The 139,131-nt window shown below is 37.9% G+C and overlaps 22 protein-coding genes, 3 long non-coding RNA genes and 1 pseudogene across 27 annotated transcripts in view; 6 read left to right on the top strand and 20 right to left on the bottom strand.

Annotated features, from left to right (window-relative positions):
* The window catches only part of LOC140020991 (putative late blight resistance protein homolog R1A-3), a 4,259-nt gene extending 3,280 nt beyond the window's left edge, over positions 1–979 (bottom strand). Inside the window, exons 1-2 of the mRNA XM_072071677.1 lie at positions 728–979; positions 1–624 (exon numbers count right to left, since the gene is read on the bottom strand). The exon at positions 1–624 is cut by the window's left edge and continues 2,740 nt beyond it. Of these exons, the coding sequence (XP_071927778.1) occupies positions 1–622 (622 nt within the window). The 5' untranslated portion in view covers positions 623–624; positions 728–979. The remainder of the gene's footprint in view (positions 625–727) is intronic.
* A 1,435-nt stretch (positions 980–2,414) lies between these two features.
* On the bottom strand, positions 2,415–5,074 carry LOC113718588 (putative late blight resistance protein homolog R1A-10). The gene is made up of 5 exons (XM_027243482.1): positions 4,215–5,074; positions 3,715–4,095; positions 2,890–2,982; positions 2,521–2,713; positions 2,415–2,477 (listed from the first exon to the last, which is right to left on the bottom strand). Exons 1-5 carry the CDS (start codon positions 5,072–5,074, stop codon positions 2,415–2,417), a joined length of 1,590 nt encoding a protein of 529 aa, XP_027099283.1.
* On the bottom strand, positions 3,165–8,122 carry LOC113715652 (toMV susceptible protein tm-2). Its single transcript, XM_027239918.2, has 2 exons — positions 3,715–8,122; positions 3,165–3,571 (listed from the first exon to the last, which is right to left on the bottom strand). Exon 1 carries the CDS (start codon positions 6,791–6,793, stop codon positions 5,198–5,200), a length of 1,596 nt encoding a protein of 531 aa, XP_027095719.2. The 5' UTR covers positions 6,794–8,122; the 3' UTR covers positions 3,165–3,571; positions 3,715–5,197.
* Positions 8,123–9,711: 1,589 nt separating this feature from the next.
* Positions 9,712–11,859, bottom strand: LOC113718587 (uncharacterized). Its single transcript, XM_027243481.2, has 2 exons — positions 11,701–11,859; positions 9,712–11,423 (listed from the first exon to the last, which is right to left on the bottom strand). Exons 1-2 carry the CDS (start codon positions 11,735–11,737, stop codon positions 9,712–9,714), a joined length of 1,749 nt encoding a protein of 582 aa, XP_027099282.2. The 5' UTR covers positions 11,738–11,859.
* Positions 11,860–13,057: 1,198 nt separating this feature from the next.
* Positions 13,058–15,332, bottom strand: LOC113718586 (putative late blight resistance protein homolog R1B-16). The gene is made up of 2 exons (XM_072072994.1): positions 13,457–15,332; positions 13,058–13,238 (listed from the first exon to the last, which is right to left on the bottom strand). Exon 1 carries the CDS (start codon positions 15,306–15,308, stop codon positions 13,956–13,958), a length of 1,353 nt encoding a protein of 450 aa, XP_071929095.1. The 5' UTR covers positions 15,309–15,332; the 3' UTR covers positions 13,058–13,238; positions 13,457–13,955.
* A 6,485-nt stretch (positions 15,333–21,817) lies between these two features.
* Positions 21,818–23,958, bottom strand: LOC140021698 (uncharacterized). Of its 2 annotated transcripts, none has more exons than XM_072072993.1 (2): positions 23,627–23,958; positions 21,818–23,321 (listed from the first exon to the last, which is right to left on the bottom strand). In XM_072072993.1, the coding sequence occupies exon 2, from the start codon at positions 23,276–23,278 to the stop codon at positions 21,833–21,835; it is 1,446 nt and encodes a 481-aa protein (XP_071929094.1). In that variant the 5' UTR covers positions 23,279–23,321; positions 23,627–23,958; the 3' UTR covers positions 21,818–21,832. The 2 variants fall into 2 exon arrangements, with proteins under 2 accessions (XP_071929094.1, XP_071929093.1); XM_072072992.1 differs by having other exon boundaries at positions 21,818–23,285.
* A 1,959-nt stretch (positions 23,959–25,917) lies between these two features.
* Positions 25,918–30,173, bottom strand: LOC140020969 (putative late blight resistance protein homolog R1A-3). Its single transcript, XM_072071639.1, has 3 exons — positions 29,925–30,173; positions 26,458–29,821; positions 25,918–26,276 (listed from the first exon to the last, which is right to left on the bottom strand). The coding sequence occupies exons 2-3, from the start codon at positions 29,817–29,819 to the stop codon at positions 26,258–26,260; spliced, it is 3,381 nt and encodes a 1,126-aa protein (XP_071927740.1). The 5' UTR covers positions 29,820–29,821; positions 29,925–30,173; the 3' UTR covers positions 25,918–26,257.
* A 2,719-nt stretch (positions 30,174–32,892) lies between these two features.
* On the bottom strand, positions 32,893–33,982 carry LOC140021053 (uncharacterized). Its single transcript, XR_011825031.1, has 2 exons — positions 33,400–33,982; positions 32,893–33,256 (listed from the first exon to the last, which is right to left on the bottom strand). It is a non-coding gene; the product is annotated as an uncharacterized lncRNA (long non-coding RNA).
* Positions 33,983–38,870: 4,888 nt separating this feature from the next.
* LOC140021408 (uncharacterized) lies at positions 38,871–41,029 on the bottom strand. Its single transcript, XM_072072172.1, has 2 exons — positions 40,860–41,029; positions 38,871–40,582 (listed from the first exon to the last, which is right to left on the bottom strand). Exons 1-2 carry the CDS (start codon positions 40,894–40,896, stop codon positions 38,871–38,873), a joined length of 1,749 nt encoding a protein of 582 aa, XP_071928273.1. The 5' UTR covers positions 40,897–41,029.
* Positions 41,030–42,216: 1,187 nt separating this feature from the next.
* On the bottom strand, positions 42,217–44,491 carry LOC140021704 (putative late blight resistance protein homolog R1B-16). The gene is made up of 2 exons (XM_072073000.1): positions 42,616–44,491; positions 42,217–42,397 (listed from the first exon to the last, which is right to left on the bottom strand). Exon 1 carries the CDS (start codon positions 44,465–44,467, stop codon positions 43,115–43,117), a length of 1,353 nt encoding a protein of 450 aa, XP_071929101.1. The 5' UTR covers positions 44,468–44,491; the 3' UTR covers positions 42,217–42,397; positions 42,616–43,114.
* A 6,485-nt stretch (positions 44,492–50,976) lies between these two features.
* LOC140021702 (uncharacterized) lies at positions 50,977–53,117 on the bottom strand. 2 transcript variants are annotated; one of them, XM_072072999.1, is made up of 2 exons: positions 52,786–53,117; positions 50,977–52,480 (listed from the first exon to the last, which is right to left on the bottom strand). In XM_072072999.1, exon 2 carries the CDS (start codon positions 52,435–52,437, stop codon positions 50,992–50,994), a length of 1,446 nt encoding a protein of 481 aa, XP_071929100.1. In that variant the 5' UTR covers positions 52,438–52,480; positions 52,786–53,117; the 3' UTR covers positions 50,977–50,991. The 2 variants fall into 2 exon arrangements, with proteins under 2 accessions (XP_071929100.1, XP_071929099.1); XM_072072998.1 differs by having other exon boundaries at positions 50,977–52,444.
* Positions 53,118–55,076: 1,959 nt separating this feature from the next.
* Positions 55,077–59,332, bottom strand: LOC140020970 (putative late blight resistance protein homolog R1A-3). The gene is made up of 3 exons (XM_072071640.1): positions 59,084–59,332; positions 55,617–58,980; positions 55,077–55,435 (listed from the first exon to the last, which is right to left on the bottom strand). The coding sequence occupies exons 2-3, from the start codon at positions 58,976–58,978 to the stop codon at positions 55,417–55,419; spliced, it is 3,381 nt and encodes a 1,126-aa protein (XP_071927741.1). The 5' UTR covers positions 58,979–58,980; positions 59,084–59,332; the 3' UTR covers positions 55,077–55,416.
* A 2,719-nt stretch (positions 59,333–62,051) lies between these two features.
* LOC140021041 (uncharacterized) lies at positions 62,052–63,297 on the bottom strand. The gene is made up of 2 exons (XR_011825020.1): positions 62,559–63,297; positions 62,052–62,415 (listed from the first exon to the last, which is right to left on the bottom strand). It is a non-coding gene; the product is annotated as an uncharacterized lncRNA (long non-coding RNA).
* A 1,288-nt stretch (positions 63,298–64,585) lies between these two features.
* Positions 64,586–66,264, top strand: LOC140020940 (uncharacterized). The gene is made up of 2 exons (XM_072071605.1): positions 64,586–64,895; positions 64,988–66,264. The coding sequence occupies exons 1-2, from the start codon at positions 64,832–64,834 to the stop codon at positions 65,731–65,733; spliced, it is 810 nt and encodes a 269-aa protein (XP_071927706.1). The 5' UTR covers positions 64,586–64,831; the 3' UTR covers positions 65,734–66,264.
* LOC140021407 (zinc finger BED domain-containing protein RICESLEEPER 2-like) lies at positions 65,737–66,549 on the top strand. The gene has a single exon (XM_072072171.1). The coding sequence runs from the start codon at positions 65,737–65,739 to the stop codon at positions 66,547–66,549; it is 813 nt and encodes a 270-aa protein (XP_071928272.1).
* A 6-nt stretch (positions 66,550–66,555) lies between these two features.
* Positions 66,556–67,258, top strand: LOC140021405 (zinc finger BED domain-containing protein RICESLEEPER 2-like). Its single transcript, XM_072072170.1, has 2 exons — positions 66,556–67,098; positions 67,217–67,258. The coding sequence occupies exons 1-2, from the start codon at positions 66,556–66,558 to the stop codon at positions 67,256–67,258; spliced, it is 585 nt and encodes a 194-aa protein (XP_071928271.1).
* Positions 67,259–69,440: 2,182 nt separating this feature from the next.
* Positions 69,441–70,346, bottom strand: LOC140021404 (late blight resistance protein R1-A-like). The gene has a single exon (XM_072072169.1). It carries the CDS (start codon positions 70,344–70,346, stop codon positions 69,441–69,443), a length of 906 nt encoding a protein of 301 aa, XP_071928270.1.
* Positions 70,347–74,983: 4,637 nt separating this feature from the next.
* LOC140021403 (uncharacterized) lies at positions 74,984–77,131 on the bottom strand. The gene is made up of 2 exons (XM_072072168.1): positions 76,973–77,131; positions 74,984–76,695 (listed from the first exon to the last, which is right to left on the bottom strand). The coding sequence occupies exons 1-2, from the start codon at positions 77,007–77,009 to the stop codon at positions 74,984–74,986; spliced, it is 1,749 nt and encodes a 582-aa protein (XP_071928269.1). The 5' UTR covers positions 77,010–77,131.
* Positions 77,132–77,699: 568 nt separating this feature from the next.
* Positions 77,700–89,230, bottom strand: LOC140021402 (uncharacterized; annotated as a pseudogene).
* A 1,959-nt stretch (positions 89,231–91,189) lies between these two features.
* On the bottom strand, positions 91,190–95,445 carry LOC113718585 (putative late blight resistance protein homolog R1A-3). Its single transcript, XM_072071641.1, has 3 exons — positions 95,197–95,445; positions 91,730–95,093; positions 91,190–91,548 (listed from the first exon to the last, which is right to left on the bottom strand). Exons 2-3 carry the CDS (start codon positions 95,089–95,091, stop codon positions 91,530–91,532), a joined length of 3,381 nt encoding a protein of 1,126 aa, XP_071927742.1. The 5' UTR covers positions 95,092–95,093; positions 95,197–95,445; the 3' UTR covers positions 91,190–91,529.
* A 2,719-nt stretch (positions 95,446–98,164) lies between these two features.
* LOC140021037 (uncharacterized) lies at positions 98,165–99,410 on the bottom strand. Its single transcript, XR_011825017.1, has 2 exons — positions 98,672–99,410; positions 98,165–98,528 (listed from the first exon to the last, which is right to left on the bottom strand). It is a non-coding gene; the product is annotated as an uncharacterized lncRNA (long non-coding RNA).
* A 1,288-nt stretch (positions 99,411–100,698) lies between these two features.
* On the top strand, positions 100,699–102,370 carry LOC140020938 (uncharacterized). Its single transcript, XM_072071600.1, has 2 exons — positions 100,699–101,008; positions 101,101–102,370. The coding sequence occupies exons 1-2, from the start codon at positions 100,945–100,947 to the stop codon at positions 101,844–101,846; spliced, it is 810 nt and encodes a 269-aa protein (XP_071927701.1). The 5' UTR covers positions 100,699–100,944; the 3' UTR covers positions 101,847–102,370.
* On the top strand, positions 101,850–102,662 carry LOC113718583 (zinc finger BED domain-containing protein RICESLEEPER 2-like). Its single transcript, XM_027243478.2, has one exon. It carries the CDS (start codon positions 101,850–101,852, stop codon positions 102,660–102,662), a length of 813 nt encoding a protein of 270 aa, XP_027099279.2.
* Positions 102,663–102,668: 6 nt separating this feature from the next.
* LOC140021401 (zinc finger BED domain-containing protein RICESLEEPER 2-like) lies at positions 102,669–103,371 on the top strand. Its single transcript, XM_072072167.1, has 2 exons — positions 102,669–103,211; positions 103,330–103,371. The coding sequence occupies exons 1-2, from the start codon at positions 102,669–102,671 to the stop codon at positions 103,369–103,371; spliced, it is 585 nt and encodes a 194-aa protein (XP_071928268.1).
* A 2,182-nt stretch (positions 103,372–105,553) lies between these two features.
* LOC140021400 (late blight resistance protein R1-A-like) lies at positions 105,554–106,459 on the bottom strand. Its single transcript, XM_072072166.1, has one exon. It carries the CDS (start codon positions 106,457–106,459, stop codon positions 105,554–105,556), a length of 906 nt encoding a protein of 301 aa, XP_071928267.1.
* LOC140021399 (disease resistance protein RPP13-like) lies at positions 105,998–107,608 on the bottom strand. The gene has a single exon (XM_072072165.1). The coding sequence runs from the start codon at positions 107,606–107,608 to the stop codon at positions 106,583–106,585; it is 1,026 nt and encodes a 341-aa protein (XP_071928266.1). The 3' UTR covers positions 105,998–106,582.
* Positions 107,609–139,131: the final 31,523 nt, after the last annotated feature.

Below are 139,131 nucleotides of genomic sequence, written 5' to 3'. Positions count from 1 at the left end.
AGTCAAGTTTGCCGACGTAGGGGTCATCAGTCTCACTGCTTGGTGAGGAGAACGGGGAATCAACTACTGGTGTTTCACTGTCTACTTGAGAATATACAATTTGTATAAAAAAATCTGGCAATTCTCGAGGATTTAGATCCTCTTCCACATGGCCATATCGGTACAAGAAATGGTTAGGCCTGCCAGACAAGCAGTCTTGGACAGTGCTGTGGAGAAATTTCCTCAAATTTTCCTCCAAGGATGTGATCTCCTTGAATATCTGAGGCTTTCCCTCCGCAAGAAGTTCAAATTTTGGCTTTGTACTACTAGTAAAGTATAGTAGCAATCTTTGTCTGATCTCCAAAGTATCAGCTGAATGAGACCTCCCAAGTGCCTCAATAAAATCTTCTACTGACGATTGCAGAGATCGATCAGTTTCTTCAATTAGCTCCCACAGACGAGAGCCCGAGCTCGAGCTCGACACTGCAGAGGGTTCTCCTGCCGTCAAAAGCAATAAGAATTCATCGAGTTTTGGTTTGAGAGCTTCGGCTTTCATTTTCTTAACTTCGAGGATCAACAACGGGAACTTCAGTAGATAATCCAGCGTTTGCAGAAGAGAAGCCAGTGCAGCATAAGTCGCCATCTCTGATCAACAGGATGGAAAAGCTCCATTAGTTATCTGATTTCAAGAAAGAAGAAATCCAAAGAGTAAGATCAAAGAATTACTAAAAGCAAAAAAAGATCGTACCAATAGTTCAATTTTGAAGTAGAAGAAGCTTGCTGGTCGCGGCTGATCGGAAAATTTACTACCGGTAGTAGACAAGATTAGAAACCATGAAAGCGGGGAGGTTTTCTTTGGAGCCCGCTGGTCAACTCTATTCAAACTTCAGTCCGCAAAGAGCCATATTCACATTACAACTTTAGCCCCGGTTTACCGGGGAATTTAGCATTTAGGCGCACTTTTTAGCTTCAATCAAAACAGGAAAGCGTCTGCGTGGCTGGGACCCGTTCTATTACCTAAAAAATTCCTCCGTCTGCCGCTCCACCCGCCACGCCACTGGTGCCCCAATCCCCACTTTTACTTTACTTTTTACGTGACTTTATTTTTATATATGTATAACACTAATGATAATAGATTTAGCAAAAAATTTAACATGAGATAAAATTTAAAAATTATTTTAATCTCATGGATCTGTTTTTTTATATTGGATATTACATAAATTCTCGGTCAATTATTATTTAACAACATGCCATAACCAAAAAAATGGGATAAACTCACGTAACAAAATTATCAGTATATTATATATCTTATATATATAATATTATAATTTATTGATTTTTTTTTTTTTGGTTCAGAAGTAACTTATTGAAAGTGAAGCATTTTTAATGACACTGACTTGTACAACGCCTGGGGTGATTTACCCAACATTTTAGTAGTGTTACTACCGTCTCGTGTGGCAGCAAGAGCTATGCTTCTTCAGGCTAGTCATGAACTCAAGGCGACCATCATCTTTTTCAATGAAATGGATAGTGAATCAGCTGTAACTTGTACGCCAGTTTTTTTGGATCTTGCTTGAGAGAATTGCAGTGCGAATGTTCACCTGAATTGGTCAAAAGCATGAGGGATGTCGTTAAAAAAAAAAAAAAAAAACACTTGATGCTGCAAGCTGTTTGACAGAAGATCGTCTCATCTCGAGTTTTTGAAAGTTCAAAGATGTATTCTGGGGTTATTCTACCAGATCAGGAAAGGCCAAGAAGCATTCCATTCTTGGTTTTGTTGGAGGCGTTAGGAGGGTTTCATGCCATCACAGCAGGAGAGATTGATATGATATGTGAGAAAATTTGGTAGAGAAGATATTCTAATGCAAAATGCTTCATTTTAGCTTTTCACATCCAACTGCGAGAAATGGTGCTTTTGCTTTTCCTTTATCCACAGAAATCAAAAGAAGAAGAAATGGTTCTTTTAACTTTTGAGGAGAAGGAAAATAGGCAGATATCCATTCCTGATTCATATGAAGTCAGCCCCCTCAAAATAAAGGAGCATTGCTGTATGCAATCACATTGCAGTTGTAGAACATCAGCAGCATAGCTTAGTATTCTCCAAGGAGTTACTCTTGCCTGACTTTTAATTTTCAATAGAACATTTTGTAGGCTCATCATGCGTTACAGAAGACACACGTAGTCTGTGTCATTATGCATTTTCCAGGAAGGAAAAGTAGTCTGTCTGTGTGTAGAAAAAGTTAAGTTCGATATTCAGAAAACTTCAAACGCATTGCTTCTTTCCTTCTTTCTTCATTTAGACGTAGTTCCTCTTCTCCAAGAATTTGTCAAGCGCGTGGTCCACATCACTATGTCAATTGGCAATGGACGTGCTTGTCTTCTCACGATGACACTTTCTTCTTCCTTTGGACGGTTTACAGCATCGAGTGCTTTATTCACAACTTCCTTGATTCATCTGGACACTCACTTTGCAAAGCTCCAAAGAACCTAAGCAAGAACTGAAGATACAGGCAGAGTACAGCTGATTCAGTACCTACCTACTTCATGGAAAAAGTTTATGGCATCTTTGAATCCTTGACTAGCCTCAAGTAGAGCTCTTACTGCCTCACGGGCAGGTAGGAACGATAAATTGTTGCATAAATCTTCCCAGGAGTTGTACAAGTCAGTTTCATCAAGAAATTTCTCCAGCTTATTCCCAATTAAACCAATCTGTTCTACTATTTCTGACACTTCTCTTGACAATTTTCATCAACTGATCAAATGTTAGTTGATGTGTTTTGGTTGCTGATATGCAAAGTTACTGCGAAACGTAAAAGGGAATGGAAGGAGTACAAGCAGTTTATACGATACACTGAACATTGTAATAGGAGCTGAAACCGAAATGCCTCTGCTCGCTTTTCTGGGACTGACCTCGTGGAATGAATATTGACAACAGAAATAAGTAATGCTAAACCATTTTTAACCTGTTTCTCAAAATCAAACAGCTTTAAATAGTGTATATTGCTGACACAAAGGATCAGGAGACAGAGGAGGTGATGTTAAACGAACATATTAACTTTTTTATGTAAAACCCTATAAAAGATTAAAAGATATCCTGCAAGGGAACAAGCAATCTTGCGAACATTGAGAGAGTTTGACGAATTTTTGTTTACATGCAGTAGATGATTACTTCAAACACATCAAGATGAGTAATAAAACAAATAAAAATTGATATCAGTTCACTTGGGAGGTACCACAAGAACTAAGGGATTGTGTTTATTCAATGTCAAAAATATAAGCATTCCGAACCAAATGGGATTCATTTGATTCTTGTGCATTCACATTCAACAAGATGTATTAGTAGCTACCTGCTCAATTATTACCTAGGACTAGGAGAAAATCTCAGATCAACTTCAAGATAAAATAAATGAGGTACATGCCAAGACCTTGAAACGCTTTCATCCGATGGGGCAGGGGCTGGCCTTCCACTCTCTTATGCAGCATTTACAAATAGCCTCAGCAAGATGGATGACAAGAAGCAATTCCAAATCAGTTGGGAAATTGAAATTGCAAGCCGCAGCTCAAAGCTTCCCTTTATGCTGAGTGCTGAAATCTGTGACATGATTTTGGAGGCATCACAGACACAGGCAATCCATACAATGTCAGGAAATGCAAATGCAGGAATGGTGCGTCAATATAAACTTCATAAACTGCAAGTTTCAATCAAAGTGATTCTAAATGCAAATAAAGACTTGCCTATCGCTTTTGATGACAACATCAAGGCTTTCAACTTCAATACTTGTAGCAGAAATTTTTGCAGATTCACTACAGTTGTGCAACTCTATCCGCTTCAGGGTAGAAATTTCTGTAATACCGTAGGGAACCTCTTTCAGGTACTTGCAAGACTTGAGAACTAGATGCTCAAGACATGGAAAGTGATTGCTTGTGGCCTCCCATGACACTAGATCAGTCTTCTCAACCAGCAAGTGCTTCAAAACACGAAAGCCCCCTTCAGTTGGTTCCCACCTTGGCCCTTGGAAAGCATAATTTTTCAGTTTGAGCACCTCCAGTTTGGGTAACGAGGCAATGGAGGTCATATTCTGCCATGGTTGATAGCTCCAACTTATGGTCAATTTCCTGAGATTAGATGGCAAAGCATCAAGATTCTCCATATTTTTGTACTTTCCCTGTAGAAGCATAGCTTCAAAAGTTCAAGTTCTTGCAAATAGAAAAGCTCTTTTAGGCATTTGGCTGACCAATTTATCTCATAGTCTTCCTTGGTTTCAGACAATCCTAACATGCTTAGAGAAGGCATGCTGATGAAAACTTCCCTGGTGCAGCTTGCAAATCTAATTCCGGACACAACTTGGATGCATTTTGAAGTGAATGGCCATAAACTAATATCCATTTTGACAGAAGGACTTCTTAAACAGCAAGCAACAGTAATATAGAGATGCCTTAACTTTGGCATACTCCAATATTCAAACAACAGATTTGGGGACTCAGCATAATCTGTGCTAGTCCAGGGACCATGAATCACTAGTGTTTGCAGATTCTTGAGTCTAGATAACATTTTGGGAAGCTCAAAAGTGACCATCAGTCCAAGGTAACTCAAATTAACCAGTTCTAGTATTTGAACAGGGAAAGTTTCAAATCGCAGAAAAATCACATCCAATACTTTTAGCAATTTAAAGCCCAACTGGAAGAATAAGATGTCTGGTTCGAAGCCAGAACCCACATCAAAATACAGAAATGATCTGACATATGCCATTTCGGGTGCCAAGTGAACATCAAGATAAGAGTCCTTGTGGAGACTGAGACGGCGCTGATCAGCTATACCTGCAGAAAAACCTTTTATCACAGATAAGAAGTTTTCTTTCTGAGCTTCTCTTAAGCACAGTTCCCACAAAAGATCATGGAGGAGGCATGTTTTGATTTTGCCATCAAAACTCCTTTTTCCAACCAAAACTAAGCTTCTGCGAATGAGGTCTTCCAAGTAATCCACAGCCACTGCTTCTGGATGTTCAAGAACTTTTGGATCCAAGAAGCCCTCGGCTATCCATAAATGGATCAATTTTTGCACTTCAATTTCACAATCTTCAGGGAAAGCCCCCATATACAGGAAGCAGACTTCCAAGTAAGGGGTAGGTGGTTGTAACTTAAAGCAAGCATTTCTAGACAATGTTCGGCGTCAGTGCGTAGGAATGAACTAATGCTGCTTGCTATGGCCCTCCAGGAATCAAGTGTTCTCGTGATACTGCAAAGAAGACCAGCTACAACAACAATAGAAAGTGGCAGGCCTTGGCACCTTTTGGCTATATATTTTCCAACATCTACCAACTCCGGAGGACAACCTTCTACTCCAAACAATATATTTTCCATTAATTTCTAGCTTTCTTCTATGCTTAGCAGGCTCATAAAATGAGGAGGCGTTTTCGGATTGACATAGATAGCCACATCCGTTAAACCGAGTAGTTACTATTACTCGACTTCCATTTTTATCATTTGGAAAAGATCTTTTGACATCATCCCAAGCCTTAGCACTCCACATATCATCCATATCCATGACAATTAAATATCTCCTGCCCTTCAAACTTCTATACAAGACCTCAGCTAATTGGTCATTGGTTTTTGAATAGGTTTCAGCATTGAGTTGACCAACAGAGCTCAAAATGCCTAATAACAAATCCCTCACTTGATAAACTTGGGACACTGCAACCCATGCACGACAATAGAAGTGATAAATGGTGTAAGGATGATCAAAGATGTTTTTGGCAAGTGTTGTTTTACCGATGCCACCCATCCCAACAATCGTGACGATTTCTAGTCTAGATGGAAATCCAGTAATTTGGTCCAGCATTCTACCCAAGTAGTCATCAAGGCCAACCACAATATGTTGCTTATTTGAATCGTGCTGTAATGAGCCCCTGAGTGAAGCATTTCCTGACTGCAAATATTCCTTGCCACCAGCTCTTTTATCATACATCTTCCTCATCATTTGTCTAACTGAACGAGCCAGCTGCAGTGTCTGCAACAAACCTTGACAAATCCCACTCTCTCCATCAAAGAATTTCCTAACTACTTTCCGGACGTAATGAATCCCTATCAGTGATTCTCTTTGATCACCGAGTGTTACATGTATGAATTCAATGATCTTTGACTTCATTGGATTATCAAACAGATAATCATCAATAATATCTCCGGCCTTGTTAGCGAGATCTCTTAAAATTTTCACCACTTGGTGATCACCACAGAATTCATTTGAAGAACTCTCAAGAAAACTTAGCAAATATCGTAGATCCTGGCAAAGAACTGTCATCTCCATGGCCATTCTATGGGAAACGGTTATGGCATGTCTGAGTTTGTCACTGGCCTGCAGCAATTTTACCACCCAGGCACAAGAAGGTTGTCTTGAATGTTCTCCCACCCTGTTGTTGTGGGGATATGTTGTCCTACCGAACAATTTCATCAGCTCTGCCCTAAAATGACCCATTTCTTCCAGTACTTTGGGACATTTTTCCAACATTCTTGGTGGTGATCTATGCTCAACCAAAAACATGTTTTGCAATATCTCAAAAATTTTTGATACTAGCTTATGAGTATTAACTGTCTCGATAAATTCTCCTACAGTCAATGCTAGAGGTTCAGTTGTCGCGATTAATGTCCTTAGATGAACCTTGGACATAGTTGAGGTTCTTCTGGAAAGGTTTAGGGCCTTGTCAACTTTGTTATTGAAAGCTTTGGCTTGCATTTGATTAATTTCTAGAATCAGACATGGGAATCGCAATAGATGCTCTAGTGATTGCAAGAGAGAAACCACCGCAGAATAAGCCATCTCAAAGTAAAAGCTTATGAAACCACAAGAAAAGCTTATACAAAAATGAGACTGGAAGGAAGGAAAAAAAAACTGAATGAATGTCACAGGGATAATGAACTGAAAAAAAGGCAGTTACTTACCTGCTGCAGTTTTGATACTTAATCCATGATCAAAACAGAAACTAAGAACCACATCAGGACCTCACTCACCTTAGTGGAAGGAGAAAAATCAGAAATTTGCACTCCCCATCTACTTGTATCTGGTCAAAAGAGAAACCAAGTACCACAGGACATGCTGAAAGTCGGCACCATTGTCAACTTCTCACATTTTTCCCATTGTTGGTGGGCGCTGTCCGTAGACGAAAGGGAGGTGTGTACTACTTTCTCATTTTACACTCTAAGCACTTAATTTTGAACATTTTACACCTTACATTTTTAAATTTTGTCAAATTAAAATTCAATTAATAATTACATTCACAAAATTAACTAGAAAGGAAGGTGAAAATTAATGATAATATACTGTTTCCTTAGCTTTTTTTTTTTTACCACTTTCAGTACATTATCTTTGGTCATTTTTTGTTTTGAGCGATCAAATCTTGATTTTCCCTAGTCCTCCCATCCCGGTGATTTCCTGTGGATTCTCCTCTTCCACAACTTATTCTACAGGCTCAGATCTCTCGGATTCAGAACTTAGTAATTGCGTAATAAGTCAAAAGATAGTAGGCTCTCTTAGCTTTGCCTTCTTGCCCCTTGATCAATTACTACTTAGTATAGTAGTTTTATGCTGCTTAGATATGTTGTATGCAAAACTTTCTGATCGTCATATTTCCTGACCATGGTTCTAGCCGAAAAGGGCTTGGATTTTGGGGATACTCCTAAAATCTGGAATGGGTTCAAGATGCAACGAAACTGATCTTTTATGCGACTTGCCACCATGAATATACCGGATAATAATGAAAATTCTGCATCCCAGAACATTGGAATCTCCTAGCTCATTAGACATGGAATAGAGGAGTTAGATACCATAGCACCAACTAAAGAAATAGCAAAATATCCCCCAAAATTTTAGGAAACGATTGCTCCAGAATTGAACTTACGATATTCTGTACCAGCCTATCAGGGCCCAGTGGCTCCTCCCCTACATAATCGAGGAAGTTGCAACTTTTGCATTCTACTGATTGTACATGTGATTTCTCATCAGATCAAAGGAGCACTACAAGGATTGCATAAATAGCTGAAGCCCGATAAAATTTTGTCGACTTTATTTTGGTGGTTTTTTCTTTGTTTTATTTGGATGGTGTAGAAGCAATACTGCTTGGCAGTGGCGGGGGTTGGATCTTTTAGGAATAATTGACTTGCTGTCTATTGGCCTGTCTGGTCAATTTGCAAAACAGCAGAGACATCAAACACTTAACCTGAGCTTGATGATCAAATGGGCATATAGACATCAAACACTTAATCGGCACTCGTTTCTCATCCATTTTTGAAGACAATAAAATAAACAATTAACGCATTCAATGAATTTGATGGAAGACAGAAATGGAAATCTAAGCCTAGATTAACAACAATAACAACGTTGGTAAGCTTCACTTTGAAAATTGGTTCTCTAACAATTAGATTACCACAAAACTACCCAATCACGAATGAAATTAGTTAAATAAATTTTCTCTTGCATTGTGTTCCCACGTTCACATATAGTTTATCAAGGTGTGAAGCACTTGGTTTGGCCTAGAAGATCAAGATCCTGTAAGATCCCCATTCTAGGCTTGCATCCGGAGACTGAAACTTGGCCAAGAAAGTTTTTAACATCCTCGTATATTATTACCAAATTCTGATGCAAACCAAAACCCGCATCAAAGAGACGTACCTAGTTTGAGGATTCAAGCTAACATGGATTTCAAATAGAAAATTCTTTACTGCTACTGCGCAGTTCTTGGTCTGGGAATATATGCATTCTTAAGTGTCCTTCATATAAAGCACTTCTGTTTTCTTTTAGAAACAAAATTTAACAAGGTGTTTCATTTGCATTAGTATATCACAAGGACATTTTGCAGCAAGTATCTTGAAACTAAACTTTTGTACGCCAAGGTTAAAATAACTTTTGTACCTATTCTAAATGCACACCGCTTTCTTTCCTAGAAAATGCATAATAAAGTAACTATGTATTCTTTTTAACATGCACGAATCTACATAGGTATCTGTTGGTAAATTAAATACCCTGCAATGCTTCAACAATTGAAAATCGGGGAAGATTAATCTCTTGGACAGTACAAAGCTGTGCTGATCATGTTCTGAGCAATTCTCTAGAAAACTATGATCAACGAGAACAGACACCAGATTACATGATTTATGACGAAAGAGGAGTAGAATTTTACCACAAAGTAGAGCAGTCACAAAAGAGTAGAGTTTCACCATGAAACAGAGTATAAAAGCTATAAAAAAGTGTTTCTAGTCCCAAAAGCATTTAATTACTAAAACACAAGAGAACTCAAAATATTTATTCGATGAACCAAAGGTCTAAATAACTCATTAAAAGCTCTCTTAGTGGTTTGGTGATCAACGGACCCATACCGTGAATATAGTAATCTTGCTCTATCTTCTTCGCAAAACTCTTCACGAGCTATTTCTCCATTATTGGTAGCAGCAGCGCATACATTCTAGAGCTATTTCTCCATTTGTGGCAGCAATACCACATACATTCTGGTTCTATTAACATAGTTTGTCATCATTGTCGGAACTTGACGCTTAACCAGTCTAGTACTAGACCTAACACTAACAACGCTTCTTCTTTTTCCTCGAAAAACACGTAGATAATTAACCTGTTTGTTAGATCTTGTTTAAGGCGGCAAAAAAATTAAGCTACTCATGAGCAGCTGGAGTCAAAACTCGACTTAAGTTCGATCAACATCAAACTCAAGTCTTTTTTAAGCGCTTGAGCTAGCTCGAGTTGCGCTCGCTCTCGAACTCGAGCTCGAGCTCGTGCTCGAGCTTGAGCACGAGCTCGCGTTGGCGAACGAGCTCGAACTCGAGCTTGAGCTGGCACCGGCGCTCTAGCAGCACAAGCTCGAGCCGGCGCTCGAGCAACATGAGCTCGCGTTGGCGCTCGAGCTTGAGCTTGAGCACAAGCTGGCGCTGGCACTCGAGCTTGAGCATGAGCTCGCGCTGGCGCTCGAGCTTGAGCTCGAGCACAAGCTGTAGCTCGAGCTCGAGTTCGAGCTCGAGCTCGAGCTGGAGCTGGCGCTCGCGCTCGTGGTCGAGCTGCACGAGCTCGATTGCCAGCTCCAGCTCAAGCTGCACGAGCTCGAGCTTGCGCTCGAGCACGAGCACGAGCTCTCGCTCACGCTCTTGCTCTCGCTCGAGCTCGAGCGCACGAGCTCGAATTAGAGCTAGAGTTTGACCTTGAACTTGATATTCAGATTGGCAGCTTGTCGAGTTCGAATTCGAGTTCGAATTTGATAAAACTAGACCGAGACTCGGCTCGATTAGATCAAAACGCGATTCAATTCGATTCATTTGCCGCTCTAGTATGATATTAGACGCTCTTCTTCTTTTTCCTCCAGAAGCACGCAGATAATGAACCTGTTTGTTAGGTCGCCTGATACCAGACCTAACACTAACTCTCCCTCTTTTTCTTCGTTCAATTAAAGGAAAAGCACGTAGATAATACGTGATCGGCAGTGAAGGAAGATCTCCTCTAGCAAACTTCTCACGAATCACAGACAGTGAAGGAAAACCATTTCTTCCAAATGAAGCGTTATGCGATTGACGATCTTCGCTGCCAAGTTTCCCACAAGTAGTATCAATCTCTTCCGTGAAGGAATGAAGCCTTTCTAAAGTCTCCAACAAAACCAATCGCTTTCCATTTTTCCCATCAAAAAATTCCTTGGCCGTCTTCTCGACACAATTTTCCTTTACAAGCTCGGCTGAAGCATATACATTCGATTTAAATTCCCGCATCTCTGACCTAAGACTATCTATATCTGCACATTCCAGCGCATCAAGAGCTTTGTTAGCAACATCCATGATGCCGTTCACAAATTGGCGGCAACGCCATTCATTGGAACGCCCGCACAGCTCAGCAAAGCACAGCAAGAACTTTAGATGTTGGCAGAGAAAAGCTGATTCAGTCCCCACTTCACTGAAAAAGTTCATGGCGTCTTTGAGTTCTCGACAAGACTGAAGCAGATCCATCACCGCGTCACGACAAGGTAGGAAGGCTGAATTGTGGCGTAAATCTTCCCAGGAGCTGTAGAAGTCAGATTCATCAAGAAATTTCTCCAGCTTATTCTCATTTAAACCAATCTGTTCTACTAATTCTGGCACTTCTCTTGATAGCATTCGTTCCCAGCCGCGACGAATATTCATTCTATACTCATCATATAGCGGTGAAGTAATTAGTAGCTTAGTTCTCCGAGCAAAATCTCCTACAGGCAATGCAAGAGGTGCAATATCTTCTACTAATTGGTCCGGCAAAGTTGGGGGTCCTTCCATTTCCAATACTCTGATGACCTCAACAACTTTTTCTATAAATAACTTGGCTTGCAATACCTTGATATTCAGTATTTTGCCTAGGATAGTAGTTAACTCGTCCACCTCCTCCACCAACAGATAAACAACGTCATCGTAAGCCATCCTTCCCTCCGTCAATCCTACCCGATGTAATCAATAGCAAATTAACAAATAAATCACCCTGCATGTTTGGATTTAAAGATTTAACCGGACTGCAATAAGTAAATATAAAAGAAAATAACATGAATGAATCACCTAGGACAAAGCAAAAGAAAGTGTAGGAGAAAGAGCATACTAAATAAGTAAATATGAATGAATCGGAAAAAATAAAAAATAAAAGAGCATACTAACATGTAGGAGAAAGCAAAAAAACCGGGGCCTGACAACTACGAATGCGAGAGAGAAGCTACAGCTTACCAGCAGCAGAGGAGGAACGGACTTTGATGATCGGCATCACGATTGCTAGAAGAAAGCCGGCGATGAGAACTTGTGGTCAACGAAGATGAAGCAACCAAGTCTCCCCAAGTGCCAAACGTCTCCGTCTTTAATTTCTTTTCTTCTCAATTTTCTTTGAGGGGACCTATCTCTTTTAGGAGTCCTAGAACAGCTGCACCGGGCCTTGCTAAGGGAGTAGCATTGGTTGCATTCCTAAAGGAACTATTACCCACTCCAAGTAGTTTGAATTAGTTACTGTAAATTGCATTTGTATCGATTTTTTGTGTAAATTAAATAATTCAAGTTTACCTATCTCTCCTTTTTTTCTTTGAGGTTAAAAGTAAGTGACCCTTTTTTCTCTTTTTTTTTTTTTTTTCCTCTTTTTTCTCCTGAGCTGGTACACAATTCATATAAGAGAAATAGATCTTCGTAAATATGAACTGTGCAACTTCTGTTTCAAAGTGCTTGAAATTTGTGGGATACTTTGACCGTCAAATGCTGGAGCTTTAAGTTTACTAATTCCAGTTTGTGACTGAATCCAAAACAAAATTATAGCGGGAAAATACAAATGATCCGGTGCATATTCACGTTCGAAATCCCTTGTATAGTTCTTCTAAAGTGCATATTCATATAATCAACGAACATTTTTTCTACAGAAATCTCGAGCCTGCAATTGTTTAATTTGGAAGCACAGCAGATGCTACAGCGTTTACAAAAGAGAAGCAATGGCATAGGCCACCCATACTAACCGTATTGCAAACTGAAAATTTGGAGCTTGTTTGTTTTCCTGAATGATACAACATTTCTCACAGCTGAATATTGCAAGCCAACTTCTAAGCAGAAGCTTGTTTCTGTTTCCTATGTCTCGTTCTTGAATCCTGAACCCTGGTTGAGATGTATAGGTTTTCACTGCAGATTTGAGACTCGTAACAACAACTCAAATCTGTTTGTCTTTTTCATTATTCGACTAGGCTTCTCTCTCTTCTGAATGCATATCAAACTAGTTCAGATTTTATATATTTCACTGGATTGATGGAGAAATTTTATTAAAACACTCTATTGCTTAAAATTTAATATTATAATACACAGATAACATGAGCTGAGCCAACATACAACGTCTACCATCAGTAACTTCTTTGCAGAAGAAAGGATTACATCCAATAAATAGGAACATACACAAAGATTATTATCGCAAAGCTTCTTGTGAGAGGAATTCATGACATACATGTTAACAGTCATGAAACTCATCTGAACCATAATAGATAATCAAGCAGGACATCAACATGGTACTACTGAAACAGGCATCAAGAAGACGTAGAATGGGAGTACCAACTTGTCAAATCCTAACTGAAGACTAAAACCATGAATATGCATTTGGCAGTCACAGTGCATTTGCCACAAGAGAGCGAAGTCCTACAAATGGTTATTTGGAAAGAAAGTTGGAAACGAAGAAGTTGTAAACATTGGATATTAAGAGAGAGAGAAGAATTGAAAGCACTCCTTATGCAGAGTCTGGATTCCTGTTACAAGAAGGGGAAGAAAAATAAGTAGCTTCAAAGACAGAAGGAAAGAAAAGAATGCCATTAGCAATATTAGGCGCAGGAAAAGACATAACTACTCGAATCTCAGACATAAACCATTTGAATCAAAGTGCTTCCGTCTTAACTGAAGTTCAAACTATCAGATGCAAGTAAAAGATCACAAGTCAAGAATCATACAAGGAGAGTGTTTAACATACCGATCACTTCTGATAATAACATCAATGCCTTCAATCTGTTCTTGAATTTCTTTAGCAGAATTCTCAATAGGTTCACTACAATAGTGGGCCTCAAGCCGCTGCAGGGTACCAAGTTCCTCAACACCAAAAGGGATCTCCTCCAAGAGCTTGCATGATTTCAGAACAAGATGTTGAAGGCATGGAAAGTGGCGAACTATTATTGCTTCCCAATGGATCAAATCAGTGTTTTCAATTAGCAAGTGCTTTAGACTATGAAAACCTTCTTCAGTTGGCTCCCATTTTGGCCCTTGGAAAGCATAATTTTTGAGTTTAAGCACCTCAAGGTTGGGCAACATGGCAATAAAGATCATATCTTCCCATGGTAAGTAACTCCAACTCAAACTCAAATGCTTAAGAGTCACTGGCAAAGCAGCCAAACCCAAATTCTTTCGCACTTCTCTATTTTGTGTGTGGAAGGAACACTCGAGGGTTTCAAGTTCTTGCAAGCAAACAAGATTATTTAGGACTTGTGACAAACTGTCTGTGCTGTAGTCTTCTTTAGTTTCACAAATTCCCAGTTTCTTAAGATGGGGCATGACACTGAAAACTTCCTTTGTGCAACATGAAAATTGTATTGTATAGAGAGTTTGCAGGTGTTCTGAAGCAAATGGACGAGGAAGGTATCTTGTACAGTGAAAGGATTCTTTAGATGACAAGCTGCAGTAATATGCACATGCCTCAGTGAAGGCATATTCCAATACTCCAGTAACAATGTTGGGCTACCGCCAGATTCCTGACAAAGCCATGGACCATGAATGACTAAGGTCTGGAGATTCCTCAATTGGGAAACTGAGGCAGGAAGCTCATAAGTAACATTGAGTGCAAGATACCTCAAATGTATCAGTTTTAGAATTTGATCAGGGAAGTAATCGAAATGCAGAAAGAATATGTCCAATACTCTAAGCAACTTAAAGCCTAACTGAAAGAATAGAATATCAGGTACTATATTAGCACCCAGTGTGAAACACAGAAAAGATGAGACATGTGGGATTGCAGGTGCTGCAGACACATCACTGTAGGGATCCAAATGGAAACTCAGACGACGTTGATTACGCATGCCTGTTTGAACACCTTTGGCACTTCTCCTTTGTATGACATGCATGAAGTTCTCCTTTTGAGCTTCTTTCAAGCACAATTCCCGTAAGAAGTCATGGAGGCGACAAGTTTTGACTTCCCCCCCAAAGCGCTTCTTTTCAACCAAAACTAAGCTTCTGCCGATAAGGTCTTCCAAGTAATCCTCTCCAATCTGTTCCAACTGTTTCTCTGAATCCAAATATAAGAAGCCCTCTGCAGCCCATAAATTAATCAATTTTGAAACTTCAATCTCACAATCTTCAGGGAAAATCCCCATATAGAGGAAGCAGGCTTTCAGGTGATGGGGCAAGTAATTGTAACTCAAAGCAAGTATATCTAAGCAATTTTCTGGATCAGTAGAAACAACTGAGCTAACCTCCTCTGCAATATTATTCCAATAATTGTATTCCCTGATGACACGTGAGAGAACACCAGCAACAACGACAATAGCTAGAGGTAATCCCCGGCATCTCTTAGCTATTTTTTTTCCAACTCCTACCAATTCTTGGGGGCAGCTTGCTGTCCCGAAGATGAGCATTTCCAATAGTTCCCAGCTTTGTTCTGCACTCAGAAGGTTCATGCAATGAGGTGGCTTTTTGGGACTCACATTTGTTGCTAACTCCATGAACCGAGTTGTAACTACTATTCGACTTCCATTTTTGTCATCAGGAAAACATCTTTTGACATCATTCCAAGCATCAATACTCCACATGTCATCCATAACAATCATATACCTCATACCTTTCAAACTTCTGTATACAACTTCAGCGAAAAATTTCTAATTTTGTGATGAATTTAAAAAAAATTCTACAAAAGGGGTGATTTTGGCGTTAGATTCCGTCCAGGGGTCTTCGCATTCGTGAGCTCTACTTATTGAGCTCGCATTCCGCAAATGCGAGCTCTTCTCTATGTTTTTTTTTTTAATTTTTGAGAGCTAGGGAATTATTTCCAGAAAGCAAATGCGAGCTCTTCTCTATTTTTTTTTTTAATTTTTGAGATCTAGGGAATTATTTCCAGAAAGCTTTTAATTTTTTTTTAAAAAAATGTTGCAAATATTTAAAATTTTGCAAATAGCTCGCATTTGTTAAATTTGACCTGCAAAAATTGTATTTAACTTTTTTGTTGGATTTCGCATTTATAAGTATGACTTTTAGAAAATTAAATTCAAAAATGTTAGGAAAAAAATTGAAAATGATATCTACGAGCTCCATAAAAAATATAAAAGTAAATGTAAATATTGTTTGTTTTGTAGAAGTTGCCTTTACTAAAATGGTGTCGGTAGTAAAATCTTATTTTAAAATCTGTACGAAAATCTTATTTTTCGGATAAAGGTTAGAGAAATTTTGTTTAAAAATCTGTAATGTTTAGAGGAATAATGTTTTTTTTTTATTTTAAAATTGCACGTGGCTAAAGTCATCAAATATGTGCTAAAACAAAATCAGATTAACAATAATCTTTTTAATATAATTTACTATAGATGCATAATTCTTTGATAATAACAAAAATTGGTAATTGTACGGTTGAAAATACGTTATTTAATTATAATACATTTAAATGGTGGAAAAAGTACACATGATAGTTCTTTCTATTTCATAGATCAATGTTCTTTCTATTTTATAGATCAATGTAAAAATAGAATGAAATTGGTAACATGTAAGGTGTTGAGTATTTGTTGTGAATAAAATATTAAGTGTTTTTCCTTTTGTATAAAATAAATTTTTTTGATCAAATTCTAATTTTCCTTTGTTATTAATGAATCGTATTTATTTGTTGACACCGATGAATATTAGTTATAAGAATATAATAGTTAATAGTCATTAATATATGTTACAATTTCAACTGTAATTTTAGAAATTTCATAACGCAATGTTATTTAAAAAAAATTATATAAGTTATTTTTATGAAGTGCATGTTATTTGTTTGGTAGTTGAAAAGGAAAAGGAAAAAAATGAAAGCAAAGATCTAGCGATTAAATCTTGCGTGTGTTACCTAACTTACAAATATTTGGGCTGGATTACTATTTTGATTAAAAATATAAAGCGATAATGAAGACAAAGTTATACTGCAGCAAAAACCCTAAAACCCTAAGTGCTAAAGCCGTAAAACACTAAATCGTAAATCTTAGAAACCAAATCCTTGTAAACCCTAAAACATTAAATCAAGGTTGTAATTTTATTAATGTCCATTAAAAAATATTTTTGCGGCACGATAGGATTACTATTTTCATTAAAAATCTAAAGTCCTAATCAAGGCACACTATTGTCAAACTAAAATCCTACTAAAATCAAACGGGTGTGAGTACTATTCTCGTAAAACACTAATTCTTGATCTCTGAAACCGTAAAATCCTGAATCCTAAAAGCCTCAAACCCTGAGTGGTATCTCTAAAGTAGTCAGTAGCAGAATCAAAGATGTGATATTTTCTTTTGTCTACAACTCATTTGGTCTTCTGTTTTGTTGCAGAAGCATGTGCCACAGATTTGTGTCCCTCAAAATAGCTGCAAAAGTTGTGAGAAAGGTAAAGAAAAACGGGTGTGACACTGGCTGTAGAGAGAGACAGATCCGATCCTTGGATCGGAAGGTTGAATATAAATCCGAGCTCGGATCGTTAGGATCCGAGGACTTCCCATGATGGATCCGAGGTCAGATCTTCTGACCTCGGATACACTCCTACAGAAGTACAGACGAGGGATCGGATGTGTCTTAGCTCTCACAGATACGAGCTCGGATCGGTTCCATTAAATTTCCTATTTTTTCGCTTCTTTCGTTTTTCCTTCATTTTTGCTCCTAATTTCTTGTGCACTTTATCCTCTGGACTATCTTCACATTGATTTCAGCTCGTGCATGAACTTCATATGGAATGTCCCTCACAATCTCAAAAAAATAATGCATTTATCCACTCATTTAATCAACTCAAAAAAATGGGCAAAATTGAACATTTTGGCCATTAACTTGAAATTTTGGACAATATTTTGTACAAATTTTGACAGAATTTCCCCTAAAAAATGGACAAAACTCCCTGTCAACAACCTCAATTTCAAGAAAATTAACCTTATGACAATATTTCCAAATACAAAACCAACATTTTCAAGCCATGGACAACTAAAATGTAAAATATTTTCAAGCCATAGACAACATTTTCAAGCCATTTTCAAGCATAATTTTTCTTATTTAACCAAATATACTTTCTAAAATGTAAAAATCCTAATAGCATAATAATTCATTCCAAGCCAAATAAGAATTAAACTTTTCTAAAATACACATAGCATTTTATCCAAAGGAAGAATTAGACACTTAAAATTTTAACAATTTGGCCATTTAATTGGAAGAATTGCAATGAAATATTGGAAAACGTTTTCGAAAAATTTGGACAGAGTTTCCCCATAAAAATGGATGAAACTCCCTGCCGACATCCTGAATTTCAGAAAAATTATCCTCTGTACAATATCTCCGAATATAATTCCAACATTTTGAAGCCATAAACAACTAAAATCATGCATTTCAAGACACATTGTCCTCATTGTAGAGGAAGGTAAAAGAAACTGAAACTTCCCTCAAATAGGTGGTGATGCAATTTGAAGCCCTTAATCATCACGATCATCCAATTTGTGTCCAAAATGAGACAACAAGGGTACCAAACACCATAAGTAGCACAAGATGATTCAACTAAAAGAAAAATAAAATCTACAAACTTTGTCTTAACCAAAGAAAAGAAAAATAAAGAAATAAAAGATCCAATCCGCTAAAGAGCTTCATGGCTGCTGGGAACGAGGGTCTACTGCCTCCTCGGCTCCATGAGGACCCTGTGAGGTACCAATATGGCCCTCCTCCTGATGAGGTGTAGGAGTAGGAGACCGGCGGATATGGAAATGATCCTCGATCGCACGAAGACGGCGATCATGTCGGTGGAGCCGCTCGGTCATCATCGGCTCCGTTTGGTCAATGCGCTCGACAACTCGCGTCTCCATACAACAAATGGCATTTAGGAGCTCTTGCCACTTGGAGCGCGGTTGAGGAGGTGGTCGCGGAATCGGAGGAGGAAGAGTCTGTTGTGCCTCCGTCCCTTGAGTTTCCGCTTGTGGTTCAGTGTGAGGCGGAGGCTGAGTGGAAGTCGATGCTTCTCCTGTATCCCGGACCAAAGTAGCTCCAAAATCCGTAGAAATACCCAAGGATTTGAGTATCGTAGCATTCACCTCCTCGGCCGACCTAGTTACAACCGCTCTCTCGGTTCCAAGAGGAACCTTGAGCTTCTAAAAAATAAGTGATAGCAGTCGAGAAAATCCGAAACAAGTGTCGCCGGCCCTCATGCGAGCTGTGGTCCGCATATAACTGATGATAATGCTGGGTAGAGGAATTCCGGTCAACTGCCTACCCACTCCATGTATCATCTTATCCAGAAAATAGAGATCGCTATTTCGGATCTCCCGTTTGCCACTCTTTTTCAGCACCACATTAAAGGTAAAAAGATAGAAGATCAGGTGGTACCGATGCTCGAATGAGTCGGCATATACCGTGAGTTTTTTCGAACTTCCTCGCTCACGGTACTGCCCCTTTAGACGTTCCACAGCCTCTCCCACTTGCCAAGGATCTCTAGCTTTGAACTCCTTGGTCAATTTGACGTCGTCGCCTTCGTCTTTGAGTTCGACGAAGCGTCTCAGTGCATCTCGATTGAGAGCCACTCTCCTGCCTCTAACCCATGAGACAATGAGGTTGCCACTGTGGCTCTGCTTGTTTTCTACATTAGCATAGAACTCCCGGATCAGGTTGGGGTAGTAGTGCTCGGGCAACTGAAGGATGTTCTCCCATCCAAGTCTCTTGAATGCTGTAGAAATGTGATAGTGCTCGTCCACCTCCGGTGCCAAGTGTTTCTCAATGATGATCTCCTTGTCCAGTCCGGCTTCATACCACTCTTGGTTTTCGATCGATGTGAATCGTGTGGTATCGTAGTCTGGCGGTGGCTCGTCACGGCTAGTAGATGCGGTCTTCCGGCGAGAACGAGATGGCGGCTCAGGTGAGGAAGATTCTTCCTCAGGTGACTCCTCGTGCAAAGAGGGTGTGTGTTCCTCACCTGAGGAAGGAGTAGGAGTACGAATGCGAGCCCTCCTTGTGCGAGCCATAATACCTATACCAAAAAGGTTTGAACGTTCATTAGAAAACGTGTAAACTTGCTCACACTAATTAAATAAGAATTTAAGAAAATTTCGTCAAAGTTTCCCCTTGTAAAAGGGCTAAACTCCCTGCCAAACTTAATTGCAACATGTATGATATTGATTTCCATCCAAAATTGCATTATATGGCATGAAAAACCTACTTAGCATTCCATCTCTTTAACTTGAAACAATAAGCTAGAAACATTGTAATAACTAGTAACATAAGAAACTTGCAAAGTCATTGGATGCACCATCAAGCTTGGAAAATCTCATAAAATTGTGCCCTAGCAAAGGTCATGCTAATGTCAAGTTTAGTTTGAACCATTCAACCTTTTCACTTGAAGAATTCATGCCAATTTATAAGCATATTTTATGTTTCACCGGGCATAAAAAGATCTCGACTTCTTAAAAACAAGTCAAGCTGATCCAAAGAAACAAGAAATTGCAAGCAAAAATAGACTAAAACTCCCTGCCAACCTATCCGAACAGGGTAAGAAATGTACAAGCGTAAGAAATGTACCGGAAGTTATATATATTTGGGCTCCACATTCACACCGCATAACAAGATCCACATTGACAATGATGTGATATTCTACCAATGAATCTTACATGTTTGATGTTTTTCCCTGTAGCATATTTTGCCACTTTTTTAGCATTATAGATTTTGCCAATTACAAAAAACATTACAAGGTTGGTCATTGACTTTCAATCCATCAATTCGCCTTAAAATAAATCGGTATTTCATGTTCTAACGCCCTTTTCTACTTAAACAAAATTAAACAAACCATACAATTTCAAAGTGACCGAAAACATCCAATAGCTGTAATATAACATAAATTAGCTAATGGCTTGACTCAAATCCAAATTAAGCCTTATGCATAAGAAATGGTAGTTGTAATATAAAATAAATTACCTAATAGTCAGTTGCCCTCACAAAGAAATATCTACAAAAATATCGACATAGTCTCCCCTATAAAGGGGCTAACAATCCAAATATCCATGAAATTCAAAAGCTCCAATCTGTAAACTACATCCCAAATTTCTAAGCTCCAATTGCAAAACATACAATGTCCAATGTAGATAGTGTTTCGACCAAAAGTAATAGCTGCGCAATAGATTTTAAGCACAAAAAATTATGATGAATTTTAAAAGAATTCAACAAATGGGGCATTTTCAGCATGGGATTACGTACAAAGGGTCTTCGCATTCAGCAAATGCGAACTCACGGAGCTCGAATTTTCGAACGACGACATCCAAAAAAAAATTTTTAAAAAAAAAAATAACCAAACCTCGCATTTATTATGAAATGCAAAAATCCGAGCTCGGATAATTTATGGCATCGCTCGGATCCAACAGGGTTCGGATCCGTCTCAACGGATGATCAGACGAGCCCTCGGATCCGGGTGAACAACTATGGATCCGAGCCCGTATCCAAATGATCCGAGGTCGGATCCGTCTGTGTAGAGTCTTATCCGACCTCGGATCATGCTTTTTCTGCACTAATTGCAGAAACTGCAAATAAACTGCTCCAACATTGGAAAGTGGAAACATTGTACGAATTCAAAAAATATAACGTATATCCTCAAATCCACCACAAAAATTACAAAAATAAGCACAACCCACATCAAATTTAAACCCAAATTTCACCACAAATCTGAACTTGTCTTGGATTCAAGTATTCAAGTATTAATTAAACTTAAAATGCTATAAGTGAGGCATTGCAAGTGAAAAAGCCTAACCTTTATGCTGTTTGAGAGTTGGGACGGCAATGCAGGCAAATTTTGGGAAGCGGCACTCGCGGAACCAGTCTTTGGATGCTCCGGTCAGCTCCGGTCTTTGGATGTTTCGATGTGCAGAAACCAGCTCTGTTTTCTTTGTTTTGCTTTTACGTACAATTCCGAACTCTTTGTTTTCCTGTTCGACAGCTATGTTTGGCGTTCTGCTTCGACAAACTTACTTTTGTCTTTTTTTTTTTTGAAATGGAGTCTTGGCGGTGTTTAGTGCGAGCTCAGTGAGCTCGCATTCTGGGAATGCGAAGACCCCAATTATAGAAAGCGCTCCAAAAATCGCCATCGTTGTAGAATTCCTTTTTTTTTCCATCACAAACTAAGAATTCACCCAAAACCAGCTAATTGAGCATTGCTCTTCTCAACCATTTTATCAGCGGACCGTGCAATGGAGCTCAAAAGGCCTAGTAACAAATCTCTCACTTGATAGACTTGGGATACTGTTATCCATGCACGACAATAGAAGTGATAAACAATATAAGGATCATTAAAAGCTTTTCTAGCAAGAGTTGTCTTACCAATGTCGCCCATCCCAGAAATTGTCACTATTTCTAGTCCTGGCAGTCCAGTGAGCCCCTCCAAGATAGTCGTCAGCTCAGCATCAAGACCTACCACAATATCCTCCTTATTCGAACTAAGTGGTGCTTTCCTGACGCTTGATCCCTGCAATCTTAGACTCTTTTCATCTATATTTGTAGTCATTCTCTTGATAGATTGAACATCCTGTAATGCATGAACTAAACCTAGACGAATGCCCTTCTTTCCATCTAAGGCACTCTTGACCACAGTTTCAAGAGAACTTTTCCCCACTGCCTGCTGTAGGAATCTAGATGGTGACTCACTATTGGACAAAGTGCAAATGAGGTACGTCTTTACTGACTCGACTTGATTGTCCAAGATACATTCTTCAACAAGATCTCTTGCTCTATAAGCAACGTCTTTGATGCATTTCAGCAATTCATGATCCTGGAATTTATCGGAAGAATCATCAAGAAAATTCAGCAAGGAGAAAAGATCCTGGTAGAGAATTGTGATCTCAGAAGCAACTTCATAGAAAAAGATTATGGCCTGTTTGAGCTCATCCACGGCACGAAGCATTTTTCTTGCTGCTTCACAAGAAAATTGATGAACAGCGTAGTCGGATCGATCTGTCCGGGTGTCGAGGACAGTGGTTTCCAGAAATTTCTTCAGGTCTTGCTCCAAAGATCCAATTTCCATCAGAATTGGAGGCTTTTTCTCCTGCAATTTTGGTATTCCGCAGCTCAAGGACAGTGTTCGTTTCTTGATCTCCAAGAAGTCAGCATGCCGACCAACTGCTCGAAGAAATTCTTCAAAGCTGCATAACAGAGTCCCTGTTTCACGAGAAGTTTGATCAACAACGTAGTTGGATCGATCTGTCCGGTTGTCGAGGACAGTGGTTTCCACAAATTTCTTCAGGGCTTGCTCCGAAGATCCGATTTCCGTCAGAATTGGTGGCTTTTCCTCCAGCAAGTTTAGTATTCCCCAGCTCAAGGACACTGTTCTTTTCTTGATCCCCAAGAACTCAGCAGGCAGACCAACTGCCCCAAGAAATTCTTCAAAGCTGGATGGCAGAGTTCCAGGTTCTTCAGTGATCCACAAAGCTGAGGGTTCTCCTTTCAGGAGCAATAAGACTTGACGGAATCTCTGTGTGACAACCTCCGCTTGCATCTTCTTCATTTCCAGAACCAAACAGGGAAATTGCAGCAGATACTCCAGCGTTTGTACCAGGGAAGCAATTGCAGCGTAGGCCATCTCTCAGCTGTACTAGGAAAATCTCCAAGACGATTAACAAAATCTGAAGGTACATGAAAAAGGGTTGAAAGACAAGCAATTACAGGAACCAGAAGCATAAAAAGGAGAATTTTTTGGTTAAAAATATCCAGCAAGAGACGGGATAAGCATGTATTCGGGATAAAAGAAAAACTTGTTGAACATAAGCACCTAACCGAGCAATCAAAAGGCAAAAATGAACCCCTTTCGACTGATCGGCGTAGAAAAAAAAATCACCAGTAGCAGAGAAGCGGAACACAATCAGAATTCAGAAAAATTAATGATCCTTATTGTCAAAAAAACAGAAAAGTTTTTGACTGATATACTTACCTAAGAAGAGTACCGAGAGTGATCACATTTTACGTATAGTAGTCAACCCATGGAAACCACCAGCCTCTAATGCGTGGTGGGGTGGGAGGCATGGTCTAAGAAGAGTCTTCTGGTCAAGTGCTGGGATACAGTTTTTTTTTTTTTTTTTTTTGGTTGCCAGCCACGGTATCCAGGGCAAAGCCCTGACTAATCCGTTGGTCGACTCGGGTCGCACACCTGGCTATGGTGGGTGAGTCTCCCAACAAGGGTAGCTGCATACGCCATGTTTCGAACCCGAGACCTGCTTAAGCGGAACCAAGCTGCTTACCACTTGGCCCAACCCCAATTGGTGGATACAGTTGTTCGCTACACTGTGTGGATGTGTAAAATTTTATAGCTTTTAATTTTTGTGGGGGCAATGGATAATATTGACCGTTGTTGAGGCCTCATTTTAGGTGACTCGAGAAATCCATCTTTTTATTGTTTTAGGAGTTAATTTCACTTTACATTATTTAATTTTACCCGAAACTTCACTTTCATCTCTATACTTTGAAATGAGATGCCTTAGTTCCTTAAATATAAAAAGGATTGTCCTATTTAAGTAAAATCGTCAGGGGAAATGAAATAGATTTCATGGATTAATTTTTCTTACATTGTCTTTTTCTTTCGGTGAGATCTTACATTATTTGTGTACACACGAATAGGTCATGCATGCCACTTTATTTGAAATGTCATTTTCCCCTGAAAATTTTTTTTACGTTTTTTATGAACAAATTTTTCAATCACGTTTTTGTCTCGCATATATCAAATCGTTGTAATATATTTTTATGCAAAATTCCAGAAAATAGCAATCCAAACAGATCTGAATTTGATTTTGTATTCCAAATTTTTTCATGTATGGAATGTATCAAACTCCACTTGGTGGGTTTGTTTGGGTAGGAGTTTATTTGAATGATTTATTTGAAATAATTACTGTAGCACTTTTTGTGATGTGATGTATGTGAGATAAAAAGGTGATTAAAATTTGTAAAGTAAATTATTTTATTTTAAAACTACGCAATCCAAACACACTTATGTATAGAAGATTTAGCTCAAATTTTATATTTTATGGACTAAAGTGGGATAGATTTTACATTTAAGAGGATTAAGATGAAACCAATTTTATACTTTAGGAATTAAAGTGTAACACATTTTATACTTTAAAGGCCAAAACGTCTTATTTCCAAATTCAGAGACCAAAATAAAAATTAATGCAAGTGAATATTACTCTTATTTTAAATCGAGGAAAATAGAGAAAAGTTTGACTGATTGGGTTGGACCTGACCCATATTATTTTCATTTTTGGATTAAGTGCACTTTGTTCTCCTCAATTATACTCTGATCGAACTATAAAAGTTTAGCACCAAACTAACATCTCTCTTCCCACCACGGTTATCGTCCCACAAGAGACTGAAGTGGACAAGATTGTTAGGCATTTGGATGAAATGTCCCTGTAGGCTTCCTTGGCTTCACATGTTACCAGTCTTTTTTAAGATATCAAAGGATGGAATGAAACTTCGGGAGCAACTACCAATCAAGGTCCTGGAAGACCGAAATGATTCTGAGATGTGAATCTTGTCCAGGTTTCTCAGAGCCTAAGGAACCAGCTCACAAAAATGGTAGGAATCCTAAACTTTTGGCTGAGGTGATACGGAAACGTCTCAGAGATAGCAGTTTCTAATACTCCTCCTCCAATCGCAAGAGCAGGGCCTTTCTTTCATATCCCCATATTCAACCATTGCTTCCCAGAACCACATTACACTTTTCTATACCACTCACAAGAGATTCCCAACTTCGGATAGGATATTATGGCAGAATCTTAGAAATAGTTGCGGGTGTGAGAACTTCAAGTGCAGGACCATTAATGTATCATCAGATGATGGGATGGGACTTTATTCGTATATTGCAGCCATTTATTTTGGGAAGCTGCTCTTGGGGAATAGAAAGGTGTCTTAGTTATGGAAGCTCCTAGCTCCTAACCAATATTAAATGAATTAGAAGTTCCCTAACTGGTCAATTTGCTATCTAAGACAAGAAGGATATTTTCGCATTGAATTTCCAAAGCAAATTCCTTTTCTGGAAACTATGCAGAAAAGCATAAACCTTCCAATTTCCTGGTACTGAACTGATAACATACACCCAGCCAATATTCAATCTTGTAAATCAGCACCGTATCATGGTGTTGAGGTAACATGCGCAGCGCAACCTTGGTTCATCGGTGACCAAAAATCGGACGAACACATGCACAATTATCATTTCAAAGCAGAAGAGCATGCACAAGAAGATCATCAAGCAAATATATTGTGAAAGGACCTCATATCATCCATGATAATCATAATGAAACTAGTTTCTTCTCAGTAAAATTGATAAATTGAGAGACACAAACGTAGTAATACTGAAAGAAAAAATATAATGAAGAATGGAAGCAATTTGTCAGCTGCTGACCAAGATCATACACAATTCTAAATTTCCCCATGCACATAAATTAATCAGAGACTGCGCATTCAATGCATTGTTAAATGCTTACACAATGGCTTGTAGAAGAGAAGAGAGCAGCAGAGAAGTTGAGATGGAGTGGGAAGTCCACCTCAAAAGAGGAACTGAATTTTCTTCTTATGCACGGTCTGGATTCCTGTCACAGACACCAGAAGGAAATAAGTAGCTTCATAAACCAATCGAAGACGTATAACAGTTTGTCAATTAACAACAACAGGTGCAGGGAAAGACAGCACAACGCTACTCAAATGAAATTGCATCCATTTGCACCGATGTTCATAGGAAGTCAAGGAAATTAGACGAGAATTTTCACTTACCGCTCACTTCTAATAACAACTTCGATGCCTTCAACCTGTTCTTGAATTTCTCTAGCTAATATCTCGGTAGTTTTGTTACAGTGATGCAGCTCAATTCGCTGCAGGGTACCAATTTCCTCCACATCAAAAGGGATCTCCTCCAAGAGCTTGCAGGACTTCAGAACTAGATATTGAAGGCGTGGAAAGTGATGAACTGTGGCTTCCCAATGGACCAAATCAGTGTTCTCAATCAGCAAGCGTGTCAGACGACAAAAACCTTTAGTCTTTGGCTCCCATTTAGGTCCATGGAAAGCAAAATGTTTGAGTTTGAGCACCTCAAGTCTGGGTAACATGCCAATCAAGCTCGTGTCTTCCCATGGCAAATAACTCCAACTTAAACTCAATTGCCTAAGAGAACATGGCAGGGCAGAAAAAAATGATATTTGCCGCGCTTCTACTCTTTGTTTGTAGAAGCAACACTCAAGTGTTTCAAGCTCTTTCAAGTACTGTAGATTCCCAAGTAATACAGATGGCTCACATATGCCGCAGTCTTCTTCTGTCTCACAAATTTCAAGTTTCTTGAGATGGGGCATGACACTGAAAACTTCCTTTGTGCAGCATGAAATTTTGATGGTAGAGAGAGTTTGTAGGTTTTTTGAAACAAATAGCTGAGGGAGTTCACTATTAGCTCCAGGAGGATTCTTCAAATAAATGGTCACACTATACTGGAGATGCCTCAATGAAGGCATACTCCAAAACTCCAGTAACAATGTTGGGCTACTGCCAGACTCCCGGCAGTGCCATGGACCATGAATCACCAACGTTTGGAGATTCCTTAGTTGTGATACTGATGCAGGAAGCTCATAAGTAGCACTCAGCGCAAGATACCTCAAATGAATCAGTTTTAGTATTCGGGCAGGGAAGTAATCAAAATGCAGAAAGAATATGTCTAATACTCTAAGCACCTTAAAGCCTAATTGAAAGAACAGAATATTCGGAACAATATTAGTACCCAATGTGAAACACATAAAAGACGAGACGTGTGGGATTCCAGGTGCCGCAGCCACATCACTGTAAGGATCCAAATGGAAACTGAGGCGATGCTGATTACGCAAGCCTACTCGAGAGCGTTTGGTACCTCTCTTTTGTATCACATGCATGAAGTCCTCTTTCTGTGCTTCTCTCAAGCATAATTCACGTAAGAAATCATGGAGACGACAGGTCTTGACTTTTCCTCCAAAACACTCCTTTTCAATGAAAACTAAGTTTCTACCAATAAGGTCTTCCAAATACTCCTCTGCCACCTGTTCTAGATTTTCTGAAGATTGGGGATCCGAGAATCCCTCTGCAGCCCATAGATTAATCAACTTTTGAACTTCTATTTCACAGTCTTCAGGGAAAGCCGCCATATGGAGGAAGCAGGCTTTGAGATGATGGGGCAAATAATTGTAACTCAAAGCAAGTATATCCAGGCATTCTTCTGGATTAGTGGAGATGATTGCGCATACCTTCTCTGCAAAATTATTCCAACAGTCATATGTCTTGACGACACGTGAAAGTACACCAGCCATTACAACAATTGCTAGTGGTAGTCCTTGGCATCGTTTAGCTATAAGCTTTCCACATTTCTCCAATTCAGGTGGGCAACTTGCTATCCCAAATACAAGCTTCTCCAACAGTTCCCAACTCTGCTCAGTATCCAGAAGACTCATACAATGAGGAGGCTTCTTTGCATTGACGTAGCTAGCCAACTCTGTAACGCGGCTGGTTAATAAGATTCTACTACCAGTTTTGTCATCAGGAAAGCATCTTTTGACATCATTCCAAGCATCGATACTCCATATGTCATCCATAACAATCAAGTACCTCTTACCTTTCAAACTTCTGTACACAACTTCAGCTAATTGAGCGTCGTTTTTCTCTACCAATTTATCAGTGGAGTGACCAAGACAGCCCAAAAGGCCCAGTAACAAATCTCTGACTTGATATACTTGGGAAACTGTGATCCATGCACGGCAATAGAAGTGATATTCAGTGTAAGAATGACGAAAAGCTTTTCGAGCAAGAGTTGTCTTACCAATGCCGCCCATCCCTAAAATGGTCACAATTTCTAGCCCTGATGGCACTCTGGTGAGTCCCTCCAGGAGGCTAACCAGTTCATCATCAAGACCCACCACAATGTCGTCCTTATTTGAATGGCGTAGAGACATGCTGCCAATTGATGTGTGCGCACTTGAACTCTCATCATTTATCTTTGTAATCATTTCTTTAATGGGTTGAATCTGCATTGATGCCTGCACCAAATATTGGGAAATGCCCTTCTTTCCGTAGAAAATCCTGTCCACTGCACACTCAAGAATCTTTCCAGAATCTTGTAATTTTGCAGGAATCCCAGCCAATAAGCAAAAGGGGTACGTCATAATGGACTCGATTTGGTAGTCTACCCTACATTGTTCGACAGGAACCCTTGCTCTATCTGCAACATCTTTCATACATTTCAGCAATTCATGATGAGGGCAGAATTTATTAGAAGAATCCTCCTTAAGAAAGGTTAGCAAGAACCGAATATCCTGGTGGAGAGTTGTTAAATCGGAAGTGGCTTTCGAGAAGCTAGTGATGCTGTCATCGACCCGACGACAGGTTCTCCACAAATGTCCCATCTTGTTAACAATTACTGGAAGTCGGCTCTGGCGAAATGCCAACGACAACAGCTGTTCAAGGTCTGGAAAGGAGATGGTTCCATTTGAATGTTGTACGGTCGAGTCAAGTTTGCCGACGTAGGGGTCATCAGTCTCACTGCTTGGTGAGGAGAACGGGGAATCAACTACTGGTGTTTCACTGTCTACTTGAGAATATACAATTTGTATAAAAAAATCTGGCAATTCTCGAGGATTTAGATCCTCTTCCACATGGCCATATCGGTACAAGAAATGGTTAGGCCTGCCAGACAAGCAGTCTTGGACAGTGCTGTGGAGAAATTTCCTCAAATTTTCCTCCAAGGATGTGATCTCCTTGAATATCTGAGGCTTTCCCTCCGCAAGAAGTTCAAATTTTGGCTTTGTACTACTAGTAAAGTATAGTAGCAATCTTTGTCTGATCTCCAAAGTATCAGCTGAATGAGACCTCCCAAGTGCCTCAATAAAATCTTCTACTGACGATTGCAGAGATCGATCAGTTTCTTCAATTAGCTCCCACAGACGAGAGCCCGAGCTCGAGCTCGACACTGCAGAGGGTTCTCCTGCCGTCAAAAGCAATAAGAATTCATCGAGTTTTGGTTTGAGAGCTTCGGCTTTCATTTTCTTAACTTCGAGGATCAACAACGGGAACTTCAGTAGATAATCCAGCGTTTGCAGAAGAGAAGCCAGTGCAGCATAAGTCGCCATCTCTGATCAACAGGATGGAAAAGCTCCATTAGTTATCTGATTTCAAGAAAGAAGAAATCCAAAGAGTAAGATCAAAGAATTACTAAAAGCAAAAAAAGATCGTACCAATAGTTCAATTTTGAAGTAGAAGAAGCTTGCTGGTCGCGGCTGATCGGAAAATTTACTACCGGTAGTAGACAAGATTAGAAACCATGAAAGCGGGGAGGTTTTCTTTGGAGCCCGCTGGTCAACTCTATTCAAACTTCAGTCCGCAAAGAGCCATATTCACATTACAACTTTAGCCCCGGTTTACCGGGGAATTTAGCATTTAGGCGCACTTTTTAGCTTCAATCAAAACAGGAAAGCGTCTGCGTGGCTGGGACCCGTTCTATTACCTAAAAAATTCCTCCGTCTGCCGCTCCACCCGCCACGCCACTGGTGCCCCAATCCCCACTTTTACTTTACTTTTTACGTGACTTTATTTTTATATATGTATAACACTAATGATAATAGATTTAGCAAAAAATTTAACATGAGATAAAATTTAAAAATTATTTTAATCTCATGGATCTGTTTTTTTATATTGGATATTACATAAATTCTCGGTCAATTATTATTTAACAACATGCCATAACCAAAAAAATGGGATAAACTCACGTAACAAAATTATCATTATATTATATATCTTATATATATAATATTATAATTTATTGATTTTTTTTTTTTGGTTGAGAAGTAACTTATTGAAAGTGAAGCATTTTTAATGACACTGACTTGTACAACGCCTGGGGTGATTTACCCAACATTTTAGTAGTGTTACTACCGTCTCGTGTGGCAGCAAGAGCTATGCTTCTTCAGGCTAGTCATGAACTCAAGGCGACCATCATCTTTTTCAATGAAATGGATAGTGAATCAGCTGTAACTTGTACGCCAGTTTTTTTGGATGTTGCTTGAGAGAATTGCAGTGCGAATGTTCACCTGAATTGGTCAAAAGCATGAGGGATGTCGTTCAAAAAAAAAAAAACACTTGATGCTGCAAGCTGTTTGACAAAAGACCGTCTCATCTCGAGTTTTTGAAAGTTCAAAGATGTATTCTGGGGTTATTCTACCAGATCAGGAAAGGTCAAGAAGCATTCCATTCTTGGTTTTGTTGGAGGCGTTAGGAGGGTTTCATGCCATCACAGCAGGAGAGATTGATATGATATGTGAGAAAATTTGGTAGAGAAGATATTCTAATGCAAAATGCTTCATTTTAGCTTTTCACATCCAACTGCGAGAAATGGTGCTTTTGCTTTTCCTTTATCCACAGAAATCAAAAGAAGAAGAAATGGTTCTTTTAACTTTTGAGGAGAAGGAAAACAGGCAGATATCCATTCCTGATTCATATGAAGTCAGCCCCCTCAAAATAAAGGAGCATTGCTGTATGCAATCACATTGTAGTTGTAGAACATCAGCAGCATAGCTTAGTATTCTCCAAGGAGTTACTCTTGCCTGACTTTTAATTTTCAATAGAACATTTTGTAGGCTCATCATGCGTTACAGAAGACACACGTAGTCTGTGTCATTATGCATTTTCCAGGAAGGAAAAGTAGTCTGTCTGTGTGTAGAAAAAGTTAAGTTCGATATTCAGAAAACTTCAAAAGCATTGCTTCTTTCCTTCTTTCTTCATGTAGATGTAGTTCCTCTTCTCCAAGAATTTGTCAATCGCGTTGTCAATTGGCAATGGACGTGGTGCTTGTCTTCTTACGATGACACTTTCTTCTTCCTTTATTTCTTTTTCTTCCTTTCGATAAAGGAAAATAAGGAGGACAATACGTCATAGGCTGTGAAATGCTAAACGAAGCATTCTGCGATTGAAGATCTTCTCTACCAAGTTTCTCGCAGATCATATCAATCTCTCCCGTGAAGGAACGAAGCTTTTCTAACGTCTCCAACAAAACCAAGCGCAAGCCATTCTTCCCATCAAAAAACTTCTTGGCCATCTCGTCAATGGAATTTTTCTCGGCATTTCTTGATCTCGTAGAATAACCTAGTAATTCATGTTCAAGTTTAAGAAACCATGAGACAAGACGATCTTCCTTTGGACGGTTTACAGCATCGAGTGCTTTATTCACAACTTCCTTGATAACTTTAACCAATTCATCTGGACACTCACTCTGCAATTTAGAAATTACATGAGTTGATTATGGAAAGTGATTGTAAAAAAAGAATAAATGGAATTAGCTAAAACTATTCCCTCCTTGGTAGAGTATGGACTTTTATTTTTTCTGGCTAATAAAAAGAAATCTAATATCTAGATATAAACACAAACAAAAACATTAAAGAACTGAGAGTAATCAAGTGAAATCATCAGACAAGAACAAGCCCCATGGTGCATTACGCTGTAGATTAAACTGTTTGCTCAAGTAATGATCGCATTCACCAACCAAGACACATGGGAAGATCGAAGTCCAAATAATACTCCCTATGTCCCCTTTTATATGATTTTTGTTTGTCCCAAAATACTTATCATAGTCAAAATATATATATATAAGAAATAAATAAATGTCCAACTTATCTATTGTACTCTTGATACAATCCAAGAAAATAATATGAAATTGTGTACCCACGATAAATAATGCTACAAAACATCTTTTAGTTTTGGTAGTAGTGCCTTTTTTGCAAAACCCCAAACTCAAACTAATCAAATGTTAGTTGATGTGTTTTGGTTGCTGATGCACTGGGCATTGTAATAGGAGCTGAAACCGAAATGCCTGCTCGCTTTTCTGGGACTGACCTCGTGGAATGAATATTGACAACAGAAATAAGTAATGCTAAACCATTTTTAACCTGTTTCTCAAAATCAAACAGCTTTAAATAGTGTATATTACTGACACAAAAGATCAGGAGACAGAGGAGGTGATGTTAAACGAACATATTAACTTTTTTATGTAAAACCCTATAAAAGATTAAAAGATATCCTGCAAGGGAACAAGCAATCTTGCGAACATTGAGAGAGTTTGACGAATTTTTGTTTACATGCAGTAGATGATTACTTCAAACACATCAAGATGAGTAATAAAACAAGTAAAAATTGATATCAGTTCACTTGGGAGGTACCACAAGAACTAAGGGATAGTGTTTATTCAATGTCAAAAATATAAGCATTCCGAACCAAATGGGATTCATTTGATTCTTGTCCATTCACATTCAACAAGATGTATTAGTAGCTACCTGCTCAATCATTACCTAGGACTAGGAGAAAATCTCAGATCAATTTCAAGATAAAATAAATGAGGTACATGCCAAGACCTTGAAACGCTTTCATCCGATGGGGCAGGGGCTGGCCTTCCACTCTCTTATGCAGCATTTACAAATAGCCTCAGCAAGATGGATGACAAGAAGCAATTCCAGATCAGTTGGGAAATTGAAATTGCAAGCCGCAGCTCAAAGCTTCCCTTTATGCTGAGTGCTGAAATCTGTGACATGATTTTGGAGGCATCACAGACACAGGCAATCCATACAATGTCAGGAAATGCAAGTGCAGGAATGGTGCGTCAATATAAACTTCATAAACTTCAAGTTTCAATCAAAGTGATTCTAAATGCAAATAAAGACTTGCCTATCGCTTTTGATGACAACATCAAGGCTTTCAACTTCAATACTTGTAGCAGAAATTTTTGCAGATTCACTACAGTTGTGCAACTCTATCCATGGTTCGCCAAATCGGCCGAGTCAACTCGGACTCGGCCGAGTCATAACCGGAACGGGGCTCACCGGTACGATACCGACACCCGCATCGCCGTTTCACCGGAATCCGAGTTGACTCGGATTGACTCGGTCGATATTTACCGAGTCAACTCAAATCAATAAGAAATCAGTAAAACTTACCGAGTTTGGCCGAGTCAACTCGCGAGTCAGACAACAAAATCACCCACATGATTTCTTCTTTCTCCCACCGGTTGCCATCCTCATTCCATCACTTCTGCTAGTGCAACCCATCATAATTAGTTGAGGTTTCTTGAGGGTTGTGATTGTAAGACTCGTAATTTCATTGGGATTGATCATAATCTTCAGATTGGGAGTACAACAAGAAGAATTGGAGCAAATTTGGAAGTAAGATGAATCTGTAAAAATTTTGTGGGATTCGGGGTTTTGGAAATTTTTGTAGGTGGTGGTAAACTGGTAATGGTGGTGGAGCTTGAGAAGAGTTTTCTTTCTGAGCTTCTCTTAAGCACAGTTCCCACAAAAGATCATGGAGGAGGCATGTTTTGATTTTGCCATCAAAACTCCTTTTTCCAACCAAAACTAAGCTTCTGCGAATGAGGTCTTCCAAGTAATCCACAGCCACTGCTTCTGGATGTTCAAGAACTTTTGGATCCAAGAAGCCCTCGGCTATCCATAAATGGATCAATTTTTGCACTTCAATTTCACAATCTTCAGGGAAAGCCCCCATATACAGGAAGCAGACTTCCAAGTAAGGGGTAGGTGGTTGTAACTTAAAGCAAGCATTTCTAGACAATGTTCGGCGTCAGTGCGTAGGAATGAACTAATGCTGCTTGCTATGGCCCTCCAGGAATCAAGTGTTCTCGTGATACTGCAAAGAAGACCAGCTACAACAACAATAGAAAGTGGCAGGCCTTGGCACCTTTTGGCTATATATTTTCCAACATCTACCAACTCCGGAGGACAACCTTCTACTCCAAACAATATATTTTCCATTAATTTCTAGCTTTCTTCTATGCTTAGCAGGCTCATAAAATGAGGAGGCGTTTTCGGATTGACATAGATAGCCACATCCGTTAAACCGAGTAGTTACTATTACTCGACTTCCATTTTTATCATTTGGAAAAGATCTTTTGACATCATCCCAAGCCTTAGCACTCCACATATCATCCATATCCATGACAATTAAATATCTCCTGCCCTTCAAACTTCTATACAAGACCTCAGCTAATTGGTCATTGGTTTTTGAATAGGTTTCAGCATTGAGTTGACCAACAGAGCTCAAAATGCCTAATAACAAATCCCTCACTTGATAAACTTGGGACACTGCAACCCATGCACGACAATAGAAGTGATAAATGGTGTAAGGATGATCAAAGATGTTTTTGGCAAGTGTTGTTTTACCGATGCCACCCATCCCAACAATCGTGACGATTTCTAGTCTAGATGGAAATCCAGTAATTTGGTCCAGCATTCTACCCAAGTAGTCATCAAGGCCAACCACAATATGTTGCTTATTTGAATCGTGCTGTAATGAGCCCCTGAGTGAAGCATTTCCTGACTGCAAATATTCCTTGCCACCAGCTCTTTTATCATACATCTTCCTCATCATTTGTCTAACTGAACGAGCCAGCTGCAGTGTCTGCAACAAACCTTGACAAATCCCACTCTCTCCATCAAAGAATTTCCTAACTACTTTCCGGACGTAATGAATCCCTATCAGTGATTCTCTTTGATCACCGAGTGTTACATGTATGAATTCAATGATCTTTGACTTCATTGGATTATCAAACAGATAATCATCAATAATATCTCCGGCCTTGTTAGCGAGATCTCTTAAAATTTTCACCACTTGGTGATCACCACAGAATTCATTTGAAGAACTCTCAAGAAAACTTAGCAAATATCGTAGATCCTGGCAAAGAACTGTCATCTCCATGGCCATTCTATGGGAAACGGTTATGGCATGTCTGAGTTTGTCACTGGCCTGCAGCAATTTTACCACCCAGGCACAAGAAGGTTGTCTTGAATGTTCTCCCACCCTGTTGTTGTGGGGATATGTTGTCCTACCGAACAATTTCATCAGCTCTGCCCTAAAATGACCCATTTCTTCCAGTACTTTGGGACATTTTTCCAACATTCTTGGTGGTGATCTATGCTCAACCAAAAACATGTTTTGCAATATCTCAAAAATTTTTGATACTAGCTTATGAGTATTAACTGTCTCGATAAATTCTCCTACAGTCAATGCTAGAGGTTCAGTTGTCGCGATTAATGTCCTTAGATGAACCTTGGACATAGTTGAGGTTCTTCTGGAAAGGTTTAGGGCCTTGTCAACTTTGTTATTGAAAGCTTTGGCTTGCATTTGATTAATTTCTAGAATCAGACATGGGAATCGCAATAGATGCTCTAGTGATTGCAAGAGAGAAACCACCGCAGAATAAGCCATCTCAAAGTAAAAGCTTATGAAACCACAAGAAAAGCTTATACAAAAATGAGACTGGAAGGAAGGAAAAAAAAACTGAATGAATGTCACAGGGATAATGAACTGAAAAAAAGGCAGTTACTTACCTGCTGCAGTTTTGATACTTAATCCATGATCAAAACAGAAACTAAGAACCACATCAGGACCTCACTCACCTTAGTGGAAGGAGAAAAATCAGAAATTTGCACTCCCCATCTACTTGTATCTGGTCAAAAGAGAAACCAAGTACCACAGGACATGCTGAAAGTCGGCACCATTGTCAACTTCTCACATTTTTCCCATTGTTGGTGGGCGCTGTCCGTAGACGAAAGGGAGGTGTGTACTACTTTCTCATTTTACACTCTAAGCACTTAATTTTGAACATTTTACACCTTACATTTTTAAATTTTGTCAAATTAAAATTCAATTAATAATTACATTCACAAAATTAACTAGAAAGGAAGGTGAAAATTAATGATAATATACTGTTTCCTTAGCTTTTTTTTTTTTACCACTTTCAGTACATTATCTTTGGTCATTTTTTGTTTTGAGCGATCAAATCTTGATTTTCCCTAGTCCTCCCATCCCGGTGATTTCCTGTGGATTCTCCTCTTCCACAACTTATTCTACAGGCTCAGATCTCTCGGATTCAGAACTTAGTAATTGCGTAATAAGTCAAAAGATAGTAGGCTCTCTTAGCTTTGCCTTCTTGCCCCTTGATCAATTACTACTTAGTATAGTAGTTTTATGCTGCTTAGATATGTTGTATGCAAAACTTTCTGATCGTCATATTTCCTGACCATGGTTCTAGCCGAAAAGGGCTTGGATTTTGGGGATACTCCTAAAATCTGGAATGGGTTCAAGATGCAACGAAACTGATCTTTTATGCGACTTGCCACCATGAATATACCGGATAATAATGAAAATTCTGCATCCCAGAACATTGGAATCTCCTAGCTCATTAGACATGGAATAGAGGAGTTAGATACCATAGCACCAACTAAAGAAATAGCAAAATATCCCCCAAAATTTTAGGAAACGATTGCTCCAGAATTGAACTTACGATATTCTGTACCAGCCTATCAGGGCCCAGTGGCTCCTCCCCTACATAATCGAGGAAGTTGCAACTTTTGCATTCTACTGATTGTACATGTGATTTCTCATCAGATCAAAGGAGCACTACAAGGATTGCATAAATAGCTGAAGCCCGATAAAATTTTGTCGACTTTATTTTGGTGGTTTTTTCTTTGTTTTATTTGGATGGTGTAGAAGCAATACTGCTTGGCAGTGGCGGGGGTTGGATCTTTTAGGAATAATTGACTTGCTGTCTATTGGCCTGTCTGGTCAATTTGCAAAACAGCAGAGACATCAAACACTTAACCTGAGCTTGATGATCAAATGGGCATATAGACATCAAACACTTAATCGGCACTCGTTTCTCATCCATTTTTGAAGACAATAAAATAAACAATTAACGCATTCAATGAATTTGATGGAAGACAGAAATGGAAATCTAAGCCTAGATTAACAACAATAACAACGTTGGTAAGCTTCACTTTGAAAATTGGTTCTCTAACAATTAGATTACCACAAAACTACCCAATCACGAATGAAATTAGTTAAATAAATTTTCTCTTGCATTGTGTTCCCACGTTCACATATAGTTTATCAAGGTGTGAAGCACTTGGTTTGGCCTAGAAGATCAAGATCCTGTAAGATCCCCATTCTAGGCTTGCATCCGGAGACTGAAACTTGGCCAAGAAAGTTTTTAACATCCTCGTATATTATTACCAAATTCTGATGCAAACCAAAACCCGCATCAAAGAGACGTACCTAGTTTGAGGATTCAAGCTAACATGGATTTCAAATAGAAAATTCTTTACTGCTACTGCGCAGTTCTTGGTCTGGGAATATATGCATTCTTAAGTGTCCTTCATATAAAGCACTTCTGTTTTCTTTTAGAAACAAAATTTAACAAGGTGTTTCATTTGCATTAGTATATCACAAGGACATTTTGCAGCAAGTATCTTGAAACTAAACTTTTGTACGCCAAGGTTAAAATAACTTTTGTACCTATTCTAAATGCACACCGCTTTCTTTCCTAGAAAATGCATAATAAAGTAACTATGTATTCTTTTTAACATGCACGAATCTACATAGGTATCTGTTGGTAAATTAAATACCCTGCAATGCTTCAACAATTGAAAATCGGGGAAGATTAATCTCTTGGACAGTACAAAGCTGTGCTGATCATGTTCTGAGCAATTCTCTAGAAAACTATGATCAACGAGAACAGACACCAGATTACATGATTTATGACGAAAGAGGAGTAGAATTTTACCACAAAGTAGAGCAGTCACAAAAGAGTAGAGTTTCACCATGAAACAGAGTATAAAAGCTATAAAAAAGTGTTTCTAGTCCCAAAAGCATTTAATTACTAAAACACAAGAGAACTCAAAATATTTATTCGATGAACCAAAGGTCTAAATAACTCATTAAAAGCTCTCTTAGTGGTTTGGTGATCAACGGACCCATACCGTGAATATAGTAATCTTGCTCTATCTTCTTCGCAAAACTCTTCACGAGCTATTTCTCCATTATTGGTAGCAGCAGCGCATACATTCTAGAGCTATTTCTCCATTTGTGGCAGCAATACCACATACATTCTGGTTCTATTAACATAGTTTGTCATCATTGTCGGAACTTGACGCTTAACCAGTCTAGTACTAGACCTAACACTAACAACGCTTCTTCTTTTTCCTCGAAAAACACGTAGATAATTAACCTGTTTGTTAGATCTTGTTTAAGGCGGCAAAAAAATTAAGCTACTCATGAGCAGCTGGAGTCAAAACTCGACTTAAGTTCGATCAACATCAAACTCAAGTCTTTTTTAAGCGCTTGAGCTAGCTCGAGTTGCGCTCGCTCTCGAACTCGAGCTCGAGCTCGTGCTCGAGCTTGAGCACGAGCTCGCGTTGGCGAACGAGCTCGAACTCGAGCTTGAGCTGGCACCGGCGCTCTAGCAGCACAAGCTCGAGCCGGCGCTCGAGCAACATGAGCTCGCGTTGGCGCTCGAGCTTGAGCTTGAGCACAAGCTGGCGCTGGCACTCGAGCTTGAGCATGAGCTCGCGCTGGCGCTCGAGCTTGAGCTCGAGCACAAGCTGTAGCTCGAGCTCGAGTTCGAGCTCGAGCTCGAGCTGGAGCTGGCGCTCGCGCTCGTGGTCGAGCTGCACGAGCTCGATTGCCAGCTCCAGCTCAAGCTGCACGAGCTCGAGCTTGCGCTCGAGCACGAGCACGAGCTCTCGCTCACGCTCTTGCTCTCGCTCGAGCTCGAGCGCACGAGCTCGAATTAGAGCTAGAGTTTGACCTTGAACTTGATATTCAGATTGGCAGCTTGTCGAGTTCGAATTCGAGTTCGAATTTGATAAAACTAGACCGAGACTCGGCTCGATTAGATCAAAACGCGATTCAATTCGATTCATTTGCCGCTCTAGTATGATATTAGACGCTCTTCTTCTTTTTCCTCCAGAAGCACGCAGATAATGAACCTGTTTGTTAGGTCGCCTGATACCAGACCTAACACTAACTCTCCCTCTTTTTCTTCGTTCAATTAAAGGAAAAGCACGTAGATAATACGTGATCGGCAGTGAAGGAAGATCTCCTCTAGCAAACTTCTCACGAATCACAGACAGTGAAGGAAAACCATTTCTTCCAAATGAAGCGTTATGCGATTGACGATCTTCGCTGCCAAGTTTCCCACAAGTAGTATCAATCTCTTCCGTGAAGGAATGAAGCCTTTCTAAAGTCTCCAACAAAACCAATCGCTTTCCATTTTTCCCATCAAAAAATTCCTTGGCCGTCTTCTCGACACAATTTTCCTTTACAAGCTCGGCTGAAGCATATACATTCGATTTAAATTCCCGCATCTCTGACCTAAGACTATCTATATCTGCACATTCCAGCGCATCAAGAGCTTTGTTAGCAACATCCATGATGCCGTTCACAAATTGGCGGCAACGCCATTCATTGGAACGCCCGCACAGCTCAGCAAAGCACAGCAAGAACTTTAGATGTTGGCAGAGAAAAGCTGATTCAGTCCCCACTTCACTGAAAAAGTTCATGGCGTCTTTGAGTTCTCGACAAGACTGAAGCAGATCCATCACCGCGTCACGACAAGGTAGGAAGGCTGAATTGTGGCGTAAATCTTCCCAGGAGCTGTAGAAGTCAGATTCATCAAGAAATTTCTCCAGCTTATTCTCATTTAAACCAATCTGTTCTACTAATTCTGGCACTTCTCTTGATAGCATTCGTTCCCAGCCGCGACGAATATTCATTCTATACTCATCATATAGCGGTGAAGTAATTAGTAGCTTAGTTCTCCGAGCAAAATCTCCTACAGGCAATGCAAGAGGTGCAATATCTTCTACTAATTGGTCCGGCAAAGTTGGGGGTCCTTCCATTTCCAATACTCTGATGACCTCAACAACTTTTTCTATAAATAACTTGGCTTGCAATACCTTGATATTCAGTATTTTGCCTAGGATAGTAGTTAACTCGTCCACCTCCTCCACCAACAGATAAACAACGTCATCGTAAGCCATCCTTCCCTCCGTCAATCCTACCCGATGTAATCAATAGCAAATTAACAAATAAATCACCCTGCATGTTTGGATTTAAAGATTTAACCGGACTGCAATAAGTAAATATAAAAGAAAATAACATGAATGAATCACCTAGGACAAAGCAAAAGAAAGTGTAGGAGAAAGAGCATACTAAATAAGTAAATATGAATGAATCGGAAAAAATAAAAAATAAAAGAGCATACTAACATGTAGGAGAAAGCAAAAAAACCGGGGCCTGACAACTACGAATGCGAGAGAGAAGCTACAGCTTACCAGCAGCAGAGGAGGAACGGACTTTGATGATCGGCATCACGATTGCTAGAAGAAAGCCGGCGATGAGAACTTGTGGTCAACGAAGATGAAGCAACCAAGTCTCCCCAAGTGCCAAACGTCTCCGTCTTTAATTTCTTTTCTTCTCAATTTTCTTTGAGGGGACCTATCTCTTTTAGGAGTCCTAGAACAGCTGCACCGGGCCTTGCTAAGGGAGTAGCATTGGTTGCATTCCTAAAGGAACTATTACCCACTCCAAGTAGTTTGAATTAGTTACTGTAAATTGCATTTGTATCGATTTTTTGTGTAAATTAAATAATTCAAGTTTACCTATCTCTCCTTTTTTTCTTTGAGGTTAAAAGTAAGTGACCCTTTTTTCTCTTTTTTTTTTTTTTTTCCTCTTTTTTCTCCTGAGCTGGTACACAATTCATATAAGAGAAATAGATCTTCGTAAATATGAACTGTGCAACTTCTGTTTCAAAGTGCTTGAAATTTGTGGGATACTTTGACCGTCAAATGCTGGAGCTTTAAGTTTACTAATTCCAGTTTGTGACTGAATCCAAAACAAAATTATAGCGGGAAAATACAAATGATCCGGTGCATATTCACGTTCGAAATCCCTTGTATAGTTCTTCTAAAGTGCATATTCATATAATCAACGAACATTTTTTCTACAGAAATCTCGAGCCTGCAATTGTTTAATTTGGAAGCACAGCAGATGCTACAGCGTTTACAAAAGAGAAGCAATGGCATAGGCCACCCATACTAACCGTATTGCAAACTGAAAATTTGGAGCTTGTTTGTTTTCCTGAATGATACAACATTTCTCACAGCTGAATATTGCAAGCCAACTTCTAAGCAGAAGCTTGTTTCTGTTTCCTATGTCTCGTTCTTGAATCCTGAACCCTGGTTGAGATGTATAGGTTTTCACTGCAGATTTGAGACTCGTAACAACAACTCAAATCTGTTTGTCTTTTTCATTATTCGACTAGGCTTCTCTCTCTTCTGAATGCATATCAAACTAGTTCAGATTTTATATATTTCACTGGATTGATGGAGAAATTTTATTAAAACACTCTATTGCTTAAAATTTAATATTATAATACACAGATAACATGAGCTGAGCCAACATACAACGTCTACCATCAGTAACTTCTTTGCAGAAGAAAGGATTACATCCAATAAATAGGAACATACACAAAGATTATTATCGCAAAGCTTCTTGTGAGAGGAATTCATGACATACATGTTAACAGTCATGAAACTCATCTGAACCATAATAGATAATCAAGCAGGACATCAACATGGTACTACTGAAACAGGCATCAAGAAGACGTAGAATGGGAGTACCAACTTGTCAAATCCTAACTGAAGACTAAAACCATGAATATGCATTTGGCAGTCACAGTGCATTTGCCACAAGAGAGCGAAGTCCTACAAATGGTTATTTGGAAAGAAAGTTGGAAACGAAGAAGTTGTAAACATTGGATATTAAGAGAGAGAGAAGAATTGAAAGCACTCCTTATGCAGAGTCTGGATTCCTGTTACAAGAAGGGGAAGAAAAATAAGTAGCTTCAAAGACAGAAGGAAAGAAAAGAATGCCATTAGCAATATTAGGCGCAGGAAAAGACATAACTACTCGAATCTCAGACATAAACCATTTGAATCAAAGTGCTTCCGTCTTAACTGAAGTTCAAACTATCAGATGCAAGTAAAAGATCACAAGTCAAGAATCATACAAGGAGAGTGTTTAACATACCGATCACTTCTGATAATAACATCAATGCCTTCAATCTGTTCTTGAATTTCTTTAGCAGAATTCTCAATAGGTTCACTACAATAGTGGGCCTCAAGCCGCTGCAGGGTACCAAGTTCCTCAACACCAAAAGGGATCTCCTCCAAGAGCTTGCATGATTTCAGAACAAGATGTTGAAGGCATGGAAAGTGGCGAACTATTATTGCTTCCCAATGGATCAAATCAGTGTTTTCAATTAGCAAGTGCTTTAGACTATGAAAACCTTCTTCAGTTGGCTCCCATTTTGGCCCTTGGAAAGCATAATTTTTGAGTTTAAGCACCTCAAGGTTGGGCAACATGGCAATAAAGATCATATCTTCCCATGGTAAGTAACTCCAACTCAAACTCAAATGCTTAAGAGTCACTGGCAAAGCAGCCAAACCCAAATTCTTTCGCACTTCTCTATTTTGTGTGTGGAAGGAACACTCGAGGGTTTCAAGTTCTTGCAAGCAAACAAGATTATTTAGGACTTGTGACAAACTGTCTGTGCTGTAGTCTTCTTTAGTTTCACAAATTCCCAGTTTCTTAAGATGGGGCATGACACTGAAAACTTCCTTTGTGCAACATGAAAATTGTATTGTATAGAGAGTTTGCAGGTGTTCTGAAGCAAATGGACGAGGAAGGTATCTTGTACAGTGAAAGGATTCTTTAGATGACAAGCTGCAGTAATATGCACATGCCTCAGTGAAGGCATATTCCAATACTCCAGTAACAATGTTGGGCTACCGCCAGATTCCTGACAAAGCCATGGACCATGAATGACTAAGGTCTGGAGATTCCTCAATTGGGAAACTGAGGCAGGAAGCTCATAAGTAACATTGAGTGCAAGATACCTCAAATGTATCAGTTTTAGAATTTGATCAGGGAAGTAATCGAAATGCAGAAAGAATATGTCCAATACTCTAAGCAACTTAAAGCCTAACTGAAAGAATAGAATATCAGGTACTATATTAGCACCCAGTGTGAAACACAGAAAAGATGAGACATGTGGGATTGCAGGTGCTGCAGACACATCACTGTAGGGATCCAAATGGAAACTCAGACGACGTTGATTACGCATGCCTGTTTGAACACCTTTGGCACTTCTCCTTTGTATGACATGCATGAAGTTCTCCTTTTGAGCTTCTTTCAAGCACAATTCCCGTAAGAAGTCATGGAGGCGACAAGTTTTGACTTCCCCCCCAAAGCGCTTCTTTTCAACCAAAACTAAGCTTCTGCCGATAAGGTCTTCCAAGTAATCCTCTCCAATCTGTTCCAACTGTTTCTCTGAATCCAAATATAAGAAGCCCTCTGCAGCCCATAAATTAATCAATTTTGAAACTTCAATCTCACAATCTTCAGGGAAAATCCCCATATAGAGGAAGCAGGCTTTCAGGTGATGGGGCAAGTAATTGTAACTCAAAGCAAGTATATCTAAGCAATTTTCTGGATCAGTAGAAACAACTGAGCTAACCTCCTCTGCAATATTATTCCAATAATTGTATTCCCTGATGACACGTGAGAGAACACCAGCAACAACGACAATAGCTAGAGGTAATCCCCGGCATCTCTTAGCTATTTTTTTTCCAACTCCTACCAATTCTTGGGGGCAGCTTGCTGTCCCGAAGATGAGCATTTCCAATAGTTCCCAGCTTTGTTCTGCACTCAGAAGGTTCATGCAATGAGGTGGCTTTTTGGGACTCACATTTGTTGCTAACTCCATGAACCGAGTTGTAACTACTATTCGACTTCCATTTTTGTCATCAGGAAAACATCTTTTGACATCATTCCAAGCATCAATACTCCACATGTCATCCATAACAATCATATACCTCATACCTTTCAAACTTCTGTATACAACTTCAGCGAAAAATTTCTAATTTTGTGATGAATTTAAAAAAAATTCTACAAAAGGGGTGATTTTGGCGTTAGATTCCGTCCAGGGGTCTTCGCATTCGTGAGCTCTACTTATTGAGCTCGCATTCCGCAAATGCGAGCTCTTCTCTATGTTTTTTTTTTTAATTTTTGAGAGCTAGGGAATTATTTCCAGAAAGCAAATGCGAGCTCTTCTCTATTTTTTTTTTTAATTTTTGAGATCTAGGGAATTATTTCCAGAAAGCTTTTAATTTTTTTTTAAAAAAATGTTGCAAATATTTAAAATTTTGCAAATAGCTCGCATTTGTTAAATTTGACCTGCAAAAATTGTATTTAACTTTTTTGTTGGATTTCGCATTTATAAGTATGACTTTTAGAAAATTAAATTCAAAAATGTTAGGAAAAAAATTGAAAATGATATCTACGAGCTCCATAAAAAATATAAAAGTAAATGTAAATATTGTTTGTTTTGTAGAAGTTGCCTTTACTAAAATGGTGTCGGTAGTAAAATCTTATTTTAAAATCTGTACGAAAATCTTATTTTTCGGATAAAGGTTAGAGAAATTTTGTTTAAAAATCTGTAATGTTTAGAGGAATAATGTTTTTTTTTTATTTTAAAATTGCACGTGGCTAAAGTCATCAAATATGTGCTAAAACAAAATCAGATTAACAATAATCTTTTTAATATAATTTACTATAGATGCATAATTCTTTGATAATAACAAAAATTGGTAATTGTACGGTTGAAAATACGTTATTTAATTATAATACATTTAAATGGTGGAAAAAGTACACATGATAGTTCTTTCTATTTCATAGATCAATGTTCTTTCTATTTTATAGATCAATGTAAAAATAGAATGAAATTGGTAACATGTAAGGTGTTGAGTATTTGTTGTGAATAAAATATTAAGTGTTTTTCCTTTTGTATAAAATAAATTTTTTTGATCAAATTCTAATTTTCCTTTGTTATTAATGAATCGTATTTATTTGTTGACACCGATGAATATTAGTTATAAGAATATAATAGTTAATAGTCATTAATATATGTTACAATTTCAACTGTAATTTTAGAAATTTCATAACGCAATGTTATTTAAAAAAAATTATATAAGTTATTTTTATGAAGTGCATGTTATTTGTTTGGTAGTTGAAAAGGAAAAGGAAAAAAATGAAAGCAAAGATCTAGCGATTAAATCTTGCGTGTGTTACCTAACTTACAAATATTTGGGCTGGATTACTATTTTGATTAAAAATATAAAGCGATAATGAAGACAAAGTTATACTGCAGCAAAAACCCTAAAACCCTAAGTGCTAAAGCCGTAAAACACTAAATCGTAAATCTTAGAAACCAAATCCTTGTAAACCCTAAAACATTAAATCAAGGTTGTAATTTTATTAATGTCCATTAAAAAATATTTTTGCGGCACGATAGGATTACTATTTTCATTAAAAATCTAAAGTCCTAATCAAGGCACACTATTGTCAAACTAAAATCCTACTAAAATCAAACGGGTGTGAGTACTATTCTCGTAAAACACTAATTCTTGATCTCTGAAACCGTAAAATCCTGAATCCTAAAAGCCTCAAACCCTGAGTGGTATCTCTAAAGTAGTCAGTAGCAGAATCAAAGATGTGATATTTTCTTTTGTCTACAACTCATTTGGTCTTCTGTTTTGTTGCAGAAGCATGTGCCACAGATTTGTGTCCCTCAAAATAGCTGCAAAAGTTGTGAGAAAGGTAAAGAAAAACGGGTGTGACACTGGCTGTAGAGAGAGACAGATCCGATCCTTGGATCGGAAGGTTGAATATAAATCCGAGCTCGGATCGTTAGGATCCGAGGACTTCCCATGATGGATCCGAGGTCAGATCTTCTGACCTCGGATACACTCCTACAGAAGTACAGACGAGGGATCGGATGTGTCTTAGCTCTCACAGATACGAGCTCGGATCGGTTCCATTAAATTTCCTATTTTTTCGCTTCTTTCGTTTTTCCTTCATTTTTGCTCCTAATTTCTTGTGCACTTTATCCTCTGGACTATCTTCACATTGATTTCAGCTCGTGCATGAACTTCATATGGAATGTCCCTCACAATCTCAAAAAAATAATGCATTTATCCACTCATTTAATCAACTCAAAAAAATGGGCAAAATTGAACATTTTGGCCATTAACTTGAAATTTTGGACAATATTTTGTACAAATTTTGACAGAATTTCCCCTAAAAAATGGACAAAACTCCCTGTCAACAACCTCAATTTCAAGAAAATTAACCTTATGACAATATTTCCAAATACAAAACCAACATTTTCAAGCCATGGACAACTAAAATGTAAAATATTTTCAAGCCATAGACAACATTTTCAAGCCATTTTCAAGCATAATTTTTCTTATTTAACCAAATATACTTTCTAAAATGTAAAAATCCTAATAGCATAATAATTCATTCCAAGCCAAATAAGAATTAAACTTTTCTAAAATACACATAGCATTTTATCCAAAGGAAGAATTAGACACTTAAAATTTTAACAATTTGGCCATTTAATTGGAAGAATTGCAATGAAATATTGGAAAACGTTTTCGAAAAATTTGGACAGAGTTTCCCCATAAAAATGGATGAAACTCCCTGCCGACATCCTGAATTTCAGAAAAATTATCCTCTGTACAATATCTCCGAATATAATTCCAACATTTTGAAGCCATAAACAACTAAAATCATGCATTTCAAGACACATTGTCCTCATTGTAGAGGAAGGTAAAAGAAACTGAAACTTCCCTCAAATAGGTGGTGATGCAATTTGAAGCCCTTAATCATCACGATCATCCAATTTGTGTCCAAAATGAGACAACAAGGGTACCAAACACCATAAGTAGCACAAGATGATTCAACTAAAAGAAAAATAAAATCTACAAACTTTGTCTTAACCAAAGAAAAGAAAAATAAAGAAATAAAAGATCCAATCCGCTAAAGAGCTTCATGGCTGCTGGGAACGAGGGTCTACTGCCTCCTCGGCTCCATGAGGACCCTGTGAGGTACCAATATGGCCCTCCTCCTGATGAGGTGTAGGAGTAGGAGACCGGCGGATATGGAAATGATCCTCGATCGCACGAAGACGGCGATCATGTCGGTGGAGCCGCTCGGTCATCATCGGCTCCGTTTGGTCAATGCGCTCGACAACTCGCGTCTCCATACAACAAATGGCATTTAGGAGCTCTTGCCACTTGGAGCGCGGTTGAGGAGGTGGTCGCGGAATCGGAGGAGGAAGAGTCTGTTGTGCCTCCGTCCCTTGAGTTTCCGCTTGTGGTTCAGTGTGAGGCGGAGGCTGAGTGGAAGTCGATGCTTCTCCTGTATCCCGGACCAAAGTAGCTCCAAAATCCGTAGAAATACCCAAGGATTTGAGTATCGTAGCATTCACCTCCTCGGCCGACCTAGTTACAACCGCTCTCTCGGTTCCAAGAGGAACCTTGAGCTTCTAAAAAATAAGTGATAGCAGTCGAGAAAATCCGAAACAAGTGTCGCCGGCCCTCATGCGAGCTGTGGTCCGCATATAACTGATGATAATGCTGGGTAGAGGAATTCCGGTCAACTGCCTACCCACTCCATGTATCATCTTATCCAGAAAATAGAGATCGCTATTTCGGATCTCCCGTTTGCCACTCTTTTTCAGCACCACATTAAAGGTAAAAAGATAGAAGATCAGGTGGTACCGATGCTCGAATGAGTCGGCATATACCGTGAGTTTTTTCGAACTTCCTCGCTCACGGTACTGCCCCTTTAGACGTTCCACAGCCTCTCCCACTTGCCAAGGATCTCTAGCTTTGAACTCCTTGGTCAATTTGACGTCGTCGCCTTCGTCTTTGAGTTCGACGAAGCGTCTCAGTGCATCTCGATTGAGAGCCACTCTCCTGCCTCTAACCCATGAGACAATGAGGTTGCCACTGTGGCTCTGCTTGTTTTCTACATTAGCATAGAACTCCCGGATCAGGTTGGGGTAGTAGTGCTCGGGCAACTGAAGGATGTTCTCCCATCCAAGTCTCTTGAATGCTGTAGAAATGTGATAGTGCTCGTCCACCTCCGGTGCCAAGTGTTTCTCAATGATGATCTCCTTGTCCAGTCCGGCTTCATACCACTCTTGGTTTTCGATCGATGTGAATCGTGTGGTATCGTAGTCTGGCGGTGGCTCGTCACGGCTAGTAGATGCGGTCTTCCGGCGAGAACGAGATGGCGGCTCAGGTGAGGAAGATTCTTCCTCAGGTGACTCCTCGTGCAAAGAGGGTGTGTGTTCCTCACCTGAGGAAGGAGTAGGAGTACGAATGCGAGCCCTCCTTGTGCGAGCCATAATACCTATACCAAAAAGGTTTGAACGTTCATTAGAAAACGTGTAAACTTGCTCACACTAATTAAATAAGAATTTAAGAAAATTTCGTCAAAGTTTCCCCTTGTAAAAGGGCTAAACTCCCTGCCAAACTTAATTGCAACATGTATGATATTGATTTCCATCCAAAATTGCATTATATGGCATGAAAAACCTACTTAGCATTCCATCTCTTTAACTTGAAACAATAAGCTAGAAACATTGTAATAACTAGTAACATAAGAAACTTGCAAAGTCATTGGATGCACCATCAAGCTTGGAAAATCTCATAAAATTGTGCCCTAGCAAAGGTCATGCTAATGTCAAGTTTAGTTTGAACCATTCAACCTTTTCACTTGAAGAATTCATGCCAATTTATAAGCATATTTTATGTTTCACCGGGCATAAAAAGATCTCGACTTCTTAAAAACAAGTCAAGCTGATCCAAAGAAACAAGAAATTGCAAGCAAAAATAGACTAAAACTCCCTGCCAACCTATCCGAACAGGGTAAGAAATGTACAAGCGTAAGAAATGTACCGGAAGTTATATATATTTGGGCTCCACATTCACACCGCATAACAAGATCCACATTGACAATGATGTGATATTCTACCAATGAATCTTACATGTTTGATGTTTTTCCCTGTAGCATATTTTGCCACTTTTTTAGCATTATAGATTTTGCCAATTACAAAAAACATTACAAGGTTGGTCATTGACTTTCAATCCATCAATTCGCCTTAAAATAAATCGGTATTTCATGTTCTAACGCCCTTTTCTACTTAAACAAAATTAAACAAACCATACAATTTCAAAGTGACCGAAAACATCCAATAGCTGTAATATAACATAAATTAGCTAATGGCTTGACTCAAATCCAAATTAAGCCTTATGCATAAGAAATGGTAGTTGTAATATAAAATAAATTACCTAATAGTCAGTTGCCCTCACAAAGAAATATCTACAAAAATATCGACATAGTCTCCCCTATAAAGGGGCTAACAATCCAAATATCCATGAAATTCAAAAGCTCCAATCTGTAAACTACATCCCAAATTTCTAAGCTCCAATTGCAAAACATACAATGTCCAATGTAGATAGTGTTTCGACCAAAAGTAATAGCTGCGCAATAGATTTTAAGCACAAAAAATTATGATGAATTTTAAAAGAATTCAACAAATGGGGCATTTTCAGCATGGGATTACGTACAAAGGGTCTTCGCATTCAGCAAATGCGAACTCACGGAGCTCGAATTTTCGAACGACGACATCCAAAAAAAAATTTTTAAAAAAAAAAATAACCAAACCTCGCATTTATTATGAAATGCAAAAATCCGAGCTCGGATAATTTATGGCATCGCTCGGATCCAACAGGGTTCGGATCCGTCTCAACGGATGATCAGACGAGCCCTCGGATCCGGGTGAACAACTATGGATCCGAGCCCGTATCCAAATGATCCGAGGTCGGATCCGTCTGTGTAGAGTCTTATCCGACCTCGGATCATGCTTTTTCTGCACTAATTGCAGAAACTGCAAATAAACTGCTCCAACATTGGAAAGTGGAAACATTGTACGAATTCAAAAAATATAACGTATATCCTCAAATCCACCACAAAAATTACAAAAATAAGCACAACCCACATCAAATTTAAACCCAAATTTCACCACAAATCTGAACTTGTCTTGGATTCAAGTATTCAAGTATTAATTAAACTTAAAATGCTATAAGTGAGGCATTGCAAGTGAAAAAGCCTAACCTTTATGCTGTTTGAGAGTTGGGACGGCAATGCAGGCAAATTTTGGGAAGCGGCACTCGCGGAACCAGTCTTTGGATGCTCCGGTCAGCTCCGGTCTTTGGATGTTTCGATGTGCAGAAACCAGCTCTGTTTTCTTTGTTTTGCTTTTACGTACAATTCCGAACTCTTTGTTTTCCTGTTCGACAGCTATGTTTGGCGTTCTGCTTCGACAAACTTACTTTTGTCTTTTTTTTTTTTGAAATGGAGTCTTGGCGGTGTTTAGTGCGAGCTCAGTGAGCTCGCATTCTGGGAATGCGAAGACCCCAATTATAGAAAGCGCTCCAAAAATCGCCATCGTTGTAGAATTCCTTTTTTTTTCCATCACAAACTAAGAATTCACCCAAAACCAGCTAATTGAGCATTGCTCTTCTCAACCATTTTATCAGCGGACCGTGCAATGGAGCTCAAAAGGCCTAGTAACAAATCTCTCACTTGATAGACTTGGGATACTGTTATCCATGCACGACAATAGAAGTGATAAACAATATAAGGATCATTAAAAGCTTTTCTAGCAAGAGTTGTCTTACCAATGTCGCCCATCCCAGAAATTGTCACTATTTCTAGTCCTGGCAGTCCAGTGAGCCCCTCCAAGATAGTCGTCAGCTCAGCATCAAGACCTACCACAATATCCTCCTTATTCGAACTAAGTGGTGCTTTCCTGACGCTTGATCCCTGCAATCTTAGACTCTTTTCATCTATATTTGTAGTCATTCTCTTGATAGATTGAACATCCTGTAATGCATGAACTAAACCTAGACGAATGCCCTTCTTTCCATCTAAGGCACTCTTGACCACAGTTTCAAGAGAACTTTTCCCCACTGCCTGCTGTAGGAATCTAGATGGTGACTCACTATTGGACAAAGTGCAAATGAGGTACGTCTTTACTGACTCGACTTGATTGTCCAAGATACATTCTTCAACAAGATCTCTTGCTCTATAAGCAACGTCTTTGATGCATTTCAGCAATTCATGATCCTGGAATTTATCGGAAGAATCATCAAGAAAATTCAGCAAGGAGAAAAGATCCTGGTAGAGAATTGTGATCTCAGAAGCAACTTCATAGAAAAAGATTATGGCCTGTTTGAGCTCATCCACGGCACGAAGCATTTTTCTTGCTGCTTCACAAGAAAATTGATGAACAGCGTAGTCGGATCGATCTGTCCGGGTGTCGAGGACAGTGGTTTCCAGAAATTTCTTCAGGTCTTGCTCCAAAGATCCAATTTCCATCAGAATTGGAGGCTTTTTCTCCTGCAATTTTGGTATTCCGCAGCTCAAGGACAGTGTTCGTTTCTTGATCTCCAAGAAGTCAGCATGCCGACCAACTGCTCGAAGAAATTCTTCAAAGCTGCATAACAGAGTCCCTGTTTCACGAGAAGTTTGATCAACAACGTAGTTGGATCGATCTGTCCGGTTGTCGAGGACAGTGGTTTCCACAAATTTCTTCAGGGCTTGCTCCGAAGATCCGATTTCCGTCAGAATTGGTGGCTTTTCCTCCAGCAAGTTTAGTATTCCCCAGCTCAAGGACACTGTTCTTTTCTTGATCCCCAAGAACTCAGCAGGCAGACCAACTGCCCCAAGAAATTCTTCAAAGCTGGATGGCAGAGTTCCAGGTTCTTCAGTGATCCACAAAGCTGAGGGTTCTCCTTTCAGGAGCAATAAGACTTGACGGAATCTCTGTGTGACAACCTCCGCTTGCATCTTCTTCATTTCCAGAACCAAACAGGGAAATTGCAGCAGATACTCCAGCGTTTGTACCAGGGAAGCAATTGCAGCGTAGGCCATCTCTCAGCTGTACTAGGAAAATCTCCAAGACGATTAACAAAATCTGAAGGTACATGAAAAAGGGTTGAAAGACAAGCAATTACAGGAACCAGAAGCATAAAAAGGAGAATTTTTTGGTTAAAAATATCCAGCAAGAGACGGGATAAGCATGTATTCGGGATAAAAGAAAAACTTGTTGAACATAAGCACCTAACCGAGCAATCAAAAGGCAAAAATGAACCCCTTTCGACTGATCGGCGTAGAAAAAAAAATCACCAGTAGCAGAGAAGCGGAACACAATCAGAATTCAGAAAAATTAATGATCCTTATTGTCAAAAAAACAGAAAAGTTTTTGACTGATATACTTACCTAAGAAGAGTACCGAGAGTGATCACATTTTACGTATAGTAGTCAACCCATGGAAACCACCAGCCTCTAATGCGTGGTGGGGTGGGAGGCATGGTCTAAGAAGAGTCTTCTGGTCAAGTGCTGGGATACAGTTTTTTTTTTTTTTTTTTTTGGTTGCCAGCCACGGTATCCAGGGCAAAGCCCTGACTAATCCGTTGGTCGACTCGGGTCGCACACCTGGCTATGGTGGGTGAGTCTCCCAACAAGGGTAGCTGCATACGCCATGTTTCGAACCCGAGACCTGCTTAAGCGGAACCAAGCTGCTTACCACTTGGCCCAACCCCAATTGGTGGATACAGTTGTTCGCTACACTGTGTGGATGTGTAAAATTTTATAGCTTTTAATTTTTGTGGGGGCAATGGATAATATTGACCGTTGTTGAGGCCTCATTTTAGGTGACTCGAGAAATCCATCTTTTTATTGTTTTAGGAGTTAATTTCACTTTACATTATTTAATTTTACCCGAAACTTCACTTTCATCTCTATACTTTGAAATGAGATGCCTTAGTTCCTTAAATATAAAAAGGATTGTCCTATTTAAGTAAAATCGTCAGGGGAAATGAAATAGATTTCATGGATTAATTTTTCTTACATTGTCTTTTTCTTTCGGTGAGATCTTACATTATTTGTGTACACACGAATAGGTCATGCATGCCACTTTATTTGAAATGTCATTTTCCCCTGAAAATTTTTTTTACGTTTTTTATGAACAAATTTTTCAATCACGTTTTTGTCTCGCATATATCAAATCGTTGTAATATATTTTTATGCAAAATTCCAGAAAATAGCAATCCAAACAGATCTGAATTTGATTTTGTATTCCAAATTTTTTCATGTATGGAATGTATCAAACTCCACTTGGTGGGTTTGTTTGGGTAGGAGTTTATTTGAATGATTTATTTGAAATAATTACTGTAGCACTTTTTGTGATGTGATGTATGTGAGATAAAAAGGTGATTAAAATTTGTAAAGTAAATTATTTTATTTTAAAACTACGCAATCCAAACACACTTATGTATAGAAGATTTAGCTCAAATTTTATATTTTATGGACTAAAGTGGGATAGATTTTACATTTAAGAGGATTAAGATGAAACCAATTTTATACTTTAGGAATTAAAGTGTAACACATTTTATACTTTAAAGGCCAAAACGTCTTATTTCCAAATTCAGAGACCAAAATAAAAATTAATGCAAGTGAATATTACTCTTATTTTAAATCGAGGAAAATAGAGAAAAGTTTGACTGATTGGGTTGGACCTGACCCATATTATTTTCATTTTTGGATTAAGTGCACTTTGTTCTCCTCAATTATACTCTGATCGAACTATAAAAGTTTAGCACCAAACTAACATCTCTCTTCCCACCACGGTTATCGTCCCACAAGAGACTGAAGTGGACAAGATTGTTAGGCATTTGGATGAAATGTCCCTGTAGGCTTCCTTGGCTTCACATGTTACCAGTCTTTTTTAAGATATCAAAGGATGGAATGAAACTTCGGGAGCAACTACCAATCAAGGTCCTGGAAGACCGAAATGATTCTGAGATGTGAATCTTGTCCAGGTTTCTCAGAGCCTAAGGAACCAGCTCACAAAAATGGTAGGAATCCTAAACTTTTGGCTGAGGTGATACGGAAACGTCTCAGAGATAGCAGTTTCTAATACTCCTCCTCCAATCGCAAGAGCAGGGCCTTTCTTTCATATCCCCATATTCAACCATTGCTTCCCAGAACCACATTACACTTTTCTATACCACTCACAAGAGATTCCCAACTTCGGATAGGATATTATGGCAGAATCTTAGAAATAGTTGCGGGTGTGAGAACTTCAAGTGCAGGACCATTAATGTATCATCAGATGATGGGATGGGACTTTATTCGTATATTGCAGCCATTTATTTTGGGAAGCTGCTCTTGGGGAATAGAAAGGTGTCTTAGTTATGGAAGCTCCTAGCTCCTAACCAATATTAAATGAATTAGAAGTTCCCTAACTGGTCAATTTGCTATCTAAGACAAGAAGGATATTTTCGCATTGAATTTCCAAAGCAAATTCCTTTTCTGGAAACTATGCAGAAAAGCATAAACCTTCCAATTTCCTGGTACTGAACTGATAACATACACCCAGCCAATATTCAATCTTGTAAATCAGCACCGTATCATGGTGTTGAGGTAACATGCGCAGCGCAACCTTGGTTCATCGGTGACCAAAAATCGGACGAACACATGCACAATTATCATTTCAAAGCAGAAGAGCATGCACAAGAAGATCATCAAGCAAATATATTGTGAAAGGACCTCATATCATCCATGATAATCATAATGAAACTAGTTTCTTCTCAGTAAAATTGATAAATTGAGAGACACAAACGTAGTAATACTGAAAGAAAAAATATAATGAAGAATGGAAGCAATTTGTCAGCTGCTGACCAAGATCATACACAATTCTAAATTTCCCCATGCACATAAATTAATCAGAGACTGCGCATTCAATGCATTGTTAAATGCTTACACAATGGCTTGTAGAAGAGAAGAGAGCAGCAGAGAAGTTGAGATGGAGTGGGAAGTCCACCTCAAAAGAGGAACTGAATTTTCTTCTTATGCACGGTCTGGATTCCTGTCACAGACACCAGAAGGAAATAAGTAGCTTCATAAACCAATCGAAGACGTATAACAGTTTGTCAATTAACAACAACAGGTGCAGGGAAAGACAGCACAACGCTACTCAAATGAAATTGCATCCATTTGCACCGATGTTCATAGGAAGTCAAGGAAATTAGACGAGAATTTTCACTTACCGCTCACTTCTAATAACAACTTCGATGCCTTCAACCTGTTCTTGAATTTCTCTAGCTAATATCTCGGTAGTTTTGTTACAGTGATGCAGCTCAATTCGCTGCAGGGTACCAATTTCCTCCACATCAAAAGGGATCTCCTCCAAGAGCTTGCAGGACTTCAGAACTAGATATTGAAGGCGTGGAAAGTGATGAACTGTGGCTTCCCAATGGACCAAATCAGTGTTCTCAATCAGCAAGCGTGTCAGACGACAAAAACCTTTAGTCTTTGGCTCCCATTTAGGTCCATGGAAAGCAAAATGTTTGAGTTTGAGCACCTCAAGTCTGGGTAACATGCCAATCAAGCTCGTGTCTTCCCATGGCAAATAACTCCAACTTAAACTCAATTGCCTAAGAGAACATGGCAGGGCAGAAAAAAATGATATTTGCCGCGCTTCTACTCTTTGTTTGTAGAAGCAACACTCAAGTGTTTCAAGCTCTTTCAAGTACTGTAGATTCCCAAGTAATACAGATGGCTCACATATGCCGCAGTCTTCTTCTGTCTCACAAATTTCAAGTTTCTTGAGATGGGGCATGACACTGAAAACTTCCTTTGTGCAGCATGAAATTTTGATGGTAGAGAGAGTTTGTAGGTTTTTTGAAACAAATAGCTGAGGGAGTTCACTATTAGCTCCAGGAGGATTCTTCAAATAAATGGTCACACTATACTGGAGATGCCTCAATGAAGGCATACTCCAAAACTCCAGTAACAATGTTGGGCTACTGCCAGACTCCCGGCAGTGCCATGGACCATGAATCACCAACGTTTGGAGATTCCTTAGTTGTGATACTGATGCAGGAAGCTCATAAGTAGCACTCAGCGCAAGATACCTCAAATGAATCAGTTTTAGTATTCGGGCAGGGAAGTAATCAAAATGCAGAAAGAATATGTCTAATACTCTAAGCACCTTAAAGCCTAATTGAAAGAACAGAATATTCGGAACAATATTAGTACCCAATGTGAAACACATAAAAGACGAGACGTGTGGGATTCCAGGTGCCGCAGCCACATCACTGTAAGGATCCAAATGGAAACTGAGGCGATGCTGATTACGCAAGCCTACTCGAGAGCGTTTGGTACCTCTCTTTTGTATCACATGCATGAAGTCCTCTTTCTGTGCTTCTCTCAAGCATAATTCACGTAAGAAATCATGGAGACGACAGGTCTTGACTTTTCCTCCAAAACACTCCTTTTCAATGAAAACTAAGTTTCTACCAATAAGGTCTTCCAAATACTCCTCTGCCACCTGTTCTAGATTTTCTGAAGATTGGGGATCCGAGAATCCCTCTGCAGCCCATAGATTAATCAACTTTTGAACTTCTATTTCACAGTCTTCAGGGAAAGCCGCCATATGGAGGAAGCAGGCTTTGAGATGATGGGGCAAATAATTGTAACTCAAAGCAAGTATATCCAGGCATTCTTCTGGATTAGTGGAGATGATTGCGCATACCTTCTCTGCAAAATTATTCCAACAGTCATATGTCTTGACGACACGTGAAAGTACACCAGCCATTACAACAATTGCTAGTGGTAGTCCTTGGCATCGTTTAGCTATAAGCTTTCCACATTTCTCCAATTCAGGTGGGCAACTTGCTATCCCAAATACAAGCTTCTCCAACAGTTCCCAACTCTGCTCAGTATCCAGAAGACTCATACAATGAGGAGGCTTCTTTGCATTGACGTAGCTAGCCAACTCTGTAACGCGGCTGGTTAATAAGATTCTACTACCAGTTTTGTCATCAGGAAAGCATCTTTTGACATCATTCCAAGCATCGATACTCCATATGTCATCCATAACAATCAAGTACCTCTTACCTTTCAAACTTCTGTACACAACTTCAGCTAATTGAGCGTCGTTTTTCTCTACCAATTTATCAGTGGAGTGACCAAGACAGCCCAAAAGGCCCAGTAACAAATCTCTGACTTGATATACTTGGGAAACTGTGATCCATGCACGGCAATAGAAGTGATATTCAGTGTAAGAATGACGAAAAGCTTTTCGAGCAAGAGTTGTCTTACCAATGCCGCCCATCCCTAAAATGGTCACAATTTCTAGCCCTGATGGCACTCTGGTGAGTCCCTCCAGGAGGCTAACCAGTTCATCATCAAGACCCACCACAATGTCGTCCTTATTTGAATGGCGTAGAGACATGCTGCCAATTGATGTGTGCGCACTTGAACTCTCATCATTTATCTTTGTAATCATTTCTTTAATGGGTTGAATCTGCATTGATGCCTGCACCAAATATTGGGAAATGCCCTTCTTTCCGTAGAAAATCCTGTCCACTGCACACTCAAGAATCTTTCCAGAATCTTGTAATTTTGCAGGAATCCCAGCCAATAAGCAAAAGGGGTACGTCATAATGGACTCGATTTGGTAGTCTACCCTACATTGTTCGACAGGAACCCTTGCTCTATCTGCAACATCTTTCATACATTTCAGCAATTCATGATGAGGGCAGAATTTATTAGAAGAATCCTCCTTAAGAAAGGTTAGCAAGAACCGAATATCCTGGTGGAGAGTTGTTAAATCGGAAGTGGCTTTCGAGAAGCTAGTGATGCTGTCATCGACCCGACGACAGGTTCTCCACAAATGTCCCATCTTGTTAACAATTACTGGAAGTCGGCTCTGGCGAAATGCCAACGACAACAGCTGTTCAAGGTCTGGAAAGGAGATGGTTCCATTTGAATGTTGTACGGTCGAGTCAAGTTTGCCGACGTAGGGGTCATCAGTCTCACTGCTTGGTGAGGAGAACGGGGAATCAACTACTGGTGTTTCACTGTCTACTTGAGAATATACAATTTGTATAAAAAAATCTGGCAATTCTCGAGGATTTAGATCCTCTTCCACATGGCCATATCGGTACAAGAAATGGTTAGGCCTGCCAGACAAGCAGTCTTGGACAGTGCTGTGGAGAAATTTCCTCAAATTTTCCTCCAAGGATGTGATCTCCTTGAATATCTGAGGCTTTCCCTCCGCAAGAAGTTCAAATTTTGGCTTTGTACTACTAGTAAAGTATAGTAGCAATCTTTGTCTGATCTCCAAAGTATCAGCTGAATGAGACCTCCCAAGTGCCTCAATAAAATCTTCTACTGACGATTGCAGAGATCGATCAGTTTCTTCAATTAGCTCCCACAGACGAGAGCCCGAGCTCGAGCTCGACACTGCAGAGGGTTCTCCTGCCGTCAAAAGCAATAAGAATTCATCGAGTTTTGGTTTGAGAGCTTCGGCTTTCATTTTCTTAACTTCGAGGATCAACAACGGGAACTTCAGTAGATAATCCAGCGTTTGCAGAAGAGAAGCCAGTGCAGCATAAGTCGCCATCTCTGATCAACAGGATGGAAAAGCTCCATTAGTTATCTGATTTCAAGAAAGAAGAAATCCAAAGAGTAAGATCAAAGAATTACTAAAAGCAAAAAAAGATCGTACCAATAGTTCAATTTTGAAGTAGAAGAAGCTTGCTGGTCGCGGCTGATCGGAAAATTTACTACCGGTAGTAGACAAGATTAGAAACCATGAAAGCGGGGAGGTTTTCTTTGGAGCCCGCTGGTCAACTCTATTCAAACTTCAGTCCGCAAAGAGCCATATTCACATTACAACTTTAGCCCCGGTTTACCGGGGAATTTAGCATTTAGGCGCACTTTTTAGCTTCAATCAAAACAGGAAAGCGTCTGCGTGGCTGGGACCCGTTCTATTACCTAAAAAATTCCTCCGTCTGCCGCTCCACCCGCCACGCCACTGGTGCCCCAATCCCCACTTTTACTTTACTTTTTACGTGACTTTATTTTTATATATGTATAACACTAATGATAATAGATTTAGCAAAAAATTTAACATGAGATAAAATTTAAAAATTATTTTAATCTCATGGATCTGTTTTTTTATATTGGATATTACATAAATTCTCGGTCAATTATTATTTAACAACATGCCATAACCAAAAAAATGGGATAAACTCACGTAACAAAATTATCATTATATTATATATCTTATATATATAATATTATAATTTATTGATTTTTTTTTTTTGGTTGAGAAGTAACTTATTGAAAGTGAAGCATTTTTAATGACACTGACTTGTACAACGCCTGGGGTGATTTACCCAACATTTTAGTAGTGTTACTACCGTCTCGTGTGGCAGCAAGAGCTATGCTTCTTCAGGCTAGTCATGAACTCAAGGCGACCATCATCTTTTTCAATGAAATGGATAGTGAATCAGCTGTAACTTGTACGCCAGTTTTTTTGGATGTTGCTTGAGAGAATTGCAGTGCGAATGTTCACCTGAATTGGTCAAAAGCATGAGGGATGTCGTTCAAAAAAAAAAAAACACTTGATGCTGCAAGCTGTTTGACAAAAGACCGTCTCATCTCGAGTTTTTGAAAGTTCAAAGATGTATTCTGGGGTTATTCTACCAGATCAGGAAAGGTCAAGAAGCATTCCATTCTTGGTTTTGTTGGAGGCGTTAGGAGGGTTTCATGCCATCACAGCAGGAGAGATTGATATGATATGTGAGAAAATTTGGTAGAGAAGATATTCTAATGCAAAATGCTTCATTTTAGCTTTTCACATCCAACTGCGAGAAATGGTGCTTTTGCTTTTCCTTTATCCACAGAAATCAAAAGAAGAAGAAATGGTTCTTTTAACTTTTGAGGAGAAGGAAAACAGGCAGATATCCATTCCTGATTCATATGAAGTCAGCCCCCTCAAAATAAAGGAGCATTGCTGTATGCAATCACATTGTAGTTGTAGAACATCAGCAGCATAGCTTAGTATTCTCCAAGGAGTTACTCTTGCCTGACTTTTAATTTTCAATAGAACATTTTGTAGGCTCATCATGCGTTACAGAAGACACACGTAGTCTGTGTCATTATGCATTTTCCAGGAAGGAAAAGTAGTCTGTCTGTGTGTAGAAAAAGTTAAGTTCGATATTCAGAAAACTTCAAAAGCATTGCTTCTTTCCTTCTTTCTTCATGTAGATGTAGTTCCTCTTCTCCAAGAATTTGTCAATCGCGTTGTCAATTGGCAATGGACGTGGTGCTTGTCTTCTTACGATGACACTTTCTTCTTCCTTTATTTCTTTTTCTTCCTTTCGATAAAGGAAAATAAGGAGGACAATACGTCATAGGCTGTGAAATGCTAAACGAAGCATTCTGCGATTGAAGATCTTCTCTACCAAGTTTCTCGCAGATCATATCAATCTCTCCCGTGAAGGAACGAAGCTTTTCTAACGTCTCCAACAAAACCAAGCGCAAGCCATTCTTCCCATCAAAAAACTTCTTGGCCATCTCGTCAATGGAATTTTTCTCGGCATTTCTTGATCTCGTAGAATAACCTAGTAATTCATGTTCAAGTTTAAGAAACCATGAGACAAGACGATCTTCCTTTGGACGGTTTACAGCATCGAGTGCTTTATTCACAACTTCCTTGATAACTTTAACCAATTCATCTGGACACTCACTCTGCAATTTAGAAATTACATGAGTTGATTATGGAAAGTGATTGTAAAAAAAGAATAAATGGAATTAGCTAAAACTATTCCCTCCTTGGTAGAGTATGGACTTTTATTTTTTCTGGCTAATAAAAAGAAATCTAATATCTAGATATAAACACAAACAAAAACATTAAAGAACTGAGAGTAATCAAGTGAAATCATCAGACAAGAACAAGCCCCATGGTGCATTACGCTGTAGATTAAACTGTTTGCTCAAGTAATGATCGCATTCACCAACCAAGACACATGGGAAGATCGAAGTCCAAATAATACTCCCTATGTCCCCTTTTATATGATTTTTGTTTGTCCCAAAATACTTATCATAGTCAAAATATATATATATAAGAAATAAATAAATGTCCAACTTATCTATTGTACTCTTGATACAATCCAAGAAAATAATATGAAATTGTGTACCCACGATAAATAATGCTACAAAACATCTTTTAGTTTTGGTAGTAGTGCCTTTTTTGCAAAACCCCAAACTCAAACTAATCAAATGTTAGTTGATGTGTTTTGGTTGCTGATGCACTGGGCATTGTAATAGGAGCTGAAACCGAAATGCCTGCTCGCTTTTCTGGGACTGACCTCGTGGAATGAATATTGACAACAGAAATAAGTAATGCTAAACCATTTTTAACCTGTTTCTCAAAATCAAACAGCTTTAAATAGTGTATATTACTGACACAAAAGATCAGGAGACAGAGGAGGTGATGTTAAACGAACATATTAACTTTTTTATGTAAAACCCTATAAAAGATTAAAAGATATCCTGCAAGGGAACAAGCAATCTTGCGAACATTGAGAGAGTTTGACGAATTTTTGTTTACATGCAGTAGATGATTACTTCAAACACATCAAGATGAGTAATAAAACAAGTAAAAATTGATATCAGTTCACTTGGGAGGTACCACAAGAACTAAGGGATAGTGTTTATTCAATGTCAAAAATATAAGCATTCCGAACCAAATGGGATTCATTTGATTCTTGTCCATTCACATTCAACAAGATGTATTAGTAGCTACCTGCTCAATCATTACCTAGGACTAGGAGAAAATCTCAGATCAATTTCAAGATAAAATAAATGAGGTACATGCCAAGACCTTGAAACGCTTTCATCCGATGGGGCAGGGGCTGGCCTTCCACTCTCTTATGCAGCATTTACAAATAGCCTCAGCAAGATGGATGACAAGAAGCAATTCCAGATCAGTTGGGAAATTGAAATTGCAAGCCGCAGCTCAAAGCTTCCCTTTATGCTGAGTGCTGAAATCTGTGACATGATTTTGGAGGCATCACAGACACAGGCAATCCATACAATGTCAGGAAATGCAAGTGCAGGAATGGTGCGTCAATATAAACTTCATAAACTTCAAGTTTCAATCAAAGTGATTCTAAATGCAAATAAAGACTTGCCTATCGCTTTTGATGACAACATCAAGGCTTTCAACTTCAATACTTGTAGCAGAAATTTTTGCAGATTCACTACAGTTGTGCAACTCTATCCATGGTTCGCCAAATCGGCCGAGTCAACTCGGACTCGGCCGAGTCATAACCGGAACGGGGCTCACCGGTACGATACCGACACCCGCATCGCCGTTTCACCGGAATCCGAGTTGACTCGGATTGACTCGGTCGATATTTACCGAGTCAACTCAAATCAATAAGAAATCAGTAAAACTTACCGAGTTTGGCCGAGTCAACTCGCGAGTCAGACAACAAAATCACCCACATGATTTCTTCTTTCTCCCACCGGTTGCCATCCTCATTCCATCACTTCTGCTAGTGCAACCCATCATAATTAGTTGAGGTTTCTTGAGGGTTGTGATTGTAAGACTCGTAATTTCATTGGGATTGATCATAATCTTCAGATTGGGAGTACAACAAGAAGAATTGGAGCAAATTTGGAAGTAAGATGAATCTGTAAAAATTTTGTGGGATTCGGGGTTTTGGAAATTTTTGTAGGTGGTGGTAAACTGGTAATGGTGGTGGAGCTTGAGAAGAGAGAGACAGAGAGAAATAAAGGGGGGGGGAGGCGGTGGAAAGATGAATCTGTAAAAATTTTGTGGGATTCGGGGTTTTGGAGATTTTTGTGGGTGGTGGTAAACTGGTAATGGTGGTGGATAGGGATGTACGCGAGCCGAGCTACTCGCGAGTAGCTCGCGAGTAGCTCGGTCAACAACTCGGCTCGAACTCGGGTTGACCGAGTTCGAGTCGAGTTTCGAATAGCTCGATTACAAATCGAGTCGAGTTTCGAGTCACATTTTCCCGGCTTGAGGCTCGTCGAGTAGCTCGACGAGCCGGAGTTATTTAAATAAAATATTTATAATTTAAATAATATATATTTATTATAATTATAAAATGACCGTTATGGGTATAAGTTATATGGAATTTACAATATACCTTTCTTTATAATAAAATCCTATAATGGCAAAAAAGTAATAACACATTAAAAAGAAAAAATGTCTAAAAAAAAAAGAAAGAAAAGACTTTCTTCCTTCTCTGTTCGACTTTCTTCTCTGTTCGAAGAAAGCCTCGCCAAAAATTTCACTTTACCAGCCGGCAACCACTGACTGTGAGACTCCATCGCCATCGCCATCGCATCTGGTAACCAGATTCTGGTATGTCTGCCTCTGCTCTAATGTTAAAGTTGGTGTCTTGGTAATTTTCACCGCAGCTCTTCTGGTATCTTTTGCTTGATGATTTGCTTTGTCGAACTTTCTTGGATTATGCCTCGATGCTTCACAACTTCTATCAAACAACCTACTGATGAACTAAAAAAATACTAAAATCGAAGAAAAATGAAAACCTTCTGATGGAGTCCGGATCAGGGCTTCTTGATTAGTCATTGTCAAGCTTAGTTCAATTAGCGCCATATCTAACAAGCAACAGTTTTTGAATTCAATATTGTGCTGTATGTAGAAAAATGTCTTAGGATTCTGTGTCCTTGTTGCAGTCCTCTTCCAAGCGGAGTATGTGAACTCCCACAGATCTTGAAGGTGGGCAAATTGCAAATCAGAATTTTTGTAACTATTTGAACTCATTAATTTGTAGTAGCTTCTAGTTATTTTACAAATTACAACTACGCAGTATAGATTTTATTACCCTACTGTGGCTGAGCTGATAAATCCTATTAAGTTCCATTATTAATTTTTACACCTCTTCATCTATTAAAGCTTGGAGCTGAGAAGTTATGTAGACGTTTTACACAATTTTAATGAAGACAGTTGGGATGTAGAGCCTGAGGAGTGAGGACGCTATATCTCTTTGGCTTTTCTTTTTCCTTTTACTGGATAATGGACACCATTTGCTAGTAATAGTATGCGTCATATGAGGCATCTGCGGATTTCTAAGTACTTCAATTCTGTGGGCGCTCAACAAACGCCAAATACCGGATGCAGATTTAGGAATCGTGCAATATTTATGTAAATAATTTGAATTTGTGCTCTTAAAAAAATCAGACTTAGGATAATGGTGTGCAAAAATATAGCTAAGACTGACTTCAAAATCCTTTGTGTTATGATTTGACCAACTAGGTGTGATGAATTTGCCCAAATTCGGATTTGAGCAGCCTCACATGCTTATTCTTTTTCTTTTTCTGCTCCTTCTTAGACCACACTTTGCTGTTTTGGATGTCTTACTACCTTCATGTCTTCTGAATCCAGTCGGGCAGAATCTTTGTCAAGAAAATGCAAAGTGGCACTAGACATTCAACGAGTTGCTCAAGATTAGAAGGCAATGCCGAAGGAGTTGGTAAGCTAAATGTATAATATGTTGGGCAGTTTTTTTGAGGTGATATGCTGGTACTAATGAATGTTTATATTCACTTTATGGGTAAATTGTAGGTATGGCAATTAGTCCTCCCGAGGTATCTTCTATCCCGCGATCATCTGCTCATGATTCAACTACTCCATTCACGTTGGATACCCCTGTTTTCATAAGTAATGATACAACAACAGCTGGAGTTCAAGTATTTGCTCTTGAAGAACAAGAAGAAGAAGAAGAAGAACCAACTGGTCAAATAGGAGGAGACACGCGGGAAGTGACTGAAGCTGAAGATGAATTCCAGATCCCTAAAAGAAATAAAACATCTGAGGCTTGGGATGATTTTGACGAAGTTGAGGAAAATGGATTGAATTATGCCATTTGCAAGCATTGCAAGAAAAAACTGTCAAGAGGCAAGTCAAAGCAAACAAGTAGCATGTGGAGACATCGGAATAGATGTTCAGCCCGAAAAGCAAGCATTAGAAAGGCTGAGCAGCAAACAAAATTAAATTTCCAGCCAGCTGATGATTCTTTTCCGACTTTGCCACCCTTGAGCGGAAAGTTTGACATGGAGAAAGTTAGAGAGGCAGCTGCACATTGGGTGCTAATGCATGAGCATCCATTCACCATATTAGAAGAAGAAGGCTTCAATCTTATGATGAAACGAGCGGTGCCAGAGTGGAAGAAAATCTCTCGAGCAACAGCAAAAAATGATTGTATGCAAGTATATGAGCTTGAAAAAAATAAGTTGAGGAACAAGTTGAAAAATGTGGAAAGAGTGAGCATCACAAACGATCTTTGGAAGTCAAAAAATCAAAAGATCTAGTACATGGTCATCACCGGGCATTGGATTGATTCTGATTGGAAACTACAAAAGCGAGTCTTGAGTTTTGTACATATACCACCGCCTCACCGAGGAGTTGAGATAGCATCTTCAATTTTTAAAAGTGCAAAAGAGTGGGGCATTGAGCACAAAATTTACAGCATATCAGTTGATAATGCCTCGAACAATGATGTAGCTGTTAGAATGTTAAAAGATGACATCTCCAGGTCCAAAAAGCTTCTTTGTGATGGAAAATTGTTCCATGTTCGATGCTGTGCACACATCTTGAACCTTGTAGTTCAAGATGGCATTTCTGAGATTGTGGACATCACCAAAGCCATTAGGGATTCCGTGGAATTTGTGAATCGATCAGAGGGGCGTGCATTGATGTTTGCTGAAATTGCGCAACAACTCCATATACCAGGAAAAAAGTTGCTTTACGATTGTAAGACAAGATGGAATGCCACATTTGAGATGCTGAATTGTGCCATCAAATTTAAGGATGTTTTTCCCCGTTTCCAAGATAGAGAGCAAAGTTACGATTTTTGCCCATCTGCTGAGGATTGGAAAAAAGCTGAAAAGGTTTGTTCGGTCTTGGAAAAATTTTGGGAGTGCACACATATAATTTCTAGTTCAGATTATCCTACGAGCAATCTTTTCCTTCAAGAGTTGGTGAAGATAAAAAAAGTGTTGGATGCTCGAGTCAATGATGAAGACCCCTTCATTCGGGCCATGGTTCGAAGGATGAAAACTAAGTTTGACAAGTATTGGGGTGAATGTAATTTGATATTGGCCGTGGCTGCCATTTTAGATCCATGACAGAAAATGAGGGTTGTGGACTTCACCTACCCTCAAATGTATCTACCTTCAGAGGCTTCTCATAACATTTCCACCATTCGCCGAGTGCTCTTTGAGTTATATGATGAGTATGTTGCTCTAGCGGCGAATCCAACAACAGGAGGGCCAATGGCTTCTAGCTCTTCCCAAAGGCAAGGAACAAATGCGACCAAGAAGACTAGATGGGGTGATTTTGATCAATATTGTGATGAAGTCGAGACTAGCGAACCTCATAAGTCAGAATTGGTTGATTATTTAGACAAGCCTCGCCAAAAGATTGGAGAAGATCTCGATGAATTTGATTGTTTGGGGTGGTGGAAAATAAATCGAATCTCATATCCAATACTTTCTCGAATGGCTAGCGATATATTGGCCATTCTGATAACTACAGTTGCATCGGAGGCCACTTTTAGTGCCGGAACTAGAGTAATTGACACCTATCGAGCAGCACTTCACCCCGAGATAGTTCAAGTATTGATGTGCGCAGGAGATTGGTGTAGGAATCTTCACGGCGTCAAAAAGAAGATGAAGGTCAGCTTTATTGTTTTACTACCAAACTTCTATATTTGAGTTATTGAGTATAAGTTAATTTATTCTTTTGGGAAGTTATGTAACTTTTTTTGTGTTTTTACCTCTATGCTTTTTGTAGGAAGCCAAGACAATCAAAGAATTCGACTTGCCAAAGCTTTGAAGATTTATGTTTCTAAATCTAGATTAGCTCATAATTTGGACCTTGTTAATTTATGAGACGTAACTTATTATGTATTGTGGAGTATGTTTATATTTTAAAGCCTTTTTCTTTCATTTGCCGAATGTATGACTATTGTGTGAGCAGGCTGGCCGCTGGTTAATGACACGCTAATGTGTAGGATAAATGTCTAGAAAACTTGTTTTTTGAGTGTGTCATGTGTGGTATAAGGTTCAGAGGTTTTGCTTGTGGGTCCAATTCTTTTGCTCTTTCCTCTGTTTAAAATGACAGCCTAATCAACAGCCTGGAAAGAGCTGTTGCAATTTGCTGTAAAAGGCTCCAGCCTCTGGGATTGCATTTTAATGGTGGTATTGAGGTCATCTTTGCTGGGTCAGGTTAGTGACAAGAGTTTTCAACTTCATTCTTCTATATCCTGTTCAAACACTTGTAATTCTACTGGACTATGGTCCATTTCTGAACCAAGAACATATTTTTCTGACATGTTCTTGTTTAAAGCAGCTTTCTTTAGTTAGTAATTAGTGATATTTGTGGGGAAAAGGAATTTCTGGATAGATCTTGGCATTGGTTTCTGAATTGAGCTTGTGGTAGTTGGGATATTGTGGCTGTTTGAGATAATTGTTTGTCTCTCAATTTGGTGGCTCGGCTCATGTTTTGCTGAGTTTTGGAATTTTGTGGGGAATTTTGGTTAGTTTGGGAACTTTTGCAGCACACTTAGGAACTATGATCCGAGGAATTAGAATCATCCATTTTTTGCTGCTCTTGTGGGCACCTACCGTTGGTGGGTAATTGCTGAATTTGAAAGTTTCATGTCAAGCAATCCAGCTTGCCTTTGAATCTTCCCAAAACGTCACCTTTGATCTCATTTTTTGTCAAATCGAGTCAAAAAGCTTGATAAGACTCGACTCGATAAGGCTTGACTAAAGGTCGAGCCTTATCGAGTCGAGTCTCGAGCCTAAAGGAAATTCTTCGAGTCGAGCTTCGAGTATCCATTTTTTAGACTCGATCGAGCTCGAGTCGAGCTCGAGCTTCTGTGTATATGAGTCGAGTCGAGCTCGAGTATAGCGATACTCGAGCTCGACTCGGCTTGATTACATCCCTAGTGGTGGAGCTTGAGAAGAGAGAGACAGAGAAATAAAGTGGGGAAGGCGGTGGAATGGAAACGTTTTCTAAGGATTATGGGAGGCAGTGTGGGTTGTGTACGTGGGAATGTGAGGGGATAGAATGGAGTGAGGAGAGAGAGAGAGATAAACACCCAACAAAAAAAAAAAGAAAAAGAAAAAATTACAGCTAAATTACAGCTCAAAGGCCACCAGATTCTATCTCACGTCCTTTCCAACTTTCTCTCTAACCCGAACAAACATTTCTTGGTCAAAGGGGGATACCTAAAACTTCATTCCTCTGTTTTTTGAATGCATTCACGTTTCCATTCATTCAACATTTCAACCCCCCTAACACCAAAGGAACAAGAGATTAGAATAGTCCAACAAATATTAAATTGGATTAGTTAACAACAAATGAACTGGATTTTTTTCAACATCTTTTGTTTATTAATTAGAACTACGTCATTTTTTTTAAAGACTTACATGGTATCTATGTTAACTTAGGTTTTTTTATCAAATTTAATTTGATAGTTGTATTGCTTATATTATTTTTTATTTTTAATAATTTTTTTTAGAATTTTTGAAAGTTTTATATACTTTAACTCGCGTATCACCCGATATTTAATCGATATACCGTGACAGATGTGGAACAACCGCGACCGCGACCCGCGACGGCCAACCATGACTCTATCCGCTTCAGGGTAGAAATTTCTGTAATACCGTAGGGAACCTCTTTCAGGTACTTGCAAGACTTGAGAACTAGATGCTCAAGACATGGAAAGTGATTGCTTGTGGCCTCCCATGACACTGGATCAGTCTTCTCAACCAGCAAGTGCTTCAAAACACGAAAGCCCCCTTCAGTTGGTTCCCACTTTGGCCCTTGGAAAGCATAATTTTTCAGTTTGAGCACCTCCAGTTTGGGTAACAACTAACGAGGCAATGGAGGTCATATTCTGCCATGGTTGATAGCTCCAACTTATGGTCAATTTCCTGAGATTAGATGGCAAAGCATCAAGATTCTCCGTATTTTTGTACTTTCCCTGTAGAAGCATAGCTTCAAAAGTTCAAAGTTCTTGCAAATAGAAAAGCTCTTTTAGGCATTTGGCTGACCAATCCATCTCATAGTCTTCCTTGGTTTCAGACAATCCTAACATCCTTAGAGAAGGCATGCTGATGAAAACTTCCCTGGTGCAGCTTGCAAATCTAATTCCGGACACAACTTGGATGCATTTTGAAGTGAATGGCCATAAACTAATATCCATTTTGACAGAAGGACTTCTTAAACAGCAAGCAACAGTAATATAGAGATGCCTTAACTTTGGCATACTCCAATATTCAAACAACAGATTTGGGGACTCAGCATAATCTGTGCTAGTCCAGGGACCATGAATCACTAGTGTTTGCAGATTCTTGAGTCTAGATAACATTTTGGGAAGCTCAAAAGTGACCATCAGTCCAAGGTAACTCAAATTAACCAGTTCTAGTATTTGAACAGGGAAAGTTTCAAATCGCAGAAAAATCACATCCAATACTTTTAGCAATTTAAAGCCCAACTGGAAGAATAAGATGTCTGGTTCGAAGCCAGAACCCACATCAAAATACAGAAATGATCTGACATATGCCATTTCGGGTGCCAAGTGAACATCAAGATAAGAGTCCTTGTGGAGACTGAGACGGCGCTGATCAGCTATACCTGCAGAAAAACCTTTTATCACAGATAAGAAGTTTTCTTTCTGAGCTTCTCTTAAGCACAGTTCCCACAAAAGATCATGGAGGAGGCATGTTTTGATTTTGCCATCAAAACTCCTTTTTCCAACCAAAACTAAGCTTCTGCGAATGAGGTCTTCCAAGTAATCCACAGCCACTGCTTCTGGATGTTCAAGAACTTTTGGATCCAAGAAGCCCTCGGCTATCCATAAATGGATCAATTTTTGCACTTCAATTTCACAATCTTCAGGGAAAGCCCCCATATACAGGAAGCAGACTTCCAAGTAAGGGGTAGGTGGTTGTAACTTAAAGCAAGCATTTCTAGACAATGTTCGGCGTCAGTGCGTAGGAATGAACTAATGCTGCTTGCTATGGCCCTCCAGGAATCAAGTGTTCTCGTGATACTGCAAAGAAGACCAGCTACAACAACAATAGAAAGTGGCAGGCCTTGGCACCTTTTGGCTATATATTTTCCAACATCTACCAACTCCGGAGGACAACCTTCTACTCCAAACAATATATTTTCCATTAATTTCTAGCTTTCTTCTATGCTTAGCAGGCTCATAAAATGAGGAGGCGTTTTCGGATTGACATAGATAGCCACATCCGTTAAACCGAGTAGTTACTATTACTCGACTTCCATTTTTATCATTTGGAAAAGATCTTTTGACATCATCCCAAGCCTTAGCACTCCACATATCATCCATATCCATGACAATTAAATATCTCCTGCCCTTCAAACTTCTATACAAGACCTCAGCTAATTGGTCATTGGTTTTTGAATAGGTTTCAGCATTGAGTTGACCAACAGAGCTCAAAATGCCTAATAACAAATCCCTCACTTGATAAACTTGGGACACTGCAACCCATGCACGACAATAGAAGTGATAAATGGTGTAAGGATGATCAAAGATGTTTTTGGCAAGTGTTGTTTTACCGATGCCACCCATCCCAACAATCGTGACGATTTCTAGTCTAGATGGAAATCCAGTAATTTGGTCCAGCATTCTACCCAAGTAGTCATCAAGGCCAACCACAATATGTTGCTTATTTGAATCGTGCTGTAATGAGCCCCTGAGTGAAGCATTTCCTGACTGCAAATATTCCTTGCCACCAGCTCTTTTATCATACATCTTCCTCATCATTTGTCTAACTGAACGAGCCAGCTGCAGTGTCTGCAACAAACCTTGACAAATCCCACTCTCTCCATCAAAGAATTTCCTAACTACTTTCCGGACGTAATGAATCCCTATCAGTGATTCTCTTTGATCACCGAGTGTTACATGTATGAATTCAATGATCTTTGACTTCATTGGATTATCAAACAGATAATCATCAATAATATCTCCGGCCTTGTTAGCGAGATCTCTTAAAATTTTCACCACTTGGTGATCACCACAGAATTCATTTGAAGAACTCTCAAGAAAACTTAGCAAATATCGTAGATCCTGGCAAAGAACTGTCATCTCCATGGCCATTCTATGGGAAACGGTTATGGCATGTCTGAGTTTGTCACTGGCCTGCAGCAATTTTACCACCCAGGCACAAGAAGGTTGTCTTGAATGTTCTCCCACCCTGTTGTTGTGGGGATATGTTGTCCTACCGAACAATTTCATCAGCTCTGCCCTAAAATGACCCATTTCTTCCAGTACTTTGGGACATTTTTCCAACATTCTTGGTGGTGATCTATGCTCAACCAAAAACATGTTTTGCAATATCTCAAAAATTTTTGATACTAGCTTATGAGTATTAACTGTCTCGATAAATTCTCCTACAGTCAATGCTAGAGGTTCAGTTGTCGCGATTAATGTCCTTAGATGAACCTTGGACATAGTTGAGGTTCTTCTGGAAAGGTTTAGGGCCTTGTCAACTTTGTTATTGAAAGCTTTGGCTTGCATTTGATTAATTTCTAGAATCAGACATGGGAATCGCAATAGATGCTCTAGTGATTGCAAGAGAGAAACCACCGCAGAATAAGCCATCTCAAAGTAAAAGCTTATGAAACCACAAGAAAAGCTTATACAAAAATGAGACTGGAAGGAAGGAAAAAAAAACTGAATGAATGTCACAGGGATAATGAACTGAAAAAAAGGCAGTTACTTACCTGCTGCAGTTTTGATACTTAATCCATGATCAAAACAGAAACTAAGAACCACATCAGGACCTCACTCACCTTAGTGGAAGGAGAAAAATCAGAAATTTGCACTCCCCATCTACTTGTATCTGGTCAAAAGAGAAACCAAGTACCACAGGACATGCTGAAAGTCGGCACCATTGTCAACTTCTCACATTTTTCCCATTGTTGGTGGGCGCTGTCCGTAGACGAAAGGGAGGTGTGTACTACTTTCTCATTTTACACTCTAAGCACTTAATTTTGAACATTTTACACCTTACATTTTTAAATTTTGTCAAATTAAAATTCAATTAATAATTACATTCACAAAATTAACTAGAAAGGAAGGTGAAAATTAATGATAATATACTGTTTCCTTAGCTTTTTTTTTTTTACCACTTTCAGTACATTATCTTTGGTCATTTTTTGTTTTGAGCGATCAAATCTTGATTTTCCCTAGTCCTCCCATCCCGGTGATTTCCTGTGGATTCTCCTCTTCCACAACTTATTCTACAGGCTCAGATCTCTCGGATTCAGAACTTAGTAATTGCGTAATAAGTCAAAAGATAGTAGGCTCTCTTAGCTTTGCCTTCTTGCCCCTTGATCAATTACTACTTAGTATAGTAGTTTTATGCTGCTTAGATATGTTGTATGCAAAACTTTCTGATCGTCATATTTCCTGACCATGGTTCTAGCCGAAAAGGGCTTGGATTTTGGGGATACTCCTAAAATCTGGAATGGGTTCAAGATGCAACGAAACTGATCTTTTATGCGACTTGCCACCATGAATATACCGGATAATAATGAAAATTCTGCATCCCAGAACATTGGAATCTCCTAGCTCATTAGACATGGAATAGAGGAGTTAGATACCATAGCACCAACTAAAGAAATAGCAAAATATCCCCCAAAATTTTAGGAAACGATTGCTCCAGAATTGAACTTACGATATTCTGTACCAGCCTATCAGGGCCCAGTGGCTCCTCCCCTACATAATCGAGGAAGTTGCAACTTTTGCATTCTACTGATTGTACATGTGATTTCTCATCAGATCAAAGGAGCACTACAAGGATTGCATAAATAGCTGAAGCCCGATAAAATTTTGTCGACTTTATTTTGGTGGTTTTTTCTTTGTTTTATTTGGATGGTGTAGAAGCAATACTGCTTGGCAGTGGCGGGGGTTGGATCTTTTAGGAATAATTGACTTGCTGTCTATTGGCCTGTCTGGTCAATTTGCAAAACAGCAGAGACATCAAACACTTAACCTGAGCTTGATGATCAAATGGGCATATAGACATCAAACACTTAATCGGCACTCGTTTCTCATCCATTTTTGAAGACAATAAAATAAACAATTAACGCATTCAATGAATTTGATGGAAGACAGAAATGGAAATCTAAGCCTAGATTAACAACAATAACAACGTTGGTAAGCTTCACTTTGAAAATTGGTTCTCTAACAATTAGATTACCACAAAACTACCCAATCACGAATGAAATTAGTTAAATAAATTTTCTCTTGCATTGTGTTCCCACGTTCACATATAGTTTATCAAGGTGTGAAGCACTTGGTTTGGCCTAGAAGATCAAGATCCTGTAAGATCCCCATTCTAGGCTTGCATCCGGAGACTGAAACTTGGCCAAGAAAGTTTTTAACATCCTCGTATATTATTACCAAATTCTGATGCAAACCAAAACCCGCATCAAAGAGACGTACCTAGTTTGAGGATTCAAGCTAACATGGATTTCAAATAGAAAATTCTTTACTGCTACTGCGCAGTTCTTGGTCTGGGAATATATGCATTCTTAAGTGTCCTTCATATAAAGCACTTCTGTTTTCTTTTAGAAACAAAATTTAACAAGGTGTTTCATTTGCATTAGTATATCACAAGGACATTTTGCAGCAAGTATCTTGAAACTAAACTTTTGTACGCCAAGGTTAAAATAACTTTTGTACCTATTCTAAATGCACACCGCTTTCTTTCCTAGAAAATGCATAATAAAGTAACTATGTATTCTTTTTAACATGCACGAATCTACATAGGTATCTGTTGGTAAATTAAATACCCTGCAATGCTTCAACAATTGAAAATCGGGGAAGATTAATCTCTTGGACAGTACAAAGCTGTGCTGATCATGTTCTGAGCAATTCTCTAGAAAACTATGATCAACGAGAACAGACACCAGATTACATGATTTATGACGAAAGAGGAGTAGAATTTTACCACAAAGTAGAGCAGTCACAAAAGAGTAGAGTTTCACCATGAAACAGAGTATAAAAGCTATAAAAAAGTGTTTCTAGTCCCAAAAGCATTTAATTACTAAAACACAAGAGAACTCAAAATATTTATTCGATGAACCAAAGGTCTAAATAACTCATTAAAAGCTCTCTTAGTGGTTTGGTGATCAACGGACCCATACCGTGAATATAGTAATCTTGCTCTATCTTCTTCGCAAAACTCTTCACGAGCTATTTCTCCATTATTGGTAGCAGCAGCGCATACATTCTAGAGCTATTTCTCCATTTGTGGCAGCAATACCACATACATTCTGGTTCTATTAACATAGTTTGTCATCATTGTCGGAACTTGACGCTTAACCAGTCTAGTACTAGACCTAACACTAACAACGCTTCTTCTTTTTCCTCGAAAAACACGTAGATAATTAACCTGTTTGTTAGATCTTGTTTAAGGCGGCAAAAAAATTAAGCTACTCATGAGCAGCTGGAGTCAAAACTCGACTTAAGTTCGATCAACATCAAACTCAAGTCTTTTTTAAGCGCTTGAGCTAGCTCGAGTTGCGCTCGCTCTCGAACTCGAGCTCGAGCTCGTGCTCGAGCTTGAGCACGAGCTCGCGTTGGCGAACGAGCTCGAACTCGAGCTTGAGCTGGCACCGGCGCTCTAGCAGCACAAGCTCGAGCCGGCGCTCGAGCAACATGAGCTCGCGTTGGCGCTCGAGCTTGAGCTTGAGCACAAGCTGGCGCTGGCACTCGAGCTTGAGCATGAGCTCGCGCTGGCGCTCGAGCTTGAGCTCGAGCACAAGCTGTAGCTCGAGCTCGAGTTCGAGCTCGAGCTCGAGCTGGAGCTGGCGCTCGCGCTCGTGGTCGAGCTGCACGAGCTCGATTGCCAGCTCCAGCTCAAGCTGCACGAGCTCGAGCTTGCGCTCGAGCACGAGCACGAGCTCTCGCTCACGCTCTTGCTCTCGCTCGAGCTCGAGCGCACGAGCTCGAATTAGAGCTAGAGTTTGACCTTGAACTTGATATTCAGATTGGCAGCTTGTCGAGTTCGAATTCGAGTTCGAATTTGATAAAACTAGACCGAGACTCGGCTCGATTAGATCAAAACGCGATTCAATTCGATTCATTTGCCGCTCTAGTATGATATTAGACGCTCTTCTTCTTTTTCCTCCAGAAGCACGCAGATAATGAACCTGTTTGTTAGGTCGCCTGATACCAGACCTAACACTAACTCTCCCTCTTTTTCTTCGTTCAATTAAAGGAAAAGCACGTAGATAATACGTGATCGGCAGTGAAGGAAGATCTCCTCTAGCAAACTTCTCACGAATCACAGACAGTGAAGGAAAACCATTTCTTCCAAATGAAGCGTTATGCGATTGACGATCTTCGCTGCCAAGTTTCCCACAAGTAGTATCAATCTCTTCCGTGAAGGAATGAAGCCTTTCTAAAGTCTCCAACAAAACCAATCGCTTTCCATTTTTCCCATCAAAAAATTCCTTGGCCGTCTTCTCGACACAATTTTCCTTTACAAGCTCGGCTGAAGCATATACATTCGATTTAAATTCCCGCATCTCTGACCTAAGACTATCTATATCTGCACATTCCAGCGCATCAAGAGCTTTGTTAGCAACATCCATGATGCCGTTCACAAATTGGCGGCAACGCCATTCATTGGAACGCCCGCACAGCTCAGCAAAGCACAGCAAGAACTTTAGATGTTGGCAGAGAAAAGCTGATTCAGTCCCCACTTCACTGAAAAAGTTCATGGCGTCTTTGAGTTCTCGACAAGACTGAAGCAGATCCATCACCGCGTCACGACAAGGTAGGAAGGCTGAATTGTGGCGTAAATCTTCCCAGGAGCTGTAGAAGTCAGATTCATCAAGAAATTTCTCCAGCTTATTCTCATTTAAACCAATCTGTTCTACTAATTCTGGCACTTCTCTTGATAGCATTCGTTCCCAGCCGCGACGAATATTCATTCTATACTCATCATATAGCGGTGAAGTAATTAGTAGCTTAGTTCTCCGAGCAAAATCTCCTACAGGCAATGCAAGAGGTGCAATATCTTCTACTAATTGGTCCGGCAAAGTTGGGGGTCCTTCCATTTCCAATACTCTGATGACCTCAACAACTTTTTCTATAAATAACTTGGCTTGCAATACCTTGATATTCAGTATTTTGCCTAGGATAGTAGTTAACTCGTCCACCTCCTCCACCAACAGATAAACAACGTCATCGTAAGCCATCCTTCCCTCCGTCAATCCTACCCGATGTAATCAATAGCAAATTAACAAATAAATCACCCTGCATGTTTGGATTTAAAGATTTAACCGGACTGCAATAAGTAAATATAAAAGAAAATAACATGAATGAATCACCTAGGACAAAGCAAAAGAAAGTGTAGGAGAAAGAGCATACTAAATAAGTAAATATGAATGAATCGGAAAAAATAAAAAATAAAAGAGCATACTAACATGTAGGAGAAAGCAAAAAAACCGGGGCCTGACAACTACGAATGCGAGAGAGAAGCTACAGCTTACCAGCAGCAGAGGAGGAACGGACTTTGATGATCGGCATCACGATTGCTAGAAGAAAGCCGGCGATGAGAACTTGTGGTCAACGAAGATGAAGCAACCAAGTCTCCCCAAGTGCCAAACGTCTCCGTCTTTAATTTCTTTTCTTCTCAATTTTCTTTGAGGGGACCTATCTCTTTTAGGAGTCCTAGAACAGCTGCACCGGGCCTTGCTAAGGGAGTAGCATTGGTTGCATTCCTAAAGGAACTATTACCCACTCCAAGTAGTTTGAATTAGTTACTGTAAATTGCATTTGTATCGATTTTTTGTGTAAATTAAATAATTCAAGTTTACCTATCTCTCCTTTTTTTCTTTGAGGTTAAAAGTAAGTGACCCTTTTTTCTCTTTTTTTTTTTTTTTTCCTCTTTTTTCTCCTGAGCTGGTACACAATTCATATAAGAGAAATAGATCTTCGTAAATATGAACTGTGCAACTTCTGTTTCAAAGTGCTTGAAATTTGTGGGATACTTTGACCGTCAAATGCTGGAGCTTTAAGTTTACTAATTCCAGTTTGTGACTGAATCCAAAACAAAATTATAGCGGGAAAATACAAATGATCCGGTGCATATTCACGTTCGAAATCCCTTGTATAGTTCTTCTAAAGTGCATATTCATATAATCAACGAACATTTTTTCTACAGAAATCTCGAGCCTGCAATTGTTTAATTTGGAAGCACAGCAGATGCTACAGCGTTTACAAAAGAGAAGCAATGGCATAGGCCACCCATACTAACCGTATTGCAAACTGAAAATTTGGAGCTTGTTTGTTTTCCTGAATGATACAACATTTCTCACAGCTGAATATTGCAAGCCAACTTCTAAGCAGAAGCTTGTTTCTGTTTCCTATGTCTCGTTCTTGAATCCTGAACCCTGGTTGAGATGTATAGGTTTTCACTGCAGATTTGAGACTCGTAACAACAACTCAAATCTGTTTGTCTTTTTCATTATTCGACTAGGCTTCTCTCTCTTCTGAATGCATATCAAACTAGTTCAGATTTTATATATTTCACTGGATTGATGGAGAAATTTTATTAAAACACTCTATTGCTTAAAATTTAATATTATAATACACAGATAACATGAGCTGAGCCAACATACAACGTCTACCATCAGTAACTTCTTTGCAGAAGAAAGGATTACATCCAATAAATAGGAACATACACAAAGATTATTATCGCAAAGCTTCTTGTGAGAGGAATTCATGACATACATGTTAACAGTCATGAAACTCATCTGAACCATAATAGATAATCAAGCAGGACATCAACATGGTACTACTGAAACAGGCATCAAGAAGACGTAGAATGGGAGTACCAACTTGTCAAATCCTAACTGAAGACTAAAACCATGAATATGCATTTGGCAGTCACAGTGCATTTGCCACAAGAGAGCGAAGTCCTACAAATGGTTATTTGGAAAGAAAGTTGGAAACGAAGAAGTTGTAAACATTGGATATTAAGAGAGAGAGAAGAATTGAAAGCACTCCTTATGCAGAGTCTGGATTCCTGTTACAAGAAGGGGAAGAAAAATAAGTAGCTTCAAAGACAGAAGGAAAGAAAAGAATGCCATTAGCAATATTAGGCGCAGGAAAAGACATAACTACTCGAATCTCAGACATAAACCATTTGAATCAAAGTGCTTCCGTCTTAACTGAAGTTCAAACTATCAGATGCAAGTAAAAGATCACAAGTCAAGAATCATACAAGGAGAGTGTTTAACATACCGATCACTTCTGATAATAACATCAATGCCTTCAATCTGTTCTTGAATTTCTTTAGCAGAATTCTCAATAGGTTCACTACAATAGTGGGCCTCAAGCCGCTGCAGGGTACCAAGTTCCTCAACACCAAAAGGGATCTCCTCCAAGAGCTTGCATGATTTCAGAACAAGATGTTGAAGGCATGGAAAGTGGCGAACTATTATTGCTTCCCAATGGATCAAATCAGTGTTTTCAATTAGCAAGTGCTTTAGACTATGAAAACCTTCTTCAGTTGGCTCCCATTTTGGCCCTTGGAAAGCATAATTTTTGAGTTTAAGCACCTCAAGGTTGGGCAACATGGCAATAAAGATCATATCTTCCCATGGTAAGTAACTCCAACTCAAACTCAAATGCTTAAGAGTCACTGGCAAAGCAGCCAAACCCAAATTCTTTCGCACTTCTCTATTTTGTGTGTGGAAGGAACACTCGAGGGTTTCAAGTTCTTGCAAGCAAACAAGATTATTTAGGACTTGTGACAAACTGTCTGTGCTGTAGTCTTCTTTAGTTTCACAAATTCCCAGTTTCTTAAGATGGGGCATGACACTGAAAACTTCCTTTGTGCAACATGAAAATTGTATTGTATAGAGAGTTTGCAGGTGTTCTGAAGCAAATGGACGAGGAAGGTATCTTGTACAGTGAAAGGATTCTTTAGATGACAAGCTGCAGTAATATGCACATGCCTCAGTGAAGGCATATTCCAATACTCCAGTAACAATGTTGGGCTACCGCCAGATTCCTGACAAAGCCATGGACCATGAATGACTAAGGTCTGGAGATTCCTCAATTGGGAAACTGAGGCAGGAAGCTCATAAGTAACATTGAGTGCAAGATACCTCAAATGTATCAGTTTTAGAATTTGATCAGGGAAGTAATCGAAATGCAGAAAGAATATGTCCAATACTCTAAGCAACTTAAAGCCTAACTGAAAGAATAGAATATCAGGTACTATATTAGCACCCAGTGTGAAACACAGAAAAGATGAGACATGTGGGATTGCAGGTGCTGCAGACACATCACTGTAGGGATCCAAATGGAAACTCAGACGACGTTGATTACGCATGCCTGTTTGAACACCTTTGGCACTTCTCCTTTGTATGACATGCATGAAGTTCTCCTTTTGAGCTTCTTTCAAGCACAATTCCCGTAAGAAGTCATGGAGGCGACAAGTTTTGACTTCCCCCCCAAAGCGCTTCTTTTCAACCAAAACTAAGCTTCTGCCGATAAGGTCTTCCAAGTAATCCTCTCCAATCTGTTCCAACTGTTTCTCTGAATCCAAATATAAGAAGCCCTCTGCAGCCCATAAATTAATCAATTTTGAAACTTCAATCTCACAATCTTCAGGGAAAATCCCCATATAGAGGAAGCAGGCTTTCAGGTGATGGGGCAAGTAATTGTAACTCAAAGCAAGTATATCTAAGCAATTTTCTGGATCAGTAGAAACAACTGAGCTAACCTCCTCTGCAATATTATTCCAATAATTGTATTCCCTGATGACACGTGAGAGAACACCAGCAACAACGACAATAGCTAGAGGTAATCCCCGGCATCTCTTAGCTATTTTTTTTCCAACTCCTACCAATTCTTGGGGGCAGCTTGCTGTCCCGAAGATGAGCATTTCCAATAGTTCCCAGCTTTGTTCTGCACTCAGAAGGTTCATGCAATGAGGTGGCTTTTTGGGACTCACATTTGTTGCTAACTCCATGAACCGAGTTGTAACTACTATTCGACTTCCATTTTTGTCATCAGGAAAACATCTTTTGACATCATTCCAAGCATCAATACTCCACATGTCATCCATAACAATCATATACCTCATACCTTTCAAACTTCTGTATACAACTTCAGCGAAAAATTTCTAATTTTGTGATGAATTTAAAAAAAATTCTACAAAAGGGGTGATTTTGGCGTTAGATTCCGTCCAGGGGTCTTCGCATTCGTGAGCTCTACTTATTGAGCTCGCATTCCGCAAATGCGAGCTCTTCTCTATGTTTTTTTTTTTAATTTTTGAGAGCTAGGGAATTATTTCCAGAAAGCAAATGCGAGCTCTTCTCTATTTTTTTTTTTAATTTTTGAGATCTAGGGAATTATTTCCAGAAAGCTTTTAATTTTTTTTTAAAAAAATGTTGCAAATATTTAAAATTTTGCAAATAGCTCGCATTTGTTAAATTTGACCTGCAAAAATTGTATTTAACTTTTTTGTTGGATTTCGCATTTATAAGTATGACTTTTAGAAAATTAAATTCAAAAATGTTAGGAAAAAAATTGAAAATGATATCTACGAGCTCCATAAAAAATATAAAAGTAAATGTAAATATTGTTTGTTTTGTAGAAGTTGCCTTTACTAAAATGGTGTCGGTAGTAAAATCTTATTTTAAAATCTGTACGAAAATCTTATTTTTCGGATAAAGGTTAGAGAAATTTTGTTTAAAAATCTGTAATGTTTAGAGGAATAATGTTTTTTTTTTATTTTAAAATTGCACGTGGCTAAAGTCATCAAATATGTGCTAAAACAAAATCAGATTAACAATAATCTTTTTAATATAATTTACTATAGATGCATAATTCTTTGATAATAACAAAAATTGGTAATTGTACGGTTGAAAATACGTTATTTAATTATAATACATTTAAATGGTGGAAAAAGTACACATGATAGTTCTTTCTATTTCATAGATCAATGTTCTTTCTATTTTATAGATCAATGTAAAAATAGAATGAAATTGGTAACATGTAAGGTGTTGAGTATTTGTTGTGAATAAAATATTAAGTGTTTTTCCTTTTGTATAAAATAAATTTTTTTGATCAAATTCTAATTTTCCTTTGTTATTAATGAATCGTATTTATTTGTTGACACCGATGAATATTAGTTATAAGAATATAATAGTTAATAGTCATTAATATATGTTACAATTTCAACTGTAATTTTAGAAATTTCATAACGCAATGTTATTTAAAAAAAATTATATAAGTTATTTTTATGAAGTGCATGTTATTTGTTTGGTAGTTGAAAAGGAAAAGGAAAAAAATGAAAGCAAAGATCTAGCGATTAAATCTTGCGTGTGTTACCTAACTTACAAATATTTGGGCTGGATTACTATTTTGATTAAAAATATAAAGCGATAATGAAGACAAAGTTATACTGCAGCAAAAACCCTAAAACCCTAAGTGCTAAAGCCGTAAAACACTAAATCGTAAATCTTAGAAACCAAATCCTTGTAAACCCTAAAACATTAAATCAAGGTTGTAATTTTATTAATGTCCATTAAAAAATATTTTTGCGGCACGATAGGATTACTATTTTCATTAAAAATCTAAAGTCCTAATCAAGGCACACTATTGTCAAACTAAAATCCTACTAAAATCAAACGGGTGTGAGTACTATTCTCGTAAAACACTAATTCTTGATCTCTGAAACCGTAAAATCCTGAATCCTAAAAGCCTCAAACCCTGAGTGGTATCTCTAAAGTAGTCAGTAGCAGAATCAAAGATGTGATATTTTCTTTTGTCTACAACTCATTTGGTCTTCTGTTTTGTTGCAGAAGCATGTGCCACAGATTTGTGTCCCTCAAAATAGCTGCAAAAGTTGTGAGAAAGGTAAAGAAAAACGGGTGTGACACTGGCTGTAGAGAGAGACAGATCCGATCCTTGGATCGGAAGGTTGAATATAAATCCGAGCTCGGATCGTTAGGATCCGAGGACTTCCCATGATGGATCCGAGGTCAGATCTTCTGACCTCGGATACACTCCTACAGAAGTACAGACGAGGGATCGGATGTGTCTTAGCTCTCACAGATACGAGCTCGGATCGGTTCCATTAAATTTCCTATTTTTTCGCTTCTTTCGTTTTTCCTTCATTTTTGCTCCTAATTTCTTGTGCACTTTATCCTCTGGACTATCTTCACATTGATTTCAGCTCGTGCATGAACTTCATATGGAATGTCCCTCACAATCTCAAAAAAATAATGCATTTATCCACTCATTTAATCAACTCAAAAAAATGGGCAAAATTGAACATTTTGGCCATTAACTTGAAATTTTGGACAATATTTTGTACAAATTTTGACAGAATTTCCCCTAAAAAATGGACAAAACTCCCTGTCAACAACCTCAATTTCAAGAAAATTAACCTTATGACAATATTTCCAAATACAAAACCAACATTTTCAAGCCATGGACAACTAAAATGTAAAATATTTTCAAGCCATAGACAACATTTTCAAGCCATTTTCAAGCATAATTTTTCTTATTTAACCAAATATACTTTCTAAAATGTAAAAATCCTAATAGCATAATAATTCATTCCAAGCCAAATAAGAATTAAACTTTTCTAAAATACACATAGCATTTTATCCAAAGGAAGAATTAGACACTTAAAATTTTAACAATTTGGCCATTTAATTGGAAGAATTGCAATGAAATATTGGAAAACGTTTTCGAAAAATTTGGACAGAGTTTCCCCATAAAAATGGATGAAACTCCCTGCCGACATCCTGAATTTCAGAAAAATTATCCTCTGTACAATATCTCCGAATATAATTCCAACATTTTGAAGCCATAAACAACTAAAATCATGCATTTCAAGACACATTGTCCTCATTGTAGAGGAAGGTAAAAGAAACTGAAACTTCCCTCAAATAGGTGGTGATGCAATTTGAAGCCCTTAATCATCACGATCATCCAATTTGTGTCCAAAATGAGACAACAAGGGTACCAAACACCATAAGTAGCACAAGATGATTCAACTAAAAGAAAAATAAAATCTACAAACTTTGTCTTAACCAAAGAAAAGAAAAATAAAGAAATAAAAGATCCAATCCGCTAAAGAGCTTCATGGCTGCTGGGAACGAGGGTCTACTGCCTCCTCGGCTCCATGAGGACCCTGTGAGGTACCAATATGGCCCTCCTCCTGATGAGGTGTAGGAGTAGGAGACCGGCGGATATGGAAATGATCCTCGATCGCACGAAGACGGCGATCATGTCGGTGGAGCCGCTCGGTCATCATCGGCTCCGTTTGGTCAATGCGCTCGACAACTCGCGTCTCCATACAACAAATGGCATTTAGGAGCTCTTGCCACTTGGAGCGCGGTTGAGGAGGTGGTCGCGGAATCGGAGGAGGAAGAGTCTGTTGTGCCTCCGTCCCTTGAGTTTCCGCTTGTGGTTCAGTGTGAGGCGGAGGCTGAGTGGAAGTCGATGCTTCTCCTGTATCCCGGACCAAAGTAGCTCCAAAATCCGTAGAAATACCCAAGGATTTGAGTATCGTAGCATTCACCTCCTCGGCCGACCTAGTTACAACCGCTCTCTCGGTTCCAAGAGGAACCTTGAGCTTCTAAAAAATAAGTGATAGCAGTCGAGAAAATCCGAAACAAGTGTCGCCGGCCCTCATGCGAGCTGTGGTCCGCATATAACTGATGATAATGCTGGGTAGAGGAATTCCGGTCAACTGCCTACCCACTCCATGTATCATCTTATCCAGAAAATAGAGATCGCTATTTCGGATCTCCCGTTTGCCACTCTTTTTCAGCACCACATTAAAGGTAAAAAGATAGAAGATCAGGTGGTACCGATGCTCGAATGAGTCGGCATATACCGTGAGTTTTTTCGAACTTCCTCGCTCACGGTACTGCCCCTTTAGACGTTCCACAGCCTCTCCCACTTGCCAAGGATCTCTAGCTTTGAACTCCTTGGTCAATTTGACGTCGTCGCCTTCGTCTTTGAGTTCGACGAAGCGTCTCAGTGCATCTCGATTGAGAGCCACTCTCCTGCCTCTAACCCATGAGACAATGAGGTTGCCACTGTGGCTCTGCTTGTTTTCTACATTAGCATAGAACTCCCGGATCAGGTTGGGGTAGTAGTGCTCGGGCAACTGAAGGATGTTCTCCCATCCAAGTCTCTTGAATGCTGTAGAAATGTGATAGTGCTCGTCCACCTCCGGTGCCAAGTGTTTCTCAATGATGATCTCCTTGTCCAGTCCGGCTTCATACCACTCTTGGTTTTCGATCGATGTGAATCGTGTGGTATCGTAGTCTGGCGGTGGCTCGTCACGGCTAGTAGATGCGGTCTTCCGGCGAGAACGAGATGGCGGCTCAGGTGAGGAAGATTCTTCCTCAGGTGACTCCTCGTGCAAAGAGGGTGTGTGTTCCTCACCTGAGGAAGGAGTAGGAGTACGAATGCGAGCCCTCCTTGTGCGAGCCATAATACCTATACCAAAAAGGTTTGAACGTTCATTAGAAAACGTGTAAACTTGCTCACACTAATTAAATAAGAATTTAAGAAAATTTCGTCAAAGTTTCCCCTTGTAAAAGGGCTAAACTCCCTGCCAAACTTAATTGCAACATGTATGATATTGATTTCCATCCAAAATTGCATTATATGGCATGAAAAACCTACTTAGCATTCCATCTCTTTAACTTGAAACAATAAGCTAGAAACATTGTAATAACTAGTAACATAAGAAACTTGCAAAGTCATTGGATGCACCATCAAGCTTGGAAAATCTCATAAAATTGTGCCCTAGCAAAGGTCATGCTAATGTCAAGTTTAGTTTGAACCATTCAACCTTTTCACTTGAAGAATTCATGCCAATTTATAAGCATATTTTATGTTTCACCGGGCATAAAAAGATCTCGACTTCTTAAAAACAAGTCAAGCTGATCCAAAGAAACAAGAAATTGCAAGCAAAAATAGACTAAAACTCCCTGCCAACCTATCCGAACAGGGTAAGAAATGTACAAGCGTAAGAAATGTACCGGAAGTTATATATATTTGGGCTCCACATTCACACCGCATAACAAGATCCACATTGACAATGATGTGATATTCTACCAATGAATCTTACATGTTTGATGTTTTTCCCTGTAGCATATTTTGCCACTTTTTTAGCATTATAGATTTTGCCAATTACAAAAAACATTACAAGGTTGGTCATTGACTTTCAATCCATCAATTCGCCTTAAAATAAATCGGTATTTCATGTTCTAACGCCCTTTTCTACTTAAACAAAATTAAACAAACCATACAATTTCAAAGTGACCGAAAACATCCAATAGCTGTAATATAACATAAATTAGCTAATGGCTTGACTCAAATCCAAATTAAGCCTTATGCATAAGAAATGGTAGTTGTAATATAAAATAAATTACCTAATAGTCAGTTGCCCTCACAAAGAAATATCTACAAAAATATCGACATAGTCTCCCCTATAAAGGGGCTAACAATCCAAATATCCATGAAATTCAAAAGCTCCAATCTGTAAACTACATCCCAAATTTCTAAGCTCCAATTGCAAAACATACAATGTCCAATGTAGATAGTGTTTCGACCAAAAGTAATAGCTGCGCAATAGATTTTAAGCACAAAAAATTATGATGAATTTTAAAAGAATTCAACAAATGGGGCATTTTCAGCATGGGATTACGTACAAAGGGTCTTCGCATTCAGCAAATGCGAACTCACGGAGCTCGAATTTTCGAACGACGACATCCAAAAAAAAATTTTTAAAAAAAAAAATAACCAAACCTCGCATTTATTATGAAATGCAAAAATCCGAGCTCGGATAATTTATGGCATCGCTCGGATCCAACAGGGTTCGGATCCGTCTCAACGGATGATCAGACGAGCCCTCGGATCCGGGTGAACAACTATGGATCCGAGCCCGTATCCAAATGATCCGAGGTCGGATCCGTCTGTGTAGAGTCTTATCCGACCTCGGATCATGCTTTTTCTGCACTAATTGCAGAAACTGCAAATAAACTGCTCCAACATTGGAAAGTGGAAACATTGTACGAATTCAAAAAATATAACGTATATCCTCAAATCCACCACAAAAATTACAAAAATAAGCACAACCCACATCAAATTTAAACCCAAATTTCACCACAAATCTGAACTTGTCTTGGATTCAAGTATTCAAGTATTAATTAAACTTAAAATGCTATAAGTGAGGCATTGCAAGTGAAAAAGCCTAACCTTTATGCTGTTTGAGAGTTGGGACGGCAATGCAGGCAAATTTTGGGAAGCGGCACTCGCGGAACCAGTCTTTGGATGCTCCGGTCAGCTCCGGTCTTTGGATGTTTCGATGTGCAGAAACCAGCTCTGTTTTCTTTGTTTTGCTTTTACGTACAATTCCGAACTCTTTGTTTTCCTGTTCGACAGCTATGTTTGGCGTTCTGCTTCGACAAACTTACTTTTGTCTTTTTTTTTTTTGAAATGGAGTCTTGGCGGTGTTTAGTGCGAGCTCAGTGAGCTCGCATTCTGGGAATGCGAAGACCCCAATTATAGAAAGCGCTCCAAAAATCGCCATCGTTGTAGAATTCCTTTTTTTTTCCATCACAAACTAAGAATTCACCCAAAACCAGCTAATTGAGCATTGCTCTTCTCAACCATTTTATCAGCGGACCGTGCAATGGAGCTCAAAAGGCCTAGTAACAAATCTCTCACTTGATAGACTTGGGATACTGTTATCCATGCACGACAATAGAAGTGATAAACAATATAAGGATCATTAAAAGCTTTTCTAGCAAGAGTTGTCTTACCAATGTCGCCCATCCCAGAAATTGTCACTATTTCTAGTCCTGGCAGTCCAGTGAGCCCCTCCAAGATAGTCGTCAGCTCAGCATCAAGACCTACCACAATATCCTCCTTATTCGAACTAAGTGGTGCTTTCCTGACGCTTGATCCCTGCAATCTTAGACTCTTTTCATCTATATTTGTAGTCATTCTCTTGATAGATTGAACATCCTGTAATGCATGAACTAAACCTAGACGAATGCCCTTCTTTCCATCTAAGGCACTCTTGACCACAGTTTCAAGAGAACTTTTCCCCACTGCCTGCTGTAGGAATCTAGATGGTGACTCACTATTGGACAAAGTGCAAATGAGGTACGTCTTTACTGACTCGACTTGATTGTCCAAGATACATTCTTCAACAAGATCTCTTGCTCTATAAGCAACGTCTTTGATGCATTTCAGCAATTCATGATCCTGGAATTTATCGGAAGAATCATCAAGAAAATTCAGCAAGGAGAAAAGATCCTGGTAGAGAATTGTGATCTCAGAAGCAACTTCATAGAAAAAGATTATGGCCTGTTTGAGCTCATCCACGGCACGAAGCATTTTTCTTGCTGCTTCACAAGAAAATTGATGAACAGCGTAGTCGGATCGATCTGTCCGGGTGTCGAGGACAGTGGTTTCCAGAAATTTCTTCAGGTCTTGCTCCAAAGATCCAATTTCCATCAGAATTGGAGGCTTTTTCTCCTGCAATTTTGGTATTCCGCAGCTCAAGGACAGTGTTCGTTTCTTGATCTCCAAGAAGTCAGCATGCCGACCAACTGCTCGAAGAAATTCTTCAAAGCTGCATAACAGAGTCCCTGTTTCACGAGAAGTTTGATCAACAACGTAGTTGGATCGATCTGTCCGGTTGTCGAGGACAGTGGTTTCCACAAATTTCTTCAGGGCTTGCTCCGAAGATCCGATTTCCGTCAGAATTGGTGGCTTTTCCTCCAGCAAGTTTAGTATTCCCCAGCTCAAGGACACTGTTCTTTTCTTGATCCCCAAGAACTCAGCAGGCAGACCAACTGCCCCAAGAAATTCTTCAAAGCTGGATGGCAGAGTTCCAGGTTCTTCAGTGATCCACAAAGCTGAGGGTTCTCCTTTCAGGAGCAATAAGACTTGACGGAATCTCTGTGTGACAACCTCCGCTTGCATCTTCTTCATTTCCAGAACCAAACAGGGAAATTGCAGCAGATACTCCAGCGTTTGTACCAGGGAAGCAATTGCAGCGTAGGCCATCTCTCAGCTGTACTAGGAAAATCTCCAAGACGATTAACAAAATCTGAAGGTACATGAAAAAGGGTTGAAAGACAAGCAATTACAGGAACCAGAAGCATAAAAAGGAGAATTTTTTGGTTAAAAATATCCAGCAAGAGACGGGATAAGCATGTATTCGGGATAAAAGAAAAACTTGTTGAACATAAGCACCTAACCGAGCAATCAAAAGGCAAAAATGAACCCCTTTCGACTGATCGGCGTAGAAAAAAAAATCACCAGTAGCAGAGAAGCGGAACACAATCAGAATTCAGAAAAATTAATGATCCTTATTGTCAAAAAAACAGAAAAGTTTTTGACTGATATACTTACCTAAGAAGAGTACCGAGAGTGATCACATTTTACGTATAGTAGTCAACCCATGGAAACCACCAGCCTCTAATGCGTGGTGGGGTGGGAGGCATGGTCTAAGAAGAGTCTTCTGGTCAAGTGCTGGGATACAGTTTTTTTTTTTTTTTTTTTTGGTTGCCAGCCACGGTATCCAGGGCAAAGCCCTGACTAATCCGTTGGTCGACTCGGGTCGCACACCTGGCTATGGTGGGTGAGTCTCCCAACAAGGGTAGCTGCATACGCCATGTTTCGAACCCGAGACCTGCTTAAGCGGAACCAAGCTGCTTACCACTTGGCCCAACCCCAATTGGTGGATACAGTTGTTCGCTACACTGTGTGGATGTGTAAAATTTTATAGCTTTTAATTTTTGTGGGGGCAATGGATAATATTGACCGTTGTTGAGGCCTCATTTTAGGTGACTCGAGAAATCCATCTTTTTATTGTTTTAGGAGTTAATTTCACTTTACATTATTTAATTTTACCCGAAACTTCACTTTCATCTCTATACTTTGAAATGAGATGCCTTAGTTCCTTAAATATAAAAAGGATTGTCCTATTTAAGTAAAATCGTCAGGGGAAATGAAATAGATTTCATGGATTAATTTTTCTTACATTGTCTTTTTCTTTCGGTGAGATCTTACATTATTTGTGTACACACGAATAGGTCATGCATGCCACTTTATTTGAAATGTCATTTTCCCCTGAAAATTTTTTTTACGTTTTTTATGAACAAATTTTTCAATCACGTTTTTGTCTCGCATATATCAAATCGTTGTAATATATTTTTATGCAAAATTCCAGAAAATAGCAATCCAAACAGATCTGAATTTGATTTTGTATTCCAAATTTTTTCATGTATGGAATGTATCAAACTCCACTTGGTGGGTTTGTTTGGGTAGGAGTTTATTTGAATGATTTATTTGAAATAATTACTGTAGCACTTTTTGTGATGTGATGTATGTGAGATAAAAAGGTGATTAAAATTTGTAAAGTAAATTATTTTATTTTAAAACTACGCAATCCAAACACACTTATGTATAGAAGATTTAGCTCAAATTTTATATTTTATGGACTAAAGTGGGATAGATTTTACATTTAAGAGGATTAAGATGAAACCAATTTTATACTTTAGGAATTAAAGTGTAACACATTTTATACTTTAAAGGCCAAAACGTCTTATTTCCAAATTCAGAGACCAAAATAAAAATTAATGCAAGTGAATATTACTCTTATTTTAAATCGAGGAAAATAGAGAAAAGTTTGACTGATTGGGTTGGACCTGACCCATATTATTTTCATTTTTGGATTAAGTGCACTTTGTTCTCCTCAATTATACTCTGATCGAACTATAAAAGTTTAGCACCAAACTAACATCTCTCTTCCCACCACGGTTATCGTCCCACAAGAGACTGAAGTGGACAAGATTGTTAGGCATTTGGATGAAATGTCCCTGTAGGCTTCCTTGGCTTCACATGTTACCAGTCTTTTTTAAGATATCAAAGGATGGAATGAAACTTCGGGAGCAACTACCAATCAAGGTCCTGGAAGACCGAAATGATTCTGAGATGTGAATCTTGTCCAGGTTTCTCAGAGCCTAAGGAACCAGCTCACAAAAATGGTAGGAATCCTAAACTTTTGGCTGAGGTGATACGGAAACGTCTCAGAGATAGCAGTTTCTAATACTCCTCCTCCAATCGCAAGAGCAGGGCCTTTCTTTCATATCCCCATATTCAACCATTGCTTCCCAGAACCACATTACACTTTTCTATACCACTCACAAGAGATTCCCAACTTCGGATAGGATATTATGGCAGAATCTTAGAAATAGTTGCGGGTGTGAGAACTTCAAGTGCAGGACCATTAATGTATCATCAGATGATGGGATGGGACTTTATTCGTATATTGCAGCCATTTATTTTGGGAAGCTGCTCTTGGGGAATAGAAAGGTGTCTTAGTTATGGAAGCTCCTAGCTCCTAACCAATATTAAATGAATTAGAAGTTCCCTAACTGGTCAATTTGCTATCTAAGACAAGAAGGATATTTTCGCATTGAATTTCCAAAGCAAATTCCTTTTCTGGAAACTATGCAGAAAAGCATAAACCTTCCAATTTCCTGGTACTGAACTGATAACATACACCCAGCCAATATTCAATCTTGTAAATCAGCACCGTATCATGGTGTTGAGGTAACATGCGCAGCGCAACCTTGGTTCATCGGTGACCAAAAATCGGACGAACACATGCACAATTATCATTTCAAAGCAGAAGAGCATGCACAAGAAGATCATCAAGCAAATATATTGTGAAAGGACCTCATATCATCCATGATAATCATAATGAAACTAGTTTCTTCTCAGTAAAATTGATAAATTGAGAGACACAAACGTAGTAATACTGAAAGAAAAAATATAATGAAGAATGGAAGCAATTTGTCAGCTGCTGACCAAGATCATACACAATTCTAAATTTCCCCATGCACATAAATTAATCAGAGACTGCGCATTCAATGCATTGTTAAATGCTTACACAATGGCTTGTAGAAGAGAAGAGAGCAGCAGAGAAGTTGAGATGGAGTGGGAAGTCCACCTCAAAAGAGGAACTGAATTTTCTTCTTATGCACGGTCTGGATTCCTGTCACAGACACCAGAAGGAAATAAGTAGCTTCATAAACCAATCGAAGACGTATAACAGTTTGTCAATTAACAACAACAGGTGCAGGGAAAGACAGCACAACGCTACTCAAATGAAATTGCATCCATTTGCACCGATGTTCATAGGAAGTCAAGGAAATTAGACGAGAATTTTCACTTACCGCTCACTTCTAATAACAACTTCGATGCCTTCAACCTGTTCTTGAATTTCTCTAGCTAATATCTCGGTAGTTTTGTTACAGTGATGCAGCTCAATTCGCTGCAGGGTACCAATTTCCTCCACATCAAAAGGGATCTCCTCCAAGAGCTTGCAGGACTTCAGAACTAGATATTGAAGGCGTGGAAAGTGATGAACTGTGGCTTCCCAATGGACCAAATCAGTGTTCTCAATCAGCAAGCGTGTCAGACGACAAAAACCTTTAGTCTTTGGCTCCCATTTAGGTCCATGGAAAGCAAAATGTTTGAGTTTGAGCACCTCAAGTCTGGGTAACATGCCAATCAAGCTCGTGTCTTCCCATGGCAAATAACTCCAACTTAAACTCAATTGCCTAAGAGAACATGGCAGGGCAGAAAAAAATGATATTTGCCGCGCTTCTACTCTTTGTTTGTAGAAGCAACACTCAAGTGTTTCAAGCTCTTTCAAGTACTGTAGATTCCCAAGTAATACAGATGGCTCACATATGCCGCAGTCTTCTTCTGTCTCACAAATTTCAAGTTTCTTGAGATGGGGCATGACACTGAAAACTTCCTTTGTGCAGCATGAAATTTTGATGGTAGAGAGAGTTTGTAGGTTTTTTGAAACAAATAGCTGAGGGAGTTCACTATTAGCTCCAGGAGGATTCTTCAAATAAATGGTCACACTATACTGGAGATGCCTCAATGAAGGCATACTCCAAAACTCCAGTAACAATGTTGGGCTACTGCCAGACTCCCGGCAGTGCCATGGACCATGAATCACCAACGTTTGGAGATTCCTTAGTTGTGATACTGATGCAGGAAGCTCATAAGTAGCACTCAGCGCAAGATACCTCAAATGAATCAGTTTTAGTATTCGGGCAGGGAAGTAATCAAAATGCAGAAAGAATATGTCTAATACTCTAAGCACCTTAAAGCCTAATTGAAAGAACAGAATATTCGGAACAATATTAGTACCCAATGTGAAACACATAAAAGACGAGACGTGTGGGATTCCAGGTGCCGCAGCCACATCACTGTAAGGATCCAAATGGAAACTGAGGCGATGCTGATTACGCAAGCCTACTCGAGAGCGTTTGGTACCTCTCTTTTGTATCACATGCATGAAGTCCTCTTTCTGTGCTTCTCTCAAGCATAATTCACGTAAGAAATCATGGAGACGACAGGTCTTGACTTTTCCTCCAAAACACTCCTTTTCAATGAAAACTAAGTTTCTACCAATAAGGTCTTCCAAATACTCCTCTGCCACCTGTTCTAGATTTTCTGAAGATTGGGGATCCGAGAATCCCTCTGCAGCCCATAGATTAATCAACTTTTGAACTTCTATTTCACAGTCTTCAGGGAAAGCCGCCATATGGAGGAAGCAGGCTTTGAGATGATGGGGCAAATAATTGTAACTCAAAGCAAGTATATCCAGGCATTCTTCTGGATTAGTGGAGATGATTGCGCATACCTTCTCTGCAAAATTATTCCAACAGTCATATGTCTTGACGACACGTGAAAGTACACCAGCCATTACAACAATTGCTAGTGGTAGTCCTTGGCATCGTTTAGCTATAAGCTTTCCACATTTCTCCAATTCAGGTGGGCAACTTGCTATCCCAAATACAAGCTTCTCCAACAGTTCCCAACTCTGCTCAGTATCCAGAAGACTCATACAATGAGGAGGCTTCTTTGCATTGACGTAGCTAGCCAACTCTGTAACGCGGCTGGTTAATAAGATTCTACTACCAGTTTTGTCATCAGGAAAGCATCTTTTGACATCATTCCAAGCATCGATACTCCATATGTCATCCATAACAATCAAGTACCTCTTACCTTTCAAACTTCTGTACACAACTTCAGCTAATTGAGCGTCGTTTTTCTCTACCAATTTATCAGTGGAGTGACCAAGACAGCCCAAAAGGCCCAGTAACAAATCTCTGACTTGATATACTTGGGAAACTGTGATCCATGCACGGCAATAGAAGTGATATTCAGTGTAAGAATGACGAAAAGCTTTTCGAGCAAGAGTTGTCTTACCAATGCCGCCCATCCCTAAAATGGTCACAATTTCTAGCCCTGATGGCACTCTGGTGAGTCCCTCCAGGAGGCTAACCAGTTCATCATCAAGACCCACCACAATGTCGTCCTTATTTGAATGGCGTAGAGACATGCTGCCAATTGATGTGTGCGCACTTGAACTCTCATCATTTATCTTTGTAATCATTTCTTTAATGGGTTGAATCTGCATTGATGCCTGCACCAAATATTGGGAAATGCCCTTCTTTCCGTAGAAAATCCTGTCCACTGCACACTCAAGAATCTTTCCAGAATCTTGTAATTTTGCAGGAATCCCAGCCAATAAGCAAAAGGGGTACGTCATAATGGACTCGATTTGGTAGTCTACCCTACATTGTTCGACAGGAACCCTTGCTCTATCTGCAACATCTTTCATACATTTCAGCAATTCATGATGAGGGCAGAATTTATTAGAAGAATCCTCCTTAAGAAAGGTTAGCAAGAACCGAATATCCTGGTGGAGAGTTGTTAAATCGGAAGTGGCTTTCGAGAAGCTAGTGATGCTGTCATCGACCCGACGACAGGTTCTCCACAAATGTCCCATCTTGTTAACAATTACTGGAAGTCGGCTCTGGCGAAATGCCAACGACAACAGCTGTTCAAGGTCTGGAAAGGAGATGGTTCCATTTGAATGTTGTACGGTCGAGTCAAGTTTGCCGACGTAGGGGTCATCAGTCTCACTGCTTGGTGAGGAGAACGGGGAATCAACTACTGGTGTTTCACTGTCTACTTGAGAATATACAATTTGTATAAAAAAATCTGGCAATTCTCGAGGATTTAGATCCTCTTCCACATGGCCATATCGGTACAAGAAATGGTTAGGCCTGCCAGACAAGCAGTCTTGGACAGTGCTGTGGAGAAATTTCCTCAAATTTTCCTCCAAGGATGTGATCTCCTTGAATATCTGAGGCTTTCCCTCCGCAAGAAGTTCAAATTTTGGCTTTGTACTACTAGTAAAGTATAGTAGCAATCTTTGTCTGATCTCCAAAGTATCAGCTGAATGAGACCTCCCAAGTGCCTCAATAAAATCTTCTACTGACGATTGCAGAGATCGATCAGTTTCTTCAATTAGCTCCCACAGACGAGAGCCCGAGCTCGAGCTCGACACTGCAGAGGGTTCTCCTGCCGTCAAAAGCAATAAGAATTCATCGAGTTTTGGTTTGAGAGCTTCGGCTTTCATTTTCTTAACTTCGAGGATCAACAACGGGAACTTCAGTAGATAATCCAGCGTTTGCAGAAGAGAAGCCAGTGCAGCATAAGTCGCCATCTCTGATCAACAGGATGGAAAAGCTCCATTAGTTATCTGATTTCAAGAAAGAAGAAATCCAAAGAGTAAGATCAAAGAATTACTAAAAGCAAAAAAAGATCGTACCAATAGTTCAATTTTGAAGTAGAAGAAGCTTGCTGGTCGCGGCTGATCGGAAAATTTACTACCGGTAGTAGACAAGATTAGAAACCATGAAAGCGGGGAGGTTTTCTTTGGAGCCCGCTGGTCAACTCTATTCAAACTTCAGTCCGCAAAGAGCCATATTCACATTACAACTTTAGCCCCGGTTTACCGGGGAATTTAGCATTTAGGCGCACTTTTTAGCTTCAATCAAAACAGGAAAGCGTCTGCGTGGCTGGGACCCGTTCTATTACCTAAAAAATTCCTCCGTCTGCCGCTCCACCCGCCACGCCACTGGTGCCCCAATCCCCACTTTTACTTTACTTTTTACGTGACTTTATTTTTATATATGTATAACACTAATGATAATAGATTTAGCAAAAAATTTAACATGAGATAAAATTTAAAAATTATTTTAATCTCATGGATCTGTTTTTTTATATTGGATATTACATAAATTCTCGGTCAATTATTATTTAACAACATGCCATAACCAAAAAAATGGGATAAACTCACGTAACAAAATTATCATTATATTATATATCTTATATATATAATATTATAATTTATTGATTTTTTTTTTTTGGTTGAGAAGTAACTTATTGAAAGTGAAGCATTTTTAATGACACTGACTTGTACAACGCCTGGGGTGATTTACCCAACATTTTAGTAGTGTTACTACCGTCTCGTGTGGCAGCAAGAGCTATGCTTCTTCAGGCTAGTCATGAACTCAAGGCGACCATCATCTTTTTCAATGAAATGGATAGTGAATCAGCTGTAACTTGTACGCCAGTTTTTTTGGATGTTGCTTGAGAGAATTGCAGTGCGAATGTTCACCTGAATTGGTCAAAAGCATGAGGGATGTCGTTCAAAAAAAAAAAAACACTTGATGCTGCAAGCTGTTTGACAAAAGACCGTCTCATCTCGAGTTTTTGAAAGTTCAAAGATGTATTCTGGGGTTATTCTACCAGATCAGGAAAGGTCAAGAAGCATTCCATTCTTGGTTTTGTTGGAGGCGTTAGGAGGGTTTCATGCCATCACAGCAGGAGAGATTGATATGATATGTGAGAAAATTTGGTAGAGAAGATATTCTAATGCAAAATGCTTCATTTTAGCTTTTCACATCCAACTGCGAGAAATGGTGCTTTTGCTTTTCCTTTATCCACAGAAATCAAAAGAAGAAGAAATGGTTCTTTTAACTTTTGAGGAGAAGGAAAACAGGCAGATATCCATTCCTGATTCATATGAAGTCAGCCCCCTCAAAATAAAGGAGCATTGCTGTATGCAATCACATTGTAGTTGTAGAACATCAGCAGCATAGCTTAGTATTCTCCAAGGAGTTACTCTTGCCTGACTTTTAATTTTCAATAGAACATTTTGTAGGCTCATCATGCGTTACAGAAGACACACGTAGTCTGTGTCATTATGCATTTTCCAGGAAGGAAAAGTAGTCTGTCTGTGTGTAGAAAAAGTTAAGTTCGATATTCAGAAAACTTCAAAAGCATTGCTTCTTTCCTTCTTTCTTCATGTAGATGTAGTTCCTCTTCTCCAAGAATTTGTCAATCGCGTTGTCAATTGGCAATGGACGTGGTGCTTGTCTTCTTACGATGACACTTTCTTCTTCCTTTATTTCTTTTTCTTCCTTTCGATAAAGGAAAATAAGGAGGACAATACGTCATAGGCTGTGAAATGCTAAACGAAGCATTCTGCGATTGAAGATCTTCTCTACCAAGTTTCTCGCAGATCATATCAATCTCTCCCGTGAAGGAACGAAGCTTTTCTAACGTCTCCAACAAAACCAAGCGCAAGCCATTCTTCCCATCAAAAAACTTCTTGGCCATCTCGTCAATGGAATTTTTCTCGGCATTTCTTGATCTCGTAGAATAACCTAGTAATTCATGTTCAAGTTTAAGAAACCATGAGACAAGACGATCTTCCTTTGGACGGTTTACAGCATCGAGTGCTTTATTCACAACTTCCTTGATAACTTTAACCAATTCATCTGGACACTCACTCTGCAATTTAGAAATTACATGAGTTGATTATGGAAAGTGATTGTAAAAAAAGAATAAATGGAATTAGCTAAAACTATTCCCTCCTTGGTAGAGTATGGACTTTTATTTTTTCTGGCTAATAAAAAGAAATCTAATATCTAGATATAAACACAAACAAAAACATTAAAGAACTGAGAGTAATCAAGTGAAATCATCAGACAAGAACAAGCCCCATGGTGCATTACGCTGTAGATTAAACTGTTTGCTCAAGTAATGATCGCATTCACCAACCAAGACACATGGGAAGATCGAAGTCCAAATAATACTCCCTATGTCCCCTTTTATATGATTTTTGTTTGTCCCAAAATACTTATCATAGTCAAAATATATATATATAAGAAATAAATAAATGTCCAACTTATCTATTGTACTCTTGATACAATCCAAGAAAATAATATGAAATTGTGTACCCACGATAAATAATGCTACAAAACATCTTTTAGTTTTGGTAGTAGTGCCTTTTTTGCAAAACCCCAAACTCAAACTAATCAAATGTTAGTTGATGTGTTTTGGTTGCTGATGCACTGGGCATTGTAATAGGAGCTGAAACCGAAATGCCTGCTCGCTTTTCTGGGACTGACCTCGTGGAATGAATATTGACAACAGAAATAAGTAATGCTAAACCATTTTTAACCTGTTTCTCAAAATCAAACAGCTTTAAATAGTGTATATTACTGACACAAAAGATCAGGAGACAGAGGAGGTGATGTTAAACGAACATATTAACTTTTTTATGTAAAACCCTATAAAAGATTAAAAGATATCCTGCAAGGGAACAAGCAATCTTGCGAACATTGAGAGAGTTTGACGAATTTTTGTTTACATGCAGTAGATGATTACTTCAAACACATCAAGATGAGTAATAAAACAAGTAAAAATTGATATCAGTTCACTTGGGAGGTACCACAAGAACTAAGGGATAGTGTTTATTCAATGTCAAAAATATAAGCATTCCGAACCAAATGGGATTCATTTGATTCTTGTCCATTCACATTCAACAAGATGTATTAGTAGCTACCTGCTCAATCATTACCTAGGACTAGGAGAAAATCTCAGATCAATTTCAAGATAAAATAAATGAGGTACATGCCAAGACCTTGAAACGCTTTCATCCGATGGGGCAGGGGCTGGCCTTCCACTCTCTTATGCAGCATTTACAAATAGCCTCAGCAAGATGGATGACAAGAAGCAATTCCAGATCAGTTGGGAAATTGAAATTGCAAGCCGCAGCTCAAAGCTTCCCTTTATGCTGAGTGCTGAAATCTGTGACATGATTTTGGAGGCATCACAGACACAGGCAATCCATACAATGTCAGGAAATGCAAGTGCAGGAATGGTGCGTCAATATAAACTTCATAAACTTCAAGTTTCAATCAAAGTGATTCTAAATGCAAATAAAGACTTGCCTATCGCTTTTGATGACAACATCAAGGCTTTCAACTTCAATACTTGTAGCAGAAATTTTTGCAGATTCACTACAGTTGTGCAACTCTATCCATGGTTCGCCAAATCGGCCGAGTCAACTCGGACTCGGCCGAGTCATAACCGGAACGGGGCTCACCGGTACGATACCGACACCCGCATCGCCGTTTCACCGGAATCCGAGTTGACTCGGATTGACTCGGTCGATATTTACCGAGTCAACTCAAATCAATAAGAAATCAGTAAAACTTACCGAGTTTGGCCGAGTCAACTCGCGAGTCAGACAACAAAATCACCCACATGATTTCTTCTTTCTCCCACCGGTTGCCATCCTCATTCCATCACTTCTGCTAGTGCAACCCATCATAATTAGTTGAGGTTTCTTGAGGGTTGTGATTGTAAGACTCGTAATTTCATTGGGATTGATCATAATCTTCAGATTGGGAGTACAACAAGAAGAATTGGAGCAAATTTGGAAGTAAGATGAATCTGTAAAAATTTTGTGGGATTCGGGGTTTTGGAAATTTTTGTAGGTGGTGGTAAACTGGTAATGGTGGTGGAGCTTGAGAAGAGAGAGACAGAGAGAAATAAAGGGGGGGGGAGGCGGTGGAAAGATGAATCTGTAAAAATTTTGTGGGATTCGGGGTTTTGGAGATTTTTGTGGGTGGTGGTAAACTGGTAATGGTGGTGGATAGGGATGTACGCGAGCCGAGCTACTCGCGAGTAGCTCGCGAGTAGCTCGGTCAACAACTCGGCTCGAACTCGGGTTGACCGAGTTCGAGTCGAGTTTCGAATAGCTCGATTACAAATCGAGTCGAGTTTCGAGTCACATTTTCCCGGCTTGAGGCTCGTCGAGTAGCTCGACGAGCCGGAGTTATTTAAATAAAATATTTATAATTTAAATAATATATATTTATTATAATTATAAAATGACCGTTATGGGTATAAGTTATATGGAATTTACAATATACCTTTCTTTATAATAAAATCCTATAATGGCAAAAAAGTAATAACACATTAAAAAGAAAAAATGTCTAAAAAAAAAAGAAAGAAAAGACTTTCTTCCTTCTCTGTTCGACTTTCTTCTCTGTTCGAAGAAAGCCTCGCCAAAAATTTCACTTTACCAGCCGGCAACCACTGACTGTGAGACTCCATCGCCATCGCCATCGCATCTGGTAACCAGATTCTGGTATGTCTGCCTCTGCTCTAATGTTAAAGTTGGTGTCTTGGTAATTTTCACCGCAGCTCTTCTGGTATCTTTTGCTTGATGATTTGCTTTGTCGAACTTTCTTGGATTATGCCTCGATGCTTCACAACTTCTATCAAACAACCTACTGATGAACTAAAAAAATACTAAAATCGAAGAAAAATGAAAACCTTCTGATGGAGTCCGGATCAGGGCTTCTTGATTAGTCATTGTCAAGCTTAGTTCAATTAGCGCCATATCTAACAAGCAACAGTTTTTGAATTCAATATTGTGCTGTATGTAGAAAAATGTCTTAGGATTCTGTGTCCTTGTTGCAGTCCTCTTCCAAGCGGAGTATGTGAACTCCCACAGATCTTGAAGGTGGGCAAATTGCAAATCAGAATTTTTGTAACTATTTGAACTCATTAATTTGTAGTAGCTTCTAGTTATTTTACAAATTACAACTACGCAGTATAGATTTTATTACCCTACTGTGGCTGAGCTGATAAATCCTATTAAGTTCCATTATTAATTTTTACACCTCTTCATCTATTAAAGCTTGGAGCTGAGAAGTTATGTAGACGTTTTACACAATTTTAATGAAGACAGTTGGGATGTAGAGCCTGAGGAGTGAGGACGCTATATCTCTTTGGCTTTTCTTTTTCCTTTTACTGGATAATGGACACCATTTGCTAGTAATAGTATGCGTCATATGAGGCATCTGCGGATTTCTAAGTACTTCAATTCTGTGGGCGCTCAACAAACGCCAAATACCGGATGCAGATTTAGGAATCGTGCAATATTTATGTAAATAATTTGAATTTGTGCTCTTAAAAAAATCAGACTTAGGATAATGGTGTGCAAAAATATAGCTAAGACTGACTTCAAAATCCTTTGTGTTATGATTTGACCAACTAGGTGTGATGAATTTGCCCAAATTCGGATTTGAGCAGCCTCACATGCTTATTCTTTTTCTTTTTCTGCTCCTTCTTAGACCACACTTTGCTGTTTTGGATGTCTTACTACCTTCATGTCTTCTGAATCCAGTCGGGCAGAATCTTTGTCAAGAAAATGCAAAGTGGCACTAGACATTCAACGAGTTGCTCAAGATTAGAAGGCAATGCCGAAGGAGTTGGTAAGCTAAATGTATAATATGTTGGGCAGTTTTTTTGAGGTGATATGCTGGTACTAATGAATGTTTATATTCACTTTATGGGTAAATTGTAGGTATGGCAATTAGTCCTCCCGAGGTATCTTCTATCCCGCGATCATCTGCTCATGATTCAACTACTCCATTCACGTTGGATACCCCTGTTTTCATAAGTAATGATACAACAACAGCTGGAGTTCAAGTATTTGCTCTTGAAGAACAAGAAGAAGAAGAAGAAGAACCAACTGGTCAAATAGGAGGAGACACGCGGGAAGTGACTGAAGCTGAAGATGAATTCCAGATCCCTAAAAGAAATAAAACATCTGAGGCTTGGGATGATTTTGACGAAGTTGAGGAAAATGGATTGAATTATGCCATTTGCAAGCATTGCAAGAAAAAACTGTCAAGAGGCAAGTCAAAGCAAACAAGTAGCATGTGGAGACATCGGAATAGATGTTCAGCCCGAAAAGCAAGCATTAGAAAGGCTGAGCAGCAAACAAAATTAAATTTCCAGCCAGCTGATGATTCTTTTCCGACTTTGCCACCCTTGAGCGGAAAGTTTGACATGGAGAAAGTTAGAGAGGCAGCTGCACATTGGGTGCTAATGCATGAGCATCCATTCACCATATTAGAAGAAGAAGGCTTCAATCTTATGATGAAACGAGCGGTGCCAGAGTGGAAGAAAATCTCTCGAGCAACAGCAAAAAATGATTGTATGCAAGTATATGAGCTTGAAAAAAATAAGTTGAGGAACAAGTTGAAAAATGTGGAAAGAGTGAGCATCACAAACGATCTTTGGAAGTCAAAAAATCAAAAGATCTAGTACATGGTCATCACCGGGCATTGGATTGATTCTGATTGGAAACTACAAAAGCGAGTCTTGAGTTTTGTACATATACCACCGCCTCACCGAGGAGTTGAGATAGCATCTTCAATTTTTAAAAGTGCAAAAGAGTGGGGCATTGAGCACAAAATTTACAGCATATCAGTTGATAATGCCTCGAACAATGATGTAGCTGTTAGAATGTTAAAAGATGACATCTCCAGGTCCAAAAAGCTTCTTTGTGATGGAAAATTGTTCCATGTTCGATGCTGTGCACACATCTTGAACCTTGTAGTTCAAGATGGCATTTCTGAGATTGTGGACATCACCAAAGCCATTAGGGATTCCGTGGAATTTGTGAATCGATCAGAGGGGCGTGCATTGATGTTTGCTGAAATTGCGCAACAACTCCATATACCAGGAAAAAAGTTGCTTTACGATTGTAAGACAAGATGGAATGCCACATTTGAGATGCTGAATTGTGCCATCAAATTTAAGGATGTTTTTCCCCGTTTCCAAGATAGAGAGCAAAGTTACGATTTTTGCCCATCTGCTGAGGATTGGAAAAAAACTGAAAAGGTTTGTTCGGTCTTGGAAAAATTTTGGGAGTGCACACATATAATTTCTAGTTCAGATTATCCTACGAGCAATCTTTTCCTTCAAGAGTTGGTGAAGATAAAAAAAGTGTTGGATGCTCGAGTCAATGATGAAGACCCCTTCATTCGGGCCATGGTTCGAAGGATGAAAACTAAGTTTGACAAGTATTGGGGTGAATGTAATTTGATATTGGCCGTGGCTGCCATTTTAGATCCATGACAGAAAATGAGGGTTGTGGACTTCACCTACCCTCAAATGTATCTACCTTCAGAGGCTTCTCATAACATTTCCACCATTCGCCGAGTGCTCTTTGAGTTATATGATGAGTATGTTGCTCTAGCGGCGAATCCAACAACAGGAGGGCCAATGGCTTCTAGCTCTTCCCAAAGGCAAGGAACAAATGCGACCAAGAAGACTAGATGGGGTGATTTTGATCAATATTGTGATGAAGTCGAGACTAGCGAACCTCATAAGTCAGAATTGGTTGATTATTTAGACAAGCCTCGCCAAAAGATTGGAGAAGATCTCGATGAATTTGATTGTTTGGGGTGGTGGAAAATAAATCGAATCTCATATCCAATACTTTCTCGAATGGCTAGCGATATATTGGCCATTCTGATAACTACAGTTGCATCGGAGGCCACTTTTAGTGCCGGAACTAGAGTAATTGACACCTATCGAGCAGCACTTCACCCCGAGATAGTTCAAGTATTGATGTGCGCAGGAGATTGGTGTAGGAATCTTCACGGCGTCAAAAAGAAGATGAAGGTCAGCTTTATTGTTTTACTACCAAACTTCTATATTTGAGTTATTGAGTATAAGTTAATTTATTCTTTTGGGAAGTTATGTAACTTTTTTTGTGTTTTTACCTCTATGCTTTTTGTAGGAAGCCAAGACAATCAAAGAATTCGACTTGCCAAAGCTTTGAAGATTTATGTTTCTAAATCTAGATTAGCTCATAATTTGGACCTTGTTAATTTATGAGACGTAACTTATTATGTATTGTGGAGTATGTTTATATTTTAAAGCCTTTTTCTTTCATTTGCCGAATGTATGACTATTGTGTGAGCAGGCTGGCCGCTGGTTAATGACACGCTAATGTGTAGGATAAATGTCTAGAAAACTTGTTTTTTGAGTGTGTCATGTGTGGTATAAGGTTCAGAGGTTTTGCTTGTGGGTCCAATTCTTTTGCTCTTTCCTCTGTTTAAAATGACAGCCTAATCAACAGCCTGGAAAGAGCTGTTGCAATTTGCTGTAAAAGGCTCCAGCCTCTGGGATTGCATTTTAATGGTGGTATTGAGGTCATCTTTGCTGGGTCAGGTTAGTGACAAGAGTTTTCAACTTCATTCTTCTATATCCTGTTCAAACACTTGTAATTCTACTGGACTATGGTCCATTTCTGAACCAAGAACATATTTTTCTGACATGTTCTTGTTTAAAGCAGCTTTCTTTAGTTAGTAATTAGTGATATTTGTGGGGAAAAGGAATTTCTGGATAGATCTTGGCATTGGTTTCTGAATTGAGCTTGTGGTAGTTGGGATATTGTGGCTGTTTGAGATAATTGTTTGTCTCTCAATTTGGTGGCTCGGCTCATGTTTTGCTGAGTTTTGGAATTTTGTGGGGAATTTTGGTTAGTTTGGGAACTTTTGCAGCACACTTAGGAACTATGATCCGAGGAATTAGAATCATCCATTTTTTGCTGCTCTTGTGGGCACCTACCGTTGGTGGGTAATTGCTGAATTTGAAAGTTTCATGTCAAGCAATCCAGCTTGCCTTTGAATCTTCCCAAAACGTCACCTTTGATCTCATTTTTTGTCAAATCGAGTCAAAAAGCTTGATAAGACTCGACTCGATAAGGCTTGACTAAAGGTCGAGCCTTATCGAGTCGAGTCTCGAGCCTAAAGGAAATTCTTCGAGTCGAGCTTCGAGTATCCATTTTTTAGACTCGATCGAGCTCGAGTCGAGCTCGAGCTTCTGTGTATATGAGTCGAGTCGAGCTCGAGTATAGCGATACTCGAGCTCGACTCGGCTTGATTACATCCCTAGTGGTGGAGCTTGAGAAGAGAGAGACAGAGAAATAAAGTGGGGAAGGCGGTGGAATGGAAACGTTTTCTAAGGATTATGGGAGGCAGTGTGGGTTGTGTACGTGGGAATGTGAGGGGATAGAATGGAGTGAGGAGAGAGAGAGAGATAAACACCCAACAAAAAAAAAAAGAAAAAGAAAAAATTACAGCTAAATTACAGCTCAAAGGCCACCAGATTCTATCTCACGTCCTTTCCAACTTTCTCTCTAACCCGAACAAACATTTCTTGGTCAAAGGGGGATACCTAAAACTTCATTCCTCTGTTTTTTGAATGCATTCACGTTTCCATTCATTCAACATTTCAACCCCCCTAACACCAAAGGAACAAGAGATTAGAATAGTCCAACAAATATTAAATTGGATTAGTTAACAACAAATGAACTGGATTTTTTTCAACATCTTTTGTTTATTAATTAGAACTACGTCATTTTTTTTAAAGACTTACATGGTATCTATGTTAACTTAGGTTTTTTTATCAAATTTAATTTGATAGTTGTATTGCTTATATTATTTTTTATTTTTAATAATTTTTTTTAGAATTTTTGAAAGTTTTATATACTTTAACTCGCGTATCACCCGATATTTAATCGATATACCGTGACAGATGTGGAACAACCGCGACCGCGACCCGCGACGGCCAACCATGACTCTATCCGCTTCAGGGTAGAAATTTCTGTAATACCGTAGGGAACCTCTTTCAGGTACTTGCAAGACTTGAGAACTAGATGCTCAAGACATGGAAAGTGATTGCTTGTGGCCTCCCATGACACTGGATCAGTCTTCTCAACCAGCAAGTGCTTCAAAACACGAAAGCCCCCTTCAGTTGGTTCCCACTTTGGCCCTTGGAAAGCATAATTTTTCAGTTTGAGCACCTCCAGTTTGGGTAACAACTAACGAGGCAATGGAGGTCATATTCTGCCATGGTTGATAGCTCCAACTTATGGTCAATTTCCTGAGATTAGATGGCAAAGCATCAAGATTCTCCGTATTTTTGTACTTTCCCTGTAGAAGCATAGCTTCAAAAGTTCAAAGTTCTTGCAAATAGAAAAGCTCTTTTAGGCATTTGGCTGACCAATCCATCTCATAGTCTTCCTTGGTTTCAGACAATCCTAACATCCTTAGAGAAGGCATGCTGATGAAAACTTCCCTGGTGCAGCTTGCAAATCTAATTCCGGACACAACTTGGATGCATTTTGAAGTGAATGGCCATAAACTAATATCCATTTTGACAGAAGGACTTCTTAAACAGCAAGCAACAGTAATATAGAGATGCCTTAACTTTGGCATACTCCAATATTCAAACAACAGATTTGGGGACTCAGCATAATCTGTGCTAGTCCAGGGACCATGAATCACTAGTGTTTGCAGATTCTTGAGTCTAGATAACATTTTGGGAAGCTCAAAAGTGACCATCAGTCCAAGGTAACTCAAATTAACCAGTTCTAGTATTTGAACAGGGAAAGTTTCAAATCGCAGAAAAATCACATCCAATACTTTTAGCAATTTAAAGCCCAACTGGAAGAATAAGATGTCTGGTTCGAAGCCAGAACCCACATCAAAATACAGAAATGATCTGACATATGCCATTTCGGGTGCCAAGTGAACATCAAGATAAGAGTCCTTGTGGAGACTGAGACGGCGCTGATCAGCTATACCTGCAGAAAAACCTTTTATCACAGATAAGAAGTTTTCTTTCTGAGCTTCTCTTAAGCACAGTTCCCACAAAAGATCATGGAGGAGGCATGTTTTGATTTTGCCATCAAAACTCCTTTTTCCAACCAAAACTAAGCTTCTGCGAATGAGGTCTTCCAAGTAATCCACAGCCACTGCTTCTGGATGTTCAAGAACTTTTGGATCCAAGAAGCCCTCGGCTATCCATAAATGGATCAATTTTTGCACTTCAATTTCACAATCTTCAGGGAAAGCCCCCATATACAGGAAGCAGACTTCCAAGTAAGGGGTAGGTGGTTGTAACTTAAAGCAAGCATTTCTAGACAATGTTCGGCGTCAGTGCGTAGGAATGAACTAATGCTGCTTGCTATGGCCCTCCAGGAATCAAGTGTTCTCGTGATACTGCAAAGAAGACCAGCTACAACAACAATAGAAAGTGGCAGGCCTTGGCACCTTTTGGCTATATATTTTCCAACATCTACCAACTCCGGAGGACAACCTTCTACTCCAAACAATATATTTTCCATTAATTTCTAGCTTTCTTCTATGCTTAGCAGGCTCATAAAATGAGGAGGCGTTTTCGGATTGACATAGATAGCCACATCCGTTAAACCGAGTAGTTACTATTACTCGACTTCCATTTTTATCATTTGGAAAAGATCTTTTGACATCATCCCAAGCCTTAGCACTCCACATATCATCCATATCCATGACAATTAAATATCTCCTGCCCTTCAAACTTCTATACAAGACCTCAGCTAATTGGTCATTGGTTTTTGAATAGGTTTCAGCATTGAGTTGACCAACAGAGCTCAAAATGCCTAATAACAAATCCCTCACTTGATAAACTTGGGACACTGCAACCCATGCACGACAATAGAAGTGATAAATGGTGTAAGGATGATCAAAGATGTTTTTGGCAAGTGTTGTTTTACCGATGCCACCCATCCCAACAATCGTGACGATTTCTAGTCTAGATGGAAATCCAGTAATTTGGTCCAGCATTCTACCCAAGTAGTCATCAAGGCCAACCACAATATGTTGCTTATTTGAATCGTGCTGTAATGAGCCCCTGAGTGAAGCATTTCCTGACTGCAAATATTCCTTGCCACCAGCTCTTTTATCATACATCTTCCTCATCATTTGTCTAACTGAACGAGCCAGCTGCAGTGTCTGCAACAAACCTTGACAAATCCCACTCTCTCCATCAAAGAATTTCCTAACTACTTTCCGGACGTAATGAATCCCTATCAGTGATTCTCTTTGATCACCGAGTGTTACATGTATGAATTCAATGATCTTTGACTTCATTGGATTATCAAACAGATAATCATCAACAATATCTCCGGCCTTGTTAGCGAGATCTCTTAAACTTTTCACCACTTGGTGATCACCGCGGAATTCATACATCCTAAGTTTGACACTAGTATTTCATGGGAAGGAAAATATACAGATTTTCCATACATTTAGGCACAGAAAGTTGTTTTTCTGGGCATCACATGCAAAATTATTACGTTTGTGTCTAATTTCTTCTTCTTCTTCTTCCTTTTTTTTTCCTTCTTCTTCGTTTTTCGTACAAGTCGAGCTTATGAACCTCCATTTCATGGATACATGAGGCTTCTCTGATTGAGAATTGAGAGATTGTGTACATAATATTAAACTTTCCTGGTTGTTGCAATTAAAAGAGGCTGATGAGACGCTGTGAAACGATAGATGCCACTGGAATTATAGAAGTAAAATTGTCAACTCTTCATTATTTTCCTTTGCTTGAACATCCTTTGATTTGTAAACATATTTACCAAGATTTATATTGAAAAATAGCAATATTTACAAAAAGGAAAAAAATTTAAAGACTAACTTTTTTCCTTTCCAACTTAGTCAGATGCTCAAATTACTCTTTCAATCACCAATCTACCGTTCCAGATGTTACTATGCTGTTACAAAATATACAATAATATAATCTCAAATTTGGAAAAATTAATATTGTTTTACTAGAGAAGTCAAGCTGTGAAGATTTAATTATATGTACATATGTAGGGAAAAAATTAGGAAGGAAAGAATTAGAATATTCTAAACATAGCAAAAGTGCATAACTTATCTTTAAAAAAAAAACAGAGAAATATGCAAAATTTAGTAGGATTTATAATGTTAAGAAACCTAAATCGCATCTAACTTGACATATGTATGCATACACTCACTTTTGTTATCCTCTGTATTTTAATATTTTCCTGAATTAGTTTTATTATTGTAAAAAAATTAACACTTGAAACTATCTTAATAGTAAAATCCAAGTCCATAAACTGGAAAAATAAACCAAAAATCCACCAAGAGTTCTAACATAGTGCCAATACTTTGTAATTTTTCATCAGATCTTCATAGCTTTCCCAGCAACACATGCTACAGGCTCAGGCTTTTCAACCCTTCAGTAACCTCCCTTGAGATTTCTAGCAATTACGAAGAGCTCCCCTCAATTTTTAAAAATTACACATACCTCCCTTGCTTTTAAGGTTTATGTAACAATATAGACTCAATAGTTTATAATTTTTTTCAACTATCTTAAAATACCCTTCTTCAGAGAATAAGACGAAATAAAACAATGTTTTAATCTTTAATTTCTTGTACAACACATACTTACTAAAACAAACAAAGTCCAGCGACTCCAACTCATCTCAAAATTCATTACTTGCTAATTTTTGCCTAATGCAACTCACCACCACCACTACCAATATTAAACTAAGAAATGACCCCATGTCCCTAAATATATAATTCATCGTTGCTCTAACACTCTTAGAAAATAGAGACAAAATTCTACCTTTATAGTAAAATCACAATCAATAAGTAAATAAAAGAGAGAACCAATGAGTAATTGTTAGACTTTTTTTGATTAACAAATATAATAGTCATCTTTTTATGTTCCAACTCTCAATTTCATTTTTTTTCCTATATCACTGCTACATTTTTCATCTTCCCCTAGTTTGACAATTAAATCTACAATCTGCAGCTTGTTAATTTGGTAACTTCAATTGGCTAACATTTGTAAGGAGTAAAACAATAGGGAAAAAAATAAAGGGTCTAAAATTTTTATAGTAAGAAAGAGACAGGAAAACAAAAAATACAGATAAATTTTGTAGATGGTAAAAAATTGATAGTGGTATGGTTGGTAACAATGACGCACGATATTTGGTGGGAGTGAAAAGCAGTTGTAGGAGAAGAAGAGAGAAGAATATAATAGAGGAAGCGAGGGAGAGAGAAAGGGACGAAAATTAGAAAATTGATGGAGATTGTTTTTTGAGATTAGAAAATGGCAAGTAGAATAATAAGAAATATTTTTCAGTTTTAAATGTCCCTTTGTAAATTAACTATTAAGTGGAGGACATTTTAGTCATTTGATTGGACCAAGGGAGGTCGATGTAATTATTGAAATCTCGGGGGAGCTAAGTGAAATTGTCAAAAACTCAAGGGAGGTTTCTGAAATTATGCCAAGAATTTTCCAAGGAAGGTAAATATTGCATGGTTGAAAACAATCTTCCATTACTTCTGTACCATTCCCACTAAAATAAATAAACGTATGGTACAAGAGATTTGCACTATGTGTTTAGTGGCATATTATTAGAGTATCAAAAATAGCAAGGGTTAACTACTTTTTTTTAAACGGTGTGAAAAAAAATTAGAACTATCAAAATGGAACAGAGGGAGTATATAAGTTCCTTAATTTGAACACAAAACTACAAGGAAATGGCGTTCATAATTCTGAGGTTTCGTTATGACCCCCAATAACTTGAAAACTGGGCACAAATTACTTGAATTGAATGTCATACGCTAAAAAATCAGTGTAGTCAAAGTAGTCTCCCCATGCAGTCATGCATTTGACTGTTAAATTCACAAGAAAAATTTATCATTTCAAGTGCAGCCATTAAATCCATCCTAATCAAATTATGCCTATATAAACCCCCCTCATCTTCTAACCAAAGTATACATCAGCATCAAAATTATTATCTGCTACTACTACCACTATTCTTTTAGCGATTAAGATTGAAGGGCATTTGAGATGGATAACAAAAGTGGCAGCAAAGAAACTGGACCAGTTGCCCGAGCTGGTGGTGGCGGCAAAGAAACTGGAGCAGGTGCAGCAGGCGCTGGTGGTGGGACTAACAAAGGTGGCACCAATGATCTGATGAAGGCTCCTGGTGGTGATGGAGCATATACATCAAGGACGGGCTTTGAGAACGATCCTAAAGGCTACTTTTCTGATCTGCATGCTAAGGAGAAGGCCAGCAAATGAAGAAGGGATGTTCGCTATCTAAAGAAAGATAAAAACATTGGCTGTCTATCTAGTGGTCAACTCTAAAATTTGGACCAATAAGGGAACAATGCATTGAAGTATTGATTTATTTCTCGTTTCAAATAATTTTTTGGTTTAAGTATTTCCTTGATTTTCTTGAGTTTGCATAAAATTCTAAACCATAGCGTAATATCTTTTCTCGGTCATGTCATGATAAACCGTACAGAAGGCTTATGATGTATCAGAGCTAATTGGCCGATGTATTATTTCGCCAATACTTAGGAAGCTTAAAGACCAATTAAAGTTATGCTCCATCTGGTACATAAAATAAATAAATAAATAAATGAAAACTAATTTGTTTTTGCGATTCCACCAGCCAAGAATCCACAAAATAAGTTGAACCACGTTTTGGAGACTCACTTGCATTTCAAGGGGACCTTTAATCTTTAAAGGAAGCATTGAGGTATATCGGCTATTGTCTATAGGAACAATCACTCAAGGCTACTTCTCAGGTTCACATGGTAGCCAGAAGGGCAAATGAACCTCTATGTTGAATAAGATGCTAGAATCTATTAAATAAACATCAACTCTATGTTGAATTATCAGCTCCAAATGGTTTGGATCAACAGCTAATTTTATTGGAGAATTAAACTATCGATATTGCGTGGATTATTTGCCTGTTAAGAAGCCTTAATCGCACCTAATTTGTTATATGAATGCACACACAGACATTCACTATTCCCTACATTTAGATATTTTCCTGAATTAGTTTTATTGTTATCAAAAAGTTCGTGTGTGAATATTGTAGTAGAGTCTACTGGAATCATCACGGGGCGCCCTTAATAATTCCCTGCCCACCATAAATCTAGGAATTATAAGTTTATCCCTCGGCTCTAACATGATGTTATGTGTTTTGGTCCAAATGCCCTTCTCATAATTTTTAAGCATCCATATATAGTTGGATCAGATGATCCGCACTTTCGCAATTAATTAGGCTCAACCAACCTCCCAAAATCCAGCAGAATAAAGGGTATTAAGTTTTCATGCTCGTAATCTGATAGACGAGGGAAATAGCCAAAAGTCTCACTTGCCAAACCAGAGGACATATTATCAAGGTGTGGAGAAGGACACTCGCTATTGATTACCCGATGAAGACATCCATCAGCAAAAACAGCGTAATTTCAAATGGGATACAGGCACGGGGATTCCTTAATCACTCTTCAAGAATCTCATGGTGAATAATTATCACCTTCATGTCAAATGTCGAAGATTTCACAACCTAAATCATCTTTGACATCGTCTCCATACGCAGATTTTGTAGTAATATTGTCACCACTTCATGCTCTCCTGTGGGAATACATATCCAAAACCAATTATAGGGTCACACAAATAAAGGGGTCTAATTTCGATGATATAAATGATGAAAGAAAGAAAAGTTAACAAGTTGTTTTGCAGCTAAAAAAATATATATATATAAACAACAATGTTAGTTGATTTATTTATTTGTTATTGATTACTATTAATAACTGGGGGGAAGGGGAAAGAGTTGGATTGAGTAGTAAGGTAGGAGAGATTATAAATAAGAAATTCTGAATTCAAACCCCCCCCCAATTTATCAAAAAAAAAAGGTTAAGTAGATATTATGATTCCATCACACAAATTTTTGGTGTGCCAAAATCATAGGGAGTTATGTAGTCATTCTGAAATCTTGAAAGGGAGAGGGGAGGGTGTGATGCGGATACATGAAAAATCATAAGGGATTATATGCAATTCATCTATGATGCGGCTAATTAGAAAACTCAACTGATCATGTCTCTATGATCTTTAAGTAAATTGGCAAAAACATTTATGAACACAAGCATTAATATATATATTAAGCATGGCAAAAGTGTATTGCTATCCTCATAATGGAGGAAAAAAAAAAAAGAACAACCAAAGTAGATAAACTAGGGAAAAAAAAGCGAAAAGAATACCAAGATTCCTAACATAATGCTAGTACTTTGTGATTTTCCATCAGATCTTCATAGCTTTCCCAGTAGTATCTAAAAGTCCACCCATGAGATCCTGCAGGCTCAGGCTTTTCAACTCTTCTAAAAGTTCGCGTGTCAATGTTGTAGTAGAGTCTGTATTTACAATGCCAAGGTGCCATCAATAATTCCCTGCCCACCATAAATTTAAAGCTGATACCGTCATCCCTAGTCAGAGGGTCTAACATGATGTTATGCGTTTCGGTCCAGATGCCTTTGTCATAATCATCAAGCATCCATAGTCGGATCAGATTTTCATGCTTTTCAAAATTAAGTAGGCTAAGGTTACCTGCCAAATCCAACACATAAATGGAACTTTCTTGTTCATGCTCGTAATCCGGAGGATGGGGGACATACCCAAAAGTTTCACTAGCCAAATCGAAGAAAATTATGGCATTATCATGATCTGGTGGAAAAGGACATTCAGTATTGACTACCCAGTGAAGACGTCCATTAACAAAAACAGCGCTATTACGAATTGGATATGGGCATTTGGATTGATTTATGACTCTCCAAGAACCTGATGATGAATAACAATTGGCTTCCCGTCTAATGCTAAAAATTTCACAACTGAAATCACTGTCCATATCGTCCCCAGTCACAAATTCGGCAGTAAACATTCTCGCAACTTTGTACTCTCCCGTAGAGGGCACATGTCCAAAACCAATTGCACGGGCCCATGATTGTGGGGAGGCCTCTGGGAGCGTTACAAATTGGTGAGTTATAGGGTTGCATAGATAAATACGCCTAGTTTCCCGATATAAGGGTGTTTGGAAAATACATACAAGGCCGTTGCAAGGGGCTAACATGATGTACAATCCACCACCCCTGCAATATTTTCCTTCCTTGGTGAATTCTTGCACAATGCTACGGCCTTCTTCATCTGCGGATGTAAATTGGAGGGTACAGCGACTTCCATCACGGGAACATGCTAGATCTTGTACGTAAAAGAAACGGAGTTTTCTCCACTTAGTTTCCCACAATTTCACGAACTAAGAATCCGATAGTAAGTTGCACCATGTCTTGCAGACACACTTGCATTTGAAGAGGGCTTTCAAAGGAAGCCTTGATAGTACGTCGGTCACTATCTCAATTGGGAGTTCTGCCATCTTCCTCTCTCTACGGATTGAATTGACTCAAGACCTTTTCTTTTTTTCTTTTTTTTTGTCAATTGTCAACCCTACTCCTACTCCTACTCTATCTACGGGGAGACTCAACTGAACCTATGGGGACCGATGGGGACAGAACCACCACCGGACCAGACGGGTGCACTACGCACCCGTCTGGATTTGAAGCAAGCCACAAGGGTGGCATTTTGGTGGGAAGCAAGGTTTGAACCCTTGCCTCCCACCCCACCAAAACCTTAAGGGCTTGGTGGTGGCCACCAGCCCAAGAGCTGGTGGAAAGATATAGGATTCTGAGTGTGTAACTTAATATTTTTGCCACTATAAGATAATTGTCGAGAAACTTTATTTTGGACTGGTCCAGTAAGAGAGCTCCATTTGAACGTCCAAGGGGGAATATAAAGTGGGGTTTTGTTTGTCCAAATGGATACTAGGTCCAAGATGAAACTTCTAATAGATGGGCCAATTTTTTCCTCTCGTTATTTAAATCCTCCTGTTATTTAATCACAAATCTGCTTTCCTTTTTAAGGTAAATGAAGTTCATTATAGGGTTTGTCTATTGGGCAACTGTTAAGATACATAATAGGTGTAATTTTTTTAAAATATAAGATTAATTAAGAAAAGTAAATAAATACAAAGGGAGGGCAGATAACATTAACTAGGAAAAGTATAAAAATGCAAGAGAAGATAATAATTGTTAATATGTGTACATATATAGTAGGTTATATGAATATTAAATGTGTTGAGAAATACCTTAATTATATATTCTTTTTTCCTAGTTATTTTAGTTTTCCCTTTTCAAACAGAGCTGTCCTTACTTCCAGTGTTAAATAGTCCAATCCAAAAGAAGGAGGTGAAACATGCACTGCTAGTAAGCATGTTAACTTCGGCTTTTTGTAAAAGTGGCCTTGTATAACTAAGGTCTTACTAATTGTTTGTGCCTCCATTACTTGTTAAAAATAAGTCGAGTTCAAAGAACCTTATACTTTTGCCTACATAATATACAATTCGTGAGTTAAAATTGAGTTTTAATTGTTGCTGATAATGACACGCAACACCCTTGATGAGAATTTGTCAAAATACTATTCTCTCCTTTCCATTTTGATATTCTTGTTTTCCTTTTTTTATCCGTCTCAAATTATATTCTACTTTCCAGTTAAAAATAAGTCGAGTTCAAAGAACCTTATACTTTTGCCTACATAATATACAATTAGTGAGTTAAAATTGAGTTCTAATTGTTGCTGATAATGACACGCAACACCCTTGATGAGAATTTGTCAAAATACTATTCTCTCCTTTCCATTTTGATATTCTTGTTTTCCTTTTTTTATCCGTCCCAAATTATATTCTACTTTCCAGTTAAAAAAATATAGTTAACTTTTAACCTCTCTAAAATGTCCTTATTTAATGTACTTTATTATCAGTGAATATAACCTACTTTATTCATTAATTGTTTCGATTCATGCCTTGAATGGTGCAATTTTTCATCAATATTGTTGTTACCATTACCATTAATGTAAAGGTATAATGTTTAGTTATACTATTAATGTTAATGTAAGGGGTATCTTAGGAAATAATAAACTAGATGCACTCTTTAGATAAAGTTAATTAAATTTTTAAACTATTTAAAAAAAAACTAAAACTATCAAAATAGGAGAGAGGGAGTACTATTTTGTTATTCTATCTTAATCTATAGGAAGAGTGAGCCTAAGGAGGCTTGTGTGTTAGGAACTAGTAGGTGTGCAAATCTGACTAGACCAAAGATGGAGCCATGGATTTTTTTTACTACAGGTGGGGTTTGAACCCGCCATCTACAGCCCAAGGAAGGACTTGAGTCACTCCTTGATGGCCATGGAGCTAGGCTCAGTGGTTTGTTAATCGTATTCGATCACTAATAGTTTCTATTCAAGTCACGATGGTATGACAATTTTGTACTCGCAATTTGGACCTGCTCTCTGTTGAATTTGTATAGCTATAAAGAGAAAAAAAATGAACAAAATTTACATTTGATTTTATTTGTCCCTTGAATTCTCAGTTTGTCTTGAAACCGAAATTTTCAATCCATGTTCCATCCACAAAATTGTCATCATCCTATTCTTCATCGTATGCCCCGGCACCAGTTTGAATTTGTAGACTCTGCATTAGATTGACATTAATGTCATATTTATCTTTAATTATGCTGAATCCTTTCAAGTTCCAATGGCATATCATTAGCTTAGCCCTGCATGTGACAGGTAATCAGATGATTAAGACAAAAATGTTATCCAAATCATTATTATCTTTGCATAGACATGTTGTTTAGGGATAGGCATTTAGATCAGAAAGGTAGCCCTTCGGATCGTTCTCAAAGCCAGTCCTTGTCACTTGAATTCTGTGGCATAGTAAATTGTCATACTACTCTTGTGTCTCTCTATTATTTTTAGGATAATTTCATAAACCTCTCTTGAGGTTTCTAACAATTTCACTAGCCTCCCTTGAGATTTGCAAAATAACACTAACCTCCTTTATAGTGTTTTATTGGAGGAAAATTACTCATATACCCTAACATATTATGTCTTATTGAAAACTAACATCTAGCAATTAAGTAATTAGGGTAGTAATTAACTGTTAGTACCTAATTAATGAAAATAGCTATTAGAAAACTTTTGACATGATGAGCAATAACTTGCAATTTTAAAATGGTGCTAATTGATGTACCAAATATTTGTTCACTCTTAAAAATTGATACACCAAATAGTAATTTTTTTGGATATTTTGTACTTTAAAAAATCTTCACAGTTTCTAACCTTACAATTAAACTTGCAATATTTGTTTTTGATGCTAAAGGTTGTGGGTGAATTTTATGATTTCCTCCTGTAGTTTGACAAGGCTATAGTTTCTAAACCTACACTTTACCTTCAACTTGCGAAATTCACAGAAAATCACTGTTTTTCCACCTCAAATTTTGCTGCTTGAACTGAAAATGAGATCCATCTTAATGCTCCTTGTTGTCTTTATATGCAAAATGGTAAAGATAAAAAAAATAGCCAATATAATCCAATGCACTAGCTGATAGGGTGCAATTTTATCATTTATTTTATTATTAATCTCCCTATTACCTGACTAGATATGGATTAATTATTGGATTTTACTCACTTCTGGTATTTTGCATCTATTTCAGGGAGTAGAATGAAAATATGATAAAAAGTGCCAATTTGATAGAAAAGAAGTCCAAGCCATAGAGTGACCCCAGGGACATTTTTGAAACAAGAAGACGCGACCCTTTTTGGTAATTTGCGGAAGACAGCATAAAAGAAAAAAGGGAACGAAGGACTGGAGTCTTCTTCCTCTCAGGAGGCCGGCGGCCGCACAGTAGCAGGAGGCTACTTAGATACGAAATAGGAATTGCAAAGGAGGGGCAGTACTGAAGCTTAGTTTTTAATGTTTTCCTAGGAGGCTTCTTAATAGTTTTTGTCGCCTGGGATGTCAGGAGCAATTAGGCACAATTGAATGATTTTCCCATGGCTTTTCTTCCAAACACAGAAGATGGCCGCAGCTTTTGCTTCAGTTTCGTGTGTTTTGTTCTCATTAAACATGAACTAATTTCTCCACTTTAGTCAAGGAACAACGGAGGTTTTGAATCGCCTAAAATTGTGAGATCGATTTAATTTCATCTTTTTCTTTTATTTATTGGTATTCACATATTCCTTGATTGTAGTTGTAAGGATCGAAGACAACCAATTGAAAAGCCAATCGATAAGCAATTAAAAGATCGTAATATAACAATAAGTAAATAAAAGGGAAAGAATTACAAACCAATTAACTACACAGCTCCTCTTGAGCTTGTAGATTAATTCAAATAAATTTCTTCAAATTGATGAATTACAATCACTCTTGCGTACAAAGGAAGGTTCACCTCCTCCTTGCCCCGAACACCACTCGGTAAAGTCAGGACGTTTTACTATCCCTCAGGACAACCCTCACAGAGCTACACTCATGAAAGATTCACTCACAAATGAAAAGTTTACAATGAATCTCACACCACTAAGACTACAAATCTTTTTTGATGAGTATTTTCTCACTAAAATCACTCTAGATCTTTTGTATCTTCAGTGTGCAAAAGTTATTTTAAATATCTGACCAACCACTATTTATATAGGATCAAGAAAATGCTTCATTAATGCTTCCAACGGATAGAGAGTAGCTGAAGAGTCAACTAGCCGTTGGAGTGTCGGACGTCCGATAGTCTTGTTTTTTGCGTCCGACAGCAGGCAGAGAGTTTAAGAGATTTTTTTCAATTCTTTCGGACGTCCGGTAGGCTGGTTTTCTGCGTCCGAAGGTATGTTATAAAACTGAAAATTTTTCTTCAATTCTTTCGGACGTCCGGTAGGCTGGTTTTCTGTGTCCGAAATGTCGCAACGATTATCGGACGTCCGAACCTGACTTCATGAGTGTCTGACAGCTTCAGCATACTTTGCCCCTTTCAAATGTGATTAATCTTTGAATCTGATTTGCTTCATAGCTGAAACTATTTCTTGAAGAGATATTAGTATTATCCATTGTTTTGTAAACATCAAAAGCAAGGGACCAAGTCCAACATTCTCCTCCTTTTTGATGATGACAAAACAATGGATGAAAGAAAGAAAAAGATTGAGCACATGAGCATAAGCTCCCCCTCATTCATTGCATCCAAACTTATAATTTCAGAAAAACTCCCCCTTACACATAGCATCCATCTCTCCCCCTTTTTGTCATCATAAGATGAGAGTAAAAAACCAACTATCATAATCCAGCAACAATAACAAAGTATAAAAACAGAAAAATGACAGCAATCACCGACATATCACAGAGAATTTGATATCAAAAAAAGTATCAACATATGACAGGGAGTTTTGACAAAGCAGATCATCATTAAATCAGAATTGTTCTTTTCTCTCCCCCCTTTTTGACAACATACAAATTCAGTAATATCCAAAAACATCAAGGAAAACTCAGTTCAAAGCATCAGAAACATCAAAAGAGAATTACAAAAAGCATTATGAACAAAATTCTCACCAATCTTACCAATATCTCCTACTTGTTAGAACTAGAATCATGCCTAACTATCCACATACATTTCATATCTTTTTTCATATTCTTTCTCACATAACAATCACTTTTCGTGTGATCTTTTTGACAACAGAAATTACACATAACCAAAGAGTTATTTATATGAATAGGTTTAATAAATCTTACTTGCCTTCTCTTATAAATAGCAAATTCGTTGGAATTAGAATTCAACCTAATCTTTTAAAAACAGACTTGTTTCTTGTGTTTAAGCAACTCATTTAGACCATCCATTCTTCTTTTCAAATCACCTTGTTCCTTTTTGAACAATTCATAAAGTTTTATTTTTCTATCAAGCTCAAAGTGTAAAGCAGTCTCACTCTTTTTGAAGAAATCATTTTCAGCATTCAACTTTTTATTTTGTTGAAAAAGATTTGCATTATCTCAAAGCAAAAAACTAATTTTCGGTTTTAACTCCTTGTTTCTAGCATAAGATTCTTTCAAACTATCATGCAATTTTATAATGAAAGATTCAAGATCATCATCAGTTTCATCATCACTTTCAAATTGAGAGTTACAAGTTGTTACCTCATCATCTCCAATGGCCATGAAAGCCAATTGAGCAGATTCTTTTTCCTCTTCAATTTCACCATCGGAATTGCATTCATTCCATGTAAACTGGAAGTTATTGAATCTGAATTTTCTTTCACATTTTCTCTTCTTCACTGGACACTCACTTGCATAGTGTCCAGGTTGGCCGCATTCAAATCACTTGTCACCTTGCTTTGTGTTGGCTTCATATCTTCCTTTGTTTCTTGCATTGTTGAATTGATTAGAATCTGAATTGCTAGGTTCTCCTCTTTTAAATCTTTTTTTGTTGAGAATCCTCTTGAAACTTCTTGTGATGAGAGCAAGATCACTATCATCAACTTCCACATCTTCTTCATCTAGGGAGGCAGAATCTTCTTCATTTTGTGATACCTTTAGAGCAATGCTCCTTCTTACTTTCGCATCCTCTTCCTCTTGCACTTTGGATTTAAATTTCAGCTCATAAGAGGTTAGAGAATTAATAAGAGATTCAATAGATATAGTATTCAAATCTTTAGCCTCCTCAATAGCAGTCACTTTATTTTTCCAATCATTGGACAAGGCATTCAGGATTTTTCTATTTTTCTCACCTAGAGAATATTCTTTTTCGAGCACCTCCAAGTCCTTAATGAGGTCGTTGAATCTACAGTACATCTCATCTATATTTTCATGAGGTTCCATCTTGAACGATTCATATTTGATAATCAGAATGGACTTCTTTTGTTCTCTAACATTCTCACTACCTTCATGAAATTCTCTCAATTTATCCCAAATTTCCTTGGCTGACTTGCAGCTGACAGGTGCCGAACCTGTACAATAATAAATACCTATTTGAGAAAAATACAGATTTTGTATATAGCGGTGAGTAGGGTCGAATCCACAGGGATTGGGGATAATTCGTTTCTTCTAGAGTCCAAGGTATGGGGGGTTTTGGATTAAATGCTAACTAAATAAATTAACTGCAGAAAATAATTGATTAAGAGAAATAATTAAGGAAAAACTCTAGCCAAGGGTACACTTCAGAAATGGTTCAGGCACTGATCATCGATTCACAGATAATTCCACATTTATTAATAGATTGGTTATAGTTGTCATGCACGCGATAAATAACCAACCCTTCCTTAATTTATCGATAGTCAAGGTACGACCGTTAACTATTTCTCTAACCCGGAAACAACCCTAGGTACGACCGTAGGATTTAATTTCTAAATTGCATTAATAATTAGAAAGGCCCAATCCGAACTAACAAACACGCTACGAGGGTTTGTTTAAATTAGATCATATGTTCCCCTGACATAAACCCAATTACGCCAGTTGCCACTGAAATAGGGATAACGAACAATTACGGATTCAATTACCCCTAATTAGCAAAATAGCCTATATGAATAATTAATTATTACGCACTAATCAATCATCCACACGAGCTATAACGGTTAAAAGCAGGAAACATATGAATACCAATAAATGAAAGAAGCAATTAAAATAAATTAGATCTCACAGTAATTGTTGAACCAAATCTTCAGTTGTCCCCTTGACTAGAATTGAGAAGCTAGTTCTCCATTAATGGAGAACCAGCCGTGCGAAAATAAAACAGTCAGAGCTTTCTAATGTTTTCAGATGGAAAAAAGAAACTAAAGCTGAGCCCCCAATTACACGTGAATCTGGCCCTTTTATATCTTTAGTAGCCGCCGCCCTCGAGAAAGCCAACGTCTGACCCTAAAAAGCAAAAGCTAAGCTAATGACTAAATGCCCTCCCGTAAATCTGGCTTTTTTTCTCCTTTATAGCGCCGCCAGGAGCCAAGAAAACGTTTGACCCAATTAATGAAACCAAAGCTAATCTATTGGAGTTTTAATCCCACGCTTCTCGCGGTTCACATGGACCCAACCTTCTAATTGCCTATTTTTGCTGCTACCAAGCCCGCGGGTCCGGCCAAGAAGGCTGGAGTTAGGCGTGGGCACACCTACTCATCAAGAAGTTCTCTGAAATTTGATTTTAAGCACTTTTCATTCTTTCTCCTGAAATAAGCACAAAATACCAAATATAAGCACAAAATACCAAAATCCCACGCTTCTCGCGGTTCACATGGACCCAACCTTCTAATTGCCTATTTTTGCTGCTACCAAGCCCGCGGGTCCGGCCAAGAAGGCTGGAGTTAGGCGTGGGCACACCTACTCATCAAGAAGTTCTCTGAAATTTGATTTTAAGCACTTTTCATTCTTTCTCCTGAAATAAGCACAAAATACCAAATATAAGTAGAATCCGACGATTAAAATAATATTCGGCTAAAATCAGGGGGAGAATAATTATAAATTTAACAACAAATTATGACCTATCAGCAGCCTTTGAATCTAGCAGATTTATTTGAATCTAAGGCACAATATAACACATTCATGGCTTTTGCATAAGGAGAGATGAATTCTATCCGCAACAGTCAGTTCACTTCTCATTTTTTATCTAGATCTGTGAGTATTTTCATCTATAAGAGAGGTATCATATGAACCTTCACTAATAATAAACCACAATTCAATATCAATAGACTGCAAAAAGATAATCATTCTTTCTTTCCAATTCACATAATTTGATCCATTAAACATAGGTGGTCTAATGACAGAATGTCCTTCAAAAAATATGGCATTATTGGTTGTCATTTTTACTCCCAAGCCGATTGAGCTTAATCTCTAGGAGACCAAGCTCTGATACCAATTGTAAGGATCGAAAACAACCAATCGAAAAGCCAATCGATAAGCAATTAAAAGATCGCAATATAACAATAAGTAAATAAAAGGGAAAGAATTGCAAACCAATTAACTACACAGTTCCTCTTGAGCTTGTAGATTAATTCAAATAAACTTCTTCAAATTGATGAATTACAATCACTCTTGCGTACAAAGGAAGGTTCACCTCCTTCTTGCCCCGAACACCACTCGGTCAAGTCAGGACGTTTTACTATCTCTCAGGACAACCCTCACAGAACTACACTCATGAAAGATTTACTCACAAATGAAAAGCTTACAATGAACCTCACACCACTAAGACTACAAATCTTCTTTGATGAGTATTTTCTCACTAAAATCACTCTAGATCTTTTGTATCTTCTTTGTGCAAAAGTTGTTTTAAGTATCTGACCAACCACTATTTATATAGGATCAAGAAAATGCCTCATTAATGCTTCCAACGGATAGAGAGTAGCTGAAGAGTCAACTAGCCGTTGGAGTGTCGGACGTCCGATAGTCCTGTTTTTTGCGTCCGACAGCAGGCAGAGAGTTTAAGAGATTTTCTTCAATTCTTTCGGACGTCCGGTAGGCTAGTTTTCTGCGTCCGAAGGTATGTTATAAAATTGAGAATTTTTCTTCAATTCTTTCGGACGTCCGGTAGGCTGGTTTTCTGCGTCCGAAATGTCGCAACGATTATCGGACGTCCGAACCTGACTTCATGAGCGTCCGACAGCTTCAGCATACTTTGCCCCTTTCAAATGTGATTAATCTTTGAATCTGATTTGCTTCATAGCTGAAACTATTTCTTGAAGAGATATTAGTATTATCCATTGTTTTGTAAACATCAAAAGCAAGGGACCAAGTCCAACAGTAGTGCTTATGATTATTTAATTAATTGATTGTCTTGGATCCGGATAATTAGCTAATTTGGTAATCTATTGTCAATTAGGGCATTAAATCCATAATTATTTAATTACCTTGAAATAGTGACAACTGGCATGATTGGGTTTGTGTCGGGGGATATGCGGCCTAATCTGAAATAACCCTGGTAGTGCGTTATTTGGTTAGAATAGGTCTCCTCCAATACGTAAGGCAATTGGGGAATTAAATCTTATGGGCGTACTTAGAATTATTTCTCAATTAGGACAGTGATTAACGGGCGTACCTTAATCACCGACACAGTAAGGAGGGGTTGACTGTCATTGCTTGTTTGGCAGTTATAACCTATTTATTGGTAAATAATTGGAATTGGATTTGCATCGATGATCAATTAGGTGAACCATTGCTAAAATTATTTTTTGGTTAGAACCTTAATTATTATTCATTTAATTTTAGTAAATTGTTATTTAATTTTTAGTAACTTCTTAGATTTTAGTTGAATTGGTTAAATTGTCACCCCTGATATAAAAACACCCCATTGTCACTGTGAATTTGAAAATAAACAATTACTCTCAGTCCCTGTGAATTCGACCTTACTCACCGCTATCTACAGAAATTACTTTTAGTTTGAGTAGGTTTTATCATTGCACAGGCCGACAACTTGTCAATTTTTTGTGCCGTTACCGGGGATTGGTGCCAGATTAATTTGTTTCTTTTTGAGTTCATCTGGTTTTCATTTTTTATTTATTTTTTTCTCTTTTTTTTATATAGTTTATGGCTGCTAATATTCCGTATTTTGATGATAGACTGGACTTTATTCCTGAATGGGGTTATGAGACTCGTATTTTTCTTAATAATCAATGGGCTGTTGCAAATTGTGAAACTTATTTTGCCTTAAGTTATTCAACCGACATATGCCCCGCATTTCAAGATAACCTAAACGTTCCAATTGATACTTTTGGAGATTTTTCACCTCAATATCAAACGTGGTATGAACCTTATTCAAACGGGTATGATCAAAGATTGTGGGATGATTTCAATTTTAATTATGCGACCAGGCCAATGGATTTTCAACAGCAAGAGTCTCAACAACCATCATCCATGTCAGGTATATCTCTTCAGGAAATGATTGAATTATTCGCTACTAATACATATTGATTTAATCAGTAGACACAAACGAGCATTAGTAACCTGGCGGATCAAGTGCATATATTGATATCCAAAATAACGCGATTAGTTTCTCACCTTGAAGAATTGCCCGCACATACCAATATCAACCTTGAGGAAGATGAAAGTGCAATTGTCTGGCCAAATGACATGGAACTGCAAGAGTTTCAAGAAAACAGATCTAAAGCTGCAGTTGAAAAGGAAGATGAAGTGCAAGAAATGAGACCCCAGTATCAACTCGTTTAAGTGAATGAATCCAGTGAACAATCTTCAAATGCGGTGACATCTCATCCATTCCTTCATCAATATTCTCCTGACTCTTATTCTTCAATTCCTGTTAATGAAATTGACTTTATTATACCAGAAAATTTTGAATTTCATGACAAGAATAAATTAAGAGTGGCGATGACAAGATATCTTGAACCAATAAATGCAAGTAAGGAAGGAGTGAATGGAGAATTCAAATTATCGTTGACTTGTTTGGCGCCATTTACTAGTCCAGGAAAGACCGTAACTCATGTGCTCAAGAATTACTCTATTTACGAGGGTTATCAGGACTATATAGATGATGAAACATTAAAACGAGCCACAAGATTTTATCCTCCCTGAGCAAATATGACAACGTCTAGCCGGAGACGTTAAAGAAAGACGCTCATTGGGAGGTAACCCAATTTCTTTTAGTTATTTCTTCATTTTTGTTTGTTAGTTTAAATATGTTTTTCCTTGAATTTGACTGATTTATACTTTCAATTTTCATTTTTGATGACTCATAGATACCTCTCTAACATGACGCGCCCGCGTCAACTGGGCGCGTGGCAAATTACGATTTCTTGGTGTTTAGTAAAAAGGGTTTTGACCCTCATGACGTGCCCGCGTCAAGTTCCATGAAAAGCTCATGGTCAGATTCTTCAGGAGGGGTTCTTGTCCTCATGACGTGCCCGCGTCACGTTCACGGGAAAGGTAAGCATTCAAGAGAATTCAAGAACGGTTATTGATTGTGTTAATCTCTAATTTGGAATTTCGAAAATAAAATTTGCAAAAAAAAAAAAAAAATTATTAAAAAATAAAAAAAATTTTAAAACAAAAAAAAGGAAGAAAAATTTTTCAACCGTAGCTAGGTTTCTCAATTTCAAAAAAAAAAAAAAATTTCCCTTGTTTCACCGTAGCTTAGATTTTCAAGATGCGAATTTTTTTTTTAAAAAAAAACATCTTTTTTTCTTTTTTTCATGACGTGCCCGCGTCCAAAGAAAAAGTTTTTCACCTTCACTGCCATGCATAACTATCTACAAGTACTGATAAGAGTATATTTTACGTATTTTTAGTGTGTTTTATTAATTAGTTTTGGTGTGTTTTATTTAGTTTTATAAATAATTAACTAAGATTCTAGTGAAAATATGCATTTTGTGGTTAAAGTGTGAAAATTTCATTTCTATTGATTTTTATGGTAAAAGCTTCATATTTTGTAGGTTTAATGATTCAATCATCAAATGAAGTGCATTGAGAAGATATTTGGATGATTGAAAATGGATTAAAGTGGTGAAAATAAAATATGAAGTGTAAAAGGAGAAATGCAATTTGAATCAAGAAAAGTCAGCTTTGATAACTCTGACACATTTTGGTATTTTAATTATATCTGGAGCTACACAGATTGGATTGAAGTGATCTTTATACCATTTTGAAGCTAAGAGATTTATCTACATTTAGTATGAAGACATCAAAGTCCAATTCAACCGTTTTCATAGTCCAAAAGTTGGAATACCGAAATTCAACTCAGCTGAGAAATGCAGTTTGAGAACAAAAGAATCAAACAAAAGTCAGCTTTGGCATCTGTTGGTATTTTGGCTATATCTTGGGTTACATACATTGGATTGAAAAGATCTTTATATAATTTTAAAGCTAAGAGACAGATCTACATTTGGTATGAAGACATCAAAGTCCAATTCGGCTGTTTTCCTAGTCAAAATGTCGAAATACAGAAGTAAAGGTCTGCTGCTGAGAGCTGAAAACGCGGAATTGACCAGTCTTTGGTATTTTGGTCATATCTCAGTCTAGAGAGCTCTAAATTCGATGATTCTTGAGGCATTGGACAGCTATTTCAATGGATTACAACTTCTACGTTTTGCACAAGAGTTAATTCAGCCGAAATCATAGAGAAAATAGCAGTTGAAGTAGCCAGATTCTGGTCAGAAATAGCTGCTCTCCACTGGTACAACCCGTTTTCTCCTTCAATAATTTACAGCTATGGATGAACGTATGACAACCAATTAGCAGCTGTAAAAAGGATGTTTCAAGTCTCATTTCCTGATTGCATTCACCTATATATAGCCATGGATTTGCAAGATTCAAAATAACTTGGAAGAAGGCTAGAGAAACTCACCAGAAATGTAGTTTTCACTAGAGTTTCCTTGGTTCATTAGTATAGTATAAGTAGAGTAGTTTATCCATCTTGTATTTGTAGTTAGATTTGGATGAAGATTGGAGGAGCAAAGATGAAGAGGTTGATCTCATGTGATAAGGGTGATATCTCTTCTACTACTTTCTCTCTTGTATTGGATTTCATGTTTAATTATAATACAAGTTGGCTTTGTGTTTTTATTATGTTTAGTTAAAGTTTATGCCTAGAGTTATGGTTGAACTTGCTATATTTTGTTAGTGATGTTTATTTGGTTATTTGGTCATATTATTTTGAGCAAGCTATTTATCACTTTTGGTTATCTAATCATGATTAACTGGCCATTAATTATGATAATCTTAAGGTGTTAAATTTGCAATGAAAATTGGAATTTAACACTAGTTCAAAGAAGTGATAAGCCTAGGGAGTACACTCACGAAAGTAGAGGTGCACCTATGTGGCTTAAGTGACTTGTTTCATGTAATTTCATAGAAGAAATGAACTTGTAGTTAATTTCATAACCACGAGAGTAGGTATGGATTAATTACAAGTATAGTTGATTCACTACGAAAGTAGGTTTCACATACATTAGAAAATTACGCCAAAACTAATCAAGATAATAGCATTCACTTAACTGATAATCTCATTTGCAAGAGTTGTAAGGAATTCCATATCTCTAGGAGCTTTCTAGTGTTATTTTCATAAATTTTATATTTGTGGTAGTCTAAATAATAAAGGAGTTTGAAAACATCGGTAATTGCATTCTTCCCTGTGGGATCGACCCTTAATACCCTATACTCGCTCACAATTTGTATACTTGCGATAAATCGCGTGTGGGGTATTTAGGAATTTATAAATGTAAATCTTGATTGGGAATCATTGCAATTTTCACACTTTAACCACAAAATGCATATTTTCACTAGAATTTTAGTTAATTATTTATAAAACTAAATAAAACACACCAAAACTAATTAATAAAGCACACTAAAAATACGTAAAATATACTCTTATCAAATACCCCCACACTTGAACCATTGCTTGTTCTCAAATTGCATTTCTTAGCTGAGTTGAATTTCGGTATTTCAACTTTTGGACTATGAAAACGACTGAATTGGACTTTGATATCTTCATACCAAATGTAAATCTGTCTCTTAGGTTCAAAATGGTATAAATATCATCTCAATCCAATGTATGTAGCCCAAGATATTGCAAAAATACCAACAGATGCCAAAGCTGACTTTTGTTTGATTCTTTTGTTCTCAAATTGCATTTCTCAGCTGAGTTGAATTTCGGTATTTCAACTTTTGGACTATGAAAACGGCTGAATTGGACTTTGATGTCTTCATACCAAATGTAGATATGTCTCTTAGCTTCAAAATAGTATAAAGATCACCACAATCCAATCTGTGTAACTCCAGATATAGTTAAAATACCAAAATGTGTCAGAGTTGTCAAAGCTGACTTTTCTTCATTCAAATTGTATTTCTCCTTTTACACTTCATATTTTATTTTCACCACTTTAATCCATCTTCAATCATCCAAATATCTTCTCAATGCACTTCATTTGATGATTGAATCATTAAACCTACAAAATATGAAGTTTTTACCATAAAAATCAATAGAAATGCAATTTTCACACTTTAACCACAAAATGCATATTTTCACTAGAATCTTAGTTAATTATTTATAAAACTAAATAAAACACACCAAAACTAATTAATAAAGCACACTAAAAATATGTAAAATATACTCTTATCAAATACCCCCACACTTGAACCATTGCTTGTCCTAAAGCAATAAGAAAAACAAACCAACAATGATTCAATTTTTTTTGAAAATAAACATATGTGCACCATTCCACTTCATTTTCTCAAAAACAAGGTAAATAACCATTATGCAATTATTAAACTCAAGTACTCATAATATCAAATAAAGGAGAGCTAATTATACCGTCATTATAACAAATTCAAATCAATTTTTCATCCTTACCCAATCTTACAAGTAAGTAACTCATATGGTCAATAAAATGCTTCCTAAATTCATGATCATCTTTTTATTCCAATTTAAAGAGAGATTTATTCATATAGTGTAGCTAAATATTACTTAAGTTGTGCAAGTGTCTTTTGACGCGAGAATCGACATTTTTAGATGAAGATCACCGGTTACTCAACACTTCACATACTCAAATTGCTTTGCATACTCTTAATTCGAATACCGTTTTACGCGAAAGTTGACATTTGTAGATGAAGACTTCCGGTTACTAAGTACAAGAATCATTGGAGTAACACAAATTTTATTTTCTTTTTTCTTCTTTTTTTTTATTTTTCTTTTCACTTTTTTTTTAACAGCAAAGAAAATAATAATTTCCTCAAAAGAATAATCATGAGAAGAGTATTGCACTTATTGACCATATTTATCACTTAACTTATAAAATCAAATAAAGACAAGAAATTTCATTAAATATGCAAAAAAATAGGCATAATTGTCTCCACTTTACAAGATATACTTTCCTACAAATGCACAAATTATAATCACATAATAGTTATTTTCAAATTAAATGAGAAAAGAAATTTCCAAATCACATATATTTATTTCAAATGTAGAAGAAATTTGAACTACTAATGGTATGAAACTTGTTACCCATTTGGATAAAATTAAAAAAAATTGAAACTTTTTGTGGCAAATTCGCAAATTTGGACACGATTTTGAAAACAAATTTTAAATTTAAACACAAGTCCAATATTTGCAACCAACAAGTCAATCACATACAATGTATATAATCTCAATTCTTCCCCCCACACTTAACATGCACATTGTCCTCAATGTGTAAAAAGGAAAATCAAGATAAAGAAAAGTAATACTCCCCTATTGTTGCGATCGAAATGTCAAAGCATGAAATTCACGAACCATTGTCTACTTATCTCCAATGCTTCATGCATTCCATTTAATAACCATTAGTAATATTAATCTAAAGATGGAAAATAAGAAATAAATGAAAACTAACAAAATAATTCAACAAATAATTTAAACATGAAATCACACAAAATAAAATAGTCAAAACATTGGGTTGACACCCAATAAGCGCTTTTGTTTATAGTCGTTGGCTCGACTTTTGCACCTCATTTCTCAAGGAGGTTTTGTTAAAGAATAATCCACCAAATTTTGTCGTGGTGGATCATTAAAAGGTGGCTTTATAGCAATAACCACATGTTCAAATGATATGAGAGGTGGAAGAAACATACCTATCTCAAGTGAGTCATAGATATTACCTTGAATATGCACCACTTGAGAATTCTCCAAAGGAGATGTCATATGGGTTTCTTGGGCAATAATATCTTTAGAACATATACAATCAACACATTCCTCAAGAGGGGTGAAAAATGAGTCTTTAAGGCTCACCTCTTGAGGTTCAATGTTAGCTCCAAAGGTACTATCTTGTGAAATGGACATTTTCTCATTGAAACACAAATTGGATTCATCATTTTGATCAAAATATAATCCATTTTCACTTACAACATTCCCACCATTCATAATAGGGTTATTTTGCATATTATTAGAAGAAATAACTTCACACAATACATGTAATTGTTCTTGTATTCTACAAAAGTGAGAGGTTAATTCATCTAATCTTTCCTCAATCCTAGCAAAACGATCGGAGGTCACATTAGTTAGCTTTTCTATAGCCAAATCAAATTGATTAGAATATTTTTCTATGGATAACTCCCAAGATGCATTAGAATCATTAGCTAATGGTTCACTTTCTAGTTCACAAGATAAAGATGCATTAGCTAACCTTTCTATTACCAATTCCCAATATGGTTTTGCTTCACATTGGACACATTTGGGTGGATAATCATAAAAACATGGAGAATCACTATAAGTACATTGATTATTCCAACCATAAGCAGAAGAATTATCCCAATTAGCACCAGATTGATCAAAACAAGGATTGTAATACTCTAATTCATCATAATAATTCACATTTTGTGCTTGTCTACATGTATGAATAGCATGATAACCTCCACATATGTCACAAATCATTTGATTAGAATTAAAAGCATTAACATTCCTCTTTTGCTCAATCTCATGCATCATGGTGTCCATTTACACTTTTAACATTATAACACCAAATTTAGCCTTTAAACACTTTAAACCATTTTCGAAAGACATACCTTCGATAATTTCTTGGTTACCTCTATTGAAGGAGTTTTGCACTTGGTAACCATCCATTGCCGATCTTCCACTTCTCATGCATTGTCTCCTCATATTTTCTACTCTCCTTGATCCCCTAAACATATCTTTAAAATAACTCAAAAACAAGTTTAGTCAAGAAGAATAGATAACTCTAACATAAAAAAAATAAAAAAATAAAAAAACACAAAAACTCACAAAGACACTAAAAACAAAAATTGAGACAATAGACACAACAAACACAAGAAAAATAAGTAAAAATGTCTAAATTAATAAAGTTGCTCTTAACACCGATATTGACAAATCTTCCCCGGCAACGGCGCCAAAAACTTGACGTGCGTGGGGTATACATATAATATTAAGTTCATCCCAATCAAGTTTTACATTTATAAATTCCTAAATACCCCACACGCGATTTATTGCAAGTATACGAATCATGAGCGAGTATAGGGTATTAAGGGTCGATCCCACAGGGAAGAATACAATTACCGATGTTTTCAAACTCCTTTATTATTTAGACTACCACAAATATAAAATTTATGAAAATAACACTAGAAAGCTCCTAGAGATATGAAATTCCTTACTACTCTTGCAAATTAGATTATCGGTTAAGTGAATGCTATTATCTTGATTAGTTATGGCGTAATTTCCTAATGTATGTGAAACCTACTTTCGTAGTGAATCAACTATACTTGTAATTAAGCCATATCTACTCTTGTGGTTATGAAATTAACTACAAGTTCATTTCTTCCATGAAATTACATGAAACAAGTCACTTAAACCACATAGGTGCACATCTACTTTCGTGAGTGTACTCCCTAGGCTTATCACTTCTTTGAACTAGTGTTAAATTCCAATTTTCATTTCCTAATGTATGTGAAACCTACTTTCGTAGTGAATCAACTATACTTGTAATTAAGCCATACCTACTCTTGTGGTTATGAAATTAACTACAAGTTCATTTCTTCTATGAAATTACATGAAACAAGTCACTTAAACCACATAGGTGCACATCTACTTTCGTGAGTGTACTCCCTAGGCTTATCACTTCTTTGAACTAGTGTTAAATTCCAATTTTCATTGCAAACTTAACACCTTAAGATTATCATAATTAATGGCCAGTTAATCATGATTAGATAACCAAAAGTGATAAATAGCTTGCTCAAAATAATATGACCAAATAACCAAATAAACATCACTAACAAAATATAGCAAGTTCAACCATAACTCTAGGCATACACTTTAACTAAACATAATAAAAATACAAAGCCAACTTGTATTATAATTAAACATGAAATCCAATACAAGAGAGAAAGTAGTAGAAGAGATATCACCCTTATCACATGAGATCAACCTCTTCATCTTTGCTCCTCCAATCTTCATCCAAATCACACTACAAATACAAGATGGATAAACTACTCTACCTATACTATACTAATGAACCAAGGAAACTCTAATGAAAACTACATTTCTGGTGAGTTTCTCTAGCCTTCTCCCAAGTTATTTTGAATCTTGCAAATCCATGGCTATATATAGGTGAATGCAATCAGGAAATGAGGCTTGAAACATCCTTTTTACAGCTGGTAATTGGTTGTCATACGTTCATCCATAGCTGTAAATTATTGAAGGAGAAAACAAGTTGTACCAGTGGAGAGCAGCTATTTTTGACCAGAATCTGGCTACTTCAATTGCTATTTTCTCTATGATAGTAGCTGAATTAGCTCTTGTGTAGAACATAGAAGTTGTAGTCCATTGAAATAGCTGTCCAATGCCTCAAGAATCATACAATTTGGAGCTCTTTAGACCGAGATATGACCAAAATACCAAAGACTGGTCAATTCTGCATTTTCAGCTCTCAACAGCAGACTTTTACTTCTGTATTTTGACATTTTGACCAGGAAAACAGCCGAATTGGACTTTGATATCTTCATACCAAATGTAGATCTATCTCTTAGCTTCAAAATGGTATAAATATCATCTCAATCCAATGTATGTAGCCCAAGATATAGCCAAAATACCAACAGATGCCAAAGCTGACTTTTGTTTGATTCTTTTGTTCTCAAATTGCATTTCTCACCTGAGTTGAATTTCGGTATTTCAACTTTTGGACTATGAAAACGGCTGAATTGGACTTTGATGTCTTCATACCAAATGTAGATCTGCCTCTTAGCTTCAAAATGGTATAAAGATCACCTCAATCCAATCTGTGTAACTCCAGATATAGTTAAAATATCAAAACGTGTCAGAGTTGTCCATATCTCTAGGAGCTTTCTAGTGTTATTTTCATAAATTTTATATTTGTGGTAGTCTAAATAATAAAGGAGTTTGAAAACACCGGTAATTGCATTCTTCCCTGTGGAATCGACCCTTAATACCCTATACTCGCTCACGATTCGTATACTTGCGATAAATCGCGTGTGGGGTATTTAGAAATTTATAAATGTAAAACTTGATTGGCATGAGCTTAATATTATATGTATACCCCGCGCACGTCAAGTTTTTGGCGCCGTTGCCGGGAGTTTCATTAGCACGTCAAGAATTGAGATTATATACATTGTATGTGATTGACTTGTTGGTTGCAAATATTGGACTTGTGTTTAAATTCAAATTTTGTTTCAAAATCTTGTCCAAATTTGCGAATTTGCCCCAAAAAGTTTCAATTTTTTTTTTAATTTTATCCAAAGGGGTAACAAGTTTCATACCATTAGTAGTTCAAATTCCTTCTACATTTGAGATAAATATATGTGATTTGAAAACTTCTTTTCTCATTTAATTTGAAAATAACTATTATGTGATTATAATTTGTGCATTTGTAGGAAAGTATATCTTGTAAAGTGGAGAAAATTATGCCTATTTTTTTGCATATTTAATGAAATTTCTTGTCTTTATTTGATTTTATAAGTTAAGTGATAAATATGGTTAATAAGTGCAATACTCTTTTCATGATTATTCTTTTGAGAAAATTATTATTATCTTTGCTGTTAAAAAAAAAAGAAGAAAAAAAAAGTGGAAAGAAAAAAAAAAGAGAAAAAATGAAAAAAAAGAAGAAAAAAGAAAATAAGATTTGTTCTACTCCAATGATTCTTGTACTTAGTAACCGGGAGTCTTCATCTACAAATGTCGACTTTCGTGTAAAACGGTATTCGAATTAAGAGTATGCAAAGCAATTTAAGTATGTGAAGTGTTGATTAACCGGTGATTTTCATCTAAAAATGTCGATACTCGCGTCAAAAGACACTTTCACAACTTAAATAATATTTAGCTACACTATATGAATAAATCCCTCTTTAAATTGGAATAAAAAGATGATCATGAATTTAGGAAGCATTTTATTGACCATATGAGTTACTTACTTGTAAGATTGGGTAACGATGAAAAATTGATTTGAATTTGTTATAATGACGGTATAATTGGCTCTCCTTTACTTGATATTATGAGTACTTGAGTTTAATAATTGCATAATGGTTATTTACCTTGTTTTTGAGAAAATGAAGTGGAATGGTGCACATATGTTTATTTTCAAAAAAATTGAATCATTGTTGGTTTGTATTTCTTATTGCTTGAGAACAAGCAATGGTTCAAGTGTGGGGGTATTTGATAAGAGTATATTTTACGTATTTTTAGTGTGTTTTATTAATTAGTTTTGGTGTGTTTTATTTAGTTTTATAAATAATTAACTAAGATTCTAGTGAAAATATGCATTTTGTGGTTAAAGTGTGAAAATTGCATTTCTATTGATTTTTATGGTAAAAACTTCATATTTTGTAGGTTTAATGATTCAATCATCAAATGAAGTGCATTGAGAAGATATTTGGATGATTGAAGATGGATTAAAGTGGTGAAAACAAAATATGAAGTGTAAAAGGAGAAATGCAATTTGAATCAAGAAAAGTCAGCTTTGATAACTCTGACACATTTTGATATTTTAACTATATCTGGAGCTACACAGATTGAATTGAGGTGATCTTTATACCATTTCGAAGCTAAGAGATGTATCTACATTTAGTATGAAGACATCAAAGTCCAATTCAACCGTTTTCATAGTCCAAAAGTTGGAATACTGAAATTCAACTTAGCTGAGAAATGCAATTTGAGAACAAAAGAATAAAAAAAAAGTCAGCTTTGGCATCCGTTGGTATTTTGGATATATCTTGGGCTACATACATTGGATTGAGATGATCTTTACAGCATTTTAAAGCTAAGAGACAGATCTACATTTGGTATGAAGACATCAAAGTCCAATTCGGCTGTTTGCCTAGTCAAAATGTCGAAATACAGAAGTAAAAGTCTGCTACTGAGAGGTGAAAACGCGGAATTGACCAGTCTTTGGTATTTTGGTCATATCTCGGTCTAGAGAGCTCTAAATTGGATGATTCTTGAGGCATTGGACAGCTATTTCAATGGACTACAACTTCTATGTTTTGTACAAGAGTTAATTCAGCCGGAATCATAGAGAATAGCAGTTGAAGTAGCCAGATTCTGGTCAGAAATAGCTGCTCTCCACTGGTACAACCCGTTTTCTCCTTCAATAATTTACAGCTATGGATGAACGTATGACAACCAATTAGCAGCTGTAAAAAGGATGTTTCAAGCCCCATTTCCTGATTGCATTTACCTATATATAGCCATGGATTTGCAAGATTCAAAATAACTTGGGAGAAGGCTAGAGAAACTCACCAGAAATGTAGTTTTCACTAGAGTTTCCTTGGTTCATTAGTATAGTATAGGTAGAGTAGTTTATTCATCTTGTATTTGTAGTTAGATTTGGATGAAGATTGGAGGAGCAAAGATGAAGAGGTTGATCTCATGTGATAAGGGTGATATCTCTTCTACTACTTTCTCTCTTGTATTGGATTTCATGTTTAATTATAATACAAGTTGGCTTTGTGTTTTTATTATGTCTAGTTAAAGTTTATGCCTAGAGTTATGGTTGAACTTGCTATATTTTGTTAGTGATGTTTATTTGGTTATTTGGTCATATTATTTTGAGCAAGTTATTTATCACTTTTGGTTATCTAATCATGATTAACTGGCCATTAATTATGATAATCTTAAGGTGTTAAGTTTGCAATGAAAATTGGAATTTAATACTAGTTCAAAGAAGTGAAAAGCCTAGGGAGTACACTCACGAAAGTAGAGGTGCACCTATGTGGCTTAAGTGACTTGTTTCATTTAATTTTATAGAAGAAATGAACTTGTAGTTAATTTCATAACCACGAGAGTAGGTATGGCTTAATTACAAGTATAGTTGATTCACTACGAAAGTAGGTTTCACATACATTAGGAAATTACGCCATAACTAATCAAGATAATAGCATTCACTTAACCGATAATCTAATTTGCAAGAGTAGTAAGGAATTCCATATCTCTAGGAGCTTTCTAGTGTTATTTTCATAAATTTTATATTTGTGGTAGTCTAAATAATAAAGGAGTTCGAAAACACCGGTAATTGCATTCTTCCATGTGGGATCGACCCTTAATACCCTATACTCACTCACGATTTGTATACTTGCGATAAATCGCGTGTGGAGTATTTAGGAATTTATAAATGTAAAACTTGATTAGGATGAGTTTAATATTATATGTATACCCCGTGCACGTCAAGTACAAAACATCTTATAAGGTCTTAGAAAATTCTTTTTTCCCTCCTTACAAAAGTAAAGTCTAAAAAAATGTTAGAAAAATGATTCAAAACGCCTCTTATATTTTGCAACATGACTTTTTTGTCCCTCACTTTTAAAAGTGTAATTTTCCGTCACTTACAAATTTACATTGGTCAAATTTGATCCCAACCTAAGTTTTTGAATAGTTTTTAGTCGGAATCGACCACGTGCTTTCCACATGATCATTTTTTAGATGTAAAATTGTCAAATTAAATTTCACATAATCCGATCCACAGTCTCTCGTAATTCACAAAGTGATTTTTTCAAAAATTTTAAAGATTATTACACAGATAAAAGCATATGGAAAATAAATTTTTTCCCTTTTCTTCCGGGAACCTTATAATATAAATTCCCTGTAATTCGTTTTTCAGATTCTTAGTTGGACTATTGAACAGAAAACTACGAGGGAATGACGTTCAAAATTTTAAGGATTAATCTTTGTCCCCAAATATCTCGAAAAAAGAGTACAAATTCCTTGAATTAGATGTCATATGGTAAAAAATCCGTGTGGTCAAATTAGTTTCCCCATGCAGTCATGCATTTGACTCTTAAATTCACAAGAAAAATTTATCATTTCAAGTGCATAAATTAAATACATCCTAATCAAATTATGCCCATATAAACCCCACTCATCATCCAATCGAAGTATCGGTATCAAAATTGTAATAACTTCAACAATTACTACTATTGTTTAAGTGATCAAGATTGAAGAGCATTTGGAGATGGATAACAAGGGTTGCAGCAAAGAAACTGGAGCAGACGCAGCAGGAGCTGGTGGTGGCAATAGCAGTGGTGGTGGGACTAACAAAGGTGGCAACAATGATCTGATCATGAAGGCTCCGGGTGGTGATGGTGCACATATATCAAGGACTGGCTTTGAGAGCGATCCAAAGGGCTACTTTTCTGACTTGCATGCTAAGGAGAAGGCCAGCAAATGAAGAAGGGATGTTTGAGTATCTAAAGATAAATAAAAATGTTGACTATTTATGTACTTTCATCAACTCTAAAATTTGGATCAATGGAGATAATATATTGAAGTATTAAACTACCGGTTTTGTGTTCACCCCATTCAGTTAATTTGTGGTTTTGAAGCATTCTTTTGCATTAAATAGTCCCCACATTTTCTTAAGGCCGAATAACCAATAACTATTTCGAAGCCAAATGCACACAAATTGAACACGGTTTACAGGTCAATTCCTCAATTTCTACCATCAGAGCTAATAAGGCGATGTTCACTCTTGTCAAGAGGGTTATAGATAAAAACTAAAAAACAAAAACAAAATCTTCGTACATTCTGTACCAAAAATCCAACAACACTTTTGTCTGGAAGGTCACTTGCATTTCAAGGGGCTTTTGAAGGAGGCCTTTGATTATATATATCAGCTATAATCTCAAATAATACCCAAAAAAAAAAAAAAGCTTTAATCAAAAAGCAATAATTAATTTTTTGCCTCAAAGCTTCTCGGTTTCAACTAATAAAGGATCCTGAATATGTAGACGAAAATAGTGCCATAGCGGAAACATCATAATTTATTCCTTGCCACTTTTTTTCTTTTTTTGTCAAAAGCAGTATTTTATTTCATTTCTAGCTTGATAGCATAAGGTTTGTTATAAAAGTGTTACTACCCGAGTGATCTTTCTGTGCACTCTATTCTTGACCAAGAAATGGATTGGGTGCATTAGAAAAAAAAAGGTGAATTTGAATTTGGCCCTCTAAAATAGACCAACTTACCAATTCAAATTACCAGTTCAACTAAACACTTAAAACTGGAAATTTCGATCCAAATGACGCTTTGTGTCAATTCACATGTGTTTATTAATTAAAATTTCGTCAAACTTCTTAAAGGGAAGGGCTTTAATGAGACACAAAGGAAAAAGATAGTGAGTGCTCTTTTGATCAGTTTTGAAAGATTTGAGATGGCAGATTAATTTTTTTTTTTTTTATTGGAAGAGCAACACTTTATCATGCTTAACTCATTTAACTTGGAGATTAATTGCTTCAAACTTCTTGAAGTTAGTAGGGTTTCGCTTTGAGACATAAATTGATGGAAGGGATCATTTGGAACAAAATTTCCAATTGGACGGCTTAACTATGATGTAATCACATTTAAGGGCTGAATTGATAATTTGGTCAACTTTAAAGGACCAAAAACAGATTATCAAAATGAATTTTCACCCTTTTTAAGCTAGACCTGAAGATTACTGACAAAACCACAAAAATAGCGACAGTTGAATCAATGATAAACATCTTAAATCGAAATAAAACAATCTTAAGAAAATCAACTCACCATCCTACTTTCAAATTACTTTTGTTTTGTTTGTTTATACAACTTCCTCTAACACACTCATTCCACTTTCACACAGATTAAGAAGAATAGTTAATGTAATCATTTTTTGCTTAGTACTTTTTTTATATAGTTATATGCCCTACTATTAATAGTTTTGTTTTAGTGTTACACTATTTAATTTATTATTTATAGTGAAATGATTGACAAATAAAATAGCATACTTACTAATTAAGATACAATTTAACTATGGATATAGCAGTAAATCCATACACTAACCTACACTTCAAAAAAAAAAATAAACCGATAATTCAGGATAAACACAAAAGAAAAATGGACCTATCTTATTGAACGGAGAGAGTACTATTTTGTGCTTCTCTCCCACCCCTCATCCCCAGTATCTACAGAATTTATTATGCTTCAGAATTCCAGTTAAATTTGCCATCCTACAGAATTCGAGTAGTCCAAATATTCTCAACATGCATGCATTACATTAATATGGGCTATCACAAAATTTTTCCTTCTTAATGGAGTTGATGATTCGAAGACAGCCTTTGCCTATATAAACTGACCAGTCTTGGCATAATGATCCACC

The sequence above is a fragment of the Coffea arabica genome, chromosome 11e, assembly GCF_036785885.1.
Source record: "Coffea arabica cultivar ET-39 chromosome 11e, Coffea Arabica ET-39 HiFi, whole genome shotgun sequence".
NCBI classification, from domain to species: Eukaryota; Viridiplantae; Streptophyta; class Magnoliopsida; order Gentianales; family Rubiaceae; genus Coffea; species Coffea arabica.
This window is presented reverse-complemented; position numbering and strand designations above follow the sequence as displayed.

What these genes read in the sequence shown, in the direction of transcription:
- LOC140021401 (XM_072072167.1), top strand. Translation starts at nt 102,669, where the DNA reads ATGAGGGTTGTGGACTTCACCTACCCTCAAATGTATCTACCTTCAGAG. An exon ending in GCGTCAAAAAGAAGATGAAG is followed by an intron (nt 103,212 to 103,329) that starts GTCAGCTTTATT and finishes TGCTTTTTGTAG; the next exon opens with GAAGCCAAGACAATCAAAGA.
- LOC140020940 (XM_072071605.1), top strand. Translation starts at nt 64,832, where the DNA reads ATGCAAAGTGGCACTAGACATTCAACGAGTTGCTCAAGATTAGAAGGC. An exon ending in AGGCAATGCCGAAGGAGTTG is followed by an intron (nt 64,896 to 64,987) that starts GTAAGCTAAATG and finishes GGTAAATTGTAG; the next exon opens with GTATGGCAATTAGTCCTCCC.
- LOC140021702 (XM_072072999.1), bottom strand. Translation starts at nt 52,437, where the DNA reads ATGGCCTACGCTGCAATTGCTTCCCTGGTACAAACGCTGGAGTATCTG.
- LOC140021704 (XM_072073000.1), bottom strand. Translation starts at nt 44,467, where the DNA reads ATGAGGTATATGATTGTTATGGATGACATGTGGAGTATTGATGCTTGG.
- LOC113718587 (XM_027243481.2), bottom strand. Translation starts at nt 11,737, where the DNA reads ATGCCGATCATCAAAGTCCGTTCCTCCTCTGCTGCTG. An exon ending in CCGTTCCTCCTCTGCTGCTG is followed by an intron (nt 11,424 to 11,700) that starts GTAAGCTGTAGC and finishes TACATCGGGTAG; the next exon opens with GATTGACGGAGGGAAGGATG.
- LOC140021404 (XM_072072169.1), bottom strand. Translation starts at nt 70,346, where the DNA reads ATGGGGGCTTTCCCTGAAGATTGTGAAATTGAAGTGCAAAAATTGATC.
- LOC140021403 (XM_072072168.1), bottom strand. Translation starts at nt 77,009, where the DNA reads ATGCCGATCATCAAAGTCCGTTCCTCCTCTGCTGCTG. An exon ending in CCGTTCCTCCTCTGCTGCTG is followed by an intron (nt 76,696 to 76,972) that starts GTAAGCTGTAGC and finishes TACATCGGGTAG; the next exon opens with GATTGACGGAGGGAAGGATG.
- LOC113715652 (XM_027239918.2), bottom strand. Translation starts at nt 6,793, where the DNA reads ATGGCTTATTCTGCGGTGGTTTCTCTCTTGCAATCACTAGAGCATCTA.
- LOC113718583 (XM_027243478.2), top strand. Translation starts at nt 101,850, where the DNA reads ATGGTCATCACCGGGCATTGGATTGATTCTGATTGGAAACTACAAAAG.
- LOC113718588 (XM_027243482.1), bottom strand. Translation starts at nt 5,074, where the DNA reads ATGGGGGCTTTCCCTGAAGATTGTGAAATTGAAGTGCAAAAATTGATC. An exon ending in GTTGTCATCAAAAGCGATAG is followed by an intron (nt 2,983 to 3,714) that starts GCAAGTCTTTAT and finishes CCTTTGTGTCAG; the next exon opens with CAATATACACTATTTAAAGC. An exon ending in GTCAATATTCATTCCACGAG is followed by an intron (nt 2,714 to 2,889) that starts GTCAGTCCCAGA and finishes AAAATTGTCAAG; the next exon opens with AGAAGTGTCAGAAATAGTAG.
- LOC140021405 (XM_072072170.1), top strand. Translation starts at nt 66,556, where the DNA reads ATGAGGGTTGTGGACTTCACCTACCCTCAAATGTATCTACCTTCAGAG. An exon ending in GCGTCAAAAAGAAGATGAAG is followed by an intron (nt 67,099 to 67,216) that starts GTCAGCTTTATT and finishes TGCTTTTTGTAG; the next exon opens with GAAGCCAAGACAATCAAAGA.
- LOC113718586 (XM_072072994.1), bottom strand. Translation starts at nt 15,308, where the DNA reads ATGAGGTATATGATTGTTATGGATGACATGTGGAGTATTGATGCTTGG.
- LOC140021408 (XM_072072172.1), bottom strand. Translation starts at nt 40,896, where the DNA reads ATGCCGATCATCAAAGTCCGTTCCTCCTCTGCTGCTG. An exon ending in CCGTTCCTCCTCTGCTGCTG is followed by an intron (nt 40,583 to 40,859) that starts GTAAGCTGTAGC and finishes TACATCGGGTAG; the next exon opens with GATTGACGGAGGGAAGGATG.
- LOC113718585 (XM_072071641.1), bottom strand. Translation starts at nt 95,091, where the DNA reads ATGGCGACTTATGCTGCACTGGCTTCTCTTCTGCAAACGCTGGATTAT.
- LOC140021400 (XM_072072166.1), bottom strand. Translation starts at nt 106,459, where the DNA reads ATGGGGGCTTTCCCTGAAGATTGTGAAATTGAAGTGCAAAAATTGATC.
- LOC140021399 (XM_072072165.1), bottom strand. Translation starts at nt 107,608, where the DNA reads ATGTATGAATTCCGCGGTGATCACCAAGTGGTGAAAAGTTTAAGAGAT.
- LOC140021407 (XM_072072171.1), top strand. Translation starts at nt 65,737, where the DNA reads ATGGTCATCACCGGGCATTGGATTGATTCTGATTGGAAACTACAAAAG.
- LOC140021698 (XM_072072993.1), bottom strand. Translation starts at nt 23,278, where the DNA reads ATGGCCTACGCTGCAATTGCTTCCCTGGTACAAACGCTGGAGTATCTG.
- LOC140020969 (XM_072071639.1), bottom strand. Translation starts at nt 29,819, where the DNA reads ATGGCGACTTATGCTGCACTGGCTTCTCTTCTGCAAACGCTGGATTAT.
- LOC140020938 (XM_072071600.1), top strand. Translation starts at nt 100,945, where the DNA reads ATGCAAAGTGGCACTAGACATTCAACGAGTTGCTCAAGATTAGAAGGC. An exon ending in AGGCAATGCCGAAGGAGTTG is followed by an intron (nt 101,009 to 101,100) that starts GTAAGCTAAATG and finishes GGTAAATTGTAG; the next exon opens with GTATGGCAATTAGTCCTCCC.
- LOC140020970 (XM_072071640.1), bottom strand. Translation starts at nt 58,978, where the DNA reads ATGGCGACTTATGCTGCACTGGCTTCTCTTCTGCAAACGCTGGATTAT.